This window comes from Peromyscus maniculatus, chromosome 2, assembly GCF_049852395.1.
Source record: "Peromyscus maniculatus bairdii isolate BWxNUB_F1_BW_parent chromosome 2, HU_Pman_BW_mat_3.1, whole genome shotgun sequence".
In the NCBI taxonomy this organism is placed as follows: domain Eukaryota; kingdom Metazoa; phylum Chordata; class Mammalia; order Rodentia; family Cricetidae; genus Peromyscus; species Peromyscus maniculatus.
This window is the reverse complement of record NC_134853.1, coordinates 69,277,636-69,417,063: the sequence shown is the minus strand read 5'-3', so window position 1 is coordinate 69,417,063 and position 139,428 is coordinate 69,277,636. Positions and strand designations below refer to the sequence as shown.

The following is a 139,428-nucleotide window of genomic DNA, read 5'->3' as shown; positions in this document are numbered from 1 at the left end:
TATATCTGTATATATCTTCTCATATTTAGAACTAAAAGCCTTCAATATTTATTCTTTTTAAGTACTCGTATTTTTAATTAGCATACAAAGTATTAAGTTTCATCATGTCCTTTTCAAATATAACTTACTTTATGGGCCCTCCCTTCTCCCCCTCCATCCCCCCTTCTACCCTCCCACCCCAGTAGCCATTCTCTGCTTTCATGGTCCCTGTGTTCTCTCATCCCCTCCCTCAACAGTGTCTCCTCCCTCTCGTGGACCCTTTTCTAGTTTCATGGCCTATACCCAGATGCATACCCACAAATGCACGTGTATAAACATTGAATTTTTGGGTTCATACCTGAGAGGGAACATGGGGGTGTATCTTTCTGGGTCTGGGTTACCTCACTCGTTTTAAAAATTCATCCATTTCCTGCAAGTTTCACTATTTCATTTTCACTTGTGGCTGAATAAAACTCCATTTGCGTACATGTTTCACATTTTTATTACCCATGCATCTGTTGATGGACAGCTAGGCTGATTCCATCTTCTTGCTATGTGAACGGAGCAGCCATTAACATGGGTGCGGAAGTATCTTTGTTGTAAGATACCGAGTCCTGTGGTTATATCGCAGGAGTAGTACAGCAGTCACGTGGTACTTCTATTTTTGTGGGGACCCCTTATACATATATTTTTTTCTCTTATTCTGCACCATGACACCTCTGTAACTATATTACCAGAATATCTCGCCAAGTGGGTTTGGCCAGTGAAAGGAACCAGTGGGATAGAAAAGGGCAAAACCTAAGAGATGCAGGATTGCTTATTCCCTCTTTGCCCTTACCCCACCTCAGCACCTGCTGGGTGACCGTCCTGCTGGACGCAGCTCTCACTGGAAACCAGGAATGCTGTTCCGACTCTTGCTGTCTTAGTTAGAGACAACATGTGAAGAGACACCGTGACCATGGCAACTCTTATAAAGGAAAAACATTTCATTGGGGTGGCTTACATTTTCAGAGGTTCAGTCCATTATCATCATGGTGTGACATGGTGGCGTGCGGGCAGACATGGTGCTGGAGCAGGAGCTGAGAGTCCCATACCTTGACTTGAAGGCAACAGGAAATGGTCTGAGTCACTGAGCGTGGCTTGAGCATATATGAGACCTCAAAGCCCGCCCCCACAGTGATGCACTTCCTCCAACAAGACCACACCTACTCCAACAAGGCCACACCTCCCATTAGTGCCACTTCCTTTGGGGGCCATCTTCTTTCAAACCACCACACTTGCTAATCTCTGGGTGCTTCTAGAGCCCGGGGTGGTGCCCTGGTCTCTGCCTAGGCCTCTGGAAGTAGTTCCTTCTCTAAAGTCTGCTGAATCACCTCAGATTCTTTATCCTGTTGAGACTGAATTACAGACACCGCTCAGAGCCCTAATCCATAAAACTAAACTTATTGCCCAGAGGACAACTCTGCTGGTTGGTTTCTGTCAGCTTGACACAGCAAGAGTCATTTGGAAAGGGGGAACCTCAAAAATACCCCATCAGATTGGCCTGCAGACAAGTATGGAGGGCATTTTCTTGATTGCTGATGGATGGAGGAGGGCCCAGTCCATCGTGAGGGGTGCCACCCTTGGGCAGGCAGTCCTGGGTGGAGCTGAGGAAACAAGTCAGGGGACAATGTCCCCACGTCATCTCTGCTTTGGCTCCTGCCCTGAATTCACTTCATGATGGACTACAACTAACTATAAGGTGAAATAAACCCTTTCCTCCCTGAGCTGCGCTGGGTCAGTGTTTTATCACAGCAACAGGAGACTAAACGTCCACAGTCACGATTCACTGATTCCTCCCTTTTAGCGTTGGTCACTCCAGCATTTATGGGCCTCAGTTGTACCTGGGGCCCTGCGTGTCCCAGATCTCCACCTCTGTGATGGTTTGTCTCCTGGCTAGCTCTCATATCTTGAGCCTTTCATCCCGTACCATCACAGCCAGCTACTGGGCTGAATCTCCTGCCCCCCCCCCCGCCCCATTCTGATCACACAACCCCGAGTGCCCACAGGCCAAAGCTCAAAGTCCCCAGCACAGGCTGCACGCTTCGTGCCCGTCTGTATCCATTTCCCTGTGTTTCGACGCCTCTGATTCCCAGCTCCCACCAAAACAAGACTTCCGTTTTTAAGGGGACTGTGGGAGGGAAGGAAGAGTCTTAAGGGAGGACGGGGAGAGAGAGTGGTCGATAGAGTCCATGTGATAAGAAAGCAGAAGGGACTACGGGGTGGCGGGGCCACCTGGAGCAGGTGGAGTAGGGCTGTATGAGAGCAAGTATGACACTCGTGTCTGAAGACACCATCATGAAACCCATTAACTGGATACTAATCTAATATATTTCAAATCTTCATTTTTGTTCACGTTTTATGCCTTCACCCGACTCTCCTCTGAAACTCTCCACACTCTATTTCCTTGTGCGCATGCCCGCGTGCACATGTGAACGCCAGAGGTCAACACCGAGGGTCCGCTTCTATTGCATTCCTACTTGATTTTTGAGACACGATCTCTCATCAGACTGTAACTTACCATTTTGACCAGGCTGTCTGGCCAATGAACTCTAGGGATCCGCCTGACTCCCCAGCACTGGGGTTATAGACCCTTGCCACCGCACACCCCTTTACGTGGGTGCTGGAGACCTGAACTTCTCATGGACCCCTCATGCACAGCGAGCACTTGGCTGCCTGAGCCTCTCTCCAGCCCCGGATGTTCCTATTTTCTTACAGAGCTAACCACGCTTCATCACTGTCTCTAGTCCTTGTCCCTTTCTTATGGCGCCTACCATGTTGAACTTCACAGCACGGTGCTCTGTGTCTGTCTGTCCCACATCCACTCTAAGCGTCTTTCCCTCTTGTCTGGTCGGTAGTGGTGCCCTCCAATGACGTACACACACAAGGCGGTGCAGAACCGGTCTCAGCTTGTGTGTCCCGGATGAATGCACGCATGAGTGCATCTAATCTAAGAGTCCCTCAGCACCTACTGCCATCCGTGTCCGTCATGTGGTTAGGCTTTTAAATATCTGAATGATGTACTGGATAAACAAGATAATGAATACTAAATGGGTTACATAGGATCTGTGTATTTGCCTATTTTACATGACTATTTGACTATTTGACATGATACATAATTGCCATTGCAGGGGGTAAAGCTCTCTTAGGGGAAAACCGTACCACATACATAAGCATTTTTTAACTAAATGTGCCAAAGCTGAACAAGGGCCTGGGAGACGTTTCTGAAGGGCAAGTAAATGTGTGCGGCTTTGAAATATCCTGCTTCTTTCCCATTTCCTATCAGTCATTCCCATCCTCTCCTTGCATCCAATTTTGTTTAATGAGGCTACTGCAATGTATTTATTTTTGAGTGATTGAATTTAGAAAGACATTCATCTAACTCGATTGCTGCTGCAAGCTGAATGGCTGAATCATAGCAGGGATGATGGCATTAATCCGAGGACAGCTGTTTCCTATCATCTCTCACGGAGGAAGAGCTCAGGCCAGGCTGGAGTTCCTGCCTCAGGGGCAGGGTAGAGCTGACAGGCTCTGAAGCAGAGGTTGGATGTGGGGGTGCACACTCGAGATCCTCGCGCTTGGGAAGTGGACGTAGGAGGGTCAGGATTCAAGGTCAGCCTCGGCTACATAGTGAGTTGTAGGCCAGCCTTGGTGTGGTCCAGGAGACCCTGTCCAGACAGGAGCAACAAAGAAACAAAGGCTTCTGGACATGTGGCAGCCGATGAAAGTTCCGTGAGGGACTCACCTTTGATTTTCCGAGTGATCCGTGATGTGTGAGGGTTGTTACTGACCGGGATGCTTGAGATCATCTAATTATGTGATAGCTTGATAAGGACGTGGGAAGCATTTGGGCAGCCATTAACCTCTTGATACGTTCCTGAGTCTGCTGTCATTGTTTGCAGCTATTTAAGAACAATGTGGACAACCCTAGTGCACGTTTTCGTGGCACCGCATGGCTAACCACAAGCTTCCTCGCATTCCATCTCGAGATAATTAAGCAGCCACCCGCATGCCCAGAGCTCACAGCCTGCTATGGTGTGCCGGTGTCCCCTGCTTCGTGTGTTAGAAACTTCATCTCCAATGTCAGGGTGCTGGGAGCTGGAACCCTCAGGAACAGATGAATGTCCTTATTGTGAGTTTTCCTGAGAGCGGAGCCAAACTGTTAGGAACGTGGATCCCCTGTGCGCTTCCTCTTTTCACTCATCCCTGCCACTCCCTGATGCCACCGTGTGTGTGTGTGTGTGTGTGTGTGTGTGTGTGTGTGTGTGTGTGTGTGTGTGTGTGAAGACCCTCGCCAGAGGCAAGCCCTCAAGCTTGGTTTTCTCAACTTCCAGAATTGTAAGAAAAATTCATTTTCTGTATAAATTGTCAAGTCTATGATATCCGGTCACAGCAACACAAACCGCCCTAAGACAGTCAAACTGAGTATGACTCCCAGGGAGCCGAGGATCCCCTTCCGAAAGCAGTCTTGGCTGTCTTCAGGCAGGTACTTCCTCCCAGGCTCTAGAAATCCTGACAGCCCACACCTTCCTCTCTGCCAGGGTCTGTTCGCCTCTAGCAGGCGCCCCAAACTGCTCCCAATCCTGGGGTGTCAGCCCACCCCCACTGGCTGGTTTGCCAGAAACACTGGCCAGCCTCGCTCTGTCCCGGGAAGTTTCCAGAGCAGGAGTCAGATCAGCCTCCTGGGCCCAGCTGCAAGCCACCCAGCTCAGACTCCCAGTGGTCCTGCTAACATGATGTGGGCTTCTCTATGTCCCTTCCATGCTGGGACCAGGAATGCCCCTGGCACACTAGCTGCTGCCTCCAGGAAATCCTCTTTTGACCTTTGGCATAACCAGGATCCATGAGAATCATGTAACCATGTCCGGCTAAATCTCGCTCAGAGGTCCGTCCATCCCCGTCCCCCCCCCCCCCGCCCCCCATCTGCTATTTGGAGGATCTTATAGCTGTTGTATCCCGAGTCTCCACAGAGAATCACAGTCGGTGGTGAGGGGGCTCAGTGGATAAAGCCTGGTGACCTGCACTTAACCCCTCGAACCTGCAGAAAATTGGAAGGACAACCAAATCCACAAAGCTGTTCTCTGACCTCCACTGGTGGTGGCATGTGTGCTCCTGTGTGCCTGGACACACACACACACACACACACACACACACACACACACACACATGCACGCACACACATGCAAATGCACACACACACACACATACACACATGCACACATACACACACACATACATACACACACATACACACACACACACAAACGCACATGCACACACATACACATACACACACACCAAGTGCGCGCACACACTTTTAAAGTAGACTTTCAGTCTAACACCCTGCCACAGTCACTCCTTATCTAGTGACCGAATGGTGATGGTCTGACCTAATTCAGGGTTTACCCGTTTCCTACCTCTGTTCTCACCTTCCTGATACCAAACATTGCATATGAAGAACTGCTTGTTCCTTCTCTCCCCGTTTTTCCTCTGCACAAATCTCTGGCTATCATTTCAGGTCCATGTGAGAAAGGGTTTGCATTTAAAAAAAATACCGGCCGGGCGGTGATGGCGCACGCCTTTAATCCCAGCACTCGAGAGGCAGAGGCAGGCGGATCTCTGTGAGTTTGAGGCCAGCCTGGTCTCCAAAGCGAGTTCCAGGAAAGGCACAAAGCTGCACAGAGAAACCCTGTCTCAAAAAAAATAAAATAAAATAAAAACCAAAATAGATAACAAGCAAACTGAAAAGAAAAAAATCCAAATTGATAATAAATAATGAAAACGTTGGATGTTAGTTCATCTTAAAAGCGTAGGGGTTTGGTTTGGTTTTTTCATAGGAAGTGTGGAAACAAGTCCTTTGAGAGACAGTTTCCTCAGAGTGCTGTGGCAAACACTCTGCAATCCTAAAGGAGAGAAAGCACTCGCTCTTGTACTTCTGGTGTGCAGGCCTCAAGCAGGAAACATGCTGAGGAAAGGCAGTCAGTAGATGATTTCATTACTGCAAAAACACAGCATTCCTGTACCATACTGCTGCACAGTACACACACACACACACACACACACACACACACACACACACACACACACACACACTCAAAAGTATTTACTTAGTTTGAATAAATTATTGCAAATAGAAATGAAGGTGCGCCGGGCGTTGGTGGCGCACGCCTTTAATCCCAGCACTCGGGAGGCAGAGCCAGGTGGATCTCTGTGAGTTCGAGGCCAGCCTGGGCTACCAAGTGAGCTCCAGGAAAGGCGCAAAGCTACACAGAGAAACCCTGTCTCAAAAAACCAAAAAAAAAAAAAAAAAAAAAAAAAGAAATGAAGGTGCAATCCACAGCCTCGGCAGAAAGGCCAAGAACAAACAGAATAGGACTCAGAAAACTTCAAGATCAGTTCAATCTCTTTGAAAAAAGGGTACTAGCCAGCAGTTACTGATCTGTCACAACTCACATATAATACAAATTTCTTGACATGCATTTTCTGAAAATGACCCAAATATCATTTTCAAAACAAGGAATTTTGACAATCAGATAAAATAGTTCATGGCTTCCAAGTGACTTTTTTTTGTTGTTTTACTTTTAAAATATTCCAAGCATTGATGTAGTAGGACAAAATTGCTTTGAGGCAGAGCCTCTCACAGAACCGGAACCTCACAGTTCTAGCTCGGCTGGCCGGTGAGTTCTTGGAGCGGCCTGCCTGCCTCTGCCCTCCAAGGCTGGCCTTACAGGAGCATGCATCCGTGCCTGGCTTTTCACGTGGGTGCTGAGGAGTCACACGCCAGTCCTAGTGCTGGCACCGCAGGTGGTCTTAGCCACCGAGGCATGCCCCTCGTCCTATATTTATTGTTGAGACAGTCTTGCTTTGTAGCCCTGGCTAGTCTGGTACTCACAGCAATCCTCCTGCCTCAGCCTCCCACTTGCTGTGATTACAGACACACACTCTCATTTCTGGATTTTCTGTAGCATTTACGTTCAATCACATGGAAAGGATACAATAAAAAGCAGTGGTGGAAAGGAATACCAGTGCTCTGAGACAGCTTCACGGACAGCCAGAGCATCTAACAGACTTTCTCAAGCATCAGGTAACAGTTGTTTACTTAGCAGAGCCCTTAAATAATTACTTCGGGCAGTTTTTTAAAATAATCACGATGATCAATAGTTGTCAGTTACGTAGGTTAGTCTTTATGCCCAGCATTGGATTGGGGTGTCTATGGGATGCGTTATTTAACTCTCACAGTAGTCCCCGTGAAGAACATAATGTTTCCCTTTTACACATGAGAGAAACCAGCCTCCTCCACGGGCTCCTTGCCTTCACCTGCGGGCCTGGGGGTGGCACACTCACAGCAGGCTAGGCTCTCGGGATGCCAGGGCCACTGCTGCTTCCACAGGCTGCATACTCCGGAAGCACAGGGTGACTGTCCCGCTGCCGTTCTGGCACTTTGTGCAGAAGTGGAGGGGGCAAAGAATTGCAACCTCTTCTGGAAGCCTTCGGGGCCCTTGGCCTGGTCTTAAACCCCCCACAGTCACCACGGCCCCTGTTTCAGCGGCCGCTGTCTCCTAACCGTCCCCTTCCTGAGGAATGTGTCACAGCACCAGTTCTAGACGTGGGCATGAGAGTGACAAGTGGCCTAGGAATACAAGACTCCCCCTCCTTACTATACAGCCAACAGGCACCTTCAGTCCATCCAGCTAATCCACGGAGACAGTAGGGCAGGGCCCCCACATGACTGCGTCTGCTTGTTTTCGGTTTGGGCCTCTCTATCCCGGCAGGAACACATTTCTCTTCCTTTGTTCTTTCCTCGCCCACAAACATCTGCTGAGTACCTGTGTGTCCCAGGCACCAGGTATGGGGACACATCAGGGCTGGAGGCTTGATCCTGCCCTCAGGGATCCTCAGTCTGGCAGATAAATCAGAAAAATAAACATAGAATTCGCCTTTCCCTGAAGTTCAAGCTACTCAGATGGTTAAGGCAGGAGAATCAGTCGATCCCAGGAGTTCAGGCCAACCTGGACAACATACTGATACCTCATTTATAAATGCATGCATTCATGCGTACATACATAAGCATCTGACGGCAGCACTGGCTCAGGAATAGCACAATGAAGACAAACAAGAGGGGTACAAGTGACCGAGGATGAGGTGGCAGGAACATTTGCCTGAGAAAAATGAAACCTCTCCCGGTCTTCGCTGTTTGAAATAAATTCTATCCCCACTCCAACCTGCATTATAGCCCACTTTGGATCTCTGCCGTACAACTCTGCGGCATTGTAGCTTGTGTGAGTTGCCTCGGGCTAGGCTTATCTCCCGTTCCACTCTGTGTGTAAGTACTGTGCTGAGCTGAGCTGGGCGAGAGGAAAATGACAGAGCCAATCCCAGAACCAGGAAGAAAGCTGTGCCCCAGGAGGGGTGGGTGAAGGGCCAAGTGGAGGATGCTGTGGGCACAGCTACAACCCTCGGAGGAGGCAGACGCACGTGGGATGCTTAGGTGAAGAGTGGCATTCCAGACGAGCTTTGGGCCAAATAAAACCTCGTGATGCTTCCCGGTAGATTTGGGAAGATGAGAAGACCGGGAAGGAGCAAGATTGAGGGAGAGGTGGTGAAGCATCATGGCTGCTGTGTGGGGTCCACAGTATGTCAGAGCTCGAGGAAAGCCTTCCTAGACTCGTTGGGGTGGATAATGGGATTTTTGATGTTGGTGATGTATCTGCATTTACTGTGTGGGCCGTGGTAGCAGCAAGTGGGAGAATTAGGTGGCCCACTCTGTGTTTGCATGGATTGTGACTGGGAAACAGAGTAGGAAGAGGCCATCTCAGCTGTCCAGGTGGAAGGGGATGCCCCACTCCCAACCCCCGCTGTGAAAAGCAGCTTTCTTTCTGGGTCCTATAATATCCAGTGCTCTTTCCTGCCCGGGTTTCATACATGTCTGTGAAAATGAAACCACATTAAAGAATCGCTTTCAAAGGATGAATCCATGCTCTGCAGGTGTTTTATCCTTGCTGTTTGAACCTTGTCACCTAAGTCATCCAAGTTCAAGTCACAGGACATCCCTGCCCAAGCCTGTCATTATCCGGTATTGTGTGGCTCCTTAGAAAAGCCCTCAATTGCCTCATGTGCTATTTTAATTGGTCTGCAGCTGTCTGTGCCGACAGACTTGGTTTCCTTCCTGGAGTCGGCTGGGTCTGCCCCACCCTGTCCCGCGAGCTCAGTCATCTGGAGCATCACCCACAGGCTGCGAAGATTTCCGAGCACGCTGAGCCCCAAGGTATGCAAAGAATGGGCCGTCCTAGGAAGTTCTAAAGACAGAGGTCTTCCGGAACCCTCTACAGGGCAACTGTCCAGTGAACTCATGGTCTCTCTAAGCGAGCACTTCTAGGAAGAGCTAAATAAATCATAGGGACTGTCTAAGTGTGACCAAGAGTTCTGGGTGAGGTCTGGTGTTTATGTTGGTGTGTGTGTGTGTGTGTGTGTGTGTGTGTGTGTGTGAGAGAGAGAGAGAGAGAGAGAGAGAGAGAGAGAGAGAGAGAGAGAGAGAGAGAGAGGAGAGGACAACTTTTGGGAGTTGGTTCTCTCCTTCCACTATGTGGGCTTCCAAGAATCGAACTCAGGTAGGCTCTGCAGCAGGTATCTGCTGAGCTATCTTGCCGGTCAGGGTAGGACCTTTTAGTTAAGGTGGGGCTGGCAAGATGACTCAGTGGGCAGAAGGGCTTGGTATGCAAGCCTTGTGACCCAAGTTCAATCTTCAGAGCCCACGATGGAAGGAGAGAGCCAACTCCCAAAAGTTACCCCTACACACACACACACACACACACACACACACACACACACACACACACACACACACACTGGTACACACGTGCCTTCACTTACACAGATATCATACATACACACCTACACACACAATAATAATAATAAAATGAACATTTGAAAAATGGTCAAGTTGATGTATTTGGCAAGTGACCCACCTCAGAAAAAGGAGCTTAAAATTATGGAGTTAATGCAGATGCAATGCCTCCCGAATCCACTCAAGTGCTTAGATTAGACTAAAAACATGACTTGAATTTAATCAAGATAATGGCAAATTTTTCCAAGCATTTCCTATGTGTACACGTCACTGCACTCACACTGGCTAGCGTATTTTCTAAGCACTGTCCTTACATTACTTAACAGACCTAGTCCTCACAATAGCCCTGGACAGGGAGTCCTGCCATTACCCCGTGTCTTCCCCACACCTCACGGCAGGCAGGTGGTGGTGTCTGAATTTGAACCCAGGTTATGTGACCGCCACACTGTGAAATGAAGCCCCCTCCGACCTTCTGAGTTCAGAGTGCCTTGTGCTCTCCTCACACTGACCATCAGGACCGGACAGTTTGAGTTCTTCCTATAAGTGGCCCGGGGTGACCTGTGAAAATGGTTCTCTGCTCTCTTGACCCAGAAAAGCCTATAAAGTCATAAAAGCAAACGAAGAGGTTCACACCTTCAAGTCCATGTTAAGGACACTTGCGAAACTGCCCAGGCCATCAAGGCTATGCATATCGGAAAAGCCACCGAGCGTCTGAGCGCTATCGCTTTAAAAATCCACGTTGTGCTATTCTTGAGGTGTAATGGTGGAGTTTGTAGGAATGCCCAGGCCAAACAGTGGGGCTGCCCCGAGAGAGTGCCGACTTTTTGCTGTACACACTTTAAAATGCAGAAGGTAATGCTGATTCTCTAGTCACTGAACATCTCCAGGGGAGCCAAGCCCCCAAGATGTGTGGCTGACCTTAAGACGCACGGTCAGGTTAACCTGCAAGTGAGCGCTCCTGCCTCCCCGAGACAACCTCACCAGAAACCCACTGTCCCGAAAGAGGAGGCTGCACCGAAGCGAACTACATCCCCAGGGAGCTGCAGATCACAAACTTTTGGCACCAGAACAAATCTAGCACAAAATAAATGCAAATGAAAGGAAAAAGGGGGAAAAGTTCAAATTATATCATTTTTTTTTTCTTGTAGACCTGAAGTTATTGAAGGTCAGCACAGCATAGTGGCAATATTTTGAGTTTTTTCTCAAAACAGACCTGCCTTGGAAACCCAGTCCCATCACATATCAGTGACCACGTTATGCTACTGAACACCTAAAGGTTTCAATTAGAGGTAAGAAAGCCCCAAGCTTGTTGCAGGCAAAGTGAGGTTCATAGTCCTGCATCTGGTGTAGCATGGGAATTCAGTAACGACCCACGTCTGTGCTGTCTGGGGAAAACAGCAGAAGATGTCCTAATTTATCCAGAAGTGATTAGTGGGTAAGACCTCTGCACTCAGCCTTAGCTTCATGGTAACATATACTTCAGGACAATAAAACTCTGTCTATCTCTCTCTCTCTCTCTCTCTCTCTGAAATAGGGTCTCCTTATGTAGCCCAGGCTGGCCTTAAACTCACTATCCTTCTACCTCCCCATGCTATTATTATACCAAGTACCACTCCACCTGGCCACCCCACCACCAACTGTGGTCTCAGATGGAACAGATGCTCCAGTCTAGGATTTGGTTCTTGTCCCTACTGTGTCTGGCCCTGCTGCCCTATGAGTCTGCTTTTGGGGAACAAGGGTAGGACTGTACCCTGTTAACCAAGCCCTAGTCTCTGTAATAGTTTTCATGCCAAGTTTCAACACTTTATACCTGTGCTTGCCCTTCCTGTGGCCATATTCAATGAGTATCATACTTTCAATCAGGGGAACTAAAACAAACAGACAAACACCCTTAGCTGCGTGTTAGCACACGCCAGTAATCCCAGCACTCAAGATCCTGAAGCAGGAAGATCTTGAGTTTGAGGCCAGCCTCTACTACATAGTAAGACCCTACCTCAAAAGCTAATAAACAGCCAGGTGTGGTGGCACACACCTTTAATCCCAGCACTTGGAAAGCAGAGGCAGGCAGATCTCTGGGAGTCTGAGGATAAAATTACTGACATGAGTATTTTAATTACAAAGAAACAGGTGAATGGAATGGGATACGATCAGCGAAGTTCATAAAATTCTGACAGTGCTAAGTAAGATAGTCCTAAGCCACCTGGGGCTCAGAGGGCGCCAGATTCTCCAGGCTGGAAAGTGTTAGCCGTTAGCATCAGTGAGCGACTTGGAGAGAATCAGAAATGAGATTGTCCTCCGAGGGTTAAGCTAGGGCATCCACACACAATGGATGAGAGCAGGTATCGGCTAAGTCTCCTCAAAGAAGCGGTGGTTCTCAGACTGGGAAAACCTGGTGAACTTGGAAGGAGGCTGACTAGCCCTGAGAGCATGAGGAGGTCCAAGCAGCCATGGCTCAGCAGATCCCACGCAGAGCGGCTGAGTTCCGAGGGCGGTGAAGATGGCGGCAGCGGTAATTCTGAGCCAAGTATCCTCCTACTGTAGAGATGTAAGCCAGATGCCTCAAAACGTTCTTCCAGGGTTTCCCCCGCTTAAATCCAAACTTACCAAGCAAAGTAATTAGAGTTCTGATTCTCAAACTCTGGCTTCAGGTCCACCTACAGGACATGAGTACACAAGTGGTGGATGTGGGCGTCCTTCCCCAGCTGAATTTCTTACTGTGACTTGGCAAGCTGGCCAGTGATTAGAGAAGTGTTTCTGTGGCCTGCCTACAGGGCTGAGTGCCTCTTCCTAAGACTGGAGCATTTGATACCTTCGACAATCCAAATTCTCTTTCCCTTTGGGAAGTTGGTCTCCAGGTTATAGACAGCAACATTGGAAACTTAGACCACTGGATACTGGTGAGTCGCATTTCTGAGCCTCCTGGGCCAAAAGCCAAAGCCTGGATCCTGTGAGGTCATGGAGGCGAAGTCATGTGAAGCCTTCGGGAAACCATTCCAACTGGCCTTTTCCTAGGGGTCGTTCAGTCCGTGTCATCATCCACACTATTCTTTAGGGTTTACAACAGAAAGAAATGAACCTTCCCTCCCCACCAGTTAGCAATCATGGAAATGCCCCCACAGACTTGCCTACAAGTTAATGTGATGGAGACATTTTCTCAGCTGACTCTATACTCCCAGATAGCTCTAGCTTGTGCCAAGTTGACAAAAAACAAACACAACAAACAGCAAAACAAAAACCAACCCGAACTTGCATAACCTGTGGTTAAGTGCTGCTGTAAGGACGTAGTCCCCAAGGATTTCCAAAATGAAAGTCTCTGTTCTGTTCAGAACATTCTTCTTTTATAGGAAAACCTTCCTGGAAGTCAGATTCGTTCAGTCTTTCTCTTAATTCAGTCACTTAACAGCTTTTTCCAGAATGCTTGTATGTGCCAGGAAATGAGATTCAGCGGCAGAAAAGACTGGCAGAGTCCCTTCCTCCTTGCAGATTGCGGCCGGCCATAGGGAAGTCGGTCTCCAAAGAAACCAGCGACTCCAGCTGTGAGAGTGTCATTGCACAAAGTGTATGTGGTACCCTGAGATGCCTGAAGTGGCCTTCCCAGGACCAAAACCCAGAGGAGTGAGCTCAGAGAGAACGGGGAGTCCGGGAAAGAGTGGGAGCGGAATGCTTCCGGGGTCACTGCGCTGACCCGGTACCTACTGTCCGGTCGTCAGATAAACACCAGGAATAAATCTACAAAGCTCCTTCCTCGGACTGCTGTCTCGTCCAGGCAGACCACACCACACACACTAACAGCTCTCAAAGTAGGATCCAGTTTGCTGTCTTTCAGCTTTCTTAGCCAGAGCTATATTTCTACTAGACCATATAACTCCTCTGTTTCAAGCTAATGTCCTGATTTTATTCTCAAAGGGAACTTGCACATCATGTTCGAGGAATTCTTATCTACCATCTGTGAGGAACGAAAATCTTTGTCTTGTTAGTTGTTGTATCCCTGGTGCTGTGTGGATGCCACAGAGTAGATGCTCAGGACACTCACGGGATGATGAGGATGGATTGGTGTAGGATGAAAAGCATGCAGAATGGATGAATGTAGAATGGGTGGATGGATTTTATTGTCTCATACAGAAGCACTCTAAAGTGCAGAACTTAGGATCCTCTGTCACGTAGGACAATGCTCTACACGTAGTAAATAGTCAGTGCAGTGGTTGCTTCATCTGCCCGCGTCCTCCCCATTCTTGGGCTAACGACTGTCTCTCCACTGCTCCTGTGACAGAGACACGTGCTGTGCCCCACGCTAGCCCTTCTGACATTGGTGACGGTGGTTCGGTTCTCTGGGGCCACTTACACACAGAACAGCATGCCAGTGTGGACTCAAGCATTTTGAAATACTTTGAAGTACTCCTCACATACTTCCATGGAGGACACACCCCGTATAACTTTGTAGGGTATTATAAACTCCCTCTGGGAGTCACTGTGCAAGCTGGTTCTCTCTGTCAGGAACCCAGGCCGGAACTGACAATGATAACAATAATTAGTGTTTACTTCACAATTAATTACCCTTTACTTGTTGATCCACATAACACAGCCAGGGTGTCAGTGAGGGTTTCCTGGCCTGTAAATGGTCAAAGGAATAAGAGAGAAGATCTTAAGGGTCCATGTATGTCTGTCACAGATGCTGTGACCCAAGCTGAGAGGAGAAGCAGCGTGAGGAGGTTTCAGTACCTGACAGCCAAGACCAGGCTGACACATCTGCAGTCCCCGCTGGCCCTTCTTGGCTGAGTGCATCACTTTGGGTCAACCTTGTTATAACCAGAAGCCTGAAATGCTGCATCTTCTAGGACAGGAGGTCATGGGAGAGGTCATGAACCTCAGACATTGAGAGTGTGCTAGGTACAGCTCTGCACTAAGCTCTGTGTACTGAACTATGTCAAAATCTATCTCCAAACAGAAGCCAGTGTTAGCTGGATAACTTTTTGTTACACATAGATTTTACTGTTGTGGGATTTGCCCTAGTCTTCTTAGAACGGGTACACTTGGCTCATAAAACAGTCTACTAAAGTAAGTACATGGATTTTATCTTACGGATTTCATTTTTATTGTAAATACACAAGACATTTCCAGTGATTTTTCTTGCAAACCTTTTCTTTACATTGGATTTTCAAATGTAAGGCTTTCTCCAAGTGTTGATTTTGATCTTTGTTCTCTCTCTCTCCCTCCCCCCTCTTCTCTGTGAGTGTGGGTGTGTATGTTGACACAGTGTTTATATAGCCCAGGCTAGCCCACCATTTGTTACATAGCCCAGGTTGGCATCATCAGGTATTCTGCCTACCTCAACCTCCCCAGTGCTGGGATTATAGACATGAGCCACCCACCAGGCCTGGCCAAGCAGTGATTTTAGTAATTTGATAATCTGGTGACATTCACATCCGGGCGTCTCCCAGAAGAGAACAAAGAGTCAAGCCCGAGAAGCTCAGTCAGTAAAGGCGCTTGCCACAAAGCCTGACCACCTGAACTTGGGATCTGAAATCCACACGGTGGAAAGAGAGAATCAACTCCAGCAAGATGTCCTCCGACCCACACACACATGAATTTTAAAAGAAAACAAACTCATGTATGAGCAAAAGATTACATACAATTTCAGGGTCTGTGAACCTAAAGCTGAGGACATCTGACTTCTCACGCATGCTGTTGATGGGAATGAAAATTAGTAGAAAGGTTACAGAGGAAACGTTGGCATTACCTACCGACAAGCACACACCCTTCGACACAGGACCTCTACTTTTAAAACATTATCCTGCAAGTACATTTTCACATTGGCAAATAGATCTGCCATGAAGACACTGCTACAACATTATTTGTTATAGAAAATGACGGGAGACAAACTTCCTGTCTCTCAGTAGAGGACTGGCCAAGTAAATGTCAGTATACCCACAGACTGAATACAATGAATCACTTTTTTTTTTTTTTTTTTTTTTTTTTTTGATTTTCGAGACAGGGTTTCTCTGTGTAACTTTTCTGGAACTCGCTTTGGAGACCAGGCTGGCCTTGAACTCACAGAGATCCGCCTGCCTCTACCTCCCGAGTGCTGGGATTAAAGGCGTGTGCCACCACTGCCCGGCATCTTTTTTAAAATGAAGTTTTAATTGTGTGTGTGTGTGTGTGTGTGCCTTTGGAGGTCAGAAGTGTCAGTCATTTAGACCTAGAATTATAAGCAATGGGACTCTCCCAATGTAGGTGGTGGGAGCTGAACTCATGTCCTTTGGAAGAGCACTACTCACCCTTAACCACTGAGCCATCTCTCCAGCTCCAATGAATCTTTTTTTTAAAGTGAAAAAATGGAGACTAAATAAATGGATAAGTGGGTAAAAGCAGTTGTTGCTCTTGTAGAGGACCCCGGTACAATTCCCAACAGCTCCAAAGGATCCGATGCCCTCTTCTGACCTCTGAGAGCACCAGGCAAGCACATGACACACAGACATGCATGCAGTCAAAACATTCACAATTATAAAATAAAAACTGAACATTTTAAAAATGAAAATGTTACACATGTATTGTTATGGCATACATCTAAAATATACATGCATTCCATGTCTTGAGATGGTGACCAAAATGTACAGAAAACATGGTGTACTGAAAATACAAACTCCATGGTAAGAGCCACAAATGTGGACATCCTAAATTGTAGGAAATAAGCATCATATCACCCAGCACATGCATGTATACATGATAAAATCATATATCTCCTACAAATGTGTATATATGATATAGAAGAAGCATGAAGTAATAGAATTGATCTTGTACAGAACTTACCAACAGATTCACTTGGGAGTCACTAAGTCACACAAAGCAGAACTTATCTAAGGGAACATTGTCTCCATAATACCCCAAAGATAAGCAGTGTGCTACCCAGGCCTGTTAGAAATGGCAGGATGCTAATGTTTATTCACCAACACTGACCTCCACTGAAGCTCCATGTCCATAACAAAGGAGGTAGCCCTCACTTAAACCAGCCACTAGGCCCAGGCCCATATGGAAGAGCATACCTCCACAGGCAGTTCAAGTCACAACCAACGGTAAGCCCTGGTCTGCTATAAAGCCCTGGGTGTGAGATAAACACAATTCTTCCAGGTGGGCAAGATGACCCAGGTGACAACTATCTGAAGAACACCTACGTCTCATCTCTTAAGAGGCCAGGCTGGCAGTCTCCGTCTCTGCTTCACTTGTTCAAAGGAGGCAGCACATGTAGATGCAGAAGCCTAAGGCATAGGAAATCCTCTATTCAAGGCTGCCCGCCCCCCTTGGGCTTTAGCCAGAGCTGAACACAAGCTGTATTAAGGATTTTTTCCTTTACTCATCTCTAAGTTCGCGGAGTGATTTCTCACTGGGAAGGCTTGTCGAAAACTGGCTATATTTGTTAAATCTAAGTTCTTCGATCGCGAAGCCTCAGGGGTGGCCATTTAGTATTTGTGTAAAGTCATGTGAGTCTCACTTCCTTCTTTTATTCAGGCATTCAACAAGGTGAGTGCCCTTATACCTCACCACTATGCATAAGATGCTACTCTGGCCACTGGGGATACCACGGTAAGAAATCAAACAAAAATCCCTGTCCACGCAGCTCACCAGTTCCACTGGAGGGACGCAGACAATAAATAAGAAAAATATAGGTTGTGTCTGGAGGTAGTCAGTATTGGGGAACCAGGAACAGGAAACCTGTAACCAAATCGGGTATCTGGGTGGGCCATTCTAGGAATTAAGACCTGGGGGCGGGGGTGGGGGATGGGGGTGGCGGGAGAACTAGTTTAAACCCTGTGGCTATGGGAGTAGAGAGATCCAGGCAGAGTAACAGGGAAGACAGAGGTGACAATTCTGGGACAGGAGCAGACTTGGCTTTCCCAAGGAAAATTCAGACCAGAGTTGCTGCAGCCAATGAGCGAAACAGAGCGAGCTGATGAGGTCAGAGAAAATTGTGACTTTCCTCTGAGTCAGATAAAAGCCCCGAAGGTCCTGAATTTGCATTTTAACCAAGTTCCCTGCCACCATGATGAGGATAGATTTGGAGGGCAGGAAGTAGAAGGAGGTAAGAGAGAGAGGATGGTTTGAGCCAGGGTAAGGGCTGGGAGAGGGGCGAGAAGCTGTCAGAGTCTGGATACAGTTTGACAAGACTTGCTGACCAGATTGGAGGTCGGGCATAAGGGAAAATGCCGAGTCAAAAACGACTCTGAGGATTCGGGGGCTCAGCAGCTTGAAGACAAGAGTTGCCATTGCCTGCATGACGAAGTCTAAAGAGGTGTAGGTTGGTTGGAGGCAGGGAATGAGAAAGGAAATAGTAGGGGTCAGGTTGGGGTAGTTTAAGTTTTTATATTTAGTGTGTGTGTGTGTGTGTGTGTGTGTGTGTGTGTGTGTGTGTGTGTGTGTGTGTACAAGCCACTCACGTGCCAGGGCACTCACATAGATCTCAGAGGACAACTAGCAGCCATACATTCTCTCCTTCCACTGTGTGGGTCCTAGGGATTGAACTCAGGTCACCATCGACTTGGCAGCAAGTGCCTTTATCTGCTGAGCCATCTCACTGACCCTAGTTTGGGGCACTTCAAGCTTGTAACCTCCAGATGAATGTATACACAAAGACATTACGTAGACAATTGGGTGTTTGGCCAGAAATTCTGGTGTAAGGTTGAGGTGTAATAATACCCACCTATAAAACTGGGATAATAATACATAATGTCCATGCCATAAGAATTATGGGAGAAATAAATAAGAGAATGCCTAGAAAGCTCTCAGAGCAGGCAAGGCCTAGAATGCAAAGATGTCTAAAGTGCATTTGAGCTGTTTTTATTAGAATTTAAATACTCTCCGAATTTCTGCCATTACTATAGAGTTATGGGTCTACTTGCCGTTGGGTTTAACAAGATTGTTTTTTGTTTTCCTGCTGACAGTTCCAGGGAATGATTTGTAAACGAAAGCAAGAGTCTCTGGGGTCACCGAAAGCGGCTGCAGAACTGGTTTCCAGGCCCGGTTAAAGTGCAGAAGGGTCTGCACACAACTACGTCTTCACAGGGCAGTCACACCACGCTTCCTAAACAACCAGCGAGTGACTTCATTGACCCAGAAACCATGCCACATTTGGGAGAGGGGTGGAGATGGAAAATGAGTCCGTTCATTAAGGGAAAACTGAATACCAGCAAGGACCCTCAGAGGGGGAGATATTCCCAGCATGCTCCTGTGGCCTGTGTGACGCAGGAGATTGAAGAGGAACAAAACCTGGGAAGCCACTATCCTGTCTAGACTTCAATCACTGGAGATGCTATCTCAGGCCACAAATTTATCTGGCTCCTTTTAAAGTTGATTCACAAAAGCCGTGACCTGGACCTGGGTTGTCCTGGGACAGCACCAACTTCCCAGAGGAACTCGCCCTGAAGGCGCATGCCCTTGGTCTCATATTCACTTCTTCACTGCTCTTTAGTGGTTTCGTGGTGGAAAGATAGACAAAAGCTGGGGTTATTCTATTGTGCAATTTAAGATCTTTGAAGCCAGTAAGGGCTTTAACATCACCACCTAAACCACAGGGTTTCTTATTATTTTTACATCTCTTTGAGTTCTAACTATAAATCCATGACTGTGTAATTCTCTTCTATGTCTGTGACAGGCCTGGTGCTAAATAATTGTCTGCTAATAATCCTGTTGTCTGCATCTATAGCCGAAGGAAAAAACAGGCTGCAGTGGTCCAAACAACGCAAAATGCTTCTGTAATGAACGGATGATGGTGCCACATAAGATCACAGGCCCTGATTGGTGAATCAGCATTCAGTACAGACACGGACCGACTACTGGTGAGGGGACACAGAGCAGAGATAGCAAATTGGAAAAAGGATTCCTTCCCAGAATCTTTATTGTCTTCCACCTTAAAGATTGCTTCATCAACGGAGCTGATGGCTGCTAACGAGGAGACCTCTGCTCAACTAAAAGTCCCAGGAACCAGTCTCGTTCCTTCTCCCTGATTCTTGTGTCTAATGAGCTCTACATTCCTTGCGGAGCATTTGGTGGTGGCTCCCTGGGAAAAAGCCTTCCAGCCTTTTCCCAGGAGGCAGAGCAGACAGACACCCCAAGAAGTAACATTTGGGGCCCCAGAGCCCAGCAGGATTTGAGAGAACTTAGGGTCCCCCAGATCTGTGATTCTCTACAGGACCCCGCTCCGGCTTCTCTCCGACTTTGTGTTCCACAACTCCAGACTGAGGAGGACTAAAAGATCCAAGAGCTGAGCATCCCAAATCGAGCCAATGAAGCTAAGTTGAAGACAGAAACTGAATTTGGACCCTAGTTCTGTGTACCCTATTGATTTTCAGTACGTTTTAGTTTCTATGTTTCCACACATGCTGAGGTAGGAAAGGAAAGGCTTCCTTTTGTATCCAGGCCTGGGGGTGACAGTGGAAGAAGCCAGCAGGAAGCATGAAGACCCCAGCATCTTTTTATTTTTAATTTTTAGAACTCAGGTCTGCCAGGAAAAGACAAGTGTTTTTGTTGCTGTTCATAAGCAGTGTTACAAGTATTCTTGTTCCAGAATGTACGTCCAATGGACCTGAAGTTTATCCAACCCATGTCTAGCTTTCAATTAGTGGTCAGTGAGATGAACATTTAAAACTCCACTGAAGGCAATAATGCGAACTACAAATGCCCATACAGACCAGGAGAGAGGTCCTAGGACAGCTGGAGTAGGACACAGGAGGCCCTATCTGATTCTGTACTTGTGCCCAGTGCCCAGCGCATGGGCTGGTGTAGAGTGAGCTCCCACTGTGTGCTGTATGATGACAAGTTGCTCCCCCATTTCCCTTGGCTCTGGGTTCCTAAGTGCCCATGGTCTCCTCTCCCTCCCAGTGCCCTGACGGGAAGGAAATGCTGCCTATGACCCTCCATCATCATGTTAGACTAGGGTTCTGCTGCCAGCCCTCAGGGACTGGCGAGCAATTTTTATCTCCCTAGTGTATTGCTGAGCCCAACAGAGCCTACCATAACTCCAGGTGCTAGGTCAGGAGCCAGGCTGGACTTACTGGGTTCTGTTCAGCTTGGGAACACTCGATAAGACCTCTTACCTTCCAGCCTCAGGCTGTGTGCTAGAGACACAGAATTGGAGTCAGATACAACCTTGAAAGGTTATGACTTTCAAAGTATAGTGATTAGTTATGACAGCTCTCCAGTTGAACCACCTAATCAGTATCCTACCTCTACAAGTTACCCCTGATTGTCCTAGAGTGAACATTTAACCTTTCTACCCCTGAGTTTTCCACTTGTGAATACTTCCAGAGTACCGTTGTGATCACTATAGTCAATGATTTTGAGCCATGCCTGACATAGAGTTCTCAGTCATATTAACTATTACTCTTCGCATGTTTTGGCTCCTCATTCTGGGACTTCAAGCTTACTCCATTTTCTTTCACTCTTAATTCTAGCTGCCTCCCCCACAAACACACACACAGAGACTTTTTATTTTGCTTCTATCCCACATCAGTGTTTGTCCTCTAAGGACACGTGGCCACCCTAACATTTGGCTGGTGCTTTATTTACTAGAATTCAAAACCCTCAAGACAGGTGGCAAATGACTCACATGAATCGCTGTGTACTATTTTTCTAAGGGACACCAGAACTGAAAGGAGTCGTCCTAAGTCAGGAGCCGAGATTCCTGAGGAAACCTTAGACCTTCATATAGCCATTTCATTCAAAGACATTGAAATTCTGGTGCCAGAGAACAGAAAGAATCTTCTCAGAATTGTTAGACCATGATACTGTCCATGATGACTAATCCATGTTATCTCAGAGATCTTAACCAGCTGGTTAAGTTAGGTAACATAGTCACATAGTTAGGTAGATCTCTCATTTCTTTTCTTTGTGAGACAGAATATCACTTTGCAGTCCAGCCTGGCCTGGGACTCACTATATAGTCCAACTTGCTCTCAAACTCACAATTTTCCTGACTTAGCCTATCAAATACTGAGATTATAGTCAAGTGTTACTATGCTGAGCTAAATGGTTACTTTTCCTTGTACTTCCCAAGAAACCTTTAATGTACTTGTCAAAACCATTACCACTGTCCTTAACAAACTTAGAACACCCCCAGGCTGAAGCTGCTCCTGTCCTGGGTCCAAAAATGTGAAAATCAGAACACAACAGAGATACCTGCACATTCCTGTTTATCATGACTCTGTCAGCCACAGTCAAGCTGTGGGATCAGCCCAGTCAATGGGTTAAAAGAGTGTAGTGTATATATACACAAATTGGAGTTTTAGGCAACCATGAAAAAGAATAAAATCATCTTTGGGGGGAAAAATGGACAAAACTGACAAACATGATGTTAAGTGAAATAAGCCATCCCCAGGAAGACAAACACCTCACATTTTCTCTCCTTAGATTAAAAAAGAAAACACATGGAAGGAGAAGCTGGGCTGTTAACAAAAGAAGAAAGTCGGCAGAAGGCAGCACTAGACAGTGATGGGGTGCATATGATCAAAACAGTGTGTAAAATAGAAATGAAACCCATTATTTTGCACAATCAATACACATAAATAAAATTATTATAAAAATAATTAAGACCTATTTTTTAAGCTCCATGTAACCAGTGACCAGGTAAACTTCAAAATAAATGACCCTGCTTAAAAATTCTAATTTTTTTAGAATTCTAAATTTCTATAACTCGGTTGTCTATATCCTCAAGCTACAACTAGCCACAGTTCACAAGTCCAACTGAAGAACACTCAGCCATGTTCCAGGCGGTACACTGCATCAATGTGCAAGTGGATAATTTCAGCATTCAAAGTAAATGCTTAAAACTCGCAGCTGACTCATAAAAACTTCCCCCAAACATGGTTGTTATATTACATGCCACACATCTGCCCTCTCCAGTCCCTGGAAGTGCTCCCTTCTGATAGACTCCAGTTAGGTTCTTAAGACACCATGACCAGCAGCTGTCCCCACAACTCCCCACTTCCAGAATGCCTAGCATGGTTTCCTGTTGCTGAAGATGTCTGCCAACCTGGAGCCAATGGTCCAGTTGCCACAGGCTCCCAAGACACACTTACTTGCTTGCTCCCACGCTGTCCACAGACTTGACGCCAATCGCCCAGCATAAATCCTGGAAGGAACTTCAGAGACTGCCCAATCCAACTCTTCATTTTACAGACACAGACACTGGAACCCACAGGAGGGAGAGACTTGGCCAAGGTCACACAGCCCATTGATTCAAGGGCTGAGGAGAGAATTGCCCAACTGGCGATTCACCCTGTGTGTCATCCTTCTCCCAACCCGTCCTTCTGCTCTCCACCCTCGCTGGCTTTCAAACACTTGACACACGGTCCACACCCTCCTGGGATGTGCCAGCAGCCTGCCAGTCAGTCTCACCTGGAGTGAACAACCCCAGCTGACCTGGGGCTCTTTACCTGCAAGGGAATGAGAAGTGTAAACACTGTGTAGGGTTCCGAGAGATGTTGTGATCTATCCACCACTGTGTGTCTGCCAAGTCTGTCATGCTGACAAGGAAGCAGTGTCTACACATTGTTTATGACCTCTGAGACTTTTCAGCTCTTCTCCCCTATAATTTCCAGTTAGCTTCCAATGAAAACTTCAGCACTGCCCATCCACCATTTGATGTAACAGCAAACATTTACTTAGGAGACACTGGGTACTTACCATTTGCTAAGCACTATGGTGGCTTTGGGGACACAAGAATGAGAAGGTATTATGGTGGGTGCTTTCATATTGTGACAGGACTAGGCGTAAGTCCTATAGACACACAAAAACCGCCACAGGTAAGCATACGGGAAGGCCAGATTCTTCTTCCCTTCCCCCTTCCTTTCCTCTTCCTCCCCCCACCCCAGTATCTCTGCTTCTTGCTTCTGTTTCTTGTGCTTTTTCTAATTTTTAAGATATTTTTAAAGACGGGGTCTCACTATGCACCCCTGGATGGCCTTGAACTCACAGAAATTATACCTTCTTCTACCTCCCAAATGCTGCGATTAAAGAAGTGTGCCACCACACCAGGCTTCTAAAAGATTTGTATAAAACTTAGAATGGTCTAAGATGTGTGGCCAAGCCATGAGAGCAGGTCAGAGAATCCTGGATGTCCCTTGACTCGGCTTCCTCTACGATGAATATCTTATGTAGAGGGGTATAATTTTCTTTTAAATATAACTTCTTTATTTGATGTACATTGGTGTTTTAGTAGCCTAGGACTGGAGTTACAGACAGTTGTGAGCTGCCATGTGGGTGCTGGGAATTGAACCCAGGTTCTTTGGAAGAACAGTCAGTATTCTTAACCGCTGAGCCATCACTCCAGGCCCAATTTTGCTTTTTTTATAACATTTGTTTATTTTTATTTTATCCTCTCTCTCTCTCTCTCTCTCTCTCTCTCTCTCTCTCTCTCTCTCTCTCTCTCTCTCTCTGTGTGTGTGTGTGTGTGTGTGTGTGTGTGTGTGTGTGTGTGTGTGTATAAGGAGGTTAGAGGACAATTTCAGGACTCCGTTTCTCCTTCCTCCATGAGGGTTCCAGGGATCTAGTCCATTAGGTTATCAGTAAAGGCCATTGCCTGCTGAGCGGCCTTGCCAGCCCTGAAGTATTTTATATAGGACATGGACATTACAAAAATTGTATTTAGAAATTTCATGTAGATTCCAGGGTGGGAAATGCACTAGCGGTGATAATATAGAGGAGTGCCTGGTGGGTAGACTCAGCAAAAACCACAGCAGAAAGAATAGAAAGAACATAATGACTTCTAGACATACCAAGGCGGTATAATAGATAGGAAATAGAGGTTAGTTAAAGGGCCTAAAGGTGGGGGATGAATCAAAGTCGACCCAGAATCCTGGGTTTAGGAGTGAGTCGCGGTGGCAGTTATTAGGCTATGCGACTGTGGTTTGAATGTGCCCTTCCCCCCACCAATTCATGCACGGAAAAACTTAATCCCTAAAGCAACAGTGGGATGTGGGGCATAACAGGAGGTGTTTAGGGTGTGACAACTCTGCTCTTGTGAATGAGTGAATGCCATTATAAGCAGGACTTTCGAGAGGGGGCCTCCCTCTGCCCCTCCCCCACCCCTCGGTGTGAGCATGCAGCAAGCCTGCCGGGCCAGGTGCCAGTGCTTTGATCTTGAACGTCTGTCCGAGATAGAGCAAACACCTGTTCTTCCTAAATTACATAGTTTCAGACATTCTGGAACAGCGGCCCTAAATGGGCTAGGATGGAGGGGAAGATGATTGGACCACATGGAGAAGGTGATGTGTGAGGTGCACACGTGGGCCAGCGGACAAGACCGTGAAGTCATGTCATCAGATGGGCCAGGTATGGTGACAGTCCCACACAATTCAAACACTTGAGAGGTAGAGGTAGGAGGAATAGGAGTTTAAGCTTAGCTTGGCTGCTTGAGAGCCTCATCCAGAATAAATTAACAAAGACATTGGTTGTATATGCAGGTCTGTGTTTCGGGAAAGACATGAGCTAAAGCCATGTGGTAAATCACTAAGGATCATAGTTGAAGCCAGATTAGTCTGCGTGTTGGTGTAGAGAGGAAGACCTAGGAAAGGACCTAAAAGAACACTGTCATTGAAGAGATGACTAGGACAGGTGTGGAAAGATGCTGCGGAGCATCGGGACAGGTTGAAAAGATCAGAGAATGTGGCATCCTTCGCGTAAGGAGAAGAATGCTTTTTGGAAAGCTCTGCATGCCAGTGGTGTCAGATGCCAAAGACAAGCCGAGAGCCTCTAAGTCCCTCGAGGTAAGCAGTTTCAGAAGGGATGGAGCAGTTTCAGAAGGGATGGAGCAGTTTCAGAAGGGATGGAACTGCAAACCAGTCTGTCTTTGGACTACAGACTGAATAGAAAGTGAGGACTTGAGACTATCAGCATCTGTCATTCCTTCAAATTTACTGGGAACTAGAGGACAGTGATAAATGGGAATGGAAACATGCTAATAAATACTGTTGGTGTAAAAACAATTCTTGTTCCATCTTGAGTGTGACTGGGCCATGATTTCCCTACTGACAAATTATTTCTTAGTAGTGGCTATCATTTATCAAGTGGCCACCCAATAAAGCACTTTAAAGACCTCGCTTTATTGAGCCCTCTCAACAGCACTGTGACAGGGTACCATCGTTCTCTGTTACAGATGTAGAAGCAGGAACACAGGAAGGCTCATATGTGACGCAAGCTTTCAGCGTCACGGAGGGGCTAGGAGGGAGACCCCGCCTTTGCTCCAGGAGTCTACCCTTCCGCTGCAGGGTCACCAGTGTCACCTGCATTTCGTAGTTTGAAGATCAAGATTAGAACGGGTGGCCAGGGAATTCCATCTATCATGGGAAGGACTGTGGACTGAAGAGATGGATACCCGGGCACACACTTCTTGTTCCAGGACAATTGCTGGGGAGGGGTGAAGAGTTCCTGGCTTTGCATCCCAGAGTCCCAAGTAAGTCCCCTCTGAGGCTGTGTGCGCATGTGCACCGAGGTATGTATGTGAGGGTGGAGAACCAGGGAGCTCGGAGTATATGGCTCCATCGCTGTTAACTAGGAAAGTTAAGGTTGTAGGCTGGAGAGATGACTCAGTGGTACAGAGCAGTGGTTGCTCTTGTAGAGGATCTGGGTTTAGTCCCAGCATGGTGGCTTACAACTATCTGGAACACCATTTCAGGGGATCTGATGGCCTCTTTTGGCCTCAAAGGGAATCAGGCACACAGTTGGTGCTCAGACATACATGCAAGCAAAACCCTGTAACACCTATAAAAATAAACAAAAAGTTTAAGAAGGAAAGCTAAGGTTGTACATAAGGGAAAATCCCAAAACTGTACAAGGATTTTGCAAAATATAGTTTATTCTGGAGACCTCATGTTTTAAGGAAGATTCCATTCACCTTACAGAGCCATGAGGGAAGAGGAGGCAATTTGTGGCAGATGGTTAGGAGGACACACCTGGGACTATTGTGTGCATGTTATGGAGAGACAGACAGAACTTTCCTAGAGAGCTGGGGAGTCCCCAGAACTGGAGGTGCTCACCCAGAGGCAGGGGTGCTGAAGTCCGTAGTCAAGCACCAAAGACAGCTCACATTCTGTTCCCAATCTGAGCCTGGAAGCGAGCCTCTGGGGATAGGTGAGGCTACACATGTTAGGCCTGGCCTTTGCTCTCCCCTGATGGATTCCAAATATTATGAAATGGAATGCTTCTCCTGTCACTGTCTGTATAATATGCAGCAACTGACTCTGATAGGCCAGGGAGTGGGGGGCGGGGGGCAGGCAGGAAGCAGGGAAGACAACGTGTCTTTTCTAAGATGAGACAAGTGGTGCTTGCCTTCCATCAGACATGTCTGTCATGCTCTAAACATCAGAGGCAGAGTGTGGAAAATGGAAAGTGGCTGTGGGATTATAGGAGATTGTTTTCTTCCTTCCTTAATTCTATATTGTTATAATATAAATATGTGAGGCTGGAGAGGTGGCTCAGTGGTTAAGAATACTTGCTGGTTTTTTGTTTTGTTTTGTTTTGTTTTTAATTCAAGACAGGGTCTCACTATGTAGTTCTGGCTATCCTGGAACTGACTATGTAGACCAGGCTGGTCTTGAACTCACAGAGATCCACCTGTCTCTGCCTCCAGAGTGCTGAGATTAAAGGTGTGTGCCACTACACCTGGTGACTTGCTTTCTTACAGAGGAGTCAGGTTCAGTTCCCAGCACCCACATGCGTTTTCACAACCATCCAAAACTTCAGTTCCAGGGGATCAGAACCCTCTTCTGGTATCGGAGAACACAAGGCATGCACATGGTGCACATACATGCATACAAATTTGCCAAACACTCATACATGTAAAGTAAGAATAAATATATCTTAAAATAAATATGTACTTTTTGATTTAAAAAAATGAATGATAAAAAGCGTCATATGGGTTTTATATAATTATTTTGTTATAGATTAATAAAAGCAATGGAATTTAAGGTCATAGTTTAAATTGTCTTCATTTTATTTTTATATGTATAGGTGTTTTGCCTGAATGTATATATGTGCACCACAAGCATTCAGTGCTTGTGGAGGCCATAGGAAGGGGTAGGATCCCCTAAAACTGGAGTTACAGATGACTGCCTGCCAAATATGTGGGTTTTCTGGAAGAGCAGCCGATGCTCTTAACCACTGAGCCATCTCTCCAGCCCCAATAATACTGTTTTTTAGTGTGTATGTGTATATGTGTGGTATGTGTATGTGTGTACTTGTGCCTGTGTACTTATGGAGATCAGATGTCAACGCCGGATGTCTTATTGCTGCTCTCTTACATTTTTACATTTATTTTTTTTATTTTCTGGGAATAGCTTGTGGGAATTAGTTCTCTTCTTCCACCGTGCATCAAACCCAGGTCAGCAGGCTTGAGTGTGAAAACTCCCACCCACTAGGCCATCCTGCTGGCCCTCTTCACCTTATTTTTGAGACAGGATCTAGCATGGAACATGGAACTCACTGTTTCAGAAAGACTGGTTGCAATGAGCCCCAGGAATCCTCCCTTTCCCTGCCCCCCAGTGCTGGGGTTCCCACCTTGTGTCACTGCATCCATCCTTTACATGGCGGCTGGGAGCTGGACTCAGGCTCCCAGGCTTCAGGGTAAGCTCTTTACCCATCGAGGCATCTCCCCAGTCCCAGGGGTCATTCTTTACTTCTGCAGATGACTAGGGTTTCCATCAACCAATGTCTAGATAAAGGAAATGTGGAATATTATATTACACACACACACACACACACACACACACACACACACACACACACACACAATGGAGTTTTGTTCAGCATAAAGAAGAAGGGTGTCAGGACTGGAGAGATGGCTCAGTGGTTGGGAGCACTGACTACTCTTCCAGAGGTTCTGAGTTCAATTCCCAACAACCACATGGTGGCTCACAACCATCTCTAGGGAGATCTGATATTCTCTTCTGGCATAAAGGTGTACATGCAGACAAAGCACTCATACATAAAGTAAATAATAAAATTAAGAAGAAGAAGAAGGGTGTCTCTTAGGAGAATGGATGGAACCAAAGACCATCTGGTTAAGTAAGATAAGAAAGATTTAGAAAGACAAACGTGAAACTTCTCTCTAAAAATACATACAAATATACATATATACATACATTGACACATAGATACGACAGGAAAGTAGAAATGGACTATTTTATTTGGGCAAAGGAAGGAGCTAGTTTGAGAGTGGGGACAGGAGAGAGTAATGGGGGAAAGTATTGAAAGATTAACAATGTATTTAAATGAGTGTCATTATGAAACCCACTGCTTTGTATGATGAATATGAACTAATAGGGCTTTTTTTTTTTAATTAAAAAACTATGCTGGGGCTAGAGAGATGGCTCAGAGGTTAAGAGCACTGACTGCTCTTCCAGAGGTCCTGAGTTCACTTCCCAGCACCCACATGGTGGCTCACAACCATCTGTAATGAGATCTGATGCCCTCTTCTGGCCTGCAGTCATACATGCTGTATACATAATAAATAAATAAGTCTTAAAAAAATATGCTGGGCAGATCTCTGTGAGTTCAAGGCCAGTGTGGTCTACTTAGCAAGTTCCAGGCCAGTTAGAACTATATGGTGAGACCCTGTACCAAACAAACAATGAAAAGATGGCCTGGCAGATGACTTGGTGGATAAAGGCACTTCTGTCAAGCCTGATGACATGAGTTTGATCTCCAGGACCCTCAGGCTTGGCTGCAATGGCACTTACCCACTGGGCCATCCCTCTGGGCCCCTGTTTTCCTAAGCCAAACAAAACCAAGTTTACCAAAGCTGTAAGAAATTAGTCCTTATATAGAAATATAATAAATACAATTTGGAATAAATTTCTTTGGGGAACTATTTCCTTTCAGCCTAATATATACATGGGCATTCATTCACTCACTGAATAGTGAGTTTTGTTCTTTTTTTTAACAATGTATTTATTTCTATTTTATGTGCATTTGTGTTTCACCTGCATATATGTCTGTATGAAGGTGTCAGATCCCCTGGAACTGGAGTTACAGACAGTTGTGAGTTGCCATGTGGGTGCTGGGAATTGAACCCCAGTCCCCTGGAAGAACAGCCAGTGCTCTTAACTGCTGAGCCATCTCTCCAGCCCAGGATAGTGAGTTTTTATCATATATAAGCACATGCCCTCAGTGGTTGGAGGACTTGAGAATGACCAATAATATACTCCTTACACTTGAGGTGCTTCCAGGCTTCTTGGAAGGAGATCACAAATTTATACATCATGCAAGTGGTGAAGGCCTAACTATCAGAATGAGAGCAGAGTATTTTATAGAGAAGATGTCAGTGAGGTGAAGTTTATCAAAATTCACTTCATTCTTTAAAGTTCAAAAGGACCCTTTCCTGGAGATGTTAATCTCTCACGAGGCAGTGATTCCTGGAACACCTTATCTATTGGATGAGGATTTGAGCGTCTATCACAGAGCAATCTTCTTGTTGCTGATGTTTGAAACAGGGTCTCTTTATATAGCCCCAGCTGGTCTGGAACCCACTCTGTAGACCAGGCTGTGAGATCCACCTGCCTCTGCCTTCTGAGCAATGAGACCAGAGGTGTGCACCATCATACCAGAGCAGTGACATCTCTTTAAACATCGTTTATTAGGTTTGTTTGCTCATTTATTTATTTATTTATCGTCGAAAGCACTAGTCTAAGGGGTCAGAGGACAACTTGCAGGAGCTGTCTTTTCGTCACGTGGGACCTGGGTCATCAGTCTTGGCAGTAAGCACCTTTACCCACTGAGCCACCCTGCCGACCCCACACAGCACTCTTTGAAAGTCCACGCCTCTCTTCCTTGTCCTGAATTTCGTTTCATTCATTTTTGAGTCCTGAGTAGACTTCAAAGTCAAGTCTATTTTTATTATTTTTATTTTGGTTTTCTTTGTTTTTTTTTCCGGGGTTTGTTGTAGATTTTATTTTATTTTAGAAGCATAAATATTGATTTGTAACAAAGGAGTTTGTGTACTGTGTTGAAAATCTACAGCTTCTTGCTAAATTCACATTTGCACTTCTCCTTTTTAAACAAACATGTTTAATCATTATTTTATACAGATACAGATATAGATATGTAAATACAACATTGAGTTCAGTGGTCCTTCAGCATTTTCCACTTACATGTCTTTTTTTTTTTTTACATAAAAACAGGTTATAATTCCAAAGCCCAGAGTTATTTGAAACCGGAAAATATTTTCTTTGTAGAAAATAGTAAAAATGATAACATTTCCCAATTAGCCCTTTTAAGCCAAATAATAGCTGAATTATACATACAAATATTGATCAGATTCTGGGATACAGAAGAAACCTATCTTCATCTGTTCAGAGAGCTATGTTTTACTTAAGTGAGATTCCGATTCTTCTTCCCCTTCTCTGTTTGATTTATGGCAGACATTTTTCTATAGGCTAATCCATAGTCTAAGAAGATTTTAGCCTCCCCTCCTGAAAGTACGGCCAGCATTTTCTTTCATCAGCTTGATACAGTACAAATTCTTAATCTAATAGTGAAATGTTTCACTGATGCTTGCCCAGCGATTGGGCAAAACCAAAACTTGTTATAAGTCACAGTCATCCCAGGGTCCCCCCTGCTATGTAGCCTCCCTGGTTCTGTGGGTTGCAGTCTGATTGTCCTTTGCTTTATATCTAGAGTCCACTTACGAGTGAGTACATATCATGTTTGTCCTTCTGAGTCTGGGTTACCTCACTCAGGACGATATTTTCTAGTTCTTTGATATGAGGGTCTCATGTAGCCCAGGATACCCTTGAACTTGTTGTGTAGTAGAGGATGGACTTGAACTCCTAATCCTCCTTCTATCTCCTAATTGTAGGAGTAAAGGAATGCCCCCGACACACACATCCAACATCTGGGGCGTGCTGGGATGTGCTCCTCCCCTGAGGAATGAAGAAGGACAGGAATGGGATGGAATAATAACCTAGTCCAGATCAGCTGCCATCATGGGTGTGGGAATGAGGAAAGGGCTACTGCTGCTGGGTCAGCCCGCTGCTGGGTAAGCCCGCTGCTGGGTTAGCCCGCTGCTGGGTCAGCCCGCTGCTGGGTCAGCCCGCTGCTGGGTTAGCCTGCTGCTGGGTTAGCCTGCTGCTGGGTTAGCCTGCTGCTGGGTTAGCCCGCTGCCGGGTCAGCCCGCTGCTGGGTCAGCCCGCTGCTGGGTTAGCCCGGGCTGGGTAAGCCCGCTGCTGGGTTAGCCCGCTGCTGGGTGAGCCCGCTGCTGGGTTAGCCTGTTGCTGGGTTAGCCCGGGCTGGGTTAGCCTGCTGCTGGGTCAGCCCGCTGCTGGGTCAGCCCGCTGCTGGGTCAGCCTGTTGCTGGGTCAGCCTGCTGCTGGGTCAGCCTGCTGCTGGGTCAGGCCGCTGCTGGGTAAGCCCGCTGCTGGGTCAGCCTGGTGCTGGGTTAGCCCGCTGCTGGGTCAGCCCGCTGCTGGGTCAGCCCGCTGCTGGGTCAGCCCGCTGCCGGGTCAGCCCGCTGCTGGGTTAGCCCGCTGCTGGGTTAGCCTGCTGCTGGGTAAACCCTGCCTCTCCAAAGATGGAAAGAGCTCCCGTTCTTTCTGTTCTTATCTCCCGGGGGGAGAACTGTCAATGAAGGTACTCATGTAGCAGGGTAAGCTGGGAGGAAATACAGAACTAGAGGTCAGAGACCCACCCAGGTCACTCTTTCCTTGACTAGCTCTGCTCTGGGGCCCCGTTTCCCTGTATGTTAAATAGAGGAGTTGAACTGTTCGGTACCCAAAGTCTGTAGTTTTCTATCGATCACAAAGCACAGGTTCATTGAGATTTTATATTGTGTTAATTCCTCAATCAAGAATCATTAGTGAGTCTCTGGCCGTGCACATATAAACTCCTCCCAGTGATGGAAATGAAAACACTTTATTCTCTTCCAGTTTGGTTGTACACTCCAAACACTTACACGAGAGCTGTCTGGGAAATTGAGTCCAAGGAAATGGCTCCTAAATCCCTCCTGGGATCTAAATGGAAAATAAGACAGGCTATGACATCAGCTGCTATTTCCTCTGTGATCAAACTAAAGAACACAAATATCAATATTAAATTATGTATGCATACTTCTTTATTTTTGCCTCTCATGCACATCACAGCAGACCCTTTACTCATAGCCTTCCGTTCATTATATAGAAAGAACAGGAAACACGGTGAGCTTGGAAATAGAGCATTTTAAAGATACAAACGACTGCAAAGATGAGACTTTGAAAGCACTCAGCATCCAGATGAGGAGAGAAATAATGAGGAGTTGAAGATGTGAATGGCTCCATCCAAGACTGACTTCTGGAGGCATCACAGTTCTGAATCTGCCTCACCTAAATCCACTGTGATTGGATGACACCACCACCTATATGCCAAATAAGTAGATATATAAATAAGCACTATTTAAAAGCCTAAAATGGAGAGCCTGGTTTTATGGGTGTCCTCCAAGACAATTAGAGGGGCCATGCAAAGGGAAAAGGCCAAGTTCACTAGGATGAACTTCCTTGACGCAGAAGCCGTCCCCTAGACTAGATCTAAACTAGTAAACCGGCTGCACAAGTCAGTTATTACCTGTTGTCACTCAAGATAGAGGCACCAGCCCTTCCTAAGGAATCTTCATAGGAATCACATCGCCCTGGGGCTGAAGAGGGGGCTCAGAAGTGAGGAGCACTTGCTGCTTTTGCAGAGGACCCAAGTTTCATTCCCAGAACCCACAAGGAGGCTCACAACCATCTGTACCTGCAGTTGGGCACCTTGGGCACAAGGCACACAGAGAATGCACAGACACCCATGCAGGCAAAACACTCAAAATAAAGTTATCTGTTTTGGATTGGTTTTATTGATGTGGTAAATACCATAACCAAAAGCAACTTGGGAAAGAAATAAATTATTTCAGTTTACAGCTGTATTCCATCCCAAAGGGAAGCCAAGGTGGGAATTCAAGGCAGGAACCTGGAGGCAGGGACTGAAACAGGGGCATGGAAAACTGTGGCTTACTGACTTGTTCAGCCAGCTTTTTTTATACAACCTAGTACCAGTTGTCAAGATATAGTACTGCTCGTAGTAGGCTGGGCCCTCCTACGTCAATCATTAATCAAGAAAATGCCCCCACAGACTTGCCCACAGGCCAGTCTGACGGAGATATTTTCTCATTTGAAGTTCCATCTTCCCAGATGACCCAAGCTTGTGTCAACTTGACAAAAATCTAGGCAGCACACTGTCTGACCACAAGTGATGATATATTGACATTCATGCATGCCAAACTATTCTGCCCCTGGTGACACAATTAGAATTCCAAATGCACAGATTGTCAGAACTGGAAGGGACTTCAGAGCATCTAACCATATACCTCCTCTTTGCCACCAAAACACTGAAGTCGAAATGAAGAGACTTGTCTCTGATTATGTGGGCAGGGGGAGCATGATCTCTCCAGGTTCCTTCCGCAGCACTCACTCATGAGGGCTTGGCTGGAGCTCTTCCCCACCAGAGCCGCCTCTGCTAGTCCATTGTATGAATTATAGATGCAAATGCTTACTAAGGCTTGAATAAGCAGATGAGGGTTTTTCCTCCCTAACCCCGGAGTCTTACACTCTGTCGGTCAGGCAAGTGGATAGATCTGCTGACACTATCAATTGCTCTCATTGTGAATCATTCTTATTGAACCCCAAATTCATTGTTGCTATGCAATGCGCCCTTAAGAAAAGACAATCTGGTGTTGAATTATGTGAAAAATTCAGTTGTCTGATTCATGTCTCAGAACTCGAACAGTGCATTTGATTTCCTCTCATCTGTACAATGTTAATCAGATTGAATTTGGCTCACACTTACTGTTTTCCAAGATCTGCATCAGAATACGTAAGGATAAGATAACTCCAAAAAGGAGGATACAAAAACGGTTGGAGAAAGGGTAAAACCTCAGTCTCTGGGGTTCTAGACCTCTAACTAGGTATGAAACTCACTAGCTGAGGATGATGACCTTGAACTCCTGTTGTTTTTTTTTAACTCGCTTTGTAGACCAGGCTGGCCTTGAACTCACAGAGATCCACCTGCCTCTGCCTCCCGAGTGCTGGGATTAAAGGCGTGCGCCGCCGCCGCCACCACCACCCGGCTGTTTGTTTGTTCTTTAGGGAGGTTGTTGTTTATCTTGGAGTTTGTTTTTTGAGACAGCCTCTCTAGCCCAGATTGTCTTTGTAACCCAGGCTGACCTTAACTTGCAGTGACTCTTCTGTCTCCTGAGGGCTGAGATTAAAGACGTGAGACATCATGAGCCTCTTCTTTCCACCCACCCTGTGCTGGGATCACAGGTGTGCACCACTGTGCTGGTTCGTTTTGTGCTCTTGACACAAACTAGAGTCATCTGGGAAGAGAAAACCTCAACCGAGGAACGGCCTCCATCAGATTGACTTGTTGATGGGTTTGTGAGGGGCATTGTCGTGACTACCAATTGATGATGGAGGAGGGCTTAACCCACTGTGGGTGGTGCCACCCCGCAGGTGGTCCGGGTCCTGAGTTATATAAAGAAGGTAGCTGGGGAGGCCTGGGGCAAGCTAGCAGGTAAGGGCAGCATCCCTCCTTGGTCCCCTAGTTGAGTTCCTGTCTCTAGGTTCCTGTCTTTAGGTTCCGGCTTGAACTCCTGCCCTGGCTTCCCTGGATGATAGACTGTAACAGGTTAGGTAAAATAAACCCTTTCCTTCCCAAGTTGCTTTGATGGTGTTTATCACTAGAGAAAATAGACTATAGACTAACAGCTACCTCACGAGGTTTATGCGGTGCTAGGACTCGAACCCAGGACTCCTGCATGCTAAGTAAACGCTTTGGCAAATGAGTTATATTCTCAACTAACTTTTTCAGGCTGCAGCGTTTTAATTTACAAATCTAGAAATGAAGATCATAATGTGCAATTCACGAAGTACTGTCTTGGGTACTCCATAAATGCTAGCTATTATTATTTATGGTGGTACATATGCACACACCTCCCTACTGGACAGCATAAAACAACTTTACAGGTGGCACTCTCGATTGCAGCCCCGCGACTATCTAAGAAACAGTCGGGATCCACCAGGGAGGGCTCCGAGATTTAAGACTGCGGCCGCCCCCTTCTGGTCTCCTTGCTTCAGACGCACGCGGCCCGGATGAGGATTGTCCCTCGCAGGTTCCTGTCGCAGGACGGAAACGAGGGGTGGGACAGGAAGTGGAGTCTGGCTCAGTTCGGGTGCAAGGCGGCCACTGGAGGAGAGCAAGGTGCAGCGCCTGCCAGCTTTGGAGAAAGAGCCGCAATGTTCCGGATCGAGGGTCTCGCGCCGAAGCTGGACCCCGAGGAGATGAAGCGGAAGATGCGCGAGGATGTGATCTCCTCCATTCGGAACTTCCTCATCTATGTGGCCCTGCTGCGAGTCAGTGAGTGTCCTTCGGGGCCGTGGCCGTGAGGCCACGCGTCCACCCCACCCCTGCACGCGCTCCTGGGTCCTTGAGCTGAGCATCCTGGGGAGGGTGGGCGGCATGCATGTCCAGGGCGGCCCAGCTGCCTGCCCTCAAGGGGTCTGAGGGTCCTGAGACGGTGCCAAGTGCTCGTGGTGGCCGAGGGCGCGTGGCTAAGTCACCTTTGCCAACCCGACGCTTGTGCTTAAGGACCTTCAGGTGCTGACCCTTGAGCAGTACCCTCGTTCGGCAAACCTAGGAACGGTCCCTGGAAAGTGGCTGACCCAAGGTCATTTGGCGATTCAGAATAAACCTGACGTAGAATCCCCAGCTCTTAACTAGGAACCAGACGCTTTCCTTTGGTGCTTGCCTTTGAAATCCGAAAAGACTTGCTTTCTTCGTGTTTATGTGTGCAGAGGGTGAAGTAAATAGTTGGTTTTCCTTTTTCTGAAAGATGGAAAGAGAAAGATAGGCGTCTGTAGAGCTACTGAGAATACCTGAAGTATTCGATTTCACCATTGACAAAAAAGTTAATTTCGTTACTTGATCTCTTCCTTTTACAAGCGAGAGCTTGAGTTCAAGAGGCACATCGGGGTTAAAGACAGACTGACAGATTAGAAAGTAGATGGTTCACTGGGCTAAGGCACTTGCCGCCAAGCTGGGCAACCTGAACTGGATCCACATGGCGGGAGGGAACCAATTTCTGGAAGTTGTACTCCGACCTCCACACCTGCACCAAGGTATGCACGAACATGTGCATACACCACAGACTACACACAAGAAAATGTTTTTTTTTTGGGGGGGGGGGCGGTGTTCAGATAGGATTTCTCCGAGTAACCCAGGCTGGCCTTGAACTCAGAGATCCTCCTGCCTCTGCCTCCTGAGTGCTGAGATTAAAGGTGTGCGCCACCACCGCCAGGTTTTAAAAATCTTTTTATTGCCAGGCAGTAGTGGCACACGCCTTTAATTCCCCAGCACTTGGGAGGCAGAGGTCGAAGGCCAACCTGGTCTACAGAGTTGAGTTCCAGGACAGCCAGGATTATTTCACGGAGAAACCCTGTCTCAGAAAAACAAAACAACAACAAAAGATTTTAAAAATATTAGTTCTCGCCGGTTGGTGGTGGCGCATGCCTTTAATCCCAGCACTCAGGAGGTGGAGCCAGGCCGATCTTTGTGAGTTCGAGTCCAGCCTGGTCTACAGAGCGAGATCCAGGACAGGCACCAAAACAACACAGAGAAACCCTGTCTCGAAGAAAAAAAAAAAATTAAAGGCTTTAGGCCTTCCTCATTGGGTTCTTCGTTTGCTGTGTTCTCTCTGTATTGGAGAGGCCGTCTTGGAGAGCAGAAACACCCAAATCTTGCTCGTCCACAGCCTCCTGAAACCGCTTCACCTTTTCCACCCTCTTAACCATTTCCTACAGAAGAGCTGCCAAGAAAATGTTCCTTAGTGGACTTTGTATTTGATGTTCACCAATGTATCACTTTTTTTTTTTTTCTCGAGACAGGGTTTCTCTGTGTAAAGACCAGGCTGGCCTCAAACTCACAAAGATCCGCTTGGCTCTGCCTCCCGAGTGCTGGGATTAAAGGCGTGCACCACCACCACCGCCCGGCTGATGTTCACCAATGTATCACTTTTTAAAGATTTTTATTTGTCTGCCTGTCCGTGTGTGAACCACATGCCTGCAGGTGCCTGCACCATCCAGAAGGGGGTGTTGGAACCCCTGGAACTGGAGTTAAACAGGCTGCTGTAAACTGCCAGGTGCGGATGCTGGGATCTGAACTCGGGTCCTCATTTACAGCAGACAGGCCTAACTGCCAAGTCATCTCCCGCTTCTCCTAATGTCACTTAGTATTCCAGACAGCTCTTGGTACACCGTTGACAAACCAGCGCAGTGATCGGTAGAATCAGAGAAAGCAGGGGGTGTCTGCCCTCCCACTCACCTTCCCCAGGGTTTCCGACCCTATGCCTCCCAGGTGTTAGTTTTCCCAGGATTGGGAATTGAACCTAATGCCCATTTGTTTCCTCTAGGATTTTGTTCTGTTTAGGTTAAATAAATCCCCAGGGCTAGAGGTATACCTTGGTAACGTGCTTGCCTGGCTTGTGCAAGGCCCTGGGTTCAACTCCCGGTTTGGTGAACTAAGGAAAAGGTCCCCAGAGTAAAGGACCGTGGAGTTATTATAGTCCTGGAGGAAAGTGCAGTAGGGTGGGATGTGCTCTACGCCAGTGGTAACCCAGTGAGACTGGGTGGGCTGCTTTGCAAGGTCCGTGACTCCCTTTGGTTTATGGTACAGGTAGAGAGAGGCTTGGTCACCATTTAGGAGTTGTTTCCAAAACCATATTTCGTCAAGTTTTTTCTTTTTCACCCCAGTTTTGTAATTCTGCAGTACAGCCTGTGGACTCATAGAATGAAACCTACTCTGGGGTTTTTCTTTCAGCTCCGTATATCTTAAAGAAGCTGGACAGCATATGAGGATGGGAGTCCCATGGATGCATGGCATGAAGAGACCTGACGACAGTTTCTCCTCCTGTCTGCAGATGAATTGGCCCAGAAAGCTGTAAGACTGATGCAATGGACATAAAAACTCCACTTGTTAAGAACAAGTTGAGCTTTGGGAACCGACCTTCATAGCTGAAATATAAAACTATTTGAGAAGTGCACAAAAGATGTCTTGTGTCACAGTGCGCCCTCAGGCCTGTGATAGCCACCTCTGTGAGTGTTGATGGAATTGTCAAAGTGTCGAACTCTAAGGGGTTAGGTCTGAACGGCACTGTCTTGGCAGTCATTTCTGTTTACAGCTTCTGTTTCAAGTGTATTTGTGAAGAGTACTGGAGTCCACATACATCCACAATGACATCTGAGCACAGAACCGTCAGTCTATATTTTTAATAAACATTCTGATGAAAAAAGCTTGGGTTTTGGTGGGTTTGTTTGTTTGGTTGGTTGGTTTTTTATTTTTGTTTTTTTGTCCCACTTTGGCCATCACTAGTGAAACTGCTGCAATATTGAGACTATTGCGCCTATGGTGAGTTTCTTTTGAACTTTATGTAGCGTTCATTATGCTTCTTTGCCAAAGTCTTAATGAACTACAACGCACTGCTTCATGCTGAAAATGCAAACACAGTGAAAGGAAAAATGCTGTAGTTTAAAATCAAATTGTTCTCTAGCTTTGTTGGCTGAAGGGGGCGGTCCTCCACAGCCTCTAACCAGGCTCGCCTCTTTAACTACTATATGTGGGCTTTGTTTTTAACATTGTTTTTAGTTTATGTATGTGTGTGTCTGCCTACGTGGATGTATGTACCATGTGGGTTCCTGGTGCCCGTGGAGGCCAGAAGAGGACACTGGATTCCCTAGAACTGGAGTTGCAGGTGGTTAAGAACTGTCGTGTGGGTGCTGGGCCTTCTGTAAGACCAGCGACATTCTTAACCACTGAGCCATCTCTCCAGCTCCACCAGCGTGTGTCTTAGTAACATCACGGTGCTGTCGTGATTTCTGTTTTAGTTACTGCCCGCCTGCTCGCTCGCTGCTGGGTGGATCGCTGGGACATGGGTTTCTGTCAGTTTTCTAGACCGATCATCATACATGTTTGTCACCCCGTCTTCCTGTGTGCAGCCTCGTGTGACTGGCTAGACCAATGGTTTTTCTGTTCCTACAGACTTTCCCTTTTAACCCCTAGGTTTAGTTTTCCTGTGAACTTTCCACTAAATTAACTTTTCACCAGGTACCAAAATTGTTTACATCATTTGGTTTGGTCAGGCACCCCGTCTTCGAGTCTTCCCTAGGGCGTCTTCCCTGGGGCCTTGCTGTCCTCTCTGGGCTGTGTGTGGCTGTAACTTGGGAACAGCCTTTTCTTGTTCCGTGTTGGGTCTCATTTGCTAATGTTTGTTTTCATGGAGCCCTGACTAGTGAATAGGAGTAAACATTTTTAGACCTTTCTGACCTGAAAATTATTTTATTATAGTCACACGTTTGATTCTTTGCTGAATGTAGATTTTTGGCTTGAAACCTTCATGCTTCAGGATTTTAAGGCATTGAGACATTGGCTGTGGGTTGAGTCTGAAATCCGAAACCATTCTGACTCCTGGTCTTTCTGTGAGGCCTAATTTTTCTCTCTGAGAAACAAGGATCTCTTGTGCTGGTAGTCTTCCATTCCACAGGGACACACTCCAGTGTGTGTGTATTTAATTCACTGTGCTGGGCACTAGGTCACCCTGTTAAAACTTGAAACATACCATCTAGTAGTTCTCATAAGTTTTGAGGTTTGTTTGTTTTGTTTTCTGTGTTTGTGTTTGTTTGTTTGTTCAGCTGGTTTTTGTTTTTCTGTTTTGTTTTTTAAATGTATTTATTATGTACAAAGTGTTCTGTCTGCATGTATGCCTGCAGGCCAGAAGAGGGCACCAGATCTCATTACAGATGGTTGTGAGCCACCATATGGTTGCTGGGAATTGAACTCAGGACCTCTGGAAGAGCAGTCAGTGCTCTTAACCTCTGAGCCATCTCTCCAGCCCGTGTTTGTTTGTTTGTTATTCGAGCAGGGTTTCTCTGTGTAGCCTGACTGTTTTGGAATTCACTGTGTAGACCAGGCTGGCCTCAGACTTAGAGATCTGCCTGCCTCTGTCTCCTGAGTGCTGGGATTAGATGCTTGCACCCCACCCAGCAATTTAGTGTATTTTTATTGGTGGTTTCCTTCCCTGTTTTCCCTGTCTCTTTGTAGAACAACATACATCTTTTGTGTTCTCTTTGCCTTCCTCGTCTGTTGTCTAAAGTGGCTGTCGTCCGCTTTTCTTCATGTTAGACACTTCACTTTTGTTAGACTGAGAGGGCGGAGCTTGTTGTCCTTAGACTCTTCCTAAGGGAACTCTTTTGAGGTATTTAATTGGGAGGAAGGTCTGTGTCCATATCTTTAGGTATTTTATATTAAGCTGGTCATTGCTAGGAGAACATTCTTCCAATCTTGTCCATGAAGAATGAAGGCCTTGCTGGGATCCTGGGAGTCAAGCGATGCAGGAGGGCTGCTGTGAGGTCCAGAGCAGAGGGGATGGCCGTCTTGTAGAGGTTACTTAGCCCTATCGGGTTGCAGACCGCATCTGATAACTTAGACCTTCACTGCCTAGTTCTTAGTTTGGTCTCTCTTCGCTCTGCCCACTTGCAAAGGTACCTGAAACTACCAGTTCCCGAGACTTGGGGATTCTGTGCTGTGGGATTCTTTCTTTTCCTACTGCTGGCTTTTTGCTTTCCAGATTACAGCTTTTTGAAACTGTGTTGTCTCGTCTTTTATCCTTTGAGATTTTAACCATAAAATGGACAAAACCCTTTACTGTTATTGAGTGGAATTTCAGGAGAGAGTGGACATACTCTATTAATTCCTGTGTTCAGTCCATCATCTTTACCCAGACAGGATCTATGTTTTTAACCGTTGTTTGGTGTGCTGTGTAGTCACTTACATCCACTCCCCAGTTGCAAGTGTGCAGTGTGTAACACCGTGGTTGTGAACACTGCCCCTGAAGAGGGGTAGATTTGGCTTCGGGGTCTGGTTCTGGTGCTTGAGATGCACATCTTTGAATAGCTGACCCTCTGAATTAGTTCTCAGCTGTGGGGTTAGGGTAGTAGACTGCCTGTCAAGGGGAATAACCCGGCACTGTTATGACTACTGATGGTTAGTCTTAAGTTTCCAGAAGTGATGAGGTAGCATGCTGGTCCTGATGTAGTCAGACTCGAGGATTAGGCACTAAGTAGGCAAGTACGGCGGCACCCACCTATGATCCCAACAAGAACTGTAGTTTGCGGCCAGCCTAGGCTGCTTGAAAACAAACAACAAAAACCACTTAAATTCATTATCAAAAAATAGCCTGGACCAGTCAGTATCTTACCAAATGGAGAAGTTTAGGTTCAAGTTTCAGTGTGGTATCTAGATAGCTTGCCAAGTCTTAGGAAACTTTTAGTATTTGTGTGCTTCTCCTAGAGAACAAGTGTGGTTGCTACTGGAGATTATTGTATGTTCAGGCTGAAATAAAAAAAATAAAATAAAATAAAATAAATAAAAATAAAAAAAACGTAATGGGCCGGGTGGTGCCAGCTCACACCTTTAATCCAGCACTCAGGAGGCAGACACAGGCAGATCTCTGAGTTCAAGGCCAGCCTGGTCTATAGAGCAAGTTCCAGGACAGCCAAGGAAACCCTGTTTTAATAAGTGGCTTCTTTTAGAAATGGAGCCTTGCTGCTAGGCAATCCTGGTGAACCTTGAACTTTGAATTCTGCTACCTCTTTCTTCCAAATGCTGGGGCAACAAGTGTGTAGTTTCTGCACCCAGCCTGTTAGTAGCTTTTTAAGTTCAGGCTATACCTACTGGGAGTGTTCAGTGCTTAGAATAGAGGATTCTGAAATAATATATTAGAAAATATTTAGAGGCTGGAGCGGTAGCTCAGTGGTTAAAAGCACTGACTGCTCTTACAGAGGACTCAGGTTCAATTCTCAGCCCCCACATGGTAGCTCTCAACCTTTTGTAACTCCAGTTCCAGGAGTTACACTCTAATGACATCCCTGGACACAAGGCCTATACGTGACGTACAGACATACATAAGTATAAACACCAATAAGCATAAAATAAATTTTAAAGAAAGTATTTAGACTATGTACATAGTTGGAGTATGTAAAGAGCAGATTGGCATTTTGTAAACTTGAAATTGAGGACACTGGGAAAAATGGGGAACAGAAAACTTAATTCCTCCTAATTAATAAGGGGACAGGATTCCTACAGCTAAATTAACGCTCTTAACTGCTAACAGTGCAACACTGAGAAAACCTTTTTTCTTTGCCCTTTGCGGTTACTGTTGAAATAGCAATAGCTTTGAAGTCGGTACATTCAGCAGTTCTTAGGTTGGCAAACACGAGCGTACATTTGGAGTGAGAGACAGGTGCAGAAATCTGAACTATTTGTTTGCTAGGTCCAGAAAAGAAACCAGCTGACATTTGACTAGCATTTTGTCCTGTCATGATTGCTTCATGAATTCTGCATACAGCTCAAGCCATCAAAGAAACCACAAACGTCCGGACCGGCTAACTTTGCTTTGGGTCAAATGGTAAATATTTCAGGCCTGTCAGTGTGCAGGGCTCTCCTGTGCCAGGTTGGCAATTGTGACGTGCAAGCTGTCAGACTTCAAATGAGCAAGCGTGGCTGAGTCCCAGTCACACTTCACAGAAAGAGCCGGCCCCCGACTGAAGTAAGAGCATGTCACTAAATCACAGAGCTGTGACGTTAAAGATACTCTAGGGGTTGGGGAAATGGTTCGGTGGATAAAGATGCTCACTGCCATGCCTGACAGCCTGAGTTCAGTCCTTGTATAATGGGGGGAGAGAACTGACTCCCACAGCTGACCTCTGACCGCCACACATGCCCCGTGGTGTGCACACACATTCAAATTCACGCAGGTACGAATAAATGTAATTAGTGTTTTTAACACTTTAATTGCATGTGTTTGTGTGAGTGTGTGCATGTGAGTGCAGTGCCCCTGAAGGCCAAAGGTGATGGATCCCTCTGTAGCTGGAGTTTTAGACAGCTGTGAACAGCCTAATGTTGGTGCCATAACTAAACTCAGGTCCCCTGGAAGAGAAGCATACACTCTGGACCACTGAGCTGTCCATCCGACCCCAAATGTAATGCATTTTTACAAGTTGAACTATTTACTCTCTTGCTGGTTATATAAGGAAAAGGTTTGTTATGGAGCCTGGGTTTACAAAGCCCCAGAGATGGCAAATTCATTCATCCCGAGTTACTGAGCTGGTACTATGGACCTGGCATGGGCTAGGAAATGGGCATGTTGGACCAAGAGGCTGCCTTTTGGGGTCCATTACCACCACCCCCACCCCCCACCCCACCCCACTCCCATAGGGGAGTGGGCATCTGAAAGACCTAAGCTTGCTGGAGGCTCTGGAGAAGCCTCCCTGAAGAAATGGTACCCTGGGAGCCCTGAGGCTTGTTGGGATTATTTTAGGGCAAAGGTTGGGGAAGGAGTGGTTAGTAAAGGATGGTACTGGTGAAGAAAGTCCAGAGTTGCCCGCCCGCTTCAAATGCACGTGAAGTGAGGCCTGAGTTTGAAAGAGAACTTCAAATGCACGTGAAGTGAGGCCTGAGTTTGAAAGAGAACAAATGGATGCACGAGCAGAACATACCCTGGCTCGGGTGTGCCGTGGGGAGGGAAAGGCTTGACGATGCCATTTTGAAGTAAGGTAAAGACGGTGGCTTCTTTTTTACACCAGAGCTGAAGTGTCTGTGAGTTGGACATATGGAGTGGGCATTTGCATGTCGTCTCAGGGTCGCTGTTGCTGTGATAAAACATTGTGACCAAAAACAACTTGGGAGGAAAGACTTTGCTTGGCTTACATATCCTGAATCACAGTTTGCTGAGGGAAGCCAAGGACCACCTCAAACCAGGTGGATGCTTGGAGGCAGGGGCTTACTGGTTTCTTCAACCTGCTTCCTTTAAAACAGTGTTACTCAACCTGTGGGTCACAACCCCTTTGGGAGTTAAATGACCCTTTCACGGGCTGCCTAAGACCATGTGTTTTAGCAGCTGTGGTTTCTATATTAGCAATCAGAAAATCTAAAGCCAACACAATAACACAGACTCTAGTCTCTTTTTCCTATATTTATGTGGCTTATTATATATATTTTTCATTCTTCCTTTTTAAGGCTTTATTATTTTTAAACTATTTTTTAATCTATGACTGTCTCTACCCTTTCTCCGTTCTCTCCCAAGCCTATGTATATTTTTAAACACACTGTAACCCATTTAGAGGTTTTTTTCCCAATCTGGATCTGTCTTTGTTGCATATTTGCAATCTTTTTTTTTTTTTTTTTTTTCATGAGCAAAACTTAAGCCCGCCATGAGGCTTAGTTCATGGCATGCTGGTAGAGCTCACTCTGGCAGAGCTTGCTTTGGCAGCTCAAGGCTTCAGGCAGTGACTGGGAGACTCGTCTGTGTATCTCAGCAGGCATGAGAGACATGAGACTAGAAAGCCACGTTTGGCTCCATTTTTGTGTGTTTAGAACCTTTTTTAAGCTTTCTCAGATCTTATGTGGATGTAGGTACCAGATGTTTGGGTGCCATTTGTAGTGGAGTTTTCTTGTCCTGGCAGTCATTCCCAAATAAATGACATGGAGACTTAATATTATATAATTGCGAGGCCAGTAGCTCAGGCTTGTTACTAGCTAACTCTTATATTTTAAATTAATCCATTTCTATCTCTTTACTTGCTGTCATGTGGCTCATGACTTGTTACCTCATTTTGTACATGTCCTACTTCTCTACATCTGCCCCGAGACTCCTCAGACTCTGCCCTTCTTCCTTCCAACATTCTCTCTGCCCTGAAAATCCTGCCCAGCTGTCAGCTAACCAGCTTTTTATTAACAGTGAGAGCAATACATATTTACAGTGTACAAAGATTGTTCCACAGCGTGTCTCCACTGTTCCCTCAGTACAGAGTACACATCCCTTCGATTTTCAATAACTTGACTCCTCTATGAGGTCTTTGTCGAAAGGGGCTTTCTCAGTGAAGCATTATTAACTCTTTGTAGACGACAGGGTATTTCAGTTTGCAAAGACCCAAGTCTTCACACGTCTGTGCATTACTCTAAATGTTACACTTTAACAATTAAAAATTACAGCTGGGGTGGTAGTAGTGCTGCTGGAGAGATAACTCATCAGTTTAAAGCACTTGCTCCTTGCAGAGGCTCTGGGTTTGGTGTCTGGCATTCAGGTCAGGTGGCTCACAACAGGCTATTAACTCCAGTTCCAGAATACCTAGCACCCTCTTCTGGCCTCCACTGGTACCTGTGTGAAGATGGTGCATAAACATACACTCAGATCCACATGAACTAAATCTTAAATTAGTCTCTGCTGTATACTCCATCTTCCCCCTTCCCTGCTTTATCTTTATCACTATCATTGAGTACAATTTTTCTTGCTAATTGTTTGTCTCCCCTCACTAAAAACATGCTCTATGAGAGCAGGAGTTTCTGTCTACTGTGTTCACTACTGTATCCCAGGACCTAGATCTACTGGCAGCCAACAGGCACTCGGTATTTGCTGAATAAAGGAATGAGGGGATGGGGAGTGAGCAGGGCTAGGGAGATGATTCAGGAGTTTAGAGCACTTGTTACTCTTGCAGAGGACTTGGGTTCAATTCCCAGCATACATGTGGTGGTTCCCAACCATCTGTAACTCCAGGTCAGGGTAACTGATGCACTCTTTTGACCTCTGCAGGCACCAAGCATGAATATGTTGCACATACATACGTGCATATGTAAATGAATAAATCTTTAAAAAAAAATGGAAGTGCAGAAGCATGAAAGCCAGATGACCCTAAGAAGGTAGGATTCTCAGAGGATGCTGATGGCGGGGTTAAGATCCGTCATGACTTTGCAGTCTCTGGAGATGGACTTTTTCCTCCAGCATTGCTCTACTGCTACCCAGAGGCAAACCTGTAGAAGACGAGATGAATGCAGCCATGATTGAGGCTGTGATGAGTGGATGACATGAATGGACAGAGACAGAGCACCTAAGGTAAGCTCAAGTCATCTAAGCTGTGTGAGGAGGGAAGGGCAGGAGGGAGCTAATGGCCAGGAAGGAACGAGCTCAGTCCTGCTTGGGCAGCTGCAAGGGCAGGGCCCAATGGGCAGGCAAGTGAAGACCTTTTATACCCTGAGTGAAAACCTTCAGTGCAGAGTTTCCGTTCTGAGAAAGGCAGGGCCCTTCGTTGTTTTGTTTCTCACCGAGAGAAGAGTTGTTTGAGGCTGTTACCAAGAGAAACAGTATGCTAGAATCTGTTGATTCACAACTGAGTGTGTATGTGGCAGTTTGGAAAGGACTTGTCTGACCTACCACTAAAACTATGCTGTTCAGTTAGCAGCTGTTTCATAAAAGCAAGAGCCTGGTTTTATGGGACTGTGCTGGAGCAGTGGGGAGATATGACACAGCACTGTGAGATTCTGTGGGGCTTTTCTTTTGTCTTTGTGTGGTGTGGTGTACGTGCACATGATTATGCAGGTGCACAGGCCCAGACCAACCAGAGCACGGTGTCAGGTGTCTTTCTCTCTCAGTCTTGCTGTCTTGAGATGGGATCTTTCACTGAACAAGTTTTCTGTTGCAGCATGTGCAGCTGTTCCCAGATTTTTCTGTGAGTACTGGGGATTTGAACTCAGGTCGTCATGATTACAGAGCAGGCATTCTTATCCACTTCGCTATTTCCCCAGGTTTCTCTGATGCTTTATTACTGAAACTCAAGTGGCATTGCTTTTAATTATTTAATCCATGGAAAAAAGTAATATATGATCAGAGACGACTGCTGGGATAATCTTCACTGTGTGAAGATGTGACTCTGTCCTTCCTCACCTGCCTAAGGTACCTTCTGATTGGTTTAATAAAGAGCTGAATGGCCAATAGCTAGGCAGGAGAGGCTAGGAGGGACTTCTGGGAGAGATAGGAACTCTGGGAAAGAATCTGAGGTGTGGGAGATTCGCCAGCCAGACTCAGAGGAAGTTAGACAGATGGTACTGAGGAGAGGTAACGAGCCATGTGGCAGAATGTAGATTTATATAAATGGGTTCATTTAAGTTCTAAGAGCTAGGTGGGAACAAGCCTAAACTAAGGCCAAGCTTTCATAATTAATAAAAAGTCTCCGTGTCATTTGGGAGCTGGCAGTCCAAAGAAAGATGATAAAGACAGTGGAGAGAAGTTTTGGAAGTACAGTAGGTAAGAATAAAAACTCAGAGTGATCACTCGTGTTGGCTCCGTCCCAGTTCCATAGCAGATTTTATCTTCCACTCATTGAGCTGGTTTTTGAGGTTGGTTTATGTATCCTAGGCTGTTCTCAACCCCACCGTGTAACCATGGGAGATGGTCTTGAGCTTCGGATTCCTCCGTTTCTCCCCCACCCCACTCCCCCACCCCAGTGCTAGGATTGCTGGCTTATGCTACTGCACCTTGATTTTGCAGAGCTGGGGATAGAACTCAGGACTTCCTAAGCAAGCACTTGACAAACTGAGCTACAGCCCCAGTCCCTGTCTATTTTAAACATTCGTGTTTCTTTGTTGAAAAGCTCTATTGCAAGTGTATCTTTGCTGTGACCTATCTAGCAGATCTTCTGATCACATCCTATGAATAGTAAATAGGCACCAGAGGCCATAGACCTGCAAATCAAAGACTACATGCATACCCAGAGGGTGTTGGAGGGATGATTATACACTGGTACACTGGGTGGTAAGCTCCCCAGGAGAGGAGAGGTTCAAGTCTAATAAAGAAGACGGCACCTGTACTGTTACATAAGTTTCAGACGTCATGTGCTGAGGTGCCTTCCAAAACAAACTGCACACTAGCATCACCTGGGAAGCTTTGAACAAAAGGCCTGTCGAAGCAGAATCGCTGTGGATGAGACCCAGAAATCAGTCTTTCATAAGCATTTAAGTGACCTCATTGGCTCGGGGTCTGCTCTGGATAACTGATAAACTTATGTTAACTTAAGATCTTTTCCAGTTATAAAATTACATGATTGTTCAGGACTAAGGCAACAGGAAGAATTGTGAGTGATTGTAGATTTCATTAGTAAAATTGTAGCCTTGCTGGCCAGGGCTGCAAACACCCGTCCTCCCAGCATGTGGTAGGCAGAGACTGCTGGGGGTGTCTGCATGTCGGAGGTCAGCCTGAGCTGCATCGCAAGACCCTCTCAATAAAAAGGTCCTCTGCTCTGACAGACGCTTCAGGATCAGTCATCTGGCCACAGGTGAGTCGAGTGGCTAATACTGGAGGACCGGGAACCAGGCTTCCAGAGAGAAGACTGAGGACTGACTGCAGGGGCATGGCCTGCAGATCTATCTTAGGTGCTTGAGAAGCTGGGATTTTGTTTGTCTGCTTAGGCAGGGTCTTTCTGCATAGCCCTGGCTATCCTGAAACTCATCATGTAGACCAGGCTAGGCTCAAACTCACAGAAATCTGCCTGCCTCTGCCACCTGAATGCTGGGATCAAAGGTGTGCACCACCGTGCTTGGCTAAAAAGCTGTTTGTTTTTAGTTACATTTCTTTATTGTGTGTGCACACACACTAGAGTGCAAACACTTGTGGAGGTGAGAAGACAGCTTTGGGGAGCAGGCTTTCTCCTTCCACCACTGCACGGGTCCAGCTGAACTCAGAACTCAGGACTGTGAGCAAGCATGGGAACCCGCTGAGCCATCTTGCCGGCTCGGGAGAGCTGTTTGTACACATGAAGGGGGCTGTCCTTTCAAAGAGTAATTATCCCAGGAGGCAGAGCACCATAGTGAAGCCAAGAAGGAGGATGCCTTCCTGAATCCACAGCTATGCCCGCGACAGGCCGGATTAGCGGGGCAGCCTTTCACTTGAAGTTAATGTGTGTGCTTTGGGAGACGGCTAGAGAGCAGTGAAAACATTTGCCATGGCCTTTTCCCTGTTTCCAAAAACTGCTTTATACAAGTTCTGTCCCACATTTCTCTGCTACGTCTTAACGAAGGGATTGAATAAATAACAACTCGAATTAAAGGGGGAGAATACTGACTTTGTGGGTGCAGCCTGGCATCCAGGTATCAAAAGCCATCACTTAATGGGATGCTTCACATTCACAAGTATTTCCTTCATTGCCTGCTGTACACCAAGCCTCCATAGGTAGGAGGATGACTGGGAGAACTCAGCATTGACTCAGGGTTTCTATTGCTCTGGAGAGACACCGTGACCACGGCAACTCTTATAAAGGAACACATTTCATTGTGGCTGGCTTACAGTTTCAGAGGTTCAGTCCATTATCATCATGGAGGGAAATATGGCAGCGTGCAGGCGGACATGGTGCTGGGGAAGGAGCCCAGAGTTTTATATCTGGATCAGCAGGAAGAGAGAGGGAGTCACTGGACTTGTCTTGAGCATCTGAAAACTCAAAGCCCACCCCCAGTGACACACTTCCTCTAACAAGGCCACACCTCCTAAAGTGCCTCTCCCTATGAGTCTGTGGGGGCCATTTTCATTCAAACCACCACAGTCGTGGTCTCTGACCTTAAAAGGCTTGTTTTTTTTGTCTTTTGTTTTTTTCGAGACAGGGTTTCCCTATGTAGCTTTACACCTTTCCTGGAACTCGCTTGGTAGCCCAGGCTGGCCTTGAACTCACAGAGATCTGCCTGGCTCTGCCTCCTGAGTGCTGGGATTAAAGGCGTGTGCCGCCGCCGCCCGGCTCTTAAAAGGCTTGTAAGGCTGGAGAGAGGGCTCAGTGGTTAAGAGTATTTACTGCTCTTGCAGTGGACCCATATTTGATTCCCAGAACTCACACTAATGCTCACAACCGAATTACTCCAGTGCCAGAGGATGACATCTTCTGGCTTCAGGCTCCTGCATGCATGGGTTGCACATAAATTCACATGTGCACACACACAAATAATACTTTTTTAAAAAAGAGAGGCATATGCCATGCTTTTAATCCTAACGCTTGAGAGGCAGAGGCTTGTAGGCATATCTCTGTGAACTCAAGGCTACATAGTGAGACACTCCCAAAAAACAAAAAAGAAAGAAATGTTTCATGGAGTCCAGCAGACATTATATCACCACCCCCATCATTTCATTTCTGATTACCTCATTATGTAAATGCCTGTGAGAACCAAGTGCAAGCAGGTGGGAGAGCTGGGACCCTCTTTGGTTGGGGAAGAAGCCGGGAAGGCTCTCTGCAGAAGATACAGCAAGTGTGAGCCCTTAGCAGTTTGCCAGAGAAAGAAAGGGGAGCGCCTGAGAAAGCCCAGGCAGCGGTTTCTGAGGAAGACAGGAGGCAGTGTGGCTGAGGCCAACTGTGGAGCAGAAGAGCAGGAAGTCCCCAAGGCCTTCAGAAATACACGGGATCTCTGCTCTCATGCTTCACTCTCAAATAGAGCGCGTGCTGACATCTGCTGGCCGGTGTGTGCACTGCAGTTCCAGATTCCACCGTACAAGAATCCACAGTAAACCACCACCAGGCTGGCTTCAAACTCCCAGAGATGCACCTGCCTCTGCCTTCTGAGTGCTGGCATTAAAGGTGTGTGCCACCACCACCTGACTCATGGGCCTTTCTACTAAAGACTGTAATAATAAATTTGAAACGAAACAGTCTTTCAGGCCAGTGAGATGGCTCGGGAGGGAAGGCAAGCCTGAAGGCCAGGGTTCAACCTCCAGGGCCTGAATGATGGAAGGAGAGAACTGATTCCTGGTGGTTGTCCTCTGACCTCCGGCCACACACCATAGCAACCCCCCACACACACACACACATACAAATATACACAAAAACATGAGAAGGGAAACGAAGTTTAAAAAACACCATATTTTCCCCCTACCTGCTTTGTGGCCCTCCCTGGAGTCTAAGTAATTGCTGCTTCCATGTTTTCAGGATTTAAGGATGCTTGTATGGTGCCAGCTGTCTACATTAGTACAATTTCACAAAACATAGAAGCTACATGTAAAGGTTGCATAGACTTGGTAGGAGAGCATTAGAACAATTAAAAAAGCATTCACATGGTTTGTCCTTTTTTTTTTTTTTTGTAAGAATGTGTGTGCAGGGTCTGGAGAGATGGCTCAGTGGTTAATAGTGCTTTGTGCTCTTGCAATGAACTGGAGTTCAGATACCAGCACCCACCTTGGGTGGCTCACAACCACCTTTAGTTCCAGCTTCAGGGGACCTGACAACCACTTTGGCCTCCAGAACACCTATACACACAGACGCATAAATAAAATAGAATCTTTTTTAAAAAGATGTTTGTACAGCGAGCACGTGTATGTGGTTTGTGTATACTTGCACGTTTGTGCACACGTGAATACAGGCCTGAAGTTGAAGTAGGATGTCTTCAATTGCTCTCCTCATATGTTGAGGCAGAGTCTCACTCACCAGTGTTGAGACTAGTTCTGCTAGCCAGCTTGCTCAGGAGAGTCTGCGCTCTTGGGCAGCAAGTGTTTCGCCCTCCAGAGCTACCCTCCTAACCCATCTTTTAATCTGATATAATGTTCTTAAGTTGTCTCTTTAGGATAAAACACGAGTTGGAGAGAGGACTCAGTGGCTGACTGCATTTACTGCTCTTGCCGAGGACCCAGGTTTGGTTCCGTGGACCCATGTGGTACAGTTCACAACCAATCTCACGCCAGGTCCAGGAAACCCAGTGCCCTCTTCTGGACTCCACAGGCAACTGCATGTGTGCACGTACCCACTTACAGATATAGTCACATGCCAATAACTAAAACAATAAAGCTTTCAATACCCAGAAACACATTTTACCTGGAGTCTCAGTGACCACACCTATCAGGACCCCAGAAGAATTTCCTACCAGGCAACTCACAGCCACCACACTCACCTAAGAACCAGAGAGGGCAACTGAAACCAAAAAACAACACATGGACCCAAGAAATCAAGACCAGATGTCAGCACCTAGAATGACAATCTTCCCAAACCTAGATGCCTAGATATCACTGTAAAAACACAATACAAGACAGGACAAGGTATCTCTAGTAGAGCCCAGCAACCCTAGCACAGCAGGCCCTGAATATTCCAACACAGCTGAAGCGCAAGAAAAAGACCCTAAAACAGCCTTTATGAATATGACAGCGGTCCTTAAAGAGGAAATGAGTGAGTCCCTTAAAGACATCTATAAAAACACAAACTCACAGTGGAAGGAACTAAATAAAACCATCCACGACCCAAAAGTGGAAATAGAATCAATAAAGAAAACCCAATCCGAAGGGAATCTGGAAATGAAACATTTAGGAACTTGAACAGGAGCCACAGAGGTAAGCTCACCCACGGAATACAAGCAATGGAAGAGAGAATTCAGCCATAGAACACACGATAGAAGAAATGCATACCCCAGTGAAAGAAAACATTAGATCTAAAATCCTAGCACAAAACCTCCAGGGAATCCGGGACACTACAAGAGGACCAAATCTAAGAACAGGAATAGAAGAAGGAGAAGAAACCTAGGTTAAAGGTACAGAAAATATTCTCAACTAAAATCATAGAAGAAAATTTCTCTAACCTAAAGGACATGCCTATCAAGGTAGAAGAAACATACTGAACACCAAATAGAATTGAACCAGAAAAGAAATATTAAATATTAAAAGCTTTAAGGAAAAAGACCAAGTCACATACAAAGGCAGACCTTAGAATTACACTTAACTTTTCAATGGAGACTCACTCTAAAAGCCAAAAGGGCCCAGACAGACTCTAAGAAACCACAGATTCCAGGCCAGACTACTATACCCAGCAATACTTTCAATCACCATAGTTGGAGAAAATAAGACATTCCATGAAAGAAACCGAATTTAAGAACTTTCTGTCTATAAATCCAGCCCACAGAAGATGCTAGAAGGAAAACTCAAATCTAAAGAGATTAACTACACCCAAGAAAACCCAAGGAATAAATAATCCCAACTATCAAATCAGAAGAGGGGAAATACACACACACATATAATCATAATCATAAAACAACAACAACATAACAGGAATCAACAATCCTTGGTCATAGATATCTCTCAACATCAATGGCCTCAATACCCCAATAAAAAGAATGAAGATTAGCTGAGCAGTGGTGGTGTATGCCTTTAATCCCAGCACTCTGAGGCAGAGGCAGGTGGATCTCTGTGAGTTCAAGGCCAGCCTGGTCTATATAGCAAGTTCCAAGACAGCCAGGGCTACACAGAGCAACCCTGTCTCAGAAAAACAAAAACAAAAACAAGAGACAAACAAACGAAGACACAAACTAACAGGATGGATGCAAAAACAGGATCCATCCTTCTGCTGCATTCAAGAAACACACCTTAATATCAAAAGTAGACATCACCTCAGGATAAAGGGATGGAAAAAGATATTCCAAGCAAATGGACCTAAGAAATAGGCTGGCTGTAGCCATTTTAATATCTGACAAAATAGACATCAATCAAAACTAATCAGAAGAGATAGGGAAGGACACTACATACTCATCAAAGGAAAAATCCACCAAGAGGACATTTGCAATTCGTTTTTTTTTATTTTTTTATTTTTTTATTTTATTTTATTTTACAATACCATTCAGTTCTACATATCAGCCATGGGTTCCCCTATTCTCCCCCCTCCCACACCCTCCCCTTACCCCCAGCCCACCCCCCATTCCCACCTCCTCCAGGGCAAATCCTCCCCCGAGGACTGCAAGCAACCTGGTAGACTCAGTCCAGGCAGGTCCAGTCCCTTCCTCCCAGACTGAGCCAAGTGTCCCTGCATAAGCTCCAGGTTTCAAACAGCCAACTCATGCAATGAGCACAGGACTTGATCCCACTGCCTAGTTGCCTCCCAAACAGGTCAAGCCAATCAACTGTCTCACCTATTCAGAGGGCCTGATCCAGCTGGGGGCCCCTCAGCCTTTGGTTCATAGTTCATGTGTTTCCATTCATTTGGCTATTTTTTTTTCAATAATTGAGTAAAACCGAAATTGATTATAAGCCACAGTCGTCCTAGGGACCTCCATGCTATATATATATATATATATATATATATCCTCCATGGTTCTATGGGTTGTGGTCTGATGACATTTGCAATTCTTAACATCTGTGCACCAAACACAAGGAAACCCAAGTTCATAAAAGAAACACTACTACAGCTCAAGTCACATGCACTTGACTCTCATGCACTGACAGTGGGAGACATCAGTACCCCACTCTCACTGATAGACAGGTCATCAAGACAAAAACTAAACAGAGAAATGCTGGAGCTAACTGACATTATAAACCAAATGGACCTAACAGATATTTACAGAATATTTCACTGAAACACCAAAGAATGTACCTTCTTCTCAGCACCTCATGGAACTTTCTCCAAAATTGACCACGTACTCAGACACAAAGGAAGTCTCAATAGATATGAGAAAATTGAAATAACACCCTGCTTCCTATCTGACCCCATGGATTAAAGCTGGATGTCAACAACAACAGAAAGTTTGCAAACTCATGGAAACTGAACAACCCACTACTGGATGAAAAATGGATCAAGACAGAAATTAGGAAAAAATCAATGTGCTGGATAGTTTTATGTCAACTGACACAGCTAAAGTCATCTGAAAGGAGAGAACCTCAATTGAGCAAATGCCTCCATAAGATCTGGCTGTAAGACATTTTCTTAATTAGAGATCGATGGGCTCAGCCCACTGTGGATAGAGGCATCCCTAGGAGAGTGGTTCTGGGTTCTGTAAGAAAGCAGGCTGAGCAAGCCATGATGAGTAAGCCAGTAAGCAGCACCCCTCCATGGCCTCTGCATCAGCTCCTGCCTCCAGGTTCTGCCCTGTTTGAGTTGTTGCCTTGACTACCTTCAATGATGAAGAGTGCTATGGAAATGTAAGTCAAATAAACCCTTCCTCCCCAAGTTGCTTGGGCCATGGTGTTTCATCACAGCATTAGTAACCCTAAGGCAACTAGAGACTTTCTAGAAGCGAATGAAAATCAATACACAACATTCCCAAAATTACGGGACACAATGAAGGCAGTTCTAAGAGGCAAGTTCATAGCATTAAGTGCCTACATTAAAAAAATAATTGGAGAGATCTCCTACTAGCAATTTAACAGCACACCTGAAAACTCTAGAACAAGAAGAAATCACATCCCAAAGGAGAAGACAACATGAAATAATCAAATTCATGGCCAAAATCAATAAAACAGAAATAAAAACAACACAAACAATCAATGAATCAAACAGTTGGTTCTTTGAGAAAAACAATAAGCCCAACAATGAAAGAAAATTACAGACCAGCTTCCCTCATGAACATAGATGTGAAAATTCTCAATGAAATACTTGCAAACTAAATCCAAGAACACATCAAAAAGATCACCCACCATGATCAAGTAGGCTTCATCCCAGAGATGCAGGGATAGTTAAACATACATAAATTGATAAATGTAATCCACCATATAAACAAACTCAAAGACAAAAACCACATGATCATTTCATTAGATGCAGAAAAGGCCTTTGACAAAATCCAACACTCCCTGATTATAAAAGTCCTGGAGAGCTTAGGTACACTAAGGGCGTACATCAACAAAGGCAGCCTACAGCAGGCCCAGAGACAACATCAACTCGAATGGAGAGAAACTTAAAGCAATTCCACCAAATCAGGAATAAGACAGGGTTGTCCACGCTCTCCATATCTATTCAATATAGTACTTGAAGTCTTAGCTAGAGCAATAAGACAACTAAAAGAGACCAAGGGATACAAATAGGAAAGGAAGAAGTCAAAACATCTTTATTTGCAGATGATATGATATCATAAGTGATCCTAAAAATTCCACTGGGAAGCTCCTACAGCTGATAAACTCTTTTAGCAAAGTGTCTGGATACAAAATTAACTCACAAAAATCAATAGTCCTCCTATATACAAAGGACAAACAGACTGAGAAAGAAATCAAGGAATCAACACCTTTCACCATAGCCTCAAATAATATAAAATATCTTGGTGTAACTCTAATCAAGCAAGGGAAATACTGGTATGACAAAAATTTCTAGTCATTAAAGAAAGACACTGAAGAAAATATCAGAAGATGGAAAGATCTCCCATACTCATGGATAGGTAAGATTAATACAGTAAAAATAGTCATTCTACCAAAAGCAATCTACAGATTCAATGCAATCCCCATCAAAATTCTAACACAATTCTTCATAGATCTTGAAAGAACAACTTTCAGCTTAATATGGGAACAGAAAAAACCAGGATAGCTAAAACAATCCTGAATAATAAAAGAACTGCTGAAGGTATCACTATCCCTGATTCCAAGTTGTATTATAGAGCTATAATAATAAAAACAGCATGTTGATCAATGGAATTGCATTAAAGGCCTAGACATAAATCCACACATCTATGGACACCTGATTTTTGATAAAGTAGCCAGAAAAAAAAAAAACAGACAAACTGGAAAAAAGACAGTATCTTTTACAAATGCTGCTGGTCAAACTGGATGGTTGCATGTAGAAGAATCCAAATAGATCCATACTTATCACCCTGCACAAAACTCAACTCCAAGTGGATCAAAGACTACAACATAAAATCAGATACACTGAAGCTGATAGAAGAGAAAGCAGGAGCCAGGCAGTGGTAGCAAACGCCTTTAATCCCAGCACTTGAGAGGCAGAGGCAGGTGGATTTCTGAGTTCGAGGCCAGCCTAATCTATAGAGAAGTTCCAGGACAGCCAGGGGCTACATAGAGAAATCCTGTCTCTGGGGAGGGGGAGAGAAAAGAAAAAAAGAAATAGGAAGAAATAAATAAAAAGAAAAGAAAGTAGGAATAGCCTTGAACTCATTAGCACAGAAAAAGACTTTCTGATCAGGCCCCTTTTAGCACAGAGATAAGATCAACAATTAATAAATGAGACCTCATAAAACTGAGAAGCTTCTGTATGGGAAAGGACACTGTTATTTAGGCAAAGCAGCAGCCTACAGAATGGGAAAATATCTTTACCAACTACACATCTGATAGAGGGCTAATATCCAAAATATAAACAACTAAAAAAACTAGACATAAAAAACCCAAATAATCCAATTAAAGTATGGGGTACAGAATTAAACAGAATTCTCAAATGAAGAAACTCAAATGGCTGGAAATAAAGAAATGTTCAACATCCTTAGCCTTCAGGGAAATGCAAATCAAAACTACTTTGAGATTTCATCTTAACCCAGTCAGAATGGCTAAGATCAATAAAACAAGTGGCAGCTCATACTGGCAAGGATATGGAGTAAGGGGAACACTTATCCGTGTTGGTGAGAGGCCAGCTTGTACAGCCACTACAGAAATCAGTGTGGTGGTTCCTCAGGAAGAAAGGACACTTCATCCTACCACAAGGACACTTGCTCAACCATGTTCATTGATACTCTATTCATAATATCCAGAAACCAGAAACAACCATAGAACCACGGAGTGTAGGTATGGAGTAAGGGACTAAGTGTGATTGATGTCCCTAGGAAAGGGAAATAGAATAGATAGTTATGGATCGTGGGGTGGGCGACTGGAATGGGAGGATCAAGTGGTGAGGGGGACAGGGGAAGGGAAACAAGGGGAGAGACAGCAAAAATTAAGGCCCATTTGAGGGGTAGTATGGAAACCTAATTATGAAGGCAATCTAAATGACATTGCCAAATAATGGAGAGCCAGAGTCCCAACTGGCCATCTCTTGTCACCAAATAAAGCTTTGAGTATTGGGATTGGATTACATCTAATTGAGTTGTTGGCCAAAGGAGTTCAACTCAGGATGTTGCCAAGACTATAGGTTGCTCTTCACAAACTGATGGCAAGCCCCCATTGCTGAAGATAACACCTACACAACTCATTGAACATGGAAAAGTCAAGTTGGTGCCTACATAAAGCTTTCTCTCTTACATTCTAGTAGCTTTGATACAGGAAGGTACTTCGAATGCTACTAGAAGAGAAACATAAACTCCAAGTCAGCCATAAGCCCTTTGATCTATGTTATCTACCTGTAAAATATACTAGGGCAATAGTGGCACAAAGCCTGTGGGAGTAACCAACCAATATCTGATTTGACTTAAGGCCTGCTCTACGAGATAGAACCCATACCTGACATTGCTTGGGTGAGCAAGAACCAGAAACTAGATAGCCCAGGGACCTAAGGTAAAACCAAATACTACTGGTCTTAAAAAAATGTAGTGATGAAATGACTCCTAATGATATTCTGTTAAACTTATAGATCAGTGCCTTGCTCAGCCACCAGAGAAGCTTCCTTTGGCAGCAGATGAGAACAAATACAGAGACCTACAGATAGACATTATTCGAGAGTGAAAGACCTTCGAACACTCAGCCCTAAATGGGATGTGTACACCAAATCCCTCCCCTCAGGGCTCAGAGAACCCCTTAGAAGAGGAGGTGGAAAGAGTGTAGGAGCCAGAGGGGATGCACCAAGAAAACAAGGCCCTCTAAACCAACATGATCAAAGCTCACATGAACTCACAGAGGCTGAGGCAGCACACACAGGGCCTGCACAGGTCTGTCCCAGGTCCTCTGCATACACATTATGGCCTCCATTTTAGTGATTTTTTTGGGGATTCCTGAGTGTATGAACAAGTGGGTCTCTGATTCTTTTTTGTTTGTTTGTTGTCCAACTCTGATGTGGCAGTTTTTGTTTTATCTTATTATATTTTATTTTGTTGTTATCCCTTAGGAAAAAAGCACGTTTTCTTTTCTAATGAGAGACAAAAGGGAGTAGATCTGGATGGGAGGGGAAGCAGGGAGGAAGAGGGAGGAATAGGGGGCAGGGAAAATGTAATCAGGATGTATTATATGAGAATAATTTATTTTCAATAAAAGGGGGAAAGGAGAAAAATAAAGGTGGAGAGTGATAGAGAAAGATGCGCAATGGTGACCTCCACCCTGCCCCATACACATGCACACACAGGCACAAACAAACATGCACAAATACCACACACACACAGAGAAAGAAGCAAATCACAGAGCAGATGCATGTTTCTGCCTTTGAAACTGGATGTTCTACTGAAAGCCGCCTCCCCATGCAGCCACTCAAAATGTTTATTTTCAGCTTCCATAAAAATTCAGTTAAGAAACTGATACAGAGCCATCAATACATAATGTAAATATTGTGGATTGTTGGAACATGGAGAAATGAGTATGGAAAGAACACTAGAATCTGGAGTTCACAGTCCTAGGTAACAGCTTCAGTGTTTTAATATAAATTATGTGAGTCTGAATTTTTAGTTGTAAACATCAAAACCCAATTTTGGCAGTAGTAAGGAAAATATTTCATTAAAAAGATAAAAGGAATCTCAGGATCACCAGAGAATCGGGTTTCCTGGGAGACCGGGCAGCTGGAACATCTGTTTGTCTGTTGACCGTTAGGTGCCACCACTTACTCAGGGATGCAAGCTCACAGCCTTCACGGCACCCGATGATGCTCTACATCAAGTTGCTGCCAGGGTTCCAGAGATGTTGTTATGTAGCATGTGGGGCTCAGTTCTGTAGGGGGAATATTTATTTGTAAAATTAGAATTACATGGAAAGACAAAGTATCTAGAGTCTTCACTTGCCTAACAAAACACATGGTTTTCTTCTCCACAAGCTCATCGGTGATGAACCCCCACACGCAGGAAGAAAGTTGAGATCTGCAGATGGCCAAAAAAGATGGCAGCTGTTGTGTGTTTGGACAAGTGACTCTGCCTGAGTCTAATCTTCCCATAAAGAAAGGTTCAGATGGCGGAGGAGACTGCATATTCACTTATCCATGTGCCACAAATACGAAGTACGTGCCAGGCTGCAGAGATGAGCAGGCCCACTCCAGTCAAATGAAGGAGAAGGGTCACCCGACAGAAGGGGAAACACTGTGCACATGGTGGGATGGAAGGCTGTCCTAGAGAGCGCAGGGCAGGAAAACAGGAGTGGCCAACGCCTGATAAAGGCTGCTCTCGTGCGCCAACACACATGCAGCCAAATCACCCCCCCCACACACACACATACACAATAAAACAAATAAATCTCAACGAAAACACCACTGTCTTGACATGTAAAACCCCTCATGTGGCATGTGACACCAGTAGCATTAATGGAGGGGACAGACAGCATGCTGTGGTAGACAGACAGCAGACAGACAGCACGCTGTGGTAGACAGCCACCAGACAGCACGCTGTGGTAGACAGACAGCATGCTGTGGTAGACAGACAGCACGCTGTGGTAGACAGCCACCAGACAGACAGCATGCTGTGGTAGACAGCCACCAGACAGACAGCATGCTGTGGTAGACAGACAGCATGCTGTGGTAGACAGACAGCATGCTGTGGTAGACAGCCACCAGACAGACAGCACGCTGTGGTAGACAGACAGACAGCACGCTGTGGTAGACAGCCACCAGACAGACAGCACGCTGTGGTAGACAGCCACCAGACAGACAGCACACTGTGGTAGACAGCCACCAGACAGACAGCACACTGTGGTAGACAGACACCAGACAGACAGCACGCGTGGTAGACAGACAGACAGCACGCTGTGGTAGACAGACAGACAGCATGCTGTGGTAGACAGACAGACAGCATGCTGTGGTAGACAGCCACCAGACAGACAGCACGCTGTGGTAGACAGACAGACAGCACGCTGTGGTAGACAGACAGACAGCATGCTGTGGTAGACAGCCACCAGACAGACAGCACGCTGTGGTAGACAGCCACCAGACAGACAGCACACTGTGGTAGACAGCCACCAGACAGACAGCACACTGTGGTAGACAGACACCAGACAGACAGCACGCGTGGTAGACAGACAGACAGCACGCTGTGGTAGACAGACAGACAGCATGCTGTGGTAGACAGCCACCAGACAGACAGCACACTGTGGTAGACAGCCACCAGACAGACAGCACACTGTGGTAGACAGCCATCAGACAGACAGCACACTGTGGTAGACAGCCATCAGACAGACAGCACACTGTGGTAGACAGACAGCATGCTGTGGTAGACAGACACCACTGCTCTCCTTTGGAAGTCCTAACTCTTTTACAGAAATGCCAAAATAAACAATAATGTTTGATGGCACAACTCCAGGAACTCGGGATTTTAATTGCTTATTGAAATTCATATCCAGCCTGCTGGTTTCATACAATGGGGGCACTCTTCAAAGGATTAGATATGTGATGGGTTTACCAGTCATCAAAAGCAAGCGACATCACCAAGTTTATTGTAATATGAGTTCATCCTGCTCTGCGCTGGACTTGACCTAAGCATGGCCTTTTCACTACGTCTGTGGGCTTGGTGGACAGCTTTGATCTTTAAATTGTTGTTTTTACGGCTAGGTGTTTTGTTTGGGCTTTAAATAAATGAGTAGTTGAGGGCTGGGTTGTCGGTGAAGGGGAGAGCCCTTACCTAGCATCTGCAAGTCCCTGAATTTGTTCCAACCACTACATAAAACAAATAAAACCCCTACGGCTACATGGTGATGTAGGCCTCACCCCATCATGCCAAATTCATCATATAGTGGTAACAGATGAAATTCATTTTAACAGACTCCTTTTTTTGTTTTTGTTTTTGTAGACCTAGGAGTTGGCAGAGTTCAGGGAGACCATGGGGTCTGGTGTAAGAACTTCTCCACATTCTTGGTGAGTTAGGTTTCTGCACTTGACAGTCTCTTCTGTAATTCAGAGGTCTGAGTCCAGATGCTTTAAAAACACTCTTAAAGCTATTTTATGTGTACGTGTGCTTTCTCTGTGTGAATGTTTGTGCACCACATGTGTGCCTGGTATCCTAGGAGACCACTTCTGTTCCAGGGGGCATCAGAACTCGAGTTACAGAGGGTAGCGAGTGATCATATGAGTGCTGAGAATCAAACTTGGGTCTTATGCAAGAGCACAAGGCTGGGCCATCTCTCCTGCCCACCACAACTTTAAGAAGTTCAAAACTGAATTATTGATCCTTCCCTTCTACCCACGTTCCCCTTACAACAGCACCCCCAGAGCTGTGGTAGTCCGTTAAGCTAGAAGACTGGATTCCCCCTAGCTTTTCCGCAACAGCTCAAATTTGACTCTACTGCAAAACCGGCTCAAATCTGTGTGTCCCCATATCCACTACCAGTACTCAACCCAATCTCCTGTCTTTTCACTACAGAGTAGCAGTGTCAAAACACCCACATTCTCCACCCCTCCAATGGCTTCCATGTACATAAAAGAAAACCTTTATCATGCCTTATGAAGAACTAATGGCCTCTAATACCCTTTGATCTAAGACAGGAGTGGTGGTGGAGGGGGGGTGGTGAGTACACACGACTGGACAGTCAGCTTAGCAGTTAGGAGGTGTATTGCTCTTCCAAAGGATCCACTTGGAGGCTCACAATGTCTGTACTCCAGTTCCAGCAGATCCAGCTCCCTCTTCTGGCTTCCAGTGGCTCCTGCAAGCGCAGGGTGCACATAAACTCAGGAGCACACTCATACACATAAAAAAAAAAAAAAGAAAAAAAAGACAACGTTGTTAAAACAACAACAACACAACACTTTGTATTTCTCTAAGGAGCAATCTTGCGCCCCTCGGCTCATGAGCCTTCTCACACAGACTATCCCTGCGCTTTTCCATATGGCTACTCTGATCACGTCCCTCAACCCCTAGTTTTAAACCAGGGCTCTTTGCACGTACGTCACATAATTTTAAATACATATGGACTAAAATAGCATTTCATGTTTACCATCTGCACTAGAGAATGGATTTCAGAACAGGAGCCATCACAGCTTTGTTCTCTCGGGCCTATAACTAGTAGTTGGAGCAACAACTACTACACATCATTTACATACATCTGGCATTGCTATACCAAGAGCTTTCCATACCACCATGGCCCCAGTGTCCCTCCTGACTTCTAGCCAGGGTCAGTCTGTTCGCAGGGTGAACCCAGCTCCTATGTGCTCATCCGCACGGAGCCCACGGGGCTGTTAGGCTAACGGTGCGGGGAAGGATCCGCGTTGACCCCCTGGGATCCTCCTGCAGTTCTCGCCCACGGATGCTATTCCTGCCCCTTCCGAGGCCAAGCTCGCCCTCCGCCGAGCCCCGCTAGCTCCGCCTTCCCCTCCGGTCTCGGGGCCGCGCGCTCACGGCCGGGCTCCACCCCCGCGTCACGTGACGGCCGCCGGGGGCGGGGCTCGCGGCGGAGTCGGTCCTCCTGGCGGCGCGCCGCAGTCCTTGGGCAGCCCTGCGGCTTCCAGGGCGTCGCGGCCGCGGCCCCGCAGCGCCGCTCCCTGAGGTAAGAGCGCGGGTTCCTCGACGCACCCCGGAGGCTTCCCGGAAGCCCGCTGGTGCTCCAGGTCACCGGCCGCTCGCTCCTGCCGCGGGCCAAGCCTGTGGCTGGGGTGCGGACACCCGGCCTGGGGCAGTGCGGGGGTGGGGGGGCTTGGCCGCCGGAGCTCCGGGAGAGCCGTGCCTTGTCTCCCCCCCCCAGACCCCCCAACCCCGAACCACCCGCTGTCGCCTCCAGCCCCAGGCTTTGCCAGTATGCAAGAGAATTAATTCTACTTGGCGGTTTGCAGCCTTCACCTGGGGATGCAGGAGCGAGTGTGCAGTCGGGCACCCAGTGGGGCTGGTTTTAGCAAGTTGCGGAGACTCGGTTTCTAAAATCTTTGAAGGAAGAGGGATAACCCCTGCCCGGCTTCCCTCCTGCACCGAAGAACTGATGGCAGTGCCATTTGGTGAGCCAGAACTCCGGAGTTGGTTTTAGTTCCATCACCCCACTAGCCAGGCAACCTTGAGCCACGTCGATGGCGCTTCTGTTAAAAGTAGAGATGAGTACTTGGGCCAGAGGCTGCTGTGAGGATTGAGTGTGGAGAGACAGGCACAGTGCGGGCCAGAGGGCTCCTTAGAGAGTGCTCTCAGTATGAGCATTATTAAAATAGCAAGCTAGAGAGGGCTCCAAGAGAGACGTCTTTCTTGCAGTAAGCACAGCGTCCACTGTGTGTGTGATCCTGAAAACAGTGCCTTTTTTTTTTTTTGGCTGTAGAACCCTCTCCCCTTTCCCAGGCCCCCTTTGCCTTCTGGTTCACATTGGCATGGGAACCTGTTGTTCCTACCGAATGAGTCAGGCAGGATGGGAACGCTAATTTACTTGAGCAGATGGGTATCAGATTCCCTCCGAGGGGAAAGAAAACTGCCAGGCATGTGCTCCCACCAAAAAAAGCACAGTTGAGTGATTGACTGTCTACTGGAAGATGCCTAGGAGCCCATGGAATCCAGCTGTCTCCAGCACATAAAGGAACTGGACCCAGAATGAGGCCAGGACTTTGGTTTTGCTCAGACTTCAACACTGTTGGCGCTGGGTAGTCGAAAGAATGGGTGTGCTTTCCTATGTTCGTTTATTCGGGCTGCATGTTTGTGCATCTACAAGAAACTGGATGGAGAGAAAGCTATGAACCAGACAATGGAGTCTGCCCCCCGTGAAGCTGTTTCCATAGCTGGCTGTTAGTTTGAGGTTATATAAACGTCTATTTTGTGAACGTGTGTGTGTGTGTGTGTGTGTGTGTGTGTGTGTGTGTGTGTGTGTCCCTCTGCTGGGTCTCAGTATGTTTTAGGATAACAATAAGTTCTAGCTCCCAGGGAGCTTGCCTCAGAGCAGCTGGCCCCAGGGGACCAGCACACCAGAGAGGCTTGAATTGTTTGGTGAACCTTGTCAGGTCTCCAGCCCTGGTGGAAGCTTGATGAGATTTAGAGTCTGGAGAAAATGGCAGTGTGTTGAAGCTCCAGGAAAGGATTTCCTCAGGCCTAGAGCGCTGCATTTCTTTGTTTCTCTGGTTTCTGGCCTCTTAGTGTTTGTAGGTAGCTAAAGAGAGCAGCCTTCACCGTGGTGCCTTCATTTGGTTTCCATGGTTATCAGGGAGTTACATTTTCATGATAGCACCAGTAGCAATTGTGGCCAAGCAGCAGCCTCTCCCCCACCGAGCCCTGCTTCCTGGTTTGTTTTGTTCTTCAGTTGTAGTGCAGACAGGGTCTCCCTTTCCTTTGGTCCCTCCTTCCATCCTTCCCTTTAACGAGTGACAGTGTGAAGAGGGATCCGAATAAGAACAGAGACAATAGAGACAGACCTTGGCCTGAGAAATCAGAGAATCCTTTTTAGGCCCAACCCATTGATGATGATGATGATGATGATGATGATGATGATGATGATGATGATGATGCAGTGCTGTGGCATAAAACTGAGGATGTTGGCCGGTTGGTGGGCAGGTCAGTGAACCTCTGGAAAGGTGTAAATGGCGAGCCAGCAAGAGCTCTCCTAGGCAACAAAGAAGACCTCACCTGCTTTTCAAAGGAGATGTGAAGGAAACGTGTCCCTTCAATGGGCCGCAGTCACAGAGGAACACTAGATAGCACAGTGGCCAGTGGCCTTTTCTTCTTCCAGTTTGCCTTAATGGATGAGCCTCTTCCTCTGCAGTCACCTGCCATGGGCCTTGTATGAACCAGCTGCTGCTTCCCCTTTTAGCTGACATGATGGGATTGTCAACCAAAGGGGGCTAGGAAAACACCTGTTTGGGATCCATCTATTTCAGTTTCAGTGTTTAATCGGTGTGTCTCATTTTCAAGTTAGGCACTAATGCAGTCACACATTTCTTTATTTTTACTCCCAAGTCTTCCAAAACCCTCATTAGTAAGGATTCTGAGCTCTGTAGAGGCGTCTGTAGCCCAAAGAGGTCTTTTCAGAGGAGAGGGAGCAATGAACGATGCACCCAGATCGTTATCTCTGACAGCTACATGGTGTCACTGGAAGAGTTGCCCTGCACAGTCCAAGGACGTGTGGTCATTGCTGCTCAGTGCCCTTTAGGGACCAGCTCCACACCAGCAAGATCCCCTGCTTGGACTCTGAGGTTAGAGCCTTTTTTAGGTCACGCTCACGTGCTTAGCTTTGTGTTTCCCAAAGCACCACTTGTTGGGCCTTGCATTGAGCCTGCTACTAGGCTGGCTTTTCCTAGCCTTCTGGAGTCACTGTAGATCACCGGGATTCTCCTCTCTTTCAAGCCTTTTATCCGAATTTAAGGGCTGCGTCTTCCTTCCCTTCTCTAAGCTTAACCCAAGTCCCTTTGGAAAGCTGCTTCCACTTTGTCACCAGGATTTTACCTAAGCAAAGATTCTCAGGAATGGCAAATTTCAGGAAGATGCCATCCTAGGCCTGTGGGACCTCTTCAGCCTTGTTTTTCCAAGTGTAAGAGGGGTGGGTCCTTGGGTGATTCTTGGCAAAGGCTGCATCAGTTCCCAGGTGACCGTTTCCACCTGCAGTCCTGAGAGGTTAGGCAGCTGCAAACATCCGCTCCTTAAGCTGGGGTGGTGCATGCTTGCACTCCCAACTGTCTGTAGGTGGAGGCAGGAGGGCCAGGCGTTTAGGTCCACCTAGGCTACAAGAGACTTTATTTAAGGAAAAATGAAAAGAAAATAGGCTTTACTGAGAGTGAAAATGTATTTGGTATATATTTGGAATTTGGAAAGCAAAGTTTCAAATTAAAAATAAAGGACAATGGTTGGCAGTGTGACACTGTAGCTCTTGAAAGGCTGAGGCAGGAGAATTGCTTGGACCTAGAAGTTAGAGTCAGTGTGGCAAGATCTGAACTCAAAAACAAACAAAAAGCTGGTTACAGTTGTTTTGTTTTTAATGACAGTTTTTGTGTTCTCAATTTTTCTAAGAATCAGTATATTTATTTTATCTTTGTTTTGAATGTTGTTTTTTTTTTTTTTAACTCGGAAAGATAAAATATAGAGATGGGGCCCACGAATGCATAGTTTAGCAAATAATTATGAGGGAAATGACCATGTAAGGACTGTAACCTCAAGAAGTGGAGCATGGGCAGTGCCTCCTTCAGACTCTACCCTGGGTGGCTGTCGTCTTGACCTGTAGATGAACATCGTCTCTGTTCCATCCATCGTTTGTGTGCGCATCCCTAGGTACCATCTAGTGAACTAGTCTAACTTCATCCGTGTGAGATCACCCTGTCTGCATCTTGTGTTTTGCTTCTTTTGCTCGGTGTATCACTTGGCGTGCGTCCATGTGGTAGCCCCAGTCTGTCACTAACAGCAGGCAGACAGGTCACCGTGAGTGCAGTCAGCAGTGGATGGATGGGGGCTTGCCAAGAACATTCTCGACATATTCTCTCTCTTCTGAACTGCGTTTGCTCGTTCGTCTGTTTAGTGGCGGGGGTGGGGGTGGGGGTGGGCTGCACACGTTGGTTCTCCTTTCACTGTGTGGATTCCCAGGATGGAACTCAGGTCATCAGGCTTGCCTCCTGAGCCAGCTCTCTGGCCCTCCTCAGGCATGGTCTGTTGTGCATCTGAGCAGACTTCTTTAGGTTCCCTTCATCTAAACAGAATCGCTTTGTTGGTGGTGGTAGCACATGCCCTCTCCCCTCCCCCAACACACACCTTGATTGGTTGGTTTGCTTTTTGATACAAGATCTTACTGTGTAGTTCAGGCTGTCCTGGAACTCAATATGTAACCAAGACTGACCTGGAGCACACAGCAATCCCCCTGCCTCATACCTGTAGCCAGCATCTACAGGTGTGAGCTTCTAAATTTCTGTCTTACTAGCAGTTTGTGAGTTCTACTTGCTTCCAATCCTTAGAGATTCTTGCTTTGGCCAGTTTATTTAACTATTCTTGTGTGTATAAAATCTCTTGAGGCTCTAACTTGCTTTCCTTGTTAGTCGCTGATATTGAACACTTTTTTTTTTTAAATGGTTAATAGGATAGCATCTTTGTGAAATACTCAAGTCATCAGGCTTGTTTTTTAATGTGGTTCCAGGTTAGAAGGGTTGACAGGCACTTTATCCAGAGATCCATTCAGCTGGTCCCGCAGGGACTTTAAGTTAAACACACACTGGATCCACATACACATGAAAACATGCACTGTTGGTCTTTCTAGGTCCGGTTGCCTCACTTAGTATAATTTTTTCCAGGCTCATCCATTTACTTCCTCCATTTACTTCCGTTGTCTATAGGTACCAGGTTTTCATTATTGATGGACAGCTAGGCTGTTTCCATGTCCTATCTATTTGTCAACAGAGTAGCAGTGAGCATGGATGAGCAGATACCTCTGTAGTAGGGTATGGAGTTCTTTGGGCATGCTGGGAATGGTATAGCTGGTCATGTGGTAGGTGTATTTCTCGCTCTTTGAGGAACCTCTACATTGATTTCCACAGTGGCTCTGCCACTCTGCTTTCCCAGCAACAGTGAATGAGCGGTTTTCTCCTCGTACATCCTTGCCAGCATTTCTTCTCATGTTTTCTTTCTTTAAAAAAAAAAAAAGAATTATTTATCACATATATACAATGTTCTGCATTAATGTATGCCTGCCTGTTAGAAGAGGGCACCAGATCTCATTACAGATGGTTGTGAGCCACCATGTGGTTGCTGGGAATTGAACTCAGGACCTCTGGAAGAGCAGGCAGTGCTCTTAACCCCTGAGCCATCTCTTCAGCCCCCTCATTTGTTTTTTACTGTTAGCCTTTCTTACTGGGCTAAATGAAATGTCAATGTAGTTTTAATTTTCATTTCCCTGATGGCTAATGCAAATGTTAAATACTTTAAAAGATATATCTTAGATATTTGTATTTAAGTTTTTTTTTTTTTTAAACTCAATGTGATGATTTAAATATGCCCCTCTTAGTCTCAGACATTTAAATACTTAGTCCCCATTTGGTGGCACTGTTTGGGGAGGTTTAGGAGGTGTGGCTTTGTTGGAGGAAGTCTGTCACTGGAGGTGGGCTTTGAGGATTCAAAGACTCACACCCTCTGCTTCCTGCTTGTGGTTTAAGAGGTGAGCCCTCTCCTTGCTGTTCCAGCCTAACTCTAACTGTGGACTCATCTAACCCTGTGGAACCACAAGCCCAAACAAACACGCTGTAGTTTCCTTGGTCATGGTGTTTTATCACAACAATAGAAAAGCAACCAATACGCTGGGTTTCACTGTGTATCCCAGGCTGACCTAGAATCTGCTACGTAGACCAGGCTGGTCTTGAACTCACAGAGATCTAGCTGCCGCTACCCCTCAGATGCTCAGATTGAAGGCAGATGCTACCATGTGTGCTCCGTGGTTGTCACTGTCACCATCTTCTCCTCATCTTCTGTTACATTTAGTGCGTGCGTGCGTGCGTGCGTGTGTGTGTGTGTGTGTGTGTGTCTGTCTGTCTGTCTGTACACACTCTGTAGGCTGCCTCTTCAGTTAACAGTTTCCTCTGCAGTCTAGAAGCCTTTTAATTTCACGAGGTCCCTCATGTTGATTGTTGGCCACTGGGGCCCCATTTAGAAAATCTTTAAGTAAGTATATCATCAAGTATACTCCCTACTCTCCTTGTGAATTTTCAGAGTTTCAGGTCTAACATTGAGATTTTGACCCATTTAGAATTTTGTGTAGGGTGACAGATAAGGACTAATTTCCCCACAAGACTCAGAGAACATCTCAGAAGAGGGAACAGAAAGATTCTAAGAGCCAGAGTTTGGGGAGGATCAAGGTGAACTAGTATCTTCTGGGTATGACAGGACTGATGGACACATGGACCCACAGCAGCTGTGTTACTTGACAAGATCAAGTCAGTCAGTATTCCAGCATGGAGTGGGAGGGCCTCCAAGGAGGAGCTATTGACAGCTGATGACTTCTGCAGGAGGGTGAGTCAGTTTTCTTTTAAAAAGTAACCTCAAAGCTGGGTGGCGCACACCTTTAATCCCAGCACCCGGGAGGCAGAGGCAGGCAGAGGCAGGCGGATCTCTGGGTTCAAGGCCAGCCTGGTCTATAGAGCGAGTTTTAGGACAACCAGGACTACACAGAGAAACCGTATCTTGAAAAAGCAAAAACCAAACAAAAAAAGAAGTAGCTTCTGATAGGTTGACAGTGGACTGTCCCCCACCCATGCATATTTGGACAACAGAAATATCAGACTCACATGCAGCTGCCTCCCGAATGCTGGGACTTTCCTCTTTTGGAAAGAGAACAAGGAGTGAGCTGGAGGTTAGAGGACATATCTGGGAGGAGTTGGGGACGAACAGGGTCAAATACATTTGTCTCAGTCACTGTTCTGTTGCTGTGAAGAGACACCATGACCAAGGCAACTCTTACGAAAGAGAGCATTTAGTGGAAGGCTTACCGTTCAGAAGGTCAGTCTATGATCATCATGGCAAGTAGTAATGGCAGGCAGACATGATGCTGGAGAGGTAGCTGAGAGCTCACATCTCATCTGCAAGTTGCAGCGGAGGGGGAAACAGACATAGAGAAAAAGACACACCGGACCTGACTGGCATGGGCTTTTGAAACCTCAAGCCCACCCCCAGGGGCACGCCTCTTCCAACAAGGCCACGCCTCCTAATCCTTCCTAAACAGTTCACCAACTAGGGACTAAGCAAATATATGACTCTGTGGGGGCCATTCTCATTCAGACCACCACAACGTGTAGTAAGTTCTCAAAGAATTAATAAAAATATTTTTAAAAAACTCAGGCTAACAAGATGGGTCAGCAGGTTAAGGTGCTTATTGCCAAACCCAACAACCAATCCAGTCCCTAGAATCCGCATGGTGAAGGGGAGAACTGATTTCCACAGATTGCCCTCTGACTTACACAGATATGTGATGACAGGCGCCTCCCTCCAAAATAAAGTAAATAAATGCTTTTGAAAAAGAAAGAACATGTCTTTGTCTCTCTGAATCCCTTGCTTGCTTGCTCTAGTTTGGCTACATTCCTTAGTCCCTCAGGTGATGTCTCCTGAGTTTCTTCCATTCCTGACAAGGGACATGGATATCCTGTCTTCTTTGGATCAAGCATCTATTCCAGGTGGTACCTTGCCCTGGCTAAGGCACTGTGAAGGACAGCCCACTGGGATAAATGGACTGGACACAGCTCTAAGAACAAGGAAAGTGCTAGGCCTGGTGTCGCCGGCCTGTGATCTCAGCAGCTTTAGAGGCAAAAGAGGAGGATCACAAGTTCAAGGCCTGCCGGGCGAGCAGAGTGAGCTCAAAAGCAGCCTTGGCAATTTAGTAAGACCTTGTCTCAGAAGGGGCCCGGGGATGTAGCTAGCACATACGAGGCCCTAGGATCGTTGCCACTCCCATACAATGAATGAATACAGATGAGGAGCATACACTCTGGGGCTTGTGTGCAGAGGTAGACTGAGGCCAGCCGAGGCAATACAGCAAGACGCTTTGTGAAAACACAAAGGTGGAAAGCTTGGTTACGTGTGTAACTCAGTGGGAGCAAGCTTGCTGAGCGTGCACAGGGCTCTGGGTTCAATCCTTCATGCCGCCAGAAAAATGATGTAGAGGAGAAGTAAGAGGAGGATGGAGCGAGTTCGTTGGCGTGGCTGAGGGAGGGCCTTGTGGCTGCAGGAATCCAGACTTCCCACTGAGTTCTGGAAGGCCCCAGCATAAGGTCCTCCAGTTCTTACCATTCACTCCCTTAGTAGTACTTGAAAAAACCAACTCCCTAGAATTTGACATTGAACTCGGGGGCCATGCCCACCCGGGTGAATTTCTGCTGTCGACGCTGTTCTAATCATCCTCGTGAAGAAGAGAACTTACCCTCTTTGTCATTTGATGGTCAGGACCCAGGAACCTCCTTCCCTCCGTCACAGTCAAGAATTACTGGGGCTGGGGAAAGGGCTCAGCAGGAAGAGCACTTACTGCTCTTCCTGAGGACCTGAGTTCTGTAGCCCTTAGTAACTCCAGCTCCAGAGGATCCAGTGCCCATTGCTAGCGAGCAGCTGATCATAGGTCAAGGCCATGCACAGTCAGCGCTGTCCCCTCTGCACTGCAGGCATTTTTGGGTCTTTTTTCTTTTTTCCTGTGCAGCCCTGGCTGTCCTGGAACTCTGTAGACCAGGCTGGCCTCAAACTCAGAGATCCATTTGACTCTGCCTCCCGAGGGCTGGGATTAAAGGCGTGCGCCACCACCGCCCGTCCACTTCAGACGTTTTGATTTCTTCCTAAGATGCTGAGAAAAGTGGCTCAAAATGTGGTGAAGAAGTAGAAGGGCCGTGATTTAGGAAAACACCGGAAAGGAAGTCTGCCGTTTACTGTGTGTCAGGCTCCTGGTGACTGCCTCCCAGACATCTCTCATCGGCCCAGCAAGTCCCTAAGGTAGTATTAGCTCCATTTTTATAGATGAGAAGGAGAGCCAGAGACCAGTCTGACTCCATTGAATGTCTCATGTCACCAGCCAAGTAGCAATCACGTGGTGTGGAGTTGCCTCAAGCTGAGCATGATTAAAGAGAAGTGGCTAGAGAGTCTGTGGATGGCTGGGAGGCAGCAGTTGATGATCTGATTGATAAAGTTTAAGTGGTTGGGGTCTACTCACCCTGCAGGTAAGGTGCCCTGGATTTTTGTAGATTTTTGACTTGAAATCCTAAATATTTACACTAGGCTTCCTAGCAGAACACTGTCAGTCCAAATTAGACATTTTATGATGCTCAATAATGATTGCAGGACCAGCTGAATCTTTCTTATGGTCAGTGGGTATATGCATACATCTGCAATGCGTGGCCAGGGTGCCGTACCATCACTAGCTGTGAAACCCAGCATTGTAAGAAGGGACCCGGGCAGCAGGTGGTTGTACTCCAGGGACTTTGAACTTAGCTCAGGTTAGGAATCCATCCAGATATACTACTGCCAGATGCTGGGGTTGAGATGTGCAGTGTAGTTTGCATTGTGAGTGGTCTCCAAGATGACACAGCTCCTGAATAAGTGAGCCCTCAAAATACCTTCCTGGTGGGTGTGGTTAGCCATGCTTTAATCCTAGCTCCCAGGAAGCAGAGGCAGATGGATCTCTTGAATTGGAGGCTCGCTGGTCTCTCTGTTGACTTTCCAGGCCAAGCAAGGCTATCTAGTGAGACTCTGCCTCCCAAAACAAAAACAAACCAACAACCCCCCCCCCCCCCACACACACACACACACTCCCTTCCTCGCCCTTTCAGCTCTGCTTATTAAGTGTGTGAGAATCAGGACGAAGCCCGTTGAAAGATTCCCTGACGCATGTTCCATTCTACATCAACCTCAGTGAACAGGCCCTGGGCTGACAGAGAAGGGTAAAGGGAGGCCCCGGATGGCCTGGACCGCTCAATGCTCCTGACTTTGATCAAGCACACAGTGTTCTGAATTACAGCATCTGATTTCAACGCTGCACATATCGTCTCTTAGATCAAAGAGAACTGAGGCTTGAAGGAACGATGGAATGCCCAACTGAGACATTTGCCACCTTCAGGGTTTACGTTTTTTTCTTTCTGAAATCTGTGGATGTGTGTGGGTCCAGGCCTGTGTACAGGCTCCTTGTGGCTCAGATTTCCCTCTGTATTATATCAGAATGGATTTGAACTAAAATCCGCCAAAGTAGAGACATATCCTTTGATTTGAGATTTTAAATCATTAACCTATTACAGTTGCTTTGCTGGACGGTTTGTTCTTACTTAACTGGTGCTTTGTATGCCTGACAGTGTGGGTGGAAAATCTTGTTTTCCCTCTTCATGGATACAAAAGGTTTGAGCTGCCCTAGATCCTTAGTTCTTATTGATTTTTAAAACTTAATCTAATCTCCCACCACTTTGAAACTAAGTAGGAACTAGAAAGTGGTTTTTGTTGTTTGGGTTTTGTTGAGACACCAGGTCTTGTCTACAGCCCAGACTGGCTTCAGACCCACTGTCCTGTGTGACACCACCCGAGTGCTGGGATTGCAGGTATGCGTACCACGAGGGGCCATTTCTGTCTTTATCTGATCGTAGAACATGAAAGCAGGGTTCAGGCACCTGCCCTCAAGGTTAGCCAGTAAAGGGGAGGCAGAGCCCCAGCTAGGATGGAAGCCCATCAGGTCCTTCTTGTAGGAGTCATTTTACCAGGAGAGGTAGAACCTTTTGTGCAGGGACTCAAGGCAGCTCCCAAATTAACTAGTGACTAGTTGAGGTATCCATGGGAACCGGCTGGCTTTTCTGGCTGACCCTGGAACTGTATCAGTCTAAGAACGGCTTCCCCTCCAGGCCCTTACTGACACCTGGCTTCTCTACAAACTTTCTTCCATTCCTCGACAGGCTGTCTTACTCCTGTCGGAATTTCAAGTGCTCACTCACCCATGAGGCTGGCTTGCCCCACCCCCCAATCCTCCTCCCCAGCAGTGACTCGGACACGTCCCTTGTCTCTCGAGTTCTCGCAGGCTGACTTCCTTCATATAGCTGTAAAATGAAGACAGGACTGCTTTAATTCAGTGCTTCTCGAGCTTAGAGTCCACACAAGTTCCTTGGTGATCTTGTTAAAATGTCATGTCTGGGCTGGAAAGATGGGTCAGCAGTTAAGAGTACTTGCTGCTCTTGGTTGGGCGTGGTGGCACACACCTATAATCCCAGCACTCAGGAGGCAGAGGCAGGCAGGTCTCTGGATTTGAGGCCAGCCTGGTCTACAGAGTGAGTGCCAGGACTGCCAGTTTGGAGACAGAAAAACCCTGTCTTAAGAAGTAAAACTTAAATAATAAAGTACTTGCTGCTCTTGCAGAGGATCCAAGATTCATTTCCCAGAACCACACACACGGGCTCACAACCACCTGTAAGTTCAACTCCAGGAGATCTGACATCCTCTTCTGGCCTCTACCTTCCCTGATAAGGCATATTTTTATACAAACACACCACACATATACATAGATAAAAATTTTAAAAATGCCACCCCTGATTTAGTAAGTATGTGATGACACCCAAGATTGAGTGTTCTAACAAACCTCTGGATCTTGGGGACGCTTTTTTGAATTGTATGGTATTGCTTGGAAGAGATGTGAAGAGAAAAAGATGAAATAAAGCTTTGGGAAGAATAGCATTTTATTTGAGACGGGGTGTTGCTTGGATGTAGCTTAGGTTGGCCTAGACTGGTAGATTCCCCCTCAGCCATCTCCCGATGGCATTTCGGGTGCGTCCGTCCTTCCAGCAGGTTTTTATTCTCTGAACAAGGGGTTTTCTTCTCTTGGGACACTGACTGGTCTTCCATTTATGTGTTTGGTTTTGGTTTTGTGATGGAGGGCATTGTTTTGGTTAGAGGGTATTTGGGGGGGGCGTTGTTTTGTTATTTTGGTTTTTGGTGTTTTGGGGGGGTTTTCTGGTAGATGAGTCTTTGTCTTCTACCAGGTAGGGGAATAGGACCCTCATCTGCTTCCCGACTGAATTGTGAAGCCGACCACACAGTCTTAAACATGGCAAGTGATGAGCACAGGCTTAGGTTTTACTTCCTGTCTCACAGGTGTCTGTGTGGCTGTGGTTTGAAGTCTCGGCAGTGTCAGCCATGTGACAGTTTATTCATTCCGTGTTAAGTGCCCACCGTGGGCGGAGTTCTGGACAGATTACACACAGTAATTCAGAGTTCCTGCCCCTAAGGGGCTAATTCCACTCGGGAAAGGCAAAGAGGGGCAGGAAGTCTCCAGATGGTCTGTTTTGATGAGTGTCGGTCTAGGTGGGCAAGCTGGGGTCAGGAACTGAAATATCCCAGATTCTGAGGCTGGGGCTGACAAAAAGCATGGGAAGACAGACAGAAAACCCTACAAAGCAGAGCCTTCATTCTAGCACTTTCCATGGGGAGAGTAATCCAGTACTCTGCCTGTCATGTCCACTCTCCCCACGGCCTGTACCTGCTGTACTGGCCGAGGTGGCCAGACTTTTCTCTGTCTGCATTCTGTCACTAGTAACTCATCTCCACGCAAGGTCTCTATTCAGGGGCACTTCCCCAGAGACTGTCCCTGACAGCCTGTCTAAAATAGCTCCCAGCAGTTGTTCACACTTGCCCACACCAACTCCTGCTTCATTTCTCTGTAGCATTTGTGTTAACATTTGCTTAATTTCTTGCCTGTCTCTGAGGATAGGGACTTCCTCTTCCTTATTGCTTTCCAGCACTTGGAATAGTGCCTGGCCCATAGTGGGCCATCAAGTATTTGTTAACCAAATATCACTTTTTTTTTTTTTAAAGAAGAGCCATCTGGTGAGTGGTATTGTCTTGGTTCAGAGGTGAGGAAATGGGCTCTGAGAGGTTCAATCAAGGACCTGCTTCAGGCCACAGGGCTGGGAAGCAGAAGTGCGAACTTGCTGAGAGCTAAGTCTTGTGGGCTTCCCTCCCGGGTGGAGGCCTCTGCCCCCCTTCCTGAGGCTGGGGATACCAAGGGGCCTGGAGGCATGTGGCTCTTTCCAGTGGGAGGGTGGAGGAGACCACAGAAACCCTGAGCTCACCTCTTAGGAGCATGTTAAATATGGAGGTGCCGGGAGCCTGCCTCCGGACCTACTTTCCTGCACACTGTTTTTCCAGTTCTTACAGACGTCACGCTACAGGTTCACAGGCCCTGGGGACTGTTGTTGCTTTTTAATTCCATGCTCAGAGGCCCCAGTGGCAAAAAGGAAAGGCAGAACTTATAGAAGACACTTTTTGAAAAGTGTTACCTAGTTAGAGAAGTCCCTTGCTGCGTGGATCCCTGTGGACTCCCGTGAAGATCGTATTCATAAAGCCAAATAGAACAACAGAGAACTGACAGTGGACTGCTAGGGGACTCTTACTGAGCTTCAAGGGGACCTCGAAGGAAGGACTATTGGCCTCGGCCTCTCTAGACTCAGACCCCTGCAGTTGGGGACACAGCTGAGTATGGAGGAAGATAGAAACCCGCAGCCTCTTGAGAGGCCGGCAGCTAGACTGTTTGCATCCTGAACCCCAAACCCGAAGCCCTGGTGGGTTCTGTGTGCGATGTGGTCTTTGATCTTTGTTGTTTTCCATTGATATAACAAAATATTTGAGCACAGATGATAAAAAAAAGCAAAATAGATTTATTTAACTTATGTCCAAGAGCATGGATACATATAGACACATGGGGTGTGCCTGTTCCTAGCTACTTGAGAAGCCGAGAGGAGAGGATCAGTTGAGCCTGAGAATTCGTCTTGTGTAACACAGCAAGACCCTATCTTTAAAAATTAAATCTAAGAACATGGTGTCAGCATCTGCTCTGGGAAAGGCCTCTTGTTCTGAAGTTAAATGGCAGAGACCGTGGCATGCTGAGATGGCTGGTGATCTGTCACTAACGCCGTCCTGGGCATCTTACTCTAACAACCTCCTCCAGTGGTAATTAGCTCCCAAAGGCACCTTCAGATGCCACTGACATATGACTTTGGAGATTAAGTTTCTAGCACGTAGATTGTTGCAAGACATACTCAAATCATTGGCCTGTGTCCAAATTTCCCAGATAACCCCACATTCTGAGGGGAAAACGTTATCATTTAATGTTTGCAAAGTTGGGAGTTCCTGCCTTCACTGCTCCACTTACATCTTCTGGGTCTGTTAAAACACAGCTCTGCTCAGGCCACGCCCCTCCTGAGAAACCTGTGCTAGAGCGCCAGCTGCCCAGTCTGTCACTCAAGGCCTCTGCCAGTGTGGACCCTGTAAGCATGTGGAACTGGAACGTGAGCGGCTCCAGGGAGGCAGGAGTGAGAGCAGCCGGGGAAGTAATTAAGAGCTGGACACCTACTGGCTTTGAGAAGAGCACAGCACTCCCTGTGGGGCATCCATGGAATGGGCCATCTCAAGGTTTCCAGGGCCTTTGCCTGTGCCGTTGGAACAGCGGTTCTGAACCTGTGGTTCTCCGCCCCTTTGGCAAAACTCTGTCTCCAAAAATGTTCGCGTTATGATTCATAGCAGTACCAAAATTACAGTTATGAAGTAGCAACGAAATAATTTTAGGATTGGGGGTCACCACAACATGAGGAACTATATTAAAGGGTCGCAGCATTTGGAAGGTTGAGAACCACTGACCTAGAGCGTCATGTGCTCTGCTGGCTGGCAAGGACTGGCCTTTCGCATAGTAACAGGCTGGCTCCCAGGGTCTTAGCATCTTCCTTCAAAGAGAGACATAGTCTCAGGTGTAGACCAGGCTGAGAACCAGACTGAGATCTGTCTGCCTCTGCCTCCTGAGTGCTGAGACTAGAGGGGTGTCAGGCTGAGAACCAGACTGAGGCCTGTCTGCCTCTGCCTCCTGAGTGCTGAGACTAAAGGGGTGTCAGGCTGAGAACCAGACTGAGGCCTGTCTGCCTCTGCCTCCTGAGTGCTGAGACTAAAGGGGTGTCAGGCTGAGAACCAGACTGAGGCCTGTCTGCCTCTGCCTCCTGAGTGCTGAGACTAAAGGGGTGTCAGGCTGAGAACCAGACTGAGGTCTGTCTGCCTCTGCCTCCTGAGTGCTGAGACTAAAGGGGTGTCAGGCTGAGAACCAGACTGAGACCTGTCTGCCTCTGCCTCCTGAGTGCTGAGACTAAAGGGGTGTCAGGCTGAGAACCAGACTGAGGCCTGTCTGCCTCTGCCTCCTGAGTGCTGAGACTAAAGGGGTGTCCCATCCCTCCAGGGTCTTTACTCTTTGATTCCTTATTTACATTATTGCTGGAAGATTTTCTGTGTAGAAATTTCTAGATCAGTCTCCTTATGCATGGAAGGGGGTTCTCAAAACTATGTTTATATGATAGGTTTATATCTGGTTGAGGAAACAATTAACCTGATAATTGGGGTGAAGACTTCATGGAGATTCACCTCTATCTGTTGACTTATTTATAACTAGTATAGTAAGCTTGTATTTTGTGCTCAGTTTTAGATGGGTTTTGCTGTAGTCTTTGTAACTGAATTATGGCCTAGGGCATTCTTTCTGTCTTTTTTTTTTTTTTTTTTTTTTTTTGGTTTTTCGAGACAGGGTTTCTCTGTGTAGCTTTGGAGCCTGTCCTGGAACTCACTCTGTAGCCCAGGCTGGCCTCAAACTCACAGAGATCCGTCTGCTTCTGCCTCCCGAGTGCTGGGATTAAAGGCGCGCACCACCACCGCCCGGCAGGCATTCTTTCTTAATAGGCTGCTATCATAAAGATGAGAAACCCATCTGGGACAGAAATTGGCATGCTGGGTACTGTAGTATATCACATGGGCCACACAATGAGTCGTCTGGGTCAAACACTTTTTATAGTAAGCTAGGTTGAAGCTGTACTTAGTGGCTGTAATTTGGGTAGTTGTGATTTGGATGGCTTTTAACATCTGTCCTAGGAATGGGATATTAGCAACAGATCCCAGAGGGACCCTTGTGGACAGATGTGGCAGTCATGTACATGAGGATTAAGGTCTCGCTCCGGAGCACCTGCCAGTAGCCTTTTGTAGAAGTAAGGGACTCAATGGATATGGCATCTTGGGAAGTGCGCTCCTAACATGCAGTGCCCCGGAAAGAACAGTACACAGTTAACTCAGGAGAACCAGGATGAGGAAGTGGGATGTGGAGATAGGGAAACGGGTGTAGAAGTAGGTCAGAGCCCCAAGGAGTGATCAAAGGATACTCTCTCCCCGATAGATGAGCAAAGGCTCCTGGAGATGTCTAGATGATGAAGTTACATGTTTTGACGAGAAATTTATGGGGATGTGGTAGTTCTGATGCTTTTAAATTGAAGTCACAGATAACAAAGGAAAGTGAAGTGAGAAGCAGCAAACAGAGTCTTGTAAATGAGCTTCTCTTTATAGGGAGGGAGAAAACAGAAAGATAAATAAATGGTGTGGAGGGGATCTGTTAAGTGGGAGGAGTCTGGGTCTGAGCTAGGAAGCAAAAATGTAGTGTGTGAGTGTCTGAGCTAGGCAGAAGAAATGAAAAAGTGTGGTCCCAGGAGGTGAGGCAGAAGGTTGCAAACTGAAGTCCTGCCTGGGCAGCTTAGTGAGACCTTGTCTCAAAATGAAAAGCAAAAAGAGGACGTGGATTAAATTAAAGCTCAGTGGTAGAGCACTCGCCTGGCATGGATGAGGCCCTGAGTTTGATCCTCAGCATTGGGGGTGGGGAAGAGAGACAGGGGGGAGAGAGAGAGAGAGGGAGGGAGGGAGGGAGGGAGGGAGGGAGGGAGGGGGAGAGAGAGAGGGGGGGGGAGGGAGGGAGGGAGGGAGGGAGGGAGGGAGGGAGGGGGAGAGAGAATGAGAGAGAAGATGAATGAATATGCACAAGAGCACTAGCTTTTGGTATTAATAGCAAAAATTGGATGTGGTCAGCTTATGCCAAAAGGAGAATATTTACTTATTTGTGACAAAGTCTGATAGCCCAGGCTGGCCTTGAACTCCTGATACTCCCAAGTGCCTGGATTAGAGTTGTGAGTGACCAGACCCAGTCCAAAGGGAAATCTGTCAGAGGGGCATGGAGATAACTAGCATTCAAAGGCCAAGGGCAAAGCTGAGCTTTCAGACTGCACCGTGATGTACGGAGAAACTGGGATGCCCTTTGCGTCCAGGGCTTTCTCTGGTTCCTTCTCTCCAAGCAGCTCAGCTCCTCCTTCCTGTCCACCATGGGAAAATGATCACCAGCACCTACTCCAGAGTTTATTGCTTAGGAAAGAAGTTGCTGGTGGCCCATCATCCGAGGAAGAAGCCAGCTACTAGAATATCAACTCGTGTTCATCTAGAGAAGGTCTCAGTGTGCCTTGTGTGCCGGTTACAGCCAATCAGATGCAGCCAGAAGCCTGGGTACCATTTTGTTGTGTGTTTTTCTTCAGAGACCCCTGCCTCTGTAATTGTGGGGTATAAATTGTTGGTAAGGGGGAAAGATATTTCCCAAAGAAAGCAAGGAGGCGGACAGTGGGGCAGCCGGCCCAGTAGACGTTAGGACATTAGGGTTATTGCATCAGGGAGTGACTGAGCCAGGGCCAGAACCCACACAGCCTTCCTCAGGGGAACAGTGGTGATTAGTTCATCTGGAAATGATAAAGGAAGGACAAATAGGTACCTCATTCTCATTTGTATTTGGGATATCCAGACTCTAAGACCATTGCAGCCAAAGATGGCCTCCCTCTGTATGAATCCAAACTCTATTAGGTAGATTCCAGGGGTAGTCCAGGGATCTGGATTCTGTACTTCCTCGATACATGCACCTGTCCTCACCTTTTTTTCTGCCCTGCCTTCATAGTTCATCTCTAATCCTTTCTGTGTGGTTGTTAGGCTTGTAGTGATTTGAATGAGAATGACCCTCACGAGATCCCCTGCTGGTAGCACTGTTTGGGGAGGCTCAGGAGGTGTGACCTTGTTGGAGGAAGTCTATCACTGAAGGTGGACTTGAGAATAAGAGTGTGGAAGACAGCAGTCAGAACTGTTCAGACCGTGGAGGCCCAGCTCAATATTAGCAACAAAGCCAAGATCTTTCTGTGTTATTTTGGCAAAGAATGTCACTGATCCTACTAGGATGGTCCATTAAACTCCCCTTAACTGTGTTTAATGGCTTTTCTGGTCCAAAGTTCCAAAGTCTTCCACATCCTTCCAAAAACCAACATGGTCAGGTCTGTCACAGCCCTGGGACCAACTTCTGTTGTACCACTTTTCTCTTGCTCTGGTAAGACACCATGGCCAAGGCAACTGATATTCACGGAAAGGTTTATTTGAGCTATGGTGCAGAGGGGTACGAGTCCATCACTATCATGGTGGGAAAGCAGACAGGCAAGGGGGGCAGGGACAGCTGACAACTGGCAGCTTGAAGTGCAAGCAGGATACAGAGAGGGTGGACTCAGAATGACAGGACTCTGTACACTCTCAAGCTTACCTCTAGTGACACACCTCTTAATCCTCCCCAAACAGTGCCACCAACTCAAGACCAAGTGTATAAACATCTGAGCCTGTGGGGCCCATTCTTCGTCAGACTACCACATTCTACTACCACATATTTAACGCCACATCAAAATATAAGATATATTCAGTCCAACCTCAAAAGTCTCAACGAAGTTTCAAAGTCCAAAGTCTCTCCTGAAACTCAAGGCAATCTCTTAACTGCAACCCCTTATGAAAGCAAATTACATACTTCCAGCATACAGTGGCGCCGAATGTACATTACTGTTCCAGAAGGAAGGGAAGGGGGCATAGTGAGGAAACACTGGATCAAAGCCAGGCTGCTACCCAGCAGGGTAAACTGATCCTGTAGTTGCATGGCTGGTGTCATAGGGCTTAGACGGCTCCGTCCTTCCTGCTTCGCTGCCTGCAGCAGTACCACAGGGTTCTCTTCACAAGGCAGGAGCTCTGGATCATGTTCTTAGAGCACCTGACCGAAGAGAGTGGAGACTGACCTCCTGGTGGCAGGTGTTAGGTGAAATCCCCACCGGGTCTATAGTGGTGACTTTTCTTGTCATTTTGACCAAAATAGCCTCAAAGAATTACTTAGTTTGCCTCTTGCTTTCACGGTTGACAGTGGCTTTTAACTATATGTGGTTGGGCAGAATATCAAAATGAGAGAGTATGTGGTAGAACAGGAAGTTTGTTTGTTTGTTTTGTTAAGACAGGGTCTCACTATGTAGCTCTGGCTGTCCTGGAACTCACTCTGTAGACTAGGTTGGCCTCTAACTCAGAGATTCACCTGCCTCTGCCTCCCAAGGGCTGGGATTAAAAGCGTGAGCTATGTACCTGGCTCGTAGAATACGTTTTTAAGAAGATACTTATTTTTATGTGGAAGTCTGCATACATATATGTTCTTGTATACCATGTAGTGCATGTGCCTGTAGAAGCCAGAAGAAAGTGTAGAATCCCCCTGGGGCTGGGGTTACGGGCGATGTGGGTTTGGGGGTCTGAACTTAGATCCTCTGGAAGAGCAGTAAATGCTTTTAACCACTGAGCCATCTCTGGCCTAGAACAGGTCCTTTGCCTAATGACCTATGGAAGCAGAGAAAAGGGTATTACCAGAAGAGACCAGGGCAAGATACAGCTCCAAGGCCATGCTACCGGGTCCTGCTTCCTGTAGCTAGGCCCCCCCTTTCACTACTTCTGATAACGCCATCACAATATGAATCTATCCAGGGACGAACACTTTATTTCTGTCAGAGTCCTCCTGACCTTCCTATGTCTGCAACTGCATCGCAGACTCACCCAGAGGCAGGCAGGCCTCACTGATCTTTTAGTGGTTTGGGGTTTTGTTTGTTTGTTTGTTTTTGTTTTTGTTTTGTTTTGTTTTTTCAAGACAGGGTTTCTCTCTGTAACAGCTTTGGTGCCTGTCCTGGAACTCACTCTATAGGCCAGGCTGGCCTCGAACTCACAGAGATCCGCCTGCCTCTGCCTCCTGAGTGCTGGGATTAAAGGCATGCGCCACCACCGCCGCCCGACTTTTGCTGTTTCTTAACCTAACCAAGTTAACAGTCAACGTTAGCCATTCTAGAGTCTTATTGAGGAAACGAAGCCCTCTGATTGGCTGTGCCTTGCTCCCTTGCCCATCCCTGGGGTCAGGAAATGTTATTTTTAAAAAGGAAACAGTAAAAGGGGAGTAGACCAAAATCTCCTTTTGTGTCTTTCTCCCAGGTGACCATGGAAACGGGCGGCCTCCCCCTGGAGCTGTGGCGCATGATCCTGGCCTACCTGCACCTGCCGGACCTGGGCCGATGCAGCCTGGTTTGCAGGGCCTGGTATGAGCTGATCCTCAGCCTCGACAGTACCCGCTGGCGGCAGCTGTGCCTGGGCTGCACCGAGTGCCGCCACCCCAACTGGCCCAACCAGCCTGATGTGGAGCCCGAGTCCTGGAGGGAGGCCTTCAAGCAGCACTACCTGGCCTCCAAGACCTGGACCAAGAACGCGCTGGACTTGGAGTCCTCCATCTGCTTCTCTCTGTTCCGCAGGAAGAGGGAGCGCCGTACCTTGAGTGTTGGGCCGGGCCATGAGTTTGACAGCCTGGGCAGTGCCTTGGCCATGGCCAGCCTCTACGATCGGATCGTGCTGTTCCCGGGTGTGTACGAGGAGCAAGGGGAGATCGTCCTGAAGGTGCCAGTGGAGATCGTGGGCCAAGGGAAACTGGGTGACGTGGCCCTGCTGGCCAGCATTGACCAGCACTGCTCAACCACACGCGTGTGCAACCTCGTCTTCATGCCAGCCTGGTTCTCGCCAATCATGTATAAGGTGGGTGCACATCGGGTGCCGTCTAGTCCTGACCCCACAACCTTGGCCTCATTCATTTCCCCTTTTTGGTGAGAGTTGAGAGTTCAGAAGTTAATCCCTATGCACATACTCCCGGGAAGTGAACTAGTCGAGAAGTGGGCACACAGGTCAGCACAGAATTATGATTTGTACCTTATTTCCCTCAAAGCTGCATTGGAATGAGAGGTGGACAAAGGACAAGAATTTTTATTCCTCTTCTATTCCTAACCAGATCAGCTAAAGCACCAGGTAGAGCAAGTGGCAAAATGTGCAGCATGGTGGCAGGACATTGGCTGCTCAGAGCACTGTGTCCAGAGAGGGGGCAGTGTCTCTCGGCACCTGTACCCTCATCCTGTGCGGGAGTCATTGCTTCTCCAGGGCACCTGGAGGGAAAGTCAGGAAATATCACTCCAGCACGGTGTTCGTCTTCTAAACAGAGCACGCGTGGAGGAAGGAATTTGTGGCCCGGCAAAATGGCGTGGAGCCTGTGCATTGGCTAGAACCGTGCCTGTTACAGCCAGTCTCGTCTCTCTGTCTAATGCTCAGCACCTCACTGGCCCTTTGTGACTCTCAGTGTGCACCAGGCTTTACAGCCTTCCCTCACTTTCTCTTCCCACGGCCCTGAGAGGAGGTTGCGTCACCTGGCTTTATAGATGAGGGAAACTGAGGCCCAACAACAGCAGCATAACCCAGGTTTCAGGCTTATGGGCAGAGCTTGGATCAAAGCCTTATTAATAATCCAGACAACCTTCTATATACCCAGATATCTGTGGTGATCAGTAGCTGTGGTTCCCTTGGGCACATGAGGGGGATTAGCAAAAGTCAGAGATGCCAGGATGTTTCCCAGGTGGGTAATTAGTGAGGTTAGAGCTCAAACCCAGGCGCTCTGATTTATCAAATGACATCATGTCAAAGTCTTTAGGAGCCCCAAAGCCTGCTCTTCAGCTCGTGAATGTTTCAGAAGGAATAATGGGTGTCCCTGTGCTGGTCTGCAGACCTGGAAGCAGAGTTTGCTTCTAGAAGCAAGGCTCCATACCCTTCGTGCCTTGGTTCCGAGGGTAAACGCTCCCTGGAGACGCTGCTCCTGCCTCAGAAGCACAGCTCCTCAGGAGACAGACCTGGCCGCAGGCTTCTTTGCAGTTAGCCTTCTGGTTTGGTGCTTCCCATAGGCGAGTGCTAGGTCCACGATTGTCTTTCAGCTAAAAAGGCACAGAGGTCTGAGATGTCCTGGCCTGAAAACTGAAAAGGCCAGGACGATTTCACAGAAGTTTTCAGTGATCTCTTAAGAGAACATCATCATTGACTGCATCTTCAAGAAATTGAGCGGGGGTGGTGGTGTCGCACGCCTTTAATCCCAGCACTCGGGAGGCAGAGGCAGGTGGATCTCTGTGAGTTCGAGGCCAGCCTGGTCTACAAAGCAAGTTCCAGGAAAGGCGCAAAGCTACACAGAGAAACCCTGTCTCGAAAAACAAACAAAAAAAAAAAAAAAAGAAAGAAAGAAAGAAAGAAAGAAAGAAAGAAAGAAAGAAAGAAAGAAAGAAAGAAAGAAATTGAGAGGACCAAGGAGGAAAGATAGCTTCACTGGTAGCAGGGAAGTCAGGGAGCCATAAGGAAGCACCTAGAGCCCCTGAGGTCAGAGAAATCACCCTCCTCCAAAAACTATCAAGGCAGGTCACTGATAGAGAATATTGTTAACTGCTCAGGGGGGTAGGTCTGTCTGGGTCATTGATTAGACTCATAGGATGCTCCTTTATTTCATGGTTGAGATGTATCTGGTGGAGTTTATGTGAATCCAGAAAAGGCTATAAAGCAGTTTGACCTCACCAAGCTTACCTGTCATTCGGGCCCAGGGTCCCAACTGTATTAACAGGTTCAGTGCTTTCCCATCCTACCCCTAGACTCCGGAAGACTTTCCTTGTGTCTTTGACCTCAGATCATAGTAGCTAACTGTCACTGAGTGGTTTATAAACTAGCAAGCCCCATGCTACAGACAGGGAAACTGAGGCTTAGAAGGGTGATGCCATTTGTCCTGGGTAACACACTTGGAAGAGGCAGAGCTCTGGTCGGCCACCAGCGCAGCCGCCCAGCCCTGGCAGCCGCCCTTGTCTCTTCTCTTTGAGGATAAGACCTGTCAAGTGCTTTATTCCACCACACACCAGTAGCTGCACAGACTCGACTGTCCCAATGCCTGGGGCTGAGCCAACCCCACCACCTGCCCCAGTCCAGGAAGTCCTCAGTTCCTCTCTGTCACCTCTCCTGTGCCCTTAAGAAGGACAACGGAATTGGAAGGATGCAGTGATGGGCAGTTTCTCTCGTGCCTCTGTGATGGGGACCTACTCCCCAGTTCCTTTGGGTGACAGCTGGCATGCCAGCCTTTTACAGAAGAGTCTCTGCCCTCCTACAAGAGTAGCTTGGGTGACGACCATCCACACAAAGTGTAGGCTTCTTACCATGTCTTCTCCCTCTTGTCCCCAGACCACGTCAGGTCACATCCAGTTTGACAACTGCAACTTTGAGAATGGACACATCCAGGTCCACGGCCCGGGTACCTGCCAAGTGAAATTCTGTACCTTCAAAAACACCCATGTCTTTCTGCACAACGTGCCCTTATGCATGCTGGAAAACTGTGAATTTGTGGGCAGCGAAAACAACTCTGTAACTGTTGAGGGCCACCCCTCGGCAGATAAGAACTGGGCCTACAAGTACCTGCTGGGCCTTATCAAGTCCTCTCCGATCCTGCTCCCCGCAGAAGACCATGAGTTTTTAATGTCCTTGGACCTAGAGAGCCGGGACCAGGCCTGGAGCCCAAGGACCTGTGACATTGTCATCGAGGGCAGCCAGAGCCCCACGAGCCCAGCCTCTACCTCTCCAAAGCCAGGCTCCAAGACTGACTCCCAGGAGGCAGAAGTGGGCAGCGATGGGGAGAGGGTGGCCCAGACTCCAGACAGCAGTGATGGCGGCCTGAGCCCCAGCGGCGAGGACGAGGATGACGAGCAGCTCACGTACAGACTGTCCTACCAGGTGCAGGGCCCACGCCCTGTCCTGGGCGGCTCCTTTCTGGGTCCTCCACTGCCAGGAGCTTCCATTCAGCTGCCCAGCTGTCTAGTGCTGAACTCACTGCATCAGGAGCTCCAGAAGGACAAGGAAGCCATGGCGTTGGCCACCTCTGTGCAGGGATGCCTCATCCGCAAGTGCCTCTTCCGAGACGGCAAGGGTGGCGTCTTTGTCTGCTCTTACGGCCGAGCCAAGATGGAAGGAAATATCTTTCGGAACCTAACGTATGCAGTGAGGTGCATACACAATAGCAAGGTACCTCCTAAGGCCCGACACTGTAGCCGGAGGCCTCGCTGGATGATCACTGCCGAGAGCATGAGCCGGGCTTTGTGAGAGGGCTCCTGTGGCTGGGTGGGAAGGGCGTGATGAGATATTGGCATGTTTCATGATCTTTCAAATTTATTAGATACACTTGACTGCCTGTCCGTCATCTGACTTGGATAAGACAAACTTCTCATTTCCCAGATAAGAAAACAGGCCCAGAGAGGGAAAGAGTCTTTTTTTTGGGGGGGGGAGGGGAGGGTTCAAGGCAGGGTTTCTCTGTGTAGCTTTGGAGCCTCTCCTGGAACTCACTCTGTAGCCCAGGCTGGCCTTGAACTCACAGAGATCCACCTGCCTCTGCTTCCCGTGCTGGGATTAAAGGGGTGCGCCACCACCGCCCAGTGGGAAGGAGTCTTACTCGGGGTCATTGAGCATGTTTAAGTCGGAGCCCAGGTCTTGCACCTCCACTGACTGTACCTTCTGCTTCTCAGACACGTTACCTAGGTGTTTGTAGAACACATAAGTTTGTTGGTTGGTTTTTTGTTCTCCCCCGACGGGTCAGAGAAGATTTAGAGAGACATGACCAGTATGTCATTTTAGAATCCAGTGGGCTAGTTGAAAAGGGCTGTTCTGTAGGAGCAGGTGTCTGAGCTGAGCAGGATGAACGGAGGAGAGCGTGCAGAGCAAGCGGAGGAGCATATGTCATGAGGAAAGCGGGAACATTCTAGAAGCAAGAACATCTGTTCTGGGCCTGTTTGTGGGGTTGATTCACCCATGCAGCTGGAGCACGTTGAGAGGCCGTGGGGCTGGAGAGATGGTTCAGTGGTTAAGAGCACTTGGTGTTCCTCCAGAGGACCCAGGTTTGGTTCCCAGCACCCACGTGGGGGCTCACAGCCATCTGTAACTCCAGTTCCGGGGGCCCCAAAGCCCTCTTCTGAACCCCAAGGGTGCCAGGCAAGCACATACATATACACAGGGAACATACTCACACACATAAAATAATAGATCCTCTAAAAAATTAAGACAGAGCTGTAGAGAGCAAGCAGGAGCCATCTTGCCCTGAGTCTAAAAGGGTGGACATCACACTCAGTGCAGCCCGCCAGCCACTGATGAGATGACTCTCTTGAGGCGAAGTCCCATTGAGTGCTGTAGAACGACCTCCATGTCCATTAATGGTTGGTCCGCAGAGGGTTTTGAAGGGTGAGCAGGCCATGAGAAGGAAGCAGGGCTATGCACCTGGGGGGGGGGGTCTCGGCTCTCCACCATGTCACTGTGAATTACCTGCACCACCACCACTACTACAACTACTTCTTCAATTTATTTGACTTTATTTTATGTGCATTGGTGTGAGAATAACAGATTTCCTAGAACTGGAGTTAGTTACAGACAGTTGTGAGCTGCCATGTGGGTGCTGGGAATTGAACCTGGGTCCTCTGGAAGAGCAGCCAGTGCTCTTAACCACTGAGCCATCTCTCCAGCCCTACCTGCACTTCTACACTGTGGACAAGAGTGTTCCAGTGTGGCTTCTCTCTGAGGTCTGATGGCCTGGTGCCCTAACATAAGCAGAGGTGCTCAGTAAACCCATAAGCATTGTCCAGAGTCCAGTGTGGGGCTTAAAGGCATCTAGAATGGTTAATTACAATTGTATTTTAACTGTATATTACCAGGCCCACTTCTAAGGGAGGTGTTAGGTGGTGTTACCATGAAAACACAGGACTGTACTATATATTATAAGCAGGAAATAGATTTTTTTTTCCTAAAGGAAGAGGGCCTAGCATGGTGTGCATATCTGGAATCCCAGTACATGAGAGGCTGAGGCAGGAGGTTCACCACAAAGCCAAGGCCAGCCTGGGTTACATAGTGAGACCTCGTCTCCAAAGGAAACAGACGTGGAAGGAGGCTAGTTTACTTCCACTGGTGCCATGATGAAAGGAACCGGTTTGAGCCCTCAGGAGGACTTTTCTCTTCACATAGTTATGATGGCATGGCTGTTGAGCAGGATTCTGGCTCTGCTGCCCATGCTTCCTTAAGGTATGGTGAAGATGATTAGCAAGGTTACATATGGAAAGTACAAGGTTGGTCACGGTGGTGCATGCCTGTAAGTCCAGCACTCAGGAGGTTAAAGCAGGAAGATCACAGATGCGAGGCCAGTCTCCACTGTGTATCTAGGCCCTAACCTCCAGAGAGAGGGAGAGGGAGAGGGAGGGAGGGAGGGAGAGAGAAGGAAAAGAGAGAGAGAGAGAGAGAGAGAGAGAGAGAGAGAGAGAGAGAGAGAGAGAGAGAGAGAGAGAGAAGGAGGGAAGAGGCAGGGAAGGGAAGCTTAGCAGTGCGCCTGGTCTCAGTAAGCCTTTTTCAAGGTGATAGCAGTCTAGTTGAGAGGTTCTCTGATAGATGTGCCAGGGGTGTGGTACAGGAACCAGAAGTGAGGGCGCCTGACCCACCCTCAAGGAGCCGGGACGGGTCTCCTAAAGTAATGCCATTAGCTCAAACTGCAGGAAGCCTAGGAGTCGGCAGGTAAGGACTTGCAGTACAAGAGGTGAGTGGAAGAGCCTGGAGTCGGAGGCCGCAGCACCCACAGGGAGTTGTGAGTGCCTCGTGAGCTGTGGCAGTGGGGGAGGTCACAGGAGGGGTCCAGGGAGGGAGTCTGGTGGCGATGCAGAGGTTGGAATTCGGGAGGGTGGCTGAGAACCACGGGGAGGGCTTGTGGTCAGATCTGCCTCAGAAAACTCTGTGGGGCTCCTAAAGATGGAAGGGAGGGGAACAGGGCTGGAGGTCTGGAGGTAACATGGTCCAGGGACGGACAGGAGAGTGCAGCAACCTGGGAAAGGAGGGCCAGGGGAAGGATGACTGAGAATTGAAGCCTAGATTTCTGGCCTGAGTGCGTGGGGCAGTGGTGGAAACGTGGAGGGTAGGGTGTGAGGAGAGACTAGCCTCGCTCTGGGCACACGGAGTTGGGACAGGTGACATCTGGCAGAGGTGCCAGAGGTCTTCTCAGCCCGGAATGTGGAGAGGTGGGTGCTGATGTGCCGGGAGCACCCGGGAGCTGTCAGTGTGCAGGCCGTGGTTGGGAGCACAAGGACAGATGAGAACTTACGCAGCCTGAGCTGTAGCTGTCTTGAGTGGTTGCCCCAGGAGACATTTGGCGGGAGTTATGTGGCCAGAAATTCCTGGTCAGTTTCTAGCAAGGAATCTAGAAACTGCAGATTTCCAGGGATTTTGACTAAAAAGGGAAAAAAAGTCAACATGTTTGGAAGTCACCATTATGCATGCTGAGTGGCATAAACACAAGCCAGGGGCCGTAGGTGGGAGTGTGGGGCTTGCTGGGCAAGTTACTGAGTTGGGGCCAAGGTCTTGACCCATGGCCAGAGGGCTACCACTTCCCTGGTCCTAAAATATCCCAGCAGGGTGACAGCTGGCAGAAGCAGCCTGGTTGCTTGGGGCTCCCAGAAGCCCTGTGTCTTTGTGTAAGTTCTAATTCCTATTGGAAGTCAGGCATCTTGGGAAAGACACGAGAGACGGAGGTACCTAGTACTGTGTTTGGAAATGGGCATGCCTTGGGGTCTTCCTGGGGTTTGGCTTGGCAAGAATGGAGCTGGCTTGGACGGCGTTGTGATCCGGCCTCAGTTTTCTTCTTTTTTGCTGCCTTCTGCTTTTCTCTGGATCTTTCCTTTGCATCTGCCCCCCCCATTCCCCCACCCCTGCCCTGCTGTGCTTCATGACTGGTGCTTGTCAGCCTGCACAGGGGAGCCTGGCAGCGACAGAGTTGTCCGGTGTTGTTTCATCCTTGGTCTGGGGAGGTAGTATGTCCTTGGGTCTTGGGAGAGACCCTGTCAGTGACCCTTTCTCATCCCTAGCACTAGGGACTTTCCTAGCGATCTGGGACCAAGCTGACTTTACTCCCATAGTCCACAAGTCACAGGCAGGACCTGAGTCTTGGGCCACCTGTCATCAAAATATCCCCGGAGGCATCTGTTAAAGTGTCCAGGTTCTTGGGTCCCACAACAGAGAATGGGACCAGGGACACGTGGTCGGAAATAAAAAGTGTGTGCTCCAGAAGTGCTGGGCAGTGACCACGTGAGCCCGTACAGGCCATTTGCCTAGCACTCTCTCCCCCATATCTGTGGGGGGGGCTTTTCTTGAATGTGGTCTCTTGTGTGAAGCCCGGGTGGGAAAGGGTCGCCAGTCTCTTTCTGTCACCTGGCTGTCACACCCGGGGTAAAGTTGGCTTTTGTTTTTTCCATTCTCCTCTTTCCTAAGGGGCCTGGGGTGTGTTGCCTTTACCCCACTACTTATGGAAAGTTAGAGATGGGTCCAGGACAGGTGTGCTGACTAGTTTTCTGTCAGCATAAGCTAGAGTCATCAGAGAGAAGGGAACCTCCAGTGAGAAGACGCCATTGTATGACTGGGCTATAAGCAAACCTGTAGGGTATTTTCTTCATTAGTGATGGATGGGGGAGGGCCCAGCCCATTGTGGGTGGTGCCATCCCTGGGCTGGTGGTCCTGGGTTCTATAGTAGGAAAGCAGGTTGAGCAAGCCGTGAGGAGCAAGCCAGTAAGCAGCACCCCTCCATGGTCTCTGCATCAGCTCCTGTCTCCAGGTTCCTGCCCTGTTTGAGTTCCCGTCCTGACTTCCTTTGATGATGAACTGTGATGTAGAAGTGTAAGTCAAAGAAACCCTTTCCTCCCCAACTTGCTTTTGGTCACAGTGTTTCATCACAGCAATAGGAACCCTAACTGAAAACAGGGGGTGTGGTACCTTACTCAGTGTCTGCCCTGCTTGCCCCCAAGCCTGTCCTGTCCTATTATACTTTGGTAAAGTTTTTGTGATTGAGACACAGTCTCACTGTGTAACCACAACTGGCCTCCAGTTCACAGAGGTCCTCCTGCCTCTGCCTCCCAAGTGCTGGGATTACAGGGGTGTTCATTCCTCCACACCCATCTCTGCTAGAATTTTACTATAATGAAATAGTTTGTTTATTAGTAGAATAATTTATCTTAATATAAAAAATTTAAAACAATATGAATATGTTTATACTTATTACATACAAGAAATTAGAACAGGAAACACATTTTTTTTATGTAGGAGCTACACTGTGCTACCTTGTTTAAAGAGACTTATCAACACACGAATCTCTGACACTCTGGTTTGGTGTAGGAGGTCTTTCTGTCGGGCCATCAGCTCCCCAGTAATGACACAGAGACTTATTAATTATGAGAGCTTGGCCTTCAGCATAGGCTTGTTCCCAACTAGCTCTTATAACTTGGCCAGTTTTTATTCATCTACGTTCTACCTCGTGTCTTTTTACCTCTCTTTCATCTTCTATGTCTGACTTCCTCCGTGTCTTGCTGGCATCTCCCTCACATGCCCAGATTCAGCCTGAGTTCCTCTCTCTCTGCCCGGAAGTCCCACCTAACCTCTCCTGCCTAGCTATTGGCCATTCAGCTCTTTATCAAACCAATCAGGTGCCTTGGGCAGAGACACATCTTTACAGTGTACAAAAAGATTATCCTGCAACAGTTTGGTGTATCAGTAGTTTTTGCATACCAGTGACCACACCAAGAAAGATTCATGGTTAAAAAGAACAGGCATTTTTCTTATAAACATGAATTTGTGTGCGTGCACACGTGTGTGCATGTGTGTAAGTGTGCAGGTGTGGATTGAAGTCAGGTCCTTTCATCCATGCAGCTAGCGCTTGGCTGACTAAGCCATTTCCCATCACTTAACTAAATTTTTTTCGTTTTAAATATCTTTCCTTAACTACATTTTGTTTTCTGGTTTTCTTTTGTTTGAGACAGAGTCTCACTACATAGCCCAGGCTGACCCCTAGTCTACCACCTTCCTTCCCTGTCTCCCCAGCGCTTTAACCCCCAGGGATTAAAGGCATACAACACCATACTCAGCTTTAACTAAATAATATTTTTAAAATTAAGAATTGGTGCCGGTTGTGGTGGTGCGCACCGGTAGGATTTGCTGAAGGAGGCAGAGGCAGGAGGATCTTGAGTTCGAGGCCAGCCTGGACTACACATTTTAGCTGGGCAGTGGTGGCGCACGCCTTTAATCCCAGCACTTGGGAGGCAGAGGCAGGCGGATCTCTGTGAGTTCGAGGCCAGCCTGGGCTACCAAGTGAGTTCCAGGAAAGGTGCAAAGCTACACAGAGAAACCCTGTCTCGAAAAACCAAAAAAAAAAAAAAAAAAAAAATAAGAATTGGCCATGGGCCAGAAGTGGTGGCACATGGCTGTAATTCCTGGCACCCAAGAGGCAGGAAGGCCCGTGAGTTCCAGATGAAGCTGGGCCTCAAAGCACCGTGGGCTGGGCTGTATCTCAGTGACAGAGTACTTGCCTAGCAGGTGTGAGGTCCTGAGTTCGAGCCCTGACACCGCAAGGAAGAAGACAGGGTCTTGTCAGGTAGAATGCGTTGGCACCGTACTTAGCACTGGCTGGGCAGGGGGGTTTGATGAAGGTTCGGTGGGAGGGACAGATCTGGGGCTGATTGAATTAAAAATTGCTATGGGCTAGGGATGTGATTCAGTTGGTAGAGCTCTTGCCTGGTATGTGTGAAGTACCAGGTTCAATGTCTAGCACTACATAAAATAGTGTGTGGTAGTGCAGCCCTGTGATTCCAGAACCCGTGGCTCCCTGGAGGTCACTGTTGGCTACAGAGTGAGTGTGAGGTCAGCCTGAGCTACTGGACACTTTTTAGAATACAAGATCAAGAGCATGAAGTTTGAAGATGAATGAAAATAAATAAAGGAAGGAAGGAAGGGAGGGAGGACATGGCTGCTCCTAGGTGTGGTGGAGGAGCAAGTTTATTGTAGATAAAAGGGAGAGCATAGCCAGAGGCAGAGACATCTGGGAGAGTCCAGAGTGGACATGACCCTGAGTTGGGCCCTGCGTGGAGAAAGGGGAGAGCCAGGAGGGTGAAGGGGAGACAGGAAGGGAGAAAGGCTGGGTAGGTAAACTGTCTGGATTATATAGGGAAGGGCAGCTGGGGGAAAGGCAGCCTCTGGGCTGGAGAAGTTTAGGGTAGAGGGTGGGTGTGCCAGCCAGAAGGACCCTGTAACAGGGAGGGACTGAGGGATGCTGGGAGAACCTGGCGGCCAGGTCCACTGATAGGTTAAATGGGCACCTCAGTTAGCCCATTGTCCTGGGTTTGAGACCTAACAATGACAGGGAGATTGTGTCCTCTGACACAGGAGTGGGAACTCTTACCAACTGTGAACTGCTGGGACTGTGTGGGAAGGAAAAGACGTGCATGCTCTTCTTGTAGGGTTTGTTATTACTACACAGTGTGTGTGTGTGTGTGTGTGTGTGTGTGTGTGTGTGTGTGTGTGTGTGTGTGTGTGCGCGCACATACCACAGCACGGGTATGGAGGTCAGAGGGCAACTCTGGGGAGTTGGTTCTCCCCTCACACTCTCCTGGGAATTGAACTCAGGTTGTCAGGCTTGTCAGCAAGTGCATTTACCCCCTAACCCACCGTCCCCGGTAGTTTTTGACCATCCTTTGACTTTGTCTTTCCTCTGTCCCGCTTAGATTGTCATGCTCAGGAATGACATCTACCGCTGCCGGGCGTCAGGCATCTTCCTGCGATTGGAGGGTGGAGGCCTGATCGCCGGCAACAACATCTACCACAACGCAGAGGCTGGCGTGGACATTCGCAAGAAATCCAACCCACTCATCCTGGTACTTTTCTCCATCCTTCGGCCGTTCAGCCTGGCTCTCGATTTTTAGAAGCCTTGTCTGAGGATGTTTAAGTATTTCAGATTGGTTCCTGCCCATTTTTGTGTGTCCTCGTCTCGTGACTCTAGGTGTATTAGTGGTGACTTTGGAGAAGTCACCTCCTGAAATCGTCCAGGTTTCAGTAGGTTTACTGGACAGCGAGTCTAGTCCAGTTGGAGAGTCCCAGCTTCCATGAGAGGCCAAGCCTTAAGAGAATAGGTACAGAGTGATGGAGGATGATGCTCAACATCAGCCTCTGGCCTCCATACACACGCACACATTTATACATGTGCACATACACAAGCACACGTATATCACGTACACAAAATCCTTGCATATATGACCAGTATTTGAGAGGCTGGTTCCTCCTCTATTCTGGCTTTTCCAGAGATTTCCAGAAATGGGAATGTTGAGATTAGAAAGGTGGTAGGCATCCTGAAATGGATGCTCATTTATATACCAGATGCTTCTAAAGCTGTAGATATTAGTCATCCCATGAAGGAGAATGGGTTTCTAGGTGGAGAGGTGGGGTGCAGAGGGGTGAAGGACCTTGTTGGCTTCTAAGGGGACTATGATTTGAGTTCAGGCAATCTAACTCAGGATGGATGTGCTTAGCTCATTCTAACCAACCTGGCCCTGAGAAGAGAGTTCATAATGCACTTAAAAAGACACACCCAGCCAGTGACTTCTGCCCATCCCTTCCCCTCACGGGCCAATGCTGTGCAGCTGGGTGATCCACTGCCTCCGCATAGGACGTTCCTGACACTGTTACTGGAAAGATGCCAGGAGTCTGCTGGCAGTGAGGCCGGCTGCTTCAGCAGGCAGAGCGGGCGGGGCCCTGGCTTAGTGCAGTGAGGCAGGGAAGTCCTGTCGCATATACCTACCTCTCCAAGATTTTCAGTCTTTGGAAGGGCCCCTCGGGCAGTGGCTGCCTGTGAGCTAGCCAGCGCCGTCAGAGATCTCAAAAGAGAGCAAGTTAGGAGAGCTTGTAGCCCTGTAACCTGCTGTGGTGGTTACCTCTTAGTGTACAAAGTCAAAACAAAGACAGCCAGGGCCCCTGGGTAGAGAAAGGCTTCGCTGAGCAGCTGGGGAGTGAGTGTGAGGTGTTCGAGGATGACTTCCTCCCTGTACAAGGAAGCATGGGGACTTTAATCCAGGAACTTTGTACATATTCATGTAGAAAACACTTTAGGGGTAGGCACATTTCCAGGCATGCTCACTTAAGGATGCCTTTTAGTTTAAGGTCATAGTTTAAGAAGAGAAGGTGGTGAGCACACTTTAGACATGCTTAGCTCAAGGTCATGGAGCACATGCTCAAAAGGTTAAAATGATGGACAGAAACACCTGGACATGCTTTGATTTTGTCATAGTCTTATTGAAGATAAAGGAAAGAGTATTTTGATGGTGCATTAATGTAGGAATTTTCCTACTTTGATTAATGGCTAAAAACAAGATGTGTTTTAAGGCTCTGTGACATTGTTTTGTTTGTTTGGTTTGGGTTTGAGTTAATTTTGGTTTTTTGTTTTGTTTTGTTTTTAATAGGGGCTTGTTATATAGCTCTAGGTAGCCTTGGACCTGGAATCCTCCTGCCTCAGTGCTGGGATTACTGCTCTGCCCAAGCTGGGCAACCTGGATTATTTGGAAGATCTTGTAATCTCAGCACTGGGTAGACAGAAATAGGCAGAGCCCTGGGGCTCACTAGCCAGACAGCCTAGCCTACTTGGAGAGTTTCAGTCCAATGAGAGTCCCTGTATCAAAAAATAGGGTGGGTAGCTACTGATGCATGACGCCCAAGGTCGACCCCTAGCATCTATACTCATTCACACACCCGTACATATAGACACATACACATGCACACACATATACTTCTACACACATAAGCAATTAGAATGAGAAAATTTTACCAAAATTTTTGTGATCTCAAATTATGAAGTCTCTACCCTAAGAGACAGCAAAACTAGGTTTCAGATCAGCTCTCTCATAGACATTTTTTCCAGACTCATTCCTGTTCCCTCTTTGTACAGAGAAGAGTCAGAAGTGAGTTTCCTCAGCATCCTGCACTGATAGACCTCCTCTGGTCTTTCTCCATGAGGCAGGTAGCCCCTCAGTCCTGCATCCTTTCACAGGCCTCCTTTGAAAAAGGACCAGAAGCCAAGTGGTTCTTACCCTCTCTGTGGGGGTAGCCTCCATGGGTCTGTCACTGGCCCACATTCTCTTGTACTGAACTGATGCCTTTCCCTGAGGGGTGGGCACATGGGTCCAGGTTGGTGTGGCCTGGCTGGATGATTTTGAATTGGGGGTGGGGGACTCTGGAGAGGCTCAGACACTTTCCATAGCCTCCTGCCTTGGGAAAAAGCACAGAACGCCTCAACGGCAAAGGCCACATAACCATATTCCAAGGCTACAGGGAGGACCCCTTCATCTTCACATCCTACTGTTTGCCTGCACACACCTGTGCAAGGAAGGCAGCTACAGAGCTCAGTCCCTTTGCTGTGTGCTAGGGAACTTGGGATGGTGTTCTCGCCATGGTCGCGTCCATCTCGGTGCAGCTGTGAGGCGGGGCACAAGTACTCTGCACTCTGACATCTGTCCACCACATCTCACTTTCACTTCCAGTGTAACCAGATCCACCACGGTCTTCGATCCGGCATTGTTGTCCTTGGCAATGGGAAAGGCGTCATCAGGAACAACCAAATCTTCTCAAATAAGGAGGCTGGCATTTATATCCTGTACCACGGAAATCCAATTGTGAGGTAGGCGCTGCTCCGCCCGGACTATCTGGCTCTTCCACGGCCCCTCACTCCCCTTCTCCATGTCTTTCTTCCACTTGAAAGCCTGTTTGTTTACTACCGCTGTGCTGCGGAAAGGAATCTTCAGCCGTAATCCCACCCCAGACCACAGCTGCCCCGCTGCTCCCAGCTTCCCCTCCAGCTCGCTGTGAGCAGGCATTCTGGTTGGCTGGCAGACACTACTGTGCACTTCTAACAGACACAGCGAAAGCAAACCCGTGCCAGCTGCTCCCCGGGAGCAGACTCTGTCTGGAGTGAGGAAAGGCACTTGCCAGCAAGCCTGGCAGGTTGAGTGTGACCCTGGGGACTCACAGAGGAGAGAGAACCAACTATTGCAGGTTGTTCTCTGACCTCTGTAGATGTGCTGTTGTATACTTGCCCAGACACACAGACACTGAATGAATGACTGGATGAGTTGATGGATGGATGAATATATAAAAGACGTCGACGACCCTGGCTGTGGGAGTCCAACTTCCACCTTTTGAAGGGTTCTTGGGTGAGGAGAGAGGAATGAGGAAATATTAGGTAGAAAGATAGAGATGTTAAGAAAGATAGAGACACAGGATAGGTTTGGGAGGGCCCTGGGTCAATACCCAGCCACCCAGAGCTTTATTCAAAAGGGCTTTTTATAATAATCGAAAGGGAGAGGCAAAAGACCTCCCCCTTGCAAGATCAAAGCACACCGTACAGCCAAATGCAGACCCTTCCAAACACCTGGTAACCATGCCCCTGGCCAAATCATCCCATTATGCAGCCCTACTGGGTAAAGCAAGCTCAGATTCTCTGACCCTGAGTACTTTGGGCCTCCCCATGAATGCAGGCTATGATCTTTGTGTGCTGTAGGTCATCGGTGGGAAGGGAGGGGGCAGTAGTGGGCGTGTCCACCATCCTAGCAGTAGTTGTGGGGCAGACTGTGATGGACGCCATGGGTGCTGTCAGGAGGAAAGAAGCATTCTGACCAAGAGCATGAAGGAAAGACTTTCACTGGAAGTGCCATTCGAGGTGATTTCAATGGCTGCGGAGAGCGCATGGAAGAGAACTTGCCCAGCATGCACTAGGCCCTGGAAGGTTCAGTCTTCCACACTAAAACAGGAGGAGGAAGAGGAAATGGCTGGGTTTTTAAATATGGGTAGGACTTGAGCTCTCTCGGAGCTGTAGCGGCCAGGCCTAGGAACAAGAACAGCAGGAGGAGAGGTGACCAAGCAGCCAGGGAGGGGCCCTCCGCAAGGGCAGCAAGTGCTCAGCCTTCTCTCCTGTGCCAATCAGTGTTTTAAAATGGAGCCCATCCCAGTGAATCAGTGCCCGGTGGCTCTGTAGTGCGGCCTTCTGTACCCACAGGTATGCCTCTGCCTCTGCCATGCAGCGTAAGAGTGGAAAGCAATGGTGGAAGGTCTTGTACTGATGTGGACAGGCCGCGGCAGCCAGCCTGAGGAGGGTGGGCTGAGATCCTGAGCAGAAGCCTCGGTTATGTTGGAGCGTTAGGAAAGCTGGCTTCGGTGTGCGGCAGATACGCTCTGCGATGCTTTTCCCCGGCACTTGTCCATCCGAGTCTGTCTAAACCTTGTTGGGTGGCACTTAGCGATGTCACTTGGGGAAGTTCCAGGTCACAGCCCTATCATTGTTCTCCATGTTTTATCCAGTCCTCCCACTTCTGGGCAGGGAGTATCCATTGCTGACGACAGCTTACATAAGCCTAGCGTGTGGACAATGTGCACCTTGCTTGTGCTGGGAAACCATGAGAGAGTTTCAAATGAAGGCTCCCAAGTCAGTGTTACTGTTTTTTAAAACACAGTCATCCCGAGAGGATGGGCTGTGCTTTTAATTCCTCCACATTTCTCTGTTTTAGGAGGTGGGTACAGAGGAGGGGAGGAGAGGAGGAGAGGGGGCGCAGCAGAGTCCCCAATCCCCAGCTGGGGCGCCACAGCACTGAGAGCTGTAGAGCGCTGATGAGTCTAAGAAAGCTTGATGAACTCCTACAGCATCCTAGGAGTTCTTCACGCTGCTAAGACTTGCCCTGGGATTCGTGCACCGTGGTGACATCTGTGTTAATGGTGTGTGTTGACTGATGCAGTACAGAGAAACCACAGAGAGTTGGATATGATTGTCCTTATATCCAGAGTTGTGAGTTCAGTGTTGGGTCGAGCTGTCCCAGGGCAGATCAGGATGGGATTTCAGAAGGCGGCTGTTTCCTGTGATGTGAGCTTGGGCCATTAGGAAGCCTACTAAGGAAGGAAATGGGGCAGGTGAGGGGTCTGTAGGTAAAAGCACTTACTATGTAAGCCTGATGACCAGAGCTTGATCCCTGCAACACGTAAGTTGTGCTCTGACCTCCACATGTGTGCTGTGGCACTTGTGCACCTGCGCATGTGCACACACACACACACACACACACACACATGCACACACACACACACACGCACACACGCACGCGAACAAGTAACATGTTGAAAGTGTTTTAAAGGAAGGCACCTTGAAGTATGACCTAGGTGCCTTGGTCTCTCACCTTTCCCTGTCTTCTGTTTCAGCGGAAACCACATCTTCAAGGGCCGTGCAGCCGGCATAGCCGTGAATGAGGACGGCAAGGGCCTCATCACAGGTACGGGGTAGGAACTCCTGGAGCCAGGGCCAGCCACTGCAGGGGCAGCCAAGCCACCGGCCCCCGGCGTCACCCCCACCAGCTCAGGCCCTTATGCCACTCCTTCCTTTGCTTACCCCAGACCTCCTTCTGTGATGAGCCGGTGGGCATTCAGGGGTGCCAGTCCTATGGGGGTCATGCTTTTCATAGGAGGGCCCAGCGCAGCATAGGGGGAGTACCACCTCTGCCAGCTGCTGGCCAGCCAGCCCACGCCTCCAGCTGCACCAGTTAAACAGGTGTCTGAGATTTCCATACTTCAGTGTGAGCTTCTGCTTGCTCTGCGAGTCTGTCTGCCCAGTTCTTATGTGTCTGTGATGTCTCAACTCATGCCCTTCCTGTGGGGAAGCCTGCCCTAGCTCCCCTCATCCATGGAGAATGCCCCTGTGCCCAGGACACCTCCTCTGTTGAACATTTTACAGAATTTCTTAGTGCTTTGTTTTGTCTGTCTCCTCTGGTGCCAGGCAAGGATCACATCTGCCTGCTAGATCATCAGAGCCTGGCGGTTTCTTTTCTTAGTTTTTTGAGACAGGGTTTCTCTGTGTAGCCTTGGCTGTCCTGGAACTTGCTATGTAGACCTCCTGGAACTTGCTTTGTAGACCAGGCTGGCCTCAAACTCGGAGATCTGCCTGCCTCTGGGATTAGAGGCGTGCACCACCACCTCCCAGCATCGAGTCTGGGATCTTGATTGCTTGTAACCATCATTTATAGTTACATCTATAACTCAGTTGTAGACCACGTGCCTAGTGTATGTGTGGCCCTAGATTAGATCCCAGCATTGAGAAAAAGGAAAAAACAACAAACAAACAAAACCACTTGTTGAGCACCAACTGTGTGCAGCCCTTGCTTCAGGAGCTGGACATGGGGTGAAAAAGGAAACAGACACCAACTCTGCTTTCAGTTAGAAAGAAACCATGTAAATAAGTAAAAGCGTATGTAGATAAAACCGCCCCTCTGAGGGTGATGCCGTCATTTGCATAAGGACTGTGTGGGCACTTGAAGCCGTCTGATTGTCATAGACCTCAAGGATGACACATGCTTCAGAACCCGAGCAATGGGAGGAGTCCGGCTCTGTGTGCAGGGCCACCTGTGGAAACAGACTCACGCCTAAGCAGGACTGCTTATAGGATGGGGTGTATGAGCAGGAGGTGAAAGGTTGAGGTAGGGCTGCAGAGGCAGAACGAGCCCACCACACGGGGTCTATAAGTCCTCAGCCGGGTGGTGGTGGCGGTGGCGGCAGCACACATCTTCAATCCCAGCACTGGGAGGCAGAGGCAGGCGGATCTCTGTGAGTTCCAGACCAGCCTGGTCTACAGAGTGAGTTCCAGAACAGCCAGGACTGGTACACAGAGAAACCCTGTCTCGAAACCCTACCGGAAAAAGCAAGTGTCCCAGTCCCTGGAGCCAAGTCTACCTTGTCACTGTGCTGAGGTAGCGGTGTCCAGGACCACCCTTCTGATGTAAGACTCTTCTACGTCCTAGGAGAAGAGGCAGCTCCCAGGGATGGGGCAGGGCAGTGAGGTCAGAGTGCAGGCCTGGGCTGAGGACACGCAGTCTCAAGGCTGCTGGGCAGAGTGGGTATGGAGACACAGGAGTGTACAAGACAAACGGAGACGTGGTCCTTGGGACAACGGATGAGTGCCTGAAGCAGCCAGTGAGTCAGCGTCAGCGTCCTGATGGCTGGCAGCCTAGGTCGGGGTGTCCTGCTCGGGGTGAAGGTTGGGAGTGCTTTCTTTCAGCTGTCCTAGTCACCATGGCCTGGGCCGGAGGCGGCTGTTGGGTACTGACCTTTCCACGTCTCCCCCTAGAAAATGTCATCCGTGAGAATCAATGGGGAGGGGTGGACATCCGCCGTGGCGGCGTCCCTGTCCTCAGGAGCAACCTCATCTGCTTTGGCTACTCGGACGGTGTGGTCGTGGGCGACGAAGGCAGAGGACTGATAGAGGGGAACACCATCTATGGTGAGGAGCATGTCCCCGGACAGTGGTCCACAGCAGCCCACCTGGGAGGCAGAAAGCCCAGCTTTCAGCGCCAGCCCGGGGGTTCTGAGAAGGCAGTCAGTTCCTCCAGGCCTCAAAGACATCCTGTGTAGAACAGACATGGTCTCGGGCCTCTTAGCAGGGGGGCTCCTCTGACACCTCCTGACCCACCTTGAGCCCAGAGGTCAGCAGGCAGTGCTCCGTGTGAGATAGTAAAAGGCAGGGTGTTCTCTGCTACAGTGGCCCTTGTGAGCTCCAGTTCACAGGCACCTAACTCCTCCTGTCCCATCAGTGCAAACAGTGGAAGCTTTAACAGAAAAGCAGGGTTATTACAGAAAATACTCTTCTCACCATGTGACTGGAAGCAAAGTCTTAACTTTTCGGGACTGTATCTAGTAATGTCTGTAGCTAGTGTTCTTCAAGCCTAACAGTGTGCATTGTCACATTTAATCTTCAAGACTACCTTGTAGAGGTACAGTTATCAACCCCAACTTAAAGATGCGGAGGCACATGAGCCAGTAACTCACTCGGTCCCACCTAGGGAGTGGTAGGACGGAGTCACACTGACCCTGTCCCTCCTAGGGTGTGGTAGGACAGGGTCACACTGAGCCTGATCCTCCTAGGGAGTGGTAGGACAGGTTCACACTGAGCCTGTCCCTCCTAGGGAGTGGTAGGACAGGGTCACACTGAGCCTGCTCCTCCTAGGGAGTGGTAGGACAGGGTCACACTGAGCCTGCTCCTCCTAGGGAGTGGTAGGACGGGGTTCACACTGAGCCTGCTCCTCCTAGGGAGTGGTAAGACGGGGGTCACACTGAGCCTGTCCCTCCTAGGGAGTGGTAGGACGGGGGTCACACTGAGCCTGTCCATCCTAGGGAGTGGTAGAACGGGGTCACACTGAGCCCACTCCTCCTAGGGAGTGGTAGGACGGGTTCACACTGAGCCCGCTCCTCCTAGGGAGTGGTAGGATGGGGGTCACACTGACCCTGCTCCTCCTAGGGTGTGGTAGGACGGGTTCACACTGAGCCCACTCCCATGCAGAAGCACTGGTGCCCCCTGTGCATTGCCCCGTGGAGCTGAGCAGTGGTCAGAGCACTTCATACCCTGAGGAATGGCCCCAGATAGTGAGGCGGACTGCTCATTGTCCCTGTGTATGAAGGAGAAGCCCATAGCCAGAGCTCTGAGGTGACTTGTCTCAGCACGTTTTACTTCTCCTTTTGGGGTGACACTGGGTGCTGCTTCCCCAATCTTGGGTGTCAGTGACAGGCTTTTTTCACTGTCCCAGCTAACAAAGGCTGTGGTGTGTGGATGATGTCCTCCAGCCTGCCCCATGTCACCAGCAACCATGTGAGCTACAATGGCCTGTATGGAGTGGCAGTGTTCAGCCAGAAAGAGGGCTCTGGTGAGTTCCCTGGAGGCCATGGGGCCCAGGAGAACTTCAGTGAGGATGGGGATGCCATCCTCTGGGAGACGGAGCTGGAGAAGGAGGATGACCCACTGCGGCGGCCCGTCACCATAGCTCTCGTGGAGTCTAACAGTATTAATCACAATGGAGGTGAGTGGCCCCGCCCCTGTGGTACCTTCCCTGGCTCCCACTGTCCTGGGCTCTCCATGCACTGCTCCCAACCCGTCCCTCTAGCTTCATTAGCTGGCTTAATGAATAACCCAGCCCCTGGACTCTCCCCCAATCTCAAATCCATTTCTTCTTCCTCTGCCCCGCTGACTTCAAAATGTGTGGCTTTCGCCTGAAATCCACTTTCTTCCTATCCATCCCACACCAACGAGGCCTTTCTAACTGCAAACACACCCCTCATCCTTTCTTCCTGGGACTTGTGCCCTGATCCATGCCCAATGTGACCTGCATGTGTATCTGTATGCCACATTCATGCCTCGTGCTCATGGAGGTCAGAAGAGGGCATTGGATCCCTCTGGAACTGCAGTTACAGATGGTCGTGAGCTACCATGTGGGTGGGTGCTGGGACTCGAACCGGGTGATCTACAAGAACAAGTGAGATCAGTAACAGCAGCCCCAGGGGAGTGAGTTCTGCCTGCACGCCCCCAGTGAAGGAATTCGTTCATGAAGCTCTGCTGCCTGGTAGCACAGGCTAAGCCATGTAAGATGACTCATCCAAGCTAGGGACAACAGCCCCTGTGCCACCAAGAGGCTGGCTCAGACGGCTGAACCAGCCCGGGGCTTGTCCCCAGCCGCCCCCTCCTGGTGCTGTCTCGGTCCCTTTGCTTCTGAAGCCCTCCTACCACTATAGGACGAGGCTGTAGGAGACCTGGGGTGGAAGCGTGGGCCAGAGGACTGTCGGACCTAAGGAATCTTCTCACAGCCTGTGTCCCTGCTGGCCACCTTAGCAGGGACTCCGTGCCTCTTCCCCACCATCCCAGAGCGCACTTCAGGCGAGGCTGTTCCTCCTGACTGGCATTGTCGGGGTTGGATCACCTATGCTCTTCCCACTCCCACACTCTGTAGCATCAGGACTCTTTGTCCAGAGCAGCGAGGCCCTGCAGGTCATCACCAATGTGATCCATGCCAATGGGGACAGAGGCATCACCATTGTTCAGAGCAGCCAGCTCACAAGGGTGGCCAACAACAGCATCTCCTGCAACCGCCAGAGTGGGGTCAAGGTCGAAGCCCAGTGCAAGGTGGAGCTCCGGGGCAACGGCATCTATGACAATCGAGGCCATGGCATCATCACCAAGGGTGACAGTACTGCCGTTGTGGAAAATGACATCATTGGCAACCGGGGCAGTGGGCTGCAGCTGCTGCCCAGGTCTGACACTAAGGTAAGTGTAGGGTGTGTATGATGCAAGGTGCCAACGGGCCTCAGGCCTGGCTTGCACACTTTGCTGAGAAACAGAACCGTCAGCACTCAGAGCTGTAAGGAGAACTCAGTCTGGATGACATGGTCCACAGAGGGGGAGCCTCACAGAGGGGGAGCCTATAAACTGGGCCCCAAAGGAGGGACAGGAGTTCTTCAGCAGGAAGCCAAGAGAGGCATGGTGCTGGGAGCCTTCTGGGTGTCTTCTTGGTCTCTGTGTCAGAGACCGGCTATTTCAGCTCTTTGCTGACAGAACAAGCCTGCACTGGGCCATTGTGCAGTAGATGCTGTGTGCCAGGAGAGAGTCCGTAGGCCTTTGCACAGGCTGTGGTCTGCATGGGGAGGCCTCTTAGTCATCCATATCCCCGACTGTCACATTTTTAAGGAAGACCTGCTGAGTCGCCCAGGCTATTTGAAGTGCTCTTTTTTGGACCTTTGGGGCCCACAACCTCCTGAGCACCCCTCAGAACTTCCTGTTTCCTGACCTGTCCCGGCACATGACCATGAGCCTGAGTACCTTTAGGTAAAGCCCTGCAAGGCGCTAGGGCTTCATGGTAGAACCAGGCAGACACAGCCACTGCCCTGTGGACTGTCCGAGAGGTTCTCAGCTCTGTAGCCCCACAAATCCGCAATGCAGGCAAGGAGTAAAGGACTGGACTCTGAGTCCCTAGGAACAGGAGCAGGAGGGGCAGGCGCACTGTGAGCTCAGTCGGGCTGCAAGTAGGCACGGATTCTGGCCCAGCGCCCTTCCCTATTCCTTCTGGGAAGAACTTTCCCCAGCTCAGCCCCCTACAGCCTGTCCATCAGCTCTAGGACACCCGTGGCTCCAGCAGGCTGCCCTCTGCGCCCCACCCAGAGCTCCTCTTGCTCCGTGCTGACCTCTCCAGCACGCTTAGACTCCCTGGTTTTATGACAGTCACTCGCTTGCCCAGCGTCCAGCAGTCTGCGAGTCTGTGACAATCCATGGCTGCTTCTCCCAGGTCCTGAAGAACCGGATCCACTCCTTCCGGGCCTACGGCATTGCAGTGCGGGGCCGCGCGAAGGCCCTGGTTCAGGAGAACATCATCTTCCAGGGCAAGGCCAACAAGACCATCTTCCAGCAGATCACTAACAACTGCGAGTGCATCATGCAAAACAACAAGTTCCTGGTCTTCAAGAAGAAGTAAGTGGGCTGTGGGGACGGCCCCTGGGTAAAGTGCTTGCTGGGTGAGCCCGGAGACCTGCGGTTGGATGCCAGCACCCATGCAGATGCTGGTCATGTTGTCTGCTGAGCCTGTTCCTTCACTTAGCCGAGTGCAGGGTAGCTGGCCTGGGGCATTGCTTGAGTCGCTCACTCTTTCCCGTCCTCCTTTTAGGCTGGCATACAAAGCAGTAGGTTTTATTATGGCATTTTCATCCATGGGTCATTAATACGGCGCTCTCCCACTGCCTGTCCTGTTCTTCCTGCACCCCTCTTGCTGGCCCCCTTATTCTCCCCAAATAGTCCCCCATTCTTCCTTCCTTTCTTTGTTTTCTGTTCTGGATAATTTATTTAGTTACCTTAGCCCTGGAAGATGAAGAATACAAACAAAACTTTGGTTGTATGGTTCATGCCTTTAACCCCAGCCCTGGCGGGCTGATTCAGGAGACCACCAAGTATGAGGTCAGCCTGAGTCGGAATATCTCAGAAAAAGTGTGAAGATACGTTTTTGATCCATTTGATACTGTGACTAATGCTGTCCAGTTCTCAAGGCCTGAATTTCATTCAAAGATTGTCAGTGTTACTAATTATCTTCTGCTACCTCCTTATGAATGGTCTCTGGGAAACAGTAATTATTTTAACCTTGTAAATGTTTGGGAATATGTTGACCCTGAATGTTTTAATGAAATTCCAAGTTTAGTCTTAATCTGTAAGTTTTATTGGACCATAGCTATCTTCATTTGTTGATACACTGTCTCAGCCTGCTTTTCACACAGCTACTGCACAGTTGTCAACAGAAGACAATATAAACTGTCTTAGGGTTTCTTCTGCTGTGGAGAGACATCATGACCATGACAGCTGTTGCAAAGGAAAACATGTAATTGGGGCTGGTTTACAGTTCAGAGGTTCAGTCCACTGTCCGCATAGTGGGCAGCATGGCAGCACACAGGCAGACATGGTTTTGGAGAGGTAGCTGAGAGTTTTGAAGGCAGCAGATTTAAAGGCAGCAGGAGGAGACTATGAGACACACTGGGCCTAGCTTGAGCATCTGAAACCTCAAAGCCCATCCTCAGTGACATATTTTCTCCAACAAGGCCACACCTCCTAATAGTGCCACTCCCTGTGGGCCTGTGGGGCCATTTTCTTTCAAACCACCACATTCCACTCCCTGGCCCAATAGACTTGTCATCATATCATGATGCAGAAATGCATTAAGTCCAACTTCCAAAGTCCCTATAGTCTGTAACAGTCTCAACCCTGTTTCAAAGTCCAAAGTCTCTTCTGAGACTCAGTGGAATCTCTTAACTGTAATCTCCTGTAAAATCAAAATGAAAATACAGATCATATACTTCCAATATATAATGGCACAGGATTACCATTCCCGAAGGGAGAAAAAGAACATAGTGAGGAAACACTGGACCAAAGCAAGACCGAAAACCAGCTGGGCAAACTGCAAACTCTGCATCTCCATGTCTGATGTCCAAGTGCTCTTCAGATCTCCAGCTCCTTTCAGCTTTGTGGACTGTAACACACTTCCTTCTCTTGGGCTGGTTCCACTCCCTGTTAGCATCCTTCCTTGGTAGGTATCCCACGACTCTGGCATCTCCAACATTTTGGAGTCTCTAGGATTCACCTTCACAGCTTCACTCCATGGCCCCTTGAGGCCTCCATGCAGGGACAGCTTTGACATTCGCCTGGCCTCAGTGGCTTCCTTAGTCTCGGAGGGAGATTCTCTAACCTGTTTCTTCTGTCCTTGACTCAGAACCACACGACCAAAGCTGCCAAGTTCTGCTGCTTGCTGGAACTGGAACGTGACCCCCACCTCTCCCCACCCCCACCCCTTGTTCAACTACATCTTCACCAGCTTTCTGTTTTTGATGGTTTCCCTGGTTGCCTAAAGTTGGCTGTCCTGGAACTTGTTCTGTAGACCAGGCTGGCCTTGAACTGTGAAACTTGACTGCCCCAGCCTCCTGAATGCTGGGATTAAAGGTCTTTCGTTTCTTCTCACAAGTTGGAAGCTTAGCTGGAAGGGATTTTACCCTGACCACTCCCTCTACTCCATCTAACGTCAGGCTTTCTTTAATCTGTTTATCCCCTTGAACACGGGGCTTAGCTCCATCCCACTTCCTGCTGCCCCTTTCGCCTCCAGCTGTACATTTCATATTTTCCCTTGCTCAGCTTGCTCCTTTTTATTACAGATCTGCATAAGAGTGAACACTAATAACCACACGACACAGACTATTTTGAGATTACCTCTGCCAAAGCAATCAGTCCAAAACCCTTCAATTTAGCCTCAGACAGATTTTCAGACAAAGGCAAATAGCAGCCACATTCTTAGCCAAAATATCACAAAATAGTCTCTAGTCACATTAAAATATTCTTCTCCTCTGAACCCTCTTGAGCCAGGCCCCACGGTTCAATCACCCTCAGTATCACTGTCTTCTATGCTCCTACTGATATGGCCCATTACGCTCACTTAAAGTGTTCAACTGCCTTTCTAATCCAAAGTCCCAAAGTCCAGATTCCTCCAAACAAAAACACAGTCAGGCCTATCTCAGCAATACCCCAATCCCTGGTACCAGCTTTGACTTAGGGTGTCTATTGCTGTGGAGAGACACCATGACCGTGGCAACCCTGACAAAGGAAAACATTTAATTGGGGCTGGCTTACAGTTCAGAGGTTTAGTCCATTGTCATCATGGTGAGAAGTGTGGTAGCATGTAGGCAGACATGGTGCTGGAGAGGAAGCTGAGAGTTCTGTATCTAGACTGAAGGCAACCAGAAAAGACACACTGGGCCTAGTTTGAGCATATGAAAAACCTCAAAGCCTGCCCCAAGAGACACACTCCCTCCAGCAAGGCCACACCTCCTAACAGTGCCACTCCCTGTGGGCGCCATTTTCTTTCAAACCACCACATAAAGCTAAGATATTTACTGTCAGGGCCATTGTAGGAACTTCATAGACCTTTGACTTTAAACAGCAAAGCCCTAAACTTTCTGGAATGTTCTGAGCTATTCCAAGATGACTACTCTCTGAAAAACTGCTCTCACTTTTTAATTAACAAGTACCCAGCCATATGTAGTGCACAGCTATCATCTAGCACCTCTAAAAATGATAGCTGGAGGTGTAGCTCAGTGGCCCTTGGTGTTAAGTCCATTGCTGCCCTGTCCCCCAAAGCATAGCTGAACTTAAGCATTCTCTAGAATTCTGTCCCAGCACGCAGTAATTCTCCCAAACTGTAGCTTTCCCTTCCCATCTGAGCTGAAGTATTTCACTCAGCAAGACACCTCAAGTCCTGCTGGAGCCGCGTTTACCCTGCACACTGGTGTGGGCTACTGCTTTCCTACGGGGATGGGGGGAGAGTGGGGTGAAGACCACCGTTCTTTGAAGTCATCCTGGGCTGGCGTGTCCAGAGATTGGCAGCTAGCTCTTCTGCACATGCTCGGAACTCCGTGGGACAGTCAGGTGCAGGCCTCGAGGGAAGGCCCCTCCTTCATCTCACCTGCATTCTCTTTTTCCTCCCTTCCCCACCCTCCCCTCGCATGGTCCTCTTCTTGCTGACGTCACAGAGTGCCTGACAGAAGCAGCTTCGGAAGGCAGGGTTTATTTTCCCTCACAGTTTGAGGGTGGGGAAGCCATGCTGGGGAGTCAGCTCGAGCTGTGTGGGCAGGAGCGTGGGACAGCTGGTCACATCCTCTGCTGTCAGGAAGCAGACGGATGGACGCCAGTGTTCTGCCTGATCTCTCCCCTTTTCTGTCCCCCTCGGCCCTCAGGGAAGCTGTGTCTTCCAAACTCCTCAGACTTCTCTGGGAACACCGCCCTCCCCGGTACCCTCACAGACAGGTCTGTTTCCTAGGTGTGAGGGCTGTTCTTGGCTGTCAGCTTGACCACATCTTGAATTAGCTAGCACCCAGTGGCTGGGTGCACCTGTGAGGAATCGGTCTTTAATGCAGTCTTCTGAGGTGGGAAGGTGCCCTTTATCTGGGCCCAGCTTCTGGTGACAGTCTACACAAGGACACAAAGGAGGACGCTCCCCTCGTGGCCTGCTTGCTGGCACTGGCAGGGCCCTTCGTTCACTGGCATTAGAGCCGACTTCTTTGGGATCTGGCATGTACTGAAGACCCGCTGAGATATCCAGTCTCACGGACTGACCAGCTACTGGATTCTTGGACCTTCTGTTAGTAAACGGCTGTTGTTGGACTAGCTGGGCCACAGCCTGTAAGCCAGTCTAATAAATCCCCTATATATATATAGAGGGGGGTTATTATATATTATATATATAAGGAGAGAGGTCACGGAGGAAATGAATATATATGTGTGTGTGTGTGTGTGTGTGTGTGTGTGTGTGTGTGTGTATGTGTGTCCACTGTATATACATATATATGTATATATCCACTCTATTAAGTCTGTCCCTCTACAATAAGTTAATCTAGTCACATTGACAATGAAGATTAGTTATCATAGTCTCTTTTCTACTTTCACTAGCACACCATCCCCCCTACACACAGAGGCACTTACAAACCTAAATCTAGACTCTGCAGGAATGTGGTATTTGACTGAGTCTGCTCCTCACACGTGATGTCGTTCTCGCCGGTCCCATCCGCTTTCTGCCAGTGTCGTTTCACTGGTCTGTTGATGGGTGTCGCAGCTGGTTTTCTCCTCTGGCTGCTGTGCACAGTGCAGCAGTGAGCGCAGGCGTGAGGGTCCCTGTGGTGGTTCTAGCTTTAGTTGTTTTTATTTTGTGTGTATATGTGAGTCTCACATGTACTGCATGTGTGTGCCTGGTGTCTGCAGAGGCCAGAAGAAAGTTGGATCCCCTGGAAGTCATTCTGTGTTTGTTTGTTTGATGGAGACAGGGTTTCTCTGTGTGGCCCTGGCTGGCCTTGAACTTGGTAAACTAGGAGGGCTGGAGTACTGGGATGAAAAGCGTGTGCCACCATGCCCCCTTCATTCATTCCTTTCCGTTGTCGAATGGTTTCCATGCACTGATGCGGCAGCCTGTTTGCCTCCTCATCACTGATTGGCTGAAGGGCTTTTAGGTGGTTTCTAGTCTTGGGTGATGATAAATAAGGCTTTTATATCATTCATGCTCACAGAGCTAGTGTGTTTGTGCATGTGGGCGGGGAATAGAGATAAAACCCACTGATTCATATCCATATCCAGAAATATGGGGAAATTGAGGACCACAGAGGAAAGGTGACCAAGGCTCCATGCAGAAATGCAGCAGAGATCTGTCCCTCAGTTTCTTGCCCCACCTCATTGGGCAGTCACTGACTTAGGAGATAAAACCCACACCTAGATTTAAACTCCGAGATCCAGAGAACTGTTCACCCAGTACTCTCAGCCTCCGACTCACTGGCTTTCCTTTCGCACCTACAGGTCTGACACCTGGCGCCTGGTGAATCCACCAGCACGGCCTCACCTTGAAAACTCAGGCAGGGGCTCCTCCGCGGCCCACAGTGGGCACAAGGTGACCGCCATGGCGACCAGGATCTCAGCCCGTGTGGAAGGTGGTTACCACAGCAACCGCAGCATCTTCTGTACCATCCTATAAGCAAGAAGACCTGCCTCAGACCCAGGCCCCAGTGGGTGCTCAGAAGAGCTAGAGGCCAAGACTTGGGATGGAAGTTATGCCTGGGAAGGACTCCCGGCCCCACCCCCATCCTGCACACCACCGCTCCTGAAAAGAGGGTCCTAGGCCTCCTGGGGACCAAGAACAAGGAACCTCTGGACCCCTTCAGCTCCACAGCCTTCAGCAGGGAGGAAATATTCCCCCAGGAGAAAGGAATAGCAACTGGGAGTGTTTCCGGTTGCCCCAGCACTCAGAGGTTATGAAGAGCTAGGGAAGTTCAAATAGCACACGCGGTTTTAGGTCAGTTATTCCACGCTGCAGAGAGCCTCACTTTATACAGACCAAGCCTAGACTCTTCTCAGGGAAGAAGGGAAGTAGCTGTGGTAAGGTGGATAGCTGCCCCCTCTCCTGGACCTGCCCTCTTGGTCCCTCCGGGGACTGTACGAGCCTCCCAGCTGCCTCTGGGGCTGTCGTGTTTTCACTAAGGACAGTTCTCAGACTGGCACATGGCCCTGTGAGCGAGGAAGGAGCTTGGAGCCGGGAGTTCCTCCTGAAAAGCTGCCCCAGGGATGACCAGGGGCCATGCCATGAAGAAGCGGGACAGGTGGGGCCGGGCCGCATGGGGATGAACGCAGCCCCGCTGTCCCCAAGGAGCCCCCCAAGTTCAGAGCATTAGCTCAGCGCCTGCCACAGGAGTCAGTGTGTGTGGACACACCTTCCAGCTGCCCCTGCGAGCTCCAGGCTGTCTAGCTGGAGGAGCTCTCTGCCATGTCCATGTCCTCATGGATGATCGGCTGCCTTGACCAGCCCGACCCTAGTCCCCCACTTGTGCCTTGGCTTGAGCTTGTTCGTCCTCCTGGCATGCCCTCCAGCCATCTCCATCTGTGCAGGCCCCATGTTTTTGTCAAGGTCTAGCTCAGACACTGCCATCCCCACGTGACTCCCCTGCTGCAGGTGATACTGCCCGCCCCCCCAAGCCTCACTGACCCCCTCGCTCCCTCTCAGGGCACTGAGCACTTTCTGCCTTGCTTTGGAACTCTCTGGGTCCATACCCTGTCCTGCCTATTTACCTGTGACTCTGAAGGGAGAGCCACCTCTGTCTGTGTCCTTAAGTCCCAGCCCAGAGCCAGAGTTGAGTTAGTGGCCTATGTGATGAAGGCCAGCTCCCAAAGGGCCTCACTAGACTGTACTGTGACTGTGACAAGCTTCGAGAGCCGGGTGGGCTTGGACCCCACTGTGGAAGGGGCCGCATACAGGGCCAGCTCCGCCTTGATGGTCCCTCTCCCACTTGGCCTTTACTGCAGGGCCCTCCCAGTCTTTGGGGTCACCGTCCTCCTGGGCCAGATCCCGCGCCGGCTCTGTGGAGCCCTAGGTGCTGCTATTGGGTGGGTGGGAGGGGAGCTGACTTCTCCCGAAGCACTCTGGGAACAAGGACACTGGTCTGTCCCGTCCGCAGTACTGTCCTTTGCACTTCTGTTTGGTGGCCCCGGTGTGAGTCGCTGTATAAAATGCTGCCTTTGTTATTTTGTAAGAAATGACTTTTCTGTGAACCAAGTACTTAAAAAATCTCAGTAACCAAAATAAAGTTCTATATATTTTAAAGGAGGCGCTTCCGGGGTCTTAACTTGTCCACACATTTGCTGGAGTTTCAGGCGACCAGCAGGCCCCCCACGGGTGCACTGAGACACCAGGACTCGGGGCTCATCCAATCAGCTTGCTCCCACCGTGCTGAATTCAAAAGGTGAACTCCAGTCCTGCCTGGGGCCTTTCTGAAGACAAATGCTGACACTCCCTCCATGCAGGTCACCTGCTGAGCAAAGGGTCCTCAGCTACACAAGAACATGCCTTCCTGGACCCAGGTCACTCCCTCAGCATCTGTGTTTTTCTGTACCCACCTCAGCTCAGGCTTGGGTGATGAGCTCGGGCTTAGGACTGTTTTATGTTAGTGTTTTGACGTGTGTGTGTGTGTGTGTGTGTGTGTGTGTGTGTGTGTGTGTGTGAGAATGGCACACATGTAGAGGTCAGAGGGCAACTTTGGGGGAAGTTGGTTCTCTGCTTCTCCGGTGTGGGTTCCAGGGAGTGAATTTGGGTCGTCAGGCGTGGTGTACCTTTACTGAATACTAAGCCATCTCCTGGCCCCAGTATTAAATACTTTTGTCAGTTTTCATAGTCTTACTTCCTTTCCTTAGAAAATGGTTTGGTTTAACTCTCAGCAGCCCACCCCTGAGCTAAGGCAAACCCATGTTTTGAACTCTTCTCTGGACAAGGGATGTTCAGGGTGCCCTCTTACCGACTTCCCTCATGGGCTTCTTACCGACTGCTGTTTTTCAAACTGTCATGTTTAGCTGCAGCAACCTCTCAAATGCTGGGATTACAGGCATGTGCCACCACTCCCAGCTTAGATGAGACCCGTGAGCTGCTTTATGTATCTCTTTCATCCGGTGTCCGAGAGGATCATCTCCTTTGTGTAGTGTGTGGCCTGTGTGCGGAAAGGCCAGATTATCCGGTATCCTGTGACTCTGCCTTCTTCCTCTGAGGCAAGGTCTCTCCTGGAACCCAGTGTGCATGCTTTTCAGTGAGGCTGGCAGCTAGGAAGCCCCAGTGGTTTCCCTATCTGCTTCCTGTTGTTGGGCATGTGGGTGTTGGGCTGGAACTTCGGTGTTTATGGGACCTTTAACTACTGAGCTCTCCAGCCCGCAAAGAACTGTTTTTGTTGTTTTGAAGTCCTGTTGGTGCAGATGTACGCGCCACAGCTCATGAATGGAGGCCATGTGGACCCATGACAGGCTTCCAGTCAGCCTACTTAAACTCACTGCAGAGTCATGGCCACAGGATTACCTGGTGCTGGGAAGACTCAAGCTTCGTGTAGCTCCTCCCCAGATCCCAGGGGCCAGTGGGTCTGCCAAGGCCTGAACCCAAAACCAAGTGAGACCCCATGGGGATCACACTTTCCATGTGTATTCATCTCCAAGTCCCCACTCACTTGGCCAACCGGGCCCCTCCGCATGGTCTCCCTGAGGAAGAAAGGCTGTGCCTGTCACTTCCTGATCTGGCTCTGCTGTATTGTAGTAGCTGTTCTTTTAGATCCACCGCCCACCCTAGCAGAGCTGGGAGCCGCCTCTGATCCCTGCTCTGCTCGGTCCTCCTCCACCTACTGCGGGGTCCTTCTGGGTCTTTAATAAATCTTCATCCTTTTTTGTTTTGTTTTTTTTCAAGACAAGGTTTCTCTGTGTAGCTTTGGAGCCTGTCCTGGAACTCACTCTGTAGCCCAGGCTGGCCTCGAACTTCCTTTTTTTCAGGTTTGTTTTCTTTTTCTTTCTTTTTTAAGATTTATTTATTATGTATACAGTGTTCTGCCTACATGTATACCTGCAGGTCAGAAGAGGTCACCAGATCTCATTACCGATGGCTGTGAGCCACCATGTGGTTGCTGGGAATTGAACTCAGGACCTCTGGAAGACCAACCAGTGTTCTTAACCTCTGAGTCATCTCTCCAGCCAGCCCCATTTTCATCCTTTCTTTAGGCTCTAAGTTGAGCCTGATGTGATCCTTTGACCCAGACGTCCCCAGAGCACATGACCCAGCAGGAGAGACAGCTGCCATTTGTAACCACAGCAACACTAAAGGAGTAGGATGGAGTCACCCTGGGCCATCGCTTTAATTTCTGCATGGGAGGTATAACTGGGATGCTGGCTTCAGGCATGATAACCATGTGTAAGGCCTCCGGGGTGGTGGACCACAGCAGTCCCAGACAGGCCCAGGCTCTGCCATTCTCCTGCCTCAGTCTCCTGAGGACCTGGGCTATAGATAAGTCCCACAACATCCAGTCTGCTTCCATTTTCAGAAAATAAAAATGGGAGAGGCCAGAACAGCCCATCTGGAAACATCTAGCTCATCTTCTTCCGCTTTGAACGGTCTGAGGTCTGGACCGGAGGCAGGGGGACAGACAGAGTGCCCAGTCTGTGATCCTCTTCCCTGCCATCTGCCAGGGTCACCTTTCTTTTGGAGATCTTCAGCCTCATGGCTTTTGCTATCTCCATCATCCTAGGGAAGAAACAGAACACATGGAGATGGGTCCTGTGTGTGCCGTTCAGGTCTGACGGGGCAAAGAGCACACTGCTCTGGACCCCGAGGCTGGGTTGTTCTCTGCCTCCACCCTCGCTTCACCCCTGCTCCACGGAGGAGCCCTCCCTAGTCACAGCATTCAAAGCACACAGGGCTACTCAGAGCAGAGAGCTGTGGGAGGCTCAGGCTAAGGCCCAGGCACACTTTTGGGAGTGAGATCTTGAGAAAGTCTTTACTTCTCCAGATCTTAGATTCTTGTTATTTTTTGGGAAATCAACGAGGGACCGTGAATGAATTCAGTACCACCCCTTGCAAAGAAAAGGGACTCAAAGTTTCTCACCAATCAATCATTCATTCATTGAAAACTGTCTTCTGGTCCCAAGATATTTCCATGAGACTCCTGTCCCTTAACCACCCTTCAGCAGGGCCTCGTGCTCTGGGCAGGAGGGGAACCCAGCAGGCGGCTGCAGGGCCCACCCAGCATTGCTCTACTTTGCTCACCTCTTCTCACTGAGTTTCAGGTCCCCCTGCAACACCGTCAGGTCTATCTGGAAGTTATTTATGTGCAAGGCGAGCACGATTGCATAGGCAGTGATCTTGGCCTTCATAGAACTTGAAATTAAGTTCCGTAAACTGCAGAGTCAGAGGCAACGGAGGAGAAATGAAGTTAAATTCCAAGTGCTGTGTAAGAACCCCAGAGCCTTATCCTAACTCTGTCGTCAATGTTCCCAGTTTGGGGAACAGGGTGTGTGTGTGTGTGTGTGTGTGTGTGTGTGTCAAGCCACACAACCTGTCTTCCAAGGTGCCCAATCTCCCAGTGGACAGTGAGTCAGCCCGTGTTTCTCCTGACAGACAGACAAAGCCCTGCCCACATTTCCCCAGGTGGTGTGGTAGCACTGCCCTCATGAAAGCCCTCTGTGCGAGTCTGTTCCTGTCTGCTCAGCAGGCCGGCAGGACACTCAGGGGCAGGAAGCACAGCCCCATCCAAGAGCTGCAAGCAGGCCAGGAGACTGCTGGAATTTGTCTCCTAAGTCACCCGCCCTCGTCCCAGCACTGTGGTCATCAGTAAGCACTTCCTGCAGGGTGCCCACAGCCAGAGGCCAATGAACACTTCCAAGGGGACAGTGGAGGATGGAGATGTGTCCCCAGGAGCCTGCCAAATGGCAGTGAGCTCTTTGGCACTGGATGTCTGGACACGGAGCTGCCCCTGAGCCCCCCCCCTTCCCTGCCACCCCCATCCGCTTTCTCCTTCCTTGAAGGAGCTCCCTGACCTGCCGTTGTTGTAAGTCAGGCAGGTGAAGTGCTTCAGCAGCTTGGCGTTGATGATGTGGGGGATTCCAGGTCCCAGGGCACCTAGAACACAAAGTTGCATGGATCATTTTCCTGGAAAGTCACACATCCATAAGGGGGCGTGTGGGGGGGGGGCTGTAATAGCCAGAACCCCATGATTAGAGGAACAGGGGCCCAAGATCCAAAGCAGCCACTTTAAGATCAGACGCACACAGAGGTGTTTGCGAAGGGTGTGTGAAGAGGTAGAACGAACAGGCTGATGAAGACTGAGAACACACAATAAGATGTTGGAAAATACAGTAGATTGCAGATGGAGCCAGTGAGAAGGTTCAGTGGGTAAAGACGTTCCACCATGTTCCATCCCCAGGATTCACGTGGCTATAGGGACAACTGATTCTAAAGTCGTCCTCTGACCATAGATACACTAGGCACGCACCCCGCTCAACCTCCCACTGGAAAGACTGGAATACAAAACATGAGCGTCAAGCAGGTGGGCACACCTCCATCCTGGGTGCCTTTCACAGTAACAGTGAACAGACACACCTTATGCCGAAAACCCCAGGTGGCTCCTGCTGGCTTTCCACCTTGGGGTGGGTAGGAGAGAGGACCACCACATATGGTCCTAGAAAACAGGTGGAACTGAATTCTAAACATTCAAACTAACTCTCTCAGTGTGAAATAAACTGCCACAACACACCCCCCTCCAAAAAAAAGAAAATGCCAAGCACAGTGGGGCACACCTTGAATTCCAGCACCGGAGAGGCAGAGGCAGGTGGATCTCTGAGTTCCGGGCCAGTCTGAACCGTACAGTGAGTTTCAGCCAACCAGGGCTGTCCTCACACAACACCTGCCTCAAGCTTCTTCCCAGCAAAGCCTGATTTCTCCTCCTTCTCTAAGTGGTGTGTGTTCTAGCAGCCTCCCTTAAATTATTCATCTCATTTGACCTGGATACTGTGTTTTACCTAACAAAACAGACGCAGGGAATGTGCTCTCTGGAAGTCCCATCACCCTGTCCCCATTTCCAGAACAGAAGAAGGAAATACAGAGAGGAGAGCCCCTCGAGGCTCTGGAGGAAGGGCAGGCTGCTGGGAGGGCCGGACAGACATCCATGGGGTGATGAGAGAACTACGGACAAGGAACCTGTGGACAGAACGAGGATGAAATGTCGGGGCGGGGGGGGGGGGGGGGGGGGGGAACGACGACTTACTTTTCCCCTTTATCACTTTCTGAGCTCGAAATCTGACGAGGGCATCTAGGAACCAGATGCTCCGGGCCTGCCGGTCTCGACGCCCCTCATCTGACGGCAGCGACTTCAGCATTTCTATGACGAAGGAACAGTGGCTAAAACAAGGAGGGGAAGAGCAGCACGTGAGGGACAGACAGACAGACAGGCTGTCAGGAGCCCACCCGCACGCTGTCCCCACACCCTCCACACACTGAGCAAGGTGGCTAGGGAGACTAGGCCTAGCAGGGTGCGCAGGGTTTGAATGACAGACTCCGCCTCACTGCACAAGGCAGAACAACCATAGGGAATAATTCACAAGATCAACCCCAGACCTCACATGTACACGCACCCCACACAAACACCATCGCACACACTCAGACACACACTCAGACACACACAAAATAAAAACAACAACAAAAACTAAAAAGAGTGGGGCTGGAGAGCTGGCTCAGCAGTTAGGAGCACTGGCTGCTCTTCCAGAGAACCCGGGTTTGTTCCCTAGCACCCGACTGGGCCGCTCACAACTGCCTGTAACTACAGATCTAGAGGATCCGGTGACATCTTCCACCGGCACCCACATCCATGCCATATACACACATACATAATCTTATAAAAAAAAAGAAGGAATAATTAGAAGACTCAGAACTAGGAAATAATCTAACCAAAATCAAAAAGTTGTTTTAAGAGGGTTAATCTCTGTTATTTAAAACATGCATATTTAATTTTAGAAACGTTGGCAAGCACACTGTCACAGAGAACCTATCACTGTGGCTAGCACCCACGCCAGTGCCAGCCTCCGGGCATTGCCAGTGACAATCAGCGTCAACACATGGGTGGGATCTGGAGCTGGCTTTGGTCCCAGGCCCCATCACAGGACCCTGCCACCATCTCCCCAGCTGTAGGCTCTACACACATAAGCCGGTCCTCCCCCGAATCCACCCACAGCTCCCGGAGGCCTAGTGTCACAGCTTGCTCCTTCATTCCCGGGCTGAGCAGACCCCTCCCCACTGACTCCACTTTCGGAGCGGTCTCAGCACTCAGTGTTCTCCGTCGGCCGTCTCCCTCGTGACTCACACATGCCCATCTGCCCACGAATACCTGTTCTCCTCAGCCATCTTCAGGATGTCTTCTGACGTGACCTTTCTGAACGCTTCAGATGGGCTCTCAAGAGCATCATACTCAGCCGGGGACAGAACTGGTTGCAGGTCAAGAACATGACTGACCACAATGGAAAACCACCGAGCTAAGTCACCTCACAGGGCCTCATTTCCCAGGCAGGAAAGCTAAGGCCACGGAGAAGGGACTCAGAGGACTTAAGGTGGAGCGCAGAGACCCGAATCTTAGCCCCAGTCCAGGGGTCACTTCCTCCCTGGACCACGCCCCCTTCTCTTCATTACCAGAGCCTCTGTCAGCATTCTCCAACTAGCCGGGCCCACTGAGCAGGAGTTCTGTGTTCCAACACTTCTCTCGGTATGTCTGCTCTGGTCTTTGACACCAGCCAACCTAAGGGTCATTTTCTGATGATTTGTGGAGAATGACTCCCACAGGGCTAAGCTGTTGCCCCTCTGTCCTGTCACTGAATGGTGGGTTGGATTCCCAGGAGTGGGTCCCTCTGCTGGTGGGGAGGCTGAACTGACCAATCTCCTGCTAACAGCACTGGGACGTGGGAAAAGGTTTGGATGTCGCGTTTATTAATGTCACAGGACCATGACCACCCTTACGCAGCCCGGCTCTGCCAATGTGTGCAAACATCATGGCCTGCAAATTCGGCACCTTTCCAACTGCAAGGATACTGTCTTCGAATCTGTACACGTCCTCAGGCTTGCTGGCGTCAGCGTGGCAGGGAGGGAGGTAGAGGGAGTCATCCTGCAGGTCATCCTGCATGGCGTCGCTGACCAGAGCTTTCAATGGAGGAAAATGAATGTGAGTGGCACCCTGCCCGGCCGCAGGCTCTGCCCGGCCGCAGGCTCTGCCACACTCCACGAACCCTATGCAGTGGAGACCACATGGTCCAAAACTCCAATTTGACACCTGCCAAGATCTGAACTGCCCGTCAGGCTGATGCTCCAGGCTGATGCTCCAAGAGTCCCAGGCAGGCAGAAGGTGGATACAGTGCGTCTGCCCTCAAGTAACTCAGGATAGAGTTACAGAGACTCGTGCTAATAAACAATCACTACACAACATCAGAGAAGCTACGGCCATGCACCGGGGGCGGGGCTCGCACATGGTCCTTCCCGTGCCTGTCTCCTCCCCTGGACTGCGGACAGGACATGTCACCACCTGCAGCTGTGAGGCGAGTGACAGATGTCAAGTCTTTGCGGCACACTCTTTACCCCCAGCTGCTTACCATTCACACCCTTTGTATCAATGATGTTCTCTGCGGCTTTAGTTACTGTGAGATTCAAAGATTCGCTGCCAACTTTGTTCATTCTCCTGGAGTTCAGGGACCGCTTCTGCTTGGTGCTTCCAAAGGCTTCAATGCAAGAATCCAACTGTGTAAGAAACAAACTCAATCCCTAAGGACAGGCTGGGCAGCACGGCTGTTCCGGTGTGTAAGCACGAGCAAGCTCTGGGCTTCCTGAGTCACGATTACCTCGCCTGGCCATCAGGCCGAGTCCTTTCTCATACCTGTCCACCTCGCAAGACGGTTCCACATCAGGACTGGGGTTTGCTGACCTGACTCCCAGTTACAAATCTATAGTTAGCTTTCCAGCAGTACAAAAAGACGGCTCGACTGGAATCGGGGTTGGTAAGTCGGCGGCACAGAGCCTACCAATCTGCCATCTGCCCCAGTAACAGACACAGCGAATAAACCACTCACTCTCCCCGAACCACAGGGTCGTCTTCTCTCTGCAGTGGTCCAGGCGACACCGAAAACTCAGGCCGCCACCCCGGGGCCAGATGACCTCACTAAGACTTCTTTGTTTATGTGAGTCTCCAGTACAACCACTTTCTACAGTGTGGACCAAAACCTCCAGAGCTTTCTGCTACAGCTCCAGCATCCCAGAGAACAGGGTGCAAATGCCGCCATTAGGTGTTCACCTGGCCAAGGCAGCAGCAGCAGGCCCGCCCCTGGGAGCCGGAAGGCCTCGGTGGGTGGCAACCAGGCAGAGAACCACAGACCGACTGAGCTGGAGCAGCCAGTGAGGCCACAGTCAAGGCGGCTGCTGCACTGAAGGGGGAAACCAGGCCCCGGGAGAGCTTCCTTAACTGTCACTCACCTTTTCCCTGAAAGTCTTGGTCTGATTCTCCTGAGGAGGCTCGTACTCAATCGCATCTTCTACAGAAACACAGAACAGGAAGAAAGCACACTGTGAGACTCACAACGTGAGTACTTGACTATTTTTTTAATGGGCTCTCACTATGCTGCCCAAGATGGTCTTAAACTTGTGAGTTCAAATGCTACCCTGGTCTCAACCCTACAAGCAGGGGGAGGTGCAGGCCATCAGGCACTGTGCTCAGCTCTACAAGGCCTTCAGAATATTAACAGCGCTTAGCATTTATTTGGCATTAATCTAAGAAAACCAGACTTCCTTATTCCGAGATTTCCCTAACAGGAATGTACACGGTGACTACTGACTGCATACCTCAGTACACAAGTGGAACTGGACGGAGAATGGGTGTCCCCGCTTCAACCTCTTAGTCAGAAACAAGGACAAAAGAGGTCTGCAGACACAGTCACCCACCCCGGCATTTTCCCAGGCCAGGCCAGAGGGAACAGAAACCAAGTCCTCGGCTCTTCCTATAAGAAGATTTGCTTTTCTGGTCCAAGACTTAAAGGCAGCTGTAAATACAGTGCGGATTTTCACACGACAGTCTCCAGCTTCCCACAGAGCACTCAAGTAGCGAGCTGTATAAGCCGGTGGGCAAGAACACAAGCTTTGCAATGGCCCTGCCGGAGTTAGCTCAGCAGCAGGTCACCTGACTCAGCCAAGTCCCAAGGCTGGAAACAAAGGAATAACAGCGCCTAGGGAGGAATTCTGTGGTGCTTATGAAAGGTACGCCCAACAGGGACGAGCACACACCAAGGACCCACAACTGAAGCTGTGCGTGTGCTGGCCGGAACAAGCCAACACTTACACACCACTTACACGCAACACAAATGTACCTCGTCAAGAATTAAACAACCTCGGGGTCTGAAGAGACGACTCAGCAGTTAAGAGCACTGGCTGCTCTTGCAAGAGGACCCGAGTTCAGTTCCCAGCATCCACGTGACGGCTACCAACCATGTGTAACTCCAGTCCCAAGGGATCCAACTCCCTCTTCTGGCCTCCATGAGCAAGGTCTGCATGTGGTGCACAGACACACATGCAGACAATAGAACCATACACAGAAAATAAATAAATCTTAAAAGGAAAAGAGCCAGGTGGTAGCAACACACACCTTTAATCCCAGCACTCGGGAGGCAGAGGCAGGTGAGTCTCTGTGAGTTCGAGGCCAGCCTGGTCTATAAAGTGAGTTCCAGGACAGGCTCCAAAAGCTACACAAAGAAACCCTGTCTGGGGGGGGGGGGGGGGAAGAATTTAAACAATTTCACCTTGGTGGGCTGGTAGAGGGCCAGCAGATAAAGGTTTTTGTCACCAAGCCTGGTAACCTGATCCAAATGTTGGAAGGAGAAAATCCACTTGCCTGAATTGGCCTGTGATCTCCAAACATGCATTGTGGTGTATATACACACACACTAAAGATAAATTAATGTATTAAGTTTTTTAAATTCCCACTGGAATTAAGAAAGTCTAGAGGAGCCGGGCGGTGGTGGCGCACGCCTTTAATCCCAGCACTCGGGAGGCAGAGCCAGGCGGATCTCTGTGAGTTCGAGGTCAGCCTGGTTTCCAAAGCGAGTTCCAGGAAAGGCGCAAAGCTACACAGAGAAACCCTGTCTTGAAAAAAACCAAAAAAAAAAAAAAAAAAAAAAAAAAAGAAAGTCTAGAGGATGGTTCAGTGTGTAGAGAGCTTGCTATCCAAACGTGAGGACCCGGGTATGAATCCTCAGAACCCATGGGAAGCTGGGCCTGGTGGCACACATCTGGGATCCAAGTGCTCCCATGGTAAGATGGGAAGCAGAGACAAGAGAACCCCAGATGCTCAAGGGGTAGCCTGCCGGCCTACTCAGAGCCAACAGACACAATGTCTCAAACAGGTAGGTCAGGACAGCAGAGCTTCTGCTTTGACCTCCATACACGCTGTGGCAAGTGAACAGCTGTACTCACTCACATGAAGAACTAAGGAAAGTCTGTAATAAAAAAGAATGGAACTACGAGACACCTCCCTTGACGTTCTGTACTGATGACTACTCATCTTGCCTTAAAGGCTGGTTTCTGAGACAACATCTGTAAATGCTGAAGAGACGGGGTCTTACTTGTCATACACAGTGCTTAGTACTTGGGAGGCAGAGCCAGGCGGATCTCTGTGAGTTCGAGGCCAGCCTGGGCTACAGAGTGAGTTCCAGGAAAGGTGCAAAGCTACACAGAGAAACCCTGTCTCGAAAAACCAAAAAAAAAAAAAAAGTGTGTGTGTGTGTGTGTGTGTGTGTATATGTATACATACATACATACATACATACATACATACATACATACATACATACACACACACACACACACACACACACACACACACACACACACACACACACACACACACACACACGGGGCTGGAGAGATGGCTCAGTGGTTAAGGGCACTGGCTGCTCTTCCAGAGGACCTGGGTTCAATTCCCAGCACCCACATGCCAGCTCACAGCTGTCTGTAACTCCAGTTCCAAGGGATCCAACACCCTCACACAGACAGAAATGCAGGCAAAACACCAATGCACGTTAGATAAATAAATAAGTAAATAAATATTTAAAATATATATATATATATAAAACTTTTCAAATTAAAAAAAAAACAAAAAAGCACTTGGCAAGAAGGCACCCTATTGTGGCTGAGGATAAGCTGTGTTTGCCGGGTAGACACCAAGTTTTGAGCTCACACCCCTTCACCAGATAAGCCTGCATGGTGACACACACCTATAAGGTCAGCACTCAGGAGCTGACAGCAGGAGGACCAGAAGTTCAATACCGCCCTCAGCTACCCAGCAAATTCAAGGCTAGCCTGGACTACATGAGACTTTGTCTCAAAAGGGTGTGTGTATGTGGGGGAAGCCGTTTAGAAAAACATTACAAATGCCTTTTAGAAAACAAAAACGAACTAATTCAACAAACCCAAGCCATGCAGCTTTTCAGTGAGTCTTCACTTCTGGAACCTACCAGCAAAGAGTGGCTGCATATTGAACAGCTCCGCGTCGTACACTTCCATCTGGCCGGAGGTCTTATTAAGGATCCCCACAAAGTGTCTGAGTAAAAAAGGAATGATACAACAGGAGGTTATTCACAAGGTGATTTACACAATCCTCCTTTTTCCTAGTTACAAATTCCTAGCTTCTGCTTTCTGCCAGAGAAAGGCAGCTACTTGTTCACATGTAACAACAATCCCTGCACGGAGAGGGAACAGGAGGTGATGAAAGGGAGGGACATCAAATGGTCATGGACTGAAAAAGCCACCAGACTTCTGATGAACGGTCACATTCAGAGCCACTGCTGTTAATGGAAACACCTCTGAGGTCATAAGAATCTAGAATTAAATAGAATTTAGGCACACATGAATTTTATGGAGACAAATACAGGTAAAACCTTGTTCCTCCTGGGGAGAAGATCTAGCTGAAGCAGGGCATCTTTGTGAGGGGGATGCAGTGTTTAGATTTAGCACACTGTGTTACTCTGCCTTCAGGCTGGAGCCCAGCAGGGACTGGAAGGCCTTCACTGTTGGCCATCATGAGATCCCATCTGCACTGTGTCAGCCTGTGAATTAGAGACTCTTCAAGCTGGATGATGCTGCTACACAGAGGACACCAGAGGTGTGCAAGGGCAAAGTTGCCAAAGTCCTTCACTTCACCAGTGACATCGCTGGGTTCCTTTCTTCCAACCCAGAGGCCTTGAAGATACCAAATCCTCTTGTGCCAAGGCAAGCTTGAGGCAAGCTTTGACCTACTGATCACACATTCTAAATCAGCAGACACAGCTGTCTTTTGGGATAGCCAGTCACAAATAATGTCCTAACAAATGAGGTCTTTAGGAACTTGCCAAGCACAAGCCATCTTTTCCTTTCTAGGGGCGTCTACACCAAGTATAAGGAACTCGTGAGTGCAGAAACACAAGGTCTTAGTAAACCTGCAGGTCCCCCATACCCCCAAGATAAAGACTGCAGATGGTGGTGTCACTGTCACCACTGAAGCCCTCTAGCACCTCTGTCCCTGACCAGCTGTCCATTACCTGCAAAGAGTGTTGCATTTGAGGGCGCCAGTTCCAAAATTGTTCCCAACATAGGAGAGCCTGTCTGTTTCAGCTGCCTGAAAAACAGGGAGTGTTCCATTTACAATCAGTGTTGAAGGGTACTGAGCATGGGCTCTTTTTGACCTGTGCAGAAACCTTAGAATCCAAGACCAGACTGTACCAGCCCGGGATAGCCTCCAGGAGGTGATCTAGCCCCATCATATCGACAGGAATCTAGGGTGTCTCTGGGGGAAAGGCAAGAAAACTTTAGAGTGGGGACTCCAAATACCATAAGAAAGCTTCGAGGTGACAGGTGACGTTCTTGGGGGAAGTGACACCCTGGATTGCATGAAATTGAGAAGCTTCTTCACAGCACAGCAAATACTACCCAAAGTACAGAGAATAGAGATGTAGCTAAATCCCTGCCAAGGATAATAATACTCATCCAACAAGGGATTACTATTTAGAATATACAAAGAACTGTAAAAATTAAATATAAAAACAACCCTCAAATAGTCAGTAAGTGGGCTGATGAGCCAGGTAGACAGTTCTCAAAGGAAGAGTGACGTAAACTGCCCAAAATATTTGAGAAGTTCTCGAGGCCCTTAACCGTCGGAGAGATATAGATGAAACCTGTGGGGAGGCCTGCTGGGCTGGCTCTGTGGAGAAAGTTTTTGTGGTTTACATGATGGATGGCCTGAGTTAGAGCCCCAGACCCCACATGGTTAAAGAGCAGATCCAGTGCCCTAAGTTGTCCTGACTTCCACATGCTTACATGTACACACACACACACACACACACACACTCTCTTTCTCACACAAAATAAACTTTAAAAATACAAAAACAAAAAACCTGCCTTGAGGGCTGGCAAGATGGCTCAGTGAGTAAAACTGGTTGCTACTAAGTCTGATGACCTGAGTTCAATCCCCAGGGCCCACGTGTTACAAAGGACTCCCCCGAGGTGTCCTCTGGCCTCCAAATGTACAGCACAGCATATGTGCATTCCTTCCTCCCTCCCCAAACTCACACAAATGAGAAATGTTTTTAAAAGTTGCTTAGATAGCCGGGCGGCGGTGGCACACGCCTTTAATCCCAGCACTCAGGAGGCAAAAGCAGGCAGATCTCTGGGAGTTCGAGGCCAGCCTGGTCTACAGAGTGAGATCCAGGACAGCTAGGGCGACACAGAGAAACACTGTCTTGAACAGCCCTCCCCCAAAAAATTGTTTAGCGATTCCATCACACCCCAATCAGAATGGCTATCCAAAGAAAACAAACAACAACAGACGTTGGCGAGGATGTGGGGAAAGGAACCCTGATTCACTGCTGCTGGAAGTGTACACTGCCGCCGCCACAATAGAAGTCAATGTGGAGGGTCCTCAGAAACTGAAAGAGGGGCGACCCTAGGAGGCAGCTGCACCGCTCTCAGGCACCCACCCAAAGGGCTCTTCTGCCTTCGCACACTGTACAGATATGTCCACGATCATGTTTATTGCTGCACTATTCACAACAGCCAGGAAATGAAACCAGGCCAGATGCCCATCAATGGGAAAACAGATAGAGAAAATGTGGTACATGTACGCAATGGATTTTTTTTCAATCACAAAGAAAAATAAAACCACAATATTGGTGGGAAAATGAATAATTATTAAATTAAGTTAAATAAATCAGACTTAGAAAAACAAATACGGTTTTCTCTCATATGCAGAATCTAGATTTAAATGTGTGTGTGTGTGTGTGTGTGTGTGTGTGTGTGTGTGTGTACGTACATGTACACACGTTCAGGACATGAGAGTAGAAAGGAACCATGAGAGAGTAGCAAAAGGGGGAACGAGAGGGTAATATAACATGTATGTAATGAGATGTTCATGTGTTTGATATGCAGACCTTAGTTACTCAGTGCTGGTGGAAGCCAGAAGCGGGGTTGGATCCCGTGGAACTGGAGTTACAGACAGTTGTTGCCTCTATGGGGGTGCAGGAAATTGAGCCCAGGTCCTCCGGGAAAGCAGTAAGTGCTCTTAGCCATCAGGCCCCCTCTCCAGCCAGTACGGATGTCATGAAAGGGAGAATTATTTGGGAGGAAGGCAGGGGACCAGCAGGAGGGAAACGGGATATGGGGAAGGCAGTGGGCAGAAGGCAGTGAGAATACAGATGCAATGTTATTTTTAATTTATTTGTATTTTATGAGCATTAGTGTTCTGCCTGCATGTATGCCTGTGTGTGGGTGTCAGGGTCCCTGGACCTGGAATTACAGACAGTTGTGAGCTGCCATGTAGGTGATGGGAATTGAACTGGGGTCCTCTGGAAGAATAGTCAGTGCTCTTAACTGCTGAGCCATCTCTCCAGCCCCCAGATAAAAAAATTTTAAATGAGAGAGGAAAATAAAGCACCATAGAACCGGACAGTGAGGTCTTGGTCTTCAGCACTTATGGGTGCAATGGTTCTGTGAGCAATTGCCTTGGCCCAAGCCCTAGAGCTTTGCCACCCTTTCCGACATCAGTTCTCCCTATCCCCCAGACACTGGGAATGGCTGGCTGACTTCCCAATCAGACAAGCTTTCCTTCTTTTCACTCTGGCCACCAAACCCCAGCTGTCCAAATGTCCCCACTCTTGCAGAGCTCAACTCTGATGCACCCTCCCCAGGAAGGCATTCAGACATGTGGAGGCTTCTTTTCCTCCTGAGCTCCCCAGGCCCTAAACCCTGAACTTTTTCTGCTGTACACCTCTACCACCTAGACAGATTACATCTCTTGAAAGCAGACATTCTCAACCCTCGCACCTACTGAGTAATACCAGAAAAGGTATTAGCAGTGGAGCTAGGCGGTGGCAGCACACGCCTTTAATCCCAGCACTCAGGAGGCAGAGGCAAGCAGATCTCTTGAGTTCAAGACCAGCCTGGTCTTCAGAGTTCCAGGGCAACCAGAGTTACACAGAGAAACCATGAAAAACCATGGAAAAGAAAAAAGAAAAGAAAAAAGCATCCTGTAATGCACCCACTCACCCATAACCAAGCATTACCTGGCTCAGAAACATCAACGGTGCTGAAGCTGGGAGCTGGAGAAAAGGCTCTGGAGTCGAGAGCACTGGCTGCCCTCCCAGAGGACTGCATCTGACTCCCAGCACCCACGAAGTGGCTCACAACACAATGCCGCCTTCTGGCCTCCACCAGCTATACACACACACACACACACACACACAGTGCATAGACAACAATGAGAAACACCCATACACATAACACAGTGCTGAAGCTGAGCTCTCCAAGAATGCTGCCAAAGCTGACTTAGGCGCTTCCTGAGCCTGCTCCGTGTGGACACAGTGAATATTCAGTAAGTTCACGTCGGAAAAAGAAATACATGAAGCCAGGAGTGGTGGCGCACACCTTTAGTCCCAGCACTTAGGAGGCAAGACAGGCAGATCTCTGAGACAAGGCTAGCCATCTACACAGTGAGTTCCAGTATAGCCAGAGCTACACGGAGAAATCCCAAATATGGGAAAAGTCATCGTCTCACCCCAAATCTTGCACATCAGTGCAGCCACAGTTCCATTTGCTGCTCCTCCTTTTCTCCCTTCAGGACCTCCCAGATCTGCCCACACGTAGGGCTGCAGAGCCCTGGAGAGCCCAGACAACCTGTACCTGCAGCACTTACCAGGATCCGCTGATTCTTCAGCCTGGGGTTTACCAAGTCGGTGTTGTTGTACAAGGTGAAGCGCATGTTGCCTGGATTCTGCAGCTTCCCATTGGAGAACTGGACTGTAAGTGTAACCCAAGAATGAGATAGATGAGCAGGACCAGCAGGGTGAGGTGGGGAAGAACCGCATTGTGGTTGGGAACCCGTGGCGATAGCAAGGGAGCTCATGTCCAGCTTTTAGGGGGACTGAAGAAAGTCCTGATCCAGTACTAAAGAGGGAGATGGGGGGCCTCTGGGCAGAGGTTATGACAAGAGAAAATGACTGCGGGAATGTCATTAACTGGCAGAAGAGCGCGGGAACTCTGCTCCGTGGAGGGGGAAAGGGACGAATGAGAGACCTGGTGAGATGGCCAGGTCCTGGGCATTGCCCTGAGAAGTGTCCCCGCGTAGCTGTGAAGTCATGACAGAGGAATGGGAGGATGGCTGGGGCTCTGTCCCAGCTCCAGGCAGCGGGCAAGAGGGCTACGCGGTGCCCAGACAGAAGGGGATAGGGCTAGGCGGGACTCCGCTCCGGCCCCGCAGTCTTTACCCAGCACAGCTTTCTGCCTGTCGTCAGGCTCCCCACAGTACAGCCACCTTGCGCTCTGCTGCACCTCGGTCTCCATGTCTTCAGTCTGTCCGTCCAGCATGGCAGACGCCGGGGTAGCCATGAACTCGCCGGTTCACACGCGGATCTACACACCGGAAGTGACGCCCTGGCACCGCCCAGAGCACGCAGTCGCGAGACCACTCCCCCTCGCATGGTGGACTTCGTCGCGGACCACTCTTGGCTCCTTCCGCGGTGGCCACGCCCCCTGGTAGGCGGGCCTCTGCGAGATGCCGTACCTGATTGGGACAGTGCTCCCGGCTGCGCCCTAAGTTTATCACCGCCAGTCTCCCCGCTGGCCAAACGCAGAAACACAACGTCTTCAGCCTAGGTTTTGATGCAGCTACCTCCAACTTAGCATCATCTAGGTAAAGGACTGTCTTTCCTCTCACCCACGAAAATACCTTCCCAAGACCTGAAGAGGCCAAGTTGAAACTTAGAATCCTCAGACATGAAGTCCTAAAGCACCAAGCGGATGTGGTCGTGGGACAGCGGCTGCTCCATAGAGCTTCCCATCCACACGCTTGGAGAGCAAGCTCTATCCATCTCCCACCATGATACCTCCTCTGGCAGAGGCGTTAATGCTGCGTCCCAACCAACTCCTGAAGGATAGGCCATAGGGGGAGTCACGGAGAACTCAGGTCATTTTGATGAAAGCTTCTGACGTGGAGTAGGAGGAAGAGTCTTGGGTAATGGGCAGATTCAATAACTCTTTTTCCTCCTGGGGATCTATCATAGCAAGAGGAGGAGGGTAGACCTAGGCCAGAGCCCCTTTGCCCAATACAGGTCAAGGCTGATTCATCTTTGTTCTCCAAAATACTGTCTTTTGAGAACCTCATGCCCACTTCAACACCTAGACAATTACAGTGACCCTAATGCTTTCATGAGCCTTTGCCACGCTTTCCTAATTACTCCATTATAGAAACGGCAACATTGCGAGCCCCGCGGCGGTGGTGCACACCTTTAATCCCAGCACTCCAGAGGCAGAGCAGGCGGATCTGAGTTCGAGACCAGCCTGATCTACAGAACGAGTTCCACGACAGTCAGGGCGACACAGAGAAACCCCATCTTGAAGAAAAAAAATTGCAAGTACATTACAAAGAACTTCTCCCCTGAAAATTTAAATTGTCAATCTGATAGCCCACTCACCACTGAAGACTAGGCTTTCCTATGTCCAAAGAACTTGGTATAATTTGAGTGTAGACTGTCTTCCAAATACCTATGTATTAAAGGTTTGTTCCATGTGGCCGGAAACATAATGCATCGGTCAAGAGCACTTGCTGCTCTTAAAGACTACTCGGGTTCAGTTCCCAACAACCATGTCCCTGGGCAACTACCGGGAACTCCGGTTCCAGGGAATCCTATGCCCTCTTCTGGCCTCCTTGCCACCTGAACACATGTGGTCTGCACAAGCACATTCATACACACAAAATAAATAAACCTTTTGAAAAATCCTTTAAAAGCTGTGCAACAACAGGGGCTGGAGAGATGGCTCAGAGGTTAGAGCAATGGCTGCTCTTCCAAAGGACCAAGGTTCAATTCCCAGCAACCACATAGCAGCTCACAACTGTCTGTGACTCCAATTCCAGGGGATCTGGCATCCTCACACAGATATGCATGTAGGCAAAAACCTCAATGTACATAATAAATAAACAAATCTTAAAAGGGGGGAGGGCTGGAGAGATGGCTCAGAGGTTAAGAGCACTGGCTGCTCTTCCAAAGGTCCTGAGTTCAATTCCCAGCAACCACAAGGTGGTTCACAACCATCTGTAATGAGATCTGGTGCCCTCTTCTGGCCTGCAGGGATATGTGCAGACAGAACACTACATTATAATAAATAAATCTTTAAAAAAAAAACAAAAAACAAAAAAGCTGTCCAACCTCCATGAAACTGTTGGAGACGGTGGAAACTTTAAGACTTGGGATGAGTCTCTTCAAGAGACTGGATTGCATGAAATTAAAAGGAAGGGCGTGGCCTCAAAGAGAATAGTGGAAGCCACCAGGCCTTCCTCCTCTTTCCTACCTGACTGCCAGAAAAACAGCTTTGCTTTTGTGATATACTGCTCACCCCAGCTCTAAGCTATGGGACCAATCAGTCATTGAAAATGTCCAAACCTAGGAACCAAAAGAAAATAAATCGTTCCTTTTTATGAGTTGTTTGTCTTCATTTTGTTGTGTTGTTTTAGACAGCAATGTGTGTGTGTTATGTGTGTGTGTGTGTGTGTGTGTGTGTGTGTGTGTGTGTGTGTGTGTGTGTGAGAGAGAGAGAGAGAGAGAGAGAGAGAGAGAGAGAGAGAGAGAGAGAGAGAGAGAGAGAGAGATCCTGGCTGGTCTGGAACTCACGCTGTAAACCAGACTGGCCTCAAATTTACAGAGATCTGCCCCCAGCTTTGTCTAATCTATTTTGTTACAGTAACATAAAAAACCTGACTAAAGCAGGGCCTCTCCTTAAGCAATTTCAATACAGTTACCGGAATAAGAAAATTAACATTGATCCAGCTATATAATCCTCCCATTATCCAAATTCACCACTGTCTCGGTGCTTCTTCACAGCTAAATGATCCTATCAAAAATCCTGTTGCAGCCTGATGCTGTGCCTTACCCTTGTGATCCCAGAATCTGAGAGGCTAAGCTAGGAAGGCTGCTGTGAACTTGAGGGCCGCTTGGGCTCAAGTGAGAACACACACACACACACACACACACACACACACACACACACACACACTCACACACACCTTTGCTCTTAGCTGTCACAGCTCTTTGACTGGAAGATTGCTTTCTTTGCCCCTACTCAGTTGTTCTCAGTTAATTGTTTCCAGAAAGGAAAATGAAGGAGATGAAAAGGGCTTCGTTGTCTAATTATTCATCTGCTACTTCTGTCAATCTTTTCCATACTAAGTTTCTTTGACGTTAATAACTAATTTTGGAGCTAACTAGAAACACATTTCATTTTTAAATCATTTATTTATCTGTTTCCCAAGAAGGAATGTGTGTAGAGCAACACTGCTCATTGGGTGGACAAGTATGAAACGGGGGGAGGGGCTGAGGTCCCCTCTTCCCTTGAGGCTCAGGCTGCCTTCACACTCCACCTACTGTGTCCCTGAGGGTGACTACGAACTCCTCACCCTCCTGCCAGGTGCTGGCATTGCATGCACCATCACACCCAGCCAGCGAATTTCTCTCTCCTCTTTTACTTCTGCACCTCCTATAAAAATGGAGACTCTCAATAAATGTTGCCTGAGAAAGCTGGCAAAGGAGCCCCGTGGACAAAGGCGTTTGCCATCGAGTTAGACGGTCTTCGGAGGACCCCCCCCCCCCCCCCGTGGGTAGGACCCACCTGGCGGGAGAAGAGAGCTTACACAGTAGCATACACTTGCACACAATCACAGTAAATAAATATGTAAATAGATGTGAAACAAATAAGTATTGAATGAGTGAGTGAAAGGGTAGGTCACTAATCCTTGGAGCCTAGAACATTCTTAAAACTAGTTAGCATAGGGTTTATATATAATAGATACTATGCAAATGTTCGCTGGTTAAATGAAAATGAACAGATATATCAAGGTTAAGAGGTGCCAAGAAGCCGGGTGGTAGTGGCGGACGCCTTTAATCCCAGCACTCGGGAGGCAGAGCCAGGTGAATCTCTGTGAATTTGAGGCCAGCCTGATCTACAGAGTGAGATCCAGGACAGACACCAAAACTACACAGAGAAACCCTGTCTCAGAAAACCAAAAAACCCAAAACCCAAAACCAAACAGACAGACAAAGGAGGTGCCTAGGAAGACCTCAGTAGAAGGAATCAAATACAGTTCTCGAGGTAAGAGTCTTGATCCTCTATAGGATGGGGGACACGGTGGCCGTGCTACTCTGAGGGCCATGGCCTGTGGAGACAACAGCATGGTTACCTGGGGCCCATCAGATCTTCTGACTGGAAATCAGCAAGTAATGGGGGTACAGCTGAAGTGTGGGAGGCGCTGTCACGCCAAAGTGACTCCCTTTTAAGGAACCTCTTTGCTGGTAGGACGGAGAGCTGTCACTGAGAGCCCTGTGCATTGGCTGCTGTGTTACGGGTGGGAAGTGATGAAGTCACCACAGGCAAGACTTCAAAAGATAGACATTCTGCCCAGGAAAGGAAGTTTTGCAGATGAGGAGCTGGGTCAGAACTGTGGTGTACCTCAGTGTTGTTCAACTAGTTAACAGTGACGCAAAATATACAGACAACATATACATATGTGTACATTAAATAATAACTGAAATGGGACAAGATGCTGGGGGCCTTGCAAAGTCAAAGATTCACAGTGGCTTCTTCTGGATTAGAAGTGTGGATTACTAAAGGGATGCAAAATTTACCATAAGAATCTTTACTTCTTAAATTTAGTTGGAAATTCAGAGATATTTGGGAAACTCTTTTGGTGTGTTTTTAAGAAAAGGAAAATTTGAATTGGGGGTGGGGAGCTGCAAATGTCTCCTTTTTCAGGGCAATATCCCCATCTGCTGGTGTTTCAGGATATCGCTATGTCGCTAATGGAAGAAATACAAGGGAGATCCTGGTTTGCTGTGGTTTACCCAGAACTCCCAAACGCTGCCCCCCCCCCTTATTTCTCTCCTTCCTTTCTTCACCTCTGCCTCTCGCTGTCTTCTGTGCTCCTCCTCTGTGACACCCCCATGCTTCTGAATCCTCCTCCATCCTTCCCTTCTCTTCTGTATCACTTGATGCAGGCTGCTCGAATGCCTAGAGACACGGCTCTGGGAGGCTGACTTCATAGCGGGCAGGCTTTGTTTTCTTTGCACAGAGCTAAATCTACTGCAGCTCCAGCCTATACCTGTAACCTGGGTTCTGATCTCCAGGGCCATGGAGAGACCAACCAGAGCCTTGCAAAAATCTCCCTCCTTCTCCTCCTCCTCTTCCTGGTCTTCCTCCTCCTTTTCCATCTTCCATGCTTCCCATCCACCTGCCCCAGTAACTCCTTCCAACCTCTCCACTGTTCCTCACACACTAGCACTTGTAGATCTTTTTTTATCCTGGTTACCTCTGTGAGCCACATATCAACATACTTCTATCTGATGTCCCACATGTGTCAATACCCATCCCTGGGCTAGGCAGTGCAGAACAGAGAGTCCATCCTTTACATGCTGCTATGTGTATTGTTTATTTACTTGTTTGCTTATTTGTTTATAGACAGGGTCTTGGTACATGCCCCTGGCTGGCTTAAAATGCACTGCAAAGAACAAGCTGGCCTCTAATTTGGGGTAATAGTACCTCTGCCTTCTAATATGTGGCTGATTGTGTTCATTTCTAAGTAACTCTACTTCTTGATTAACTTTGGGACAGCAGTAAGCCAAACAGTAACCTTTCTTTGATAGGTTCTTACTTTAAGGCTGCCCTTACACGCACTAAGTAGCCCAGGTTAACTCAGAACTTGAGATCACCTTGCCTCTTCTTCAAATAATCAGGATTACAGGTATGTACCAACAAATTCAACTAACAACAACAAAAAAGTGACTTCACTTCTGTTAAGTCACAGTATTTTTTTTAAAGATTTATTTATTATGTATACAGAAGAGGGAGCCAGATCTCATTACAGATGATTGTGAGCCACCATGTGGTTGCTGGGAATTGAACTCAGGTCCTCTGGAAGAGCAGTTGGTGCTCTTAACCTCTGAGCCATCTCTCTAGCCCATAAATAATTTTTTTTTTGATACAGGGTTTCTATGTATAGCCCTTGCTACCCTGAAACTCGCTATGAGCCATCTCTCCAGTCCCTATTCTTCTTCTTCTTCTTCTTCTTTTTTTTTCTTTCTTCTTTTTTCAAGACAGGATTTCTCTGTGTAGCTTTGAGCCTTTCCTGAAACTTGCTTTGGAGACCAGGCTGGCCTCGAACTCACAAAGATCTGCCTGCCTCTGCCTCCTGAGTGCTGGGATTAAAGGCGCGCTCCACCGCCGGGCTTCCTATTCTTCCTTTTTAAAAAAAGAATTTGAGGGTTGGGGATTTAGCTCAGTGTAGAGTGCTTGCCTAGCAAGCGCAAGCCCTGGGTTCGGTCCTTAGCTCCAGGAAAAAAAAAGAGTTTGAATAGAAAGAAAGGCCCCACACTAGGGAACAATGCTGCTCCTAGAAGATGGATTTTTAGATAGAAATCTCAGTGCCAGGCAATGGTTACTAAGTATTGGTTAGCCTGGTCTACATAGAGAGCTCCAGGCCATCTAGGGCTACATAGTTAGACCCTGTCTTTAAAAAAAAAAAAACAAAAAAAACTCCAGCCCTGAGTGGGGAAGGACCCCCAAGGCTGAGGAGCTATTGGCAGTTGATTGGCTGCTGGGGGAGGTGAAAGGAGGAGAGGGAAGGAGGAGGGAGGGACGAAGGGAGGGAGAGTCACTTTCCTTTAGGATTATGGCCATTGGTAGGTTCCCCAAGCCCAGTGGATGATCCCATGGGCCTGTGCATACTGGACTCAGTGGTTTAAATGAGAAAGAAATCCATTATAAAAGTAGGACATGCTAGGAGATAAGATGAGGGAGTCCTGGGGGAGTTGGGGAAGGAGGTGAGTCATGGATAGGCTCAAGATAAATTGTATACATGTATGAAAATTTCAAAAAAATAAATACACATTGAAATTTAAAATACAGAAAAATTGTACTGGATATAGTGCCTTATACCTGTAATCTCAATGCTCTAGAGTGGGAGTGGAGGGTCAGAAGTTGGGGGCCAGTGGGCTCTTGCAAATGCTTTCTCAAATCTCCTATGACAGTCAACTGAAAGTTGCTACAGTGGTTACACATCCAAACGCATGTGTGAACGTTCAGGCTATTTCCAAAATTTTCACCATTATCTGCACTATTTCAGAGACCATTTTGCACAGAAAACTTAGCAATTCCCCCACCCCACCCCTTTCATTCCTCCCTCCCTCCTTCTGCTCACCTCCGCCCTTCTTTCTTTCTTTGAGACAGGGTCTCCTGTTGCCCAGGCTGGGCCTCGTTCTGATTCTCCAGCCTCTACTTTCAGACTGTTGGGATTACAGGTCAGCAACACCACACCCTGACTAGGGCTTTAATTAATAGTTCAAAACCAAATATTTTTGAAGATTCTTTTTAAAAAGAACTTTTATGGACGGTGGTGATGGCACATGCCTTTAATCCCAGCTCTTGGGAGGCAGAGGCAGCACGTTTATCTTTGCACCATGTGCCCCATGGAGGTCAGAAGATGACGTCAGACCCTTTGGAACTGGAATTACTGACAGATGTAGGCTGCCACGTGGGTGCTGGGAATGGAATCCAGGTCTCTTCAGGCTTCTGCAACAGGTGCTTTACTTGTGGAGCTATCCTGTTGGCCCTATATTCTGTCTTTTTGTTGTTGTTTTGAGACAGGGTCTCCTTATACAGCCCTGCCTGTCCTGGAAATCTCTATGTAGACCAGCCTGGCCTTGAACTCCACAGATCAGCCTGCCGCTGCCTTCTGAGTGCTGGAATTAAAGGCGTGCTCCACCATACTTAGCTCACATTCTGCCTTTTAATATTGAATCAGTCTCTGGTTTTTGTTTGTTTGTTTTAATCAGTCTGATAAATCTCTGCTCTTTTAGTCTTTCCCTTTTTATCCCCCCCCCCCCTTTTTGGACAGGGTCTTACTTTGTAGACCTGGCTGCAATACTGAATAAAAATAACCTAAAGGAATAAAAATGATGGCACAAATATAAAAGAATAACTAGACAGCAGATTTAAATATTGAGGAATGAGGAAAAACTCTAGAGGGTACAGAAAAAAATGTTTAGCCTTTTTTTTTTTTTTTCCAGCTGGGGTCTTCAAGTTGCACAGGCTAACCTGCCACTTCTGGGCTCAAACGATTGTGTTACCTGAGCCTCCTAAGTATCTGGGACTAAGGTACACCCCATAAGCCTGCACACTTTTTAAGATTTATCCTATGTGTATGTGTACGAGTGTTTTGTCTTCATGTATGTATGTGTGCAATGCCTAGTACCCTCACAGGTCAGAAGAGGGCATCAAATCCCCTGGACCCAAAGTTATGGATGGCTGTGAGGCCCCGTGTGGGTTCTCTGCAACAGCCACAACTGTTCCTCACCACTGCACCATGTCTCCAGGCCCAGGAAATGTTGTAACACAAGTGAATTTTATCAGCAGACATACCAAATTGCCTTCTATAGTGCTCTACCCATTTCTGCTCCCACTAGCAATGAGAGAATGAAGGTATTTTGTGCACAACTATGTTAGCATGATACAAACTTTATTTTTTTCCAACCTGATCTGCAAATTGGTGATGTCGTATTGTACTGTTTTTTAGACTTTATTTTTATTTTTTATGAGTGGATGTTGTTGCTTTCGTGGATGTCTGTACACCACATGCATGCAGTACTCATGGAGTTGAGGTGTTAGACCCCCTGGAACTGGAATCACAGATGCTTGTGAGCTGCTGTATTGGTGCCGTGAATTGAATCCCGCCCCTCACCCACTGGTGAGCAGCCAGGGCTCTTAACAGTTGAGCCATCTCTCCAGCCCCAGATTGTGTTCTTTTGTATGAGATAGGAGATAGAAGGAGAATCTTTGGTACACTGGTGAGTTATCTGTATGCCCTTTCTGTGAGTC

General features: G+C 48.1%; 3 protein-coding genes across 4 annotated transcripts; 2 read left to right on the top strand and 1 right to left on the bottom strand.

The window, feature by feature from the left end:
* Positions 1 to 36,047: 36,047 nt before the first annotated feature.
* Tomm5 (translocase of outer mitochondrial membrane 5) lies at positions 36,048 to 38,947 on the top strand. Its single transcript, XM_006986040.4, has 2 exons — positions 36,048 to 36,262; positions 38,720 to 38,947. The coding sequence occupies exons 1-2, from the start codon at positions 36,142 to 36,144 to the stop codon at positions 38,752 to 38,754; spliced, it is 156 nt and encodes a 51-aa protein (XP_006986102.1). The 5' UTR covers positions 36,048 to 36,141; the 3' UTR covers positions 38,755 to 38,947.
* Positions 38,948 to 63,912: 24,965 nt separating this feature from the next.
* Positions 63,913 to 114,273, top strand: Fbxo10 (F-box protein 10). Of its 2 annotated transcripts, none has more exons than XM_006986039.4 (11): positions 63,913 to 64,028; positions 84,053 to 84,643; positions 87,137 to 87,970; positions 95,509 to 95,658; positions 98,311 to 98,447; positions 101,009 to 101,079; positions 102,924 to 103,076; positions 104,377 to 104,646; positions 105,571 to 105,884; positions 106,900 to 107,081; positions 112,479 to 114,273. In XM_006986039.4, exons 2-11 carry the CDS (start codon positions 84,059 to 84,061, stop codon positions 112,651 to 112,653), a joined length of 2,871 nt encoding a protein of 956 aa, XP_006986101.1. In that variant the 5' UTR covers positions 63,913 to 64,028; positions 84,053 to 84,058; the 3' UTR covers positions 112,654 to 114,273. The 2 variants fall into 2 exon arrangements, with proteins under 2 accessions (XP_006986101.1, XP_042127019.1); XM_042271085.2 differs by lacking the exon at positions 63,913 to 64,028 and adding an exon at positions 70,292 to 70,417.
* A 2,032-nt stretch (positions 114,274 to 116,305) lies between these two features.
* Positions 116,306 to 130,938, bottom strand: Polr1e (RNA polymerase I subunit E). Its single transcript, XM_006986038.4, has 12 exons — positions 130,779 to 130,938; positions 130,208 to 130,311; positions 126,564 to 126,640; positions 125,502 to 125,587; positions 122,473 to 122,531; positions 121,599 to 121,743; positions 121,045 to 121,152; positions 120,350 to 120,446; positions 119,234 to 119,367; positions 118,008 to 118,089; positions 117,238 to 117,369; positions 116,306 to 116,715 (listed from the first exon to the last, which is right to left on the bottom strand). Exons 1-12 carry the CDS (start codon positions 130,897 to 130,899, stop codon positions 116,559 to 116,561), a joined length of 1,302 nt encoding a protein of 433 aa, XP_006986100.3. The 5' UTR covers positions 130,900 to 130,938; the 3' UTR covers positions 116,306 to 116,558.
* Between the last annotated feature and the right edge of the window lie 8,490 nt (positions 130,939 to 139,428).

Excerpts from the sequence above, each read along its gene's own strand:
- Fbxo10 (XM_006986039.4), top strand. The coding sequence starts at position 84,059 with ATGGAAACGGGCGGCCTCCCCCTGGAGCTGTGGCGCATGATCCTGGCC. Across the intron at positions 104,647-105,570 it reads CAGTATTAATCACAATGGAG|CATCAGGACTCTTTGTCCAG; the intron begins GTGAGTGGCCCC and ends CACACTCTGTAG. Across the intron at positions 105,885-106,899 it reads TGCCCAGGTCTGACACTAAG|GTCCTGAAGAACCGGATCCA; the intron begins GTAAGTGTAGGG and ends TGCTTCTCCCAG.
- Polr1e (XM_006986038.4), bottom strand. The coding sequence starts at position 130,899 with ATGGCTACCCCGGCGTCTGCCATGCTGGACGGACAGACTGAAGACATG. Across the intron at positions 126,641-130,207 it reads TGAAGAATCAGCGGATCCTG|GCAGCTGAAACAGACAGGCT; the intron begins GTAAGTGCTGCA and ends CCTGTTTTTCAG. Across the intron at positions 118,090-119,233 it reads GAAAGTGATAAAGGGGAAAA|GTGCCCTGGGACCTGGAATC; the intron begins GTAAGTCGTCGT and ends TTTGTGTTCTAG.
- Tomm5 (XM_006986040.4), top strand. The coding sequence starts at position 36,142 with ATGTTCCGGATCGAGGGTCTCGCGCCGAAGCTGGACCCCGAGGAGATG. Across the intron at positions 36,263-38,719 it reads TGTGGCCCTGCTGCGAGTCA|CTCCGTATATCTTAAAGAAG; the intron begins GTGAGTGTCCTT and ends TTTTTCTTTCAG.